Below are 139940 nucleotides of genomic sequence, written 5' to 3' on the forward strand. Positions count from 1 at the left end.
TCGGAAATCTGGGGCCAGATGGAACTAAAAGAAAATCAGGGACCTGATAACAGAAGTTGGCACTTTAATGTGTCTTAACTACTTTATCTACCACATTATTCTCCTCACAAAAGCATAATAATCCATGGCTTCATAAAAAGTCATGTACAATTTTGATATTGAAATAGGTCTGTTTCACTGTTGTTGCCTCTCAACTCAAATAGAACATCAGAGCAAATGTATAAGCACAAAAGTGATATATATATATCATATATATATCATATATATATATATATATATATATATATCACTCCCTTTTCACCACCTTTATTCCAGTTGTTTAAGGCATATCTTCCCTAGATCATTAATATGAATGGATTAAATGTTTGTACTGTATGTAAACCCAATCTGAATCTAGTTGGCCTCTTTTGTAAATCTTCCCTGCCTCTGATTGTCCCCACAGAAAAATATGTGTGGCAGTAGCATCGATGAATATCCTTCAAACTGAAATTACATCTGTGGGACAAAATGTTTTGTTCCTGCCAAGCCATCGACTTTAAGTGGAAATGTCTATTTTTTTATTTTAAACTGCATTAATCGATATATTTTTTTAAGGTAGCAGTAAGTCAAATGAGTGCAATGCGAGTGATCACTCAAATCTTCTTATTTATAGCCTCATATAGCTCATTTGGTTTTAAGACCCACAATTACTCTAGCGTCGGGGGGTTTTAACTATTCTCACCATGAAGAACATCCCGAAATACGATCTAAGTTATTTTGAATGTGGACCATCCCAAATTGAGTCTATACTGTGCTACAATATCATTCAAAGGGAATTTACTGCAATGGTCAATCATCAATGTTTTTAATAAAATTGGACAGAGAAGACAAGAGGTAAGGAAGTCAATCTGCAAATAGAAAAGTCAAAGTCGTAGTTTACATTGTATAGTGTACAGTAAACTAACGAGGAGAAGTGGTAACGATTCTGTATTCATTTGTTCATTTGTGCTTAAATGATAGTTTATGAATTTGCGTTGGTATTTCAACTCAAAAGACTCTTAGTGGTGCGAGAGAATTGACTGACCTGCTTGATAAACACTGAGAAACTGAGGGGACGTCTCCGTGTCTGTCCCAGACACACAAAGACACGTTGCACCCTTTGGCTTAATTTCTATCGTACTTGCCTAAACTCAAACTGTCTTGGATACAAACATGAAACTAGTTTTAAGCTATCAAGCAAGCCAATAATGTTACCATTACAGTTAATGTCACTGATTAGCTTTAGCAACATCGTGTCGTGCAAATCTTACTCAGTTCAAATATCGCAACTCAAGAGGATGAAGTGAACGATGCAAATTTTGCGCGGTTCTGACGTGAGAGGATTGAAACTCGTATCGATTCACGTCTTTGCATCGACTTTGTTTGTAATCTCATTGTCAGAGCTGTGTCTCTGTTTGTTTTGGAGTTCTGCCTCCAAGTGGGTGAATATATATTAATGTAGCTTTAAAAATTCTACATCTATACCAGAGTAAACGACACCTCGTCTTAAAAGCTGAAATGTTTTCTGAATAGATTAGTTATATCTCACACTTTGTGAAAGTATTACTTCTTAGAAATAATTATATACTGCCAGTTAATTACAAGAAATGTTATACCAGTCTAAATGTAAACTCATTCGAAGTCACATAATCAAAATGTAAATCCATTCTTTTCCAACTCTGAATGTCACATTTCTTGCAGCGGCAGTCGCGATGCCAAAGCCAATTCGTGGAGATAATGAAACTCCTACAAAGCTCGACCTCACGATAAACACTAAAGTTTTGATCAACAGCCAAGGACAGTGCAGACCATTTGCAGGATGCATCTTTCAGCGTGCCTCTATCATTAATGCCCCAGTAACAGTTCATCAGACGCTGCTGAGTTGCGTCCAAACGCATTTGGAAGAGAACCTTTTCTCCCGGATCTTCTATTCACCTCATTTCACTAATGCCTGAGCCATTACTGCATAATGAGAGCGGAAATTGGAATTTCTCTGGTCTGTTTGGGACTGTTACCATTCCCCTTCCATTGAATTTCATTATACTGTGCCAATAATCCTCTTGCATGATCGTTTTTTGCATTTTCATTGTGTTATGTTTCGGTTTAGATTGCAAACGGGACGAAGTCGAAAGCTTGAAAGTCAAGTATTTTTATACCGTGTTTTTAAGGTCTGCTCTTTCTGCCCAAATGATGCCCTGTGGAACTTATCATGGAGGCTCCAACATAATTAATACAGAGGCTTGTTATGAGAATGGTGTTTCACTGAACTCCAAGTTGTCTCCTCAAAGGAACTGTCTCAGGGCAAAAATGGATACAAATTTACTCTATAAACTTTTAATGTCGCTCACAGAAGAAGAAGATGGTGAGAAGGAGGAAGACGGGACAGAAATTGGACAATAACCTCAGTCAAATTACAATCAGATATTAATAATGTAGAGGTAGGGTCGGTCACTTGTTTCTGAAACTCTTATTAATCCCATGTGTGGAAATCTTCTCTCCGTTAATAAATAAAGTCATCTGAGAAAAAGGCCGGTGTCTGTCACAGAGAAGTCGACTTGTAGCATTTGTCAGACGTTTTTTGGCGCCATGGCCTTGTCGAGATGAACTGGTGCCAGGGGGCGGGATGTATCAGTTGCATATTTCCTAAGTGTAGCCTGTTCCCTGCTTGCTTTTCCAAGATTACCAACCCTTGTTATAAACATCAACGATACAAAATGACAAATGAACCCAATGATACCAAAGTTTCAAGGCCTGGGATTTTCATGTATACAAATATTTCAGGATGTTAAGATACAAACAGACTGAGCTATTCACTGTTGCTAACATTCAAATTATAGAGCAATACCCTTAAATCATTCCGACTGTCTGAGAGTGAAGTTTCACACACAGGCAAACAAAGCAATAGCTGAAGAGTGTGGTACCTATATGCAATGATTTTCTCTTGAGGTGTTAATGGAGATGCAATATTTCACGTCAAGGACAGAGTTCTCCAAATTTAACGAGAATCTGTTTAAAGTCTGAAGGAGTACGAGCGGGTATCAAGTTTTAAATACATGATCGCCATGCTGACATCGGACTACATTGATTTACTGTAACTACAGAGACACACTCAAACACAAGTTGGAAAAATCCTTTTAATCTTTATCACAATGGATATTATCATCTCGAATTAACCATAATTTCTTGAGCGTAGTAATGAAATCAGAGCAGAACTATTTGCAATACAGAGGATGCATCACTCCTTCTTTCTCCACAGCGGCTCACAGTACCAGTGGCTCACAGTACCACCAGCCTGGGTATGGTCCTGTGCCAGTTGCTGTGAGGTCTGCTTGGTTTCTTCTCTTGTTTGGGTTTTCTTTTCTTTTCGGATCTCACACCTCGGTGCATTGGAAAAATCCTGAACCTTTGACCAGTGCTGCTCTCTGAAATGTTTTTCTCTCTCGGCCGTTACCACCTGAGTATCATGTTGCACAGAACTCTGTAAACATGTTTTCCCTGTTTTTCTGCAACGTTACAAACATATTATGTAAATGCTACAAACAGCTCAGCTGTTCGCCCTGCAGGCTTTGGTGCGGAAGACATCTGTGCCACACAAAGACACACACACACACACACACACACACACACACACACACACACACACACACACACACACACACACAGCAGGGTCAACAAGAACATCTGTGTTCGCCAAGTTTTCAAAGGACTCATTCATTTTTCTTCATTGCCACAGCTTCTCCGGGTTTGACGCAATTTTCCAACGTTTCATTCACACGTGTCTTTGGGTTCATCAATGGCAGTAAAACATGGAAGTGCTTCAAATGTTTACTTACAAGGGCTGTTCATTCGAACTGAGCGAGGATGTGATTTTTGTGTCTCTATCTCACAAATGTACATTGACGCTCATGAGTTCAGATTCTTTTCTATTCCATTGGCCAATAATGAGGACCACCAACACTAAAACAATATATAATGCACTTTTTATACTAGTTAATTATGTATTTTACAGAATATAATACAGTATGAGTCAATACCAAACTGCAGTCAGCATTTATTTATCTGTTTTGTACATTCTTCGACCCCAGACACGTCGGTGGGAGTAATGGTATTCAATGATAAGGGTAAAAAGCCGAGACCGAAAGCAATCGATACCTTAACACTACAGACGAATGTGTGCAGGGAACATACACTGAGTTCTTCTACCACTGACCATGAATCCTCCAGAAGCCAACAGACGATCACAGGCGCTCAGAGCAGACGCTGCAGCCCGAGTGTTTCTGGGTCAGGGACCTGATTTTCTTTTATTGAGCCGCTCGAAACTTGTCACCTCCCCTTATAATGTACTGTTTCCTATAGTGCCTAGCATATCGTAGACTCCACATACATGTACTATACTCTGTGTGTGTATGTGGCTGTAAAAAATAAATGCAAGCTCCTCACAACGCAAACACCACTGTTGGTTATATCCCACTGCAATACATGTACAGAGGAAAACCAATAAACTGTATTTGAATACAGTGTGATTCCACTGCTTGATGCTAAGGTTGTTTACTTTTGTGTGAGCTGGTTGAAAAACGCCCAAACTTCATCACGTATTAAACCTACCTATCTCACCTAGATATAAGTCCCCTAAACATACTAGATTTATTTCATCAGGATCCAAGCATGTATGAATTATTCCCTGGGAAATTAGTATAAATGATAAAAATAAATAATGTCATAATGTTTAAAAAGGTGATAAAAATCCTGCAGCTGCAATTTTTCACTGGGTCCATGCTAAAGTGTCAAGTTTTCTTCTATGCTCTTTCTACTAAGTAACATGGAAATCTATTTTTCTGTGTCTGAGAGTTACCTCATGCTCATTTATCCATTCCTCCATTTATCCAGATTCTTGTAGAGTTTTGATGACGGTTGATGAATAATATTGGTGAACTACTGTGGACAAAACTCATCTCTTTGTTAGAAGTCTCAGTATTTTCTGATTCTTGAAACATCATCAGAACAGAGGCAAAGCTTTAATTATGGAGAAGAAACAGAAAATAATTTGTCTGAATGAAACTTGACTGCAAAAAGAACTAAACATTATCCAAATCACAGAGGAGATTAAATATGATGAGTGGTTGATTTATTTATTAGCACTTGCTAGAATAGGGAACAAATCAAAGTTCATCAGATGAAAACAAAGGTTGGTTTTGATTCGCCGATATCTTTTTGATTAAATAATAAACCAAAAGCAGACAAAAACTTTGATTTTTTCCAGGGATAAGTTTAAGTCCTAGAATGAAATTAGTAGATTAGGTCCATTTAACATGTAAATCCATTTTTTTTTTTTTACGTTTAAATGTTTTTACTTTCTAAAACACAATTAAAAACAATCCAACAGATCATGAGAAAAAATATGCGATAGTTACTATTACTATAAACTTGGGCACATGCTTTATGATATTGTTTTTATTTGGACAAAAGAGCTTGGAAATTATTTTAGTACGATTAGAATGGCTGCTTCATATTTGAAATTATAATCATGAATAAAAACACATGAAGACCTAAAATGGTCGCCTGTTCATCCATCTTTAGGAACAAACAAGGACATGAGCTTGCATTGCCAGAACAATTAGCATTTGTAGATTGCTCTGGAACCTTTTCACTGAAAATTCCCTTTCAATTTCCAAGACTTGGAATGGACAACGGTCACAGAGCAAAGAAACTGATGAGCAGCAGAGTGACAGGGAAATGTAAACAGACTATACTGTGCAGTTGTTTGTTGTGGAACCTCCAGTATATGGGCTGAATGTGGTCGCTATACAAATCAGAAGCACAAAAAGCAAAAAAAAAAAAGGAAACATGTTCTTCAATGTGGATCCCTTCCGGCCTCTTCGTATGTCTGTGTTACATGTCGTTTATAAACTGCATGAAGTTGTTTCCAGGTTTGCAGAGACAATGATGGAGACGACACACGTGGAATCCTTACATGTGGAAACGTGCAGCAGCAGAGTTCCTCTGGCAGTGAAAACACCGACTCAAGACGTATCCTCACAGAGACGAAGATCTGTAAGAACCGATAAGCTGAGACGCTGCGATGGAGCCTGGCGTCTGCAGCTGAGCTCCACGAACCAGACAAAGACAAACGGCTCCAAAGTGTGTATAGTTCTTATCTCTGACCCGCATGAAACGGCAGACATAACAAATACTGATTAAATATGAATATGTGTTTGTGCAGGATCACTGCTGAGTTCTCCCCACACTCTGCCCCTGTCTCCTTCTTAACTCCCCCACTCCCGCTCTCCCTCTGTACTGGGCATCCTTCCGTCTCCTCCCCCCCACTCCAGGATTGTCTCCTCTGCTCCTCTGCCTGTGCTGCTGAGTGCCGGCCGTTCAAGACACCACGGCAGGAGATAGTCCAGGAGAGCCCGGGCCGCCTGGCACAGGAATCAAAGTGCTCCGAGTGAGCGTGAGCGGTCCAGCTATCGGGGAGAGGCTTCCAGCTCAGGCATATGCCTGGCAGATAGCGGCCGGCACTTCCACAGTGTCCACTCTCTCTTGATGCTGAGAGCTCGCTAAAAGCCCCACACTCCAGTCTGCACCACATGTCAGACACTTACTGCTGCTGGTGGGACATCAGCCAGTGACATACAGGACATTCACTTATTATCAAATCAGCAAACATGTCAGTCCTGCTGTTTTATGGTACATCGACAACAAGCCACATTCTGTATTTATATGCCTGCAATTGTAAATACTGAATTTATTTTTCATTACTAACTTTTTATTGTTTACCAGATTACTGATTTTTCTACATAGAGCTGGGACAATATCCCAGCATGCTTTGGTTGGGTGCTGGTGAAAAACCTGACCTGATCGGAGGCTTCCTGGACGAACAACAACTCCACATGGAAAAACAACGATCCAGCATCACTCAGCCACACTAGTGCTTCATTTGACAACTTTCCAAGAAGATACATTTAGAAATTGAAATCAAGGAAAATATTGAAAATGCAGCGGGAATGACAGCAAAATATCAAGATGTTCCCCATACTAGAAGTATGAATGTTAATGAAGTCCATTCAGCACCAGGGGGTTGAGAGACATTCTGTATTCACACCATCGTCTCTGCACTGGTGTCAGAAGTTTCCCTCATGTGAAGGATCCAGACCAACGATTTCAGATCACAAAGCAAAAGCTACAAATGTTAAATATGGATTTTTTGATTTCATAAATTACAACTCATGAATTATCTATTGATTAAAATGTAATAGAAGAGATTTGAATAGATTTGAATATAGATGAATAGAATAGACATGAAGATATTAGACTCAAGACTGGCTGCATGTTGAACCTGTGATATGCTCATGACCTCTCCAGGGTGTGCCCCGCCTCTTGCTCAATGTCAGCTGGGATTGGCGCCAACTCCCCCCATGACCTTCATAGAGCAGGAAGTAGATTATGGATGGCTAGAATATAGATTGGAATAGAATAGAATAGATAGAGTGGAATAGCTTGGCTACAAAGGAGAGCGGATTAAACTGGTTAATAAGAGGACATGAGTTTGTTCATTAAGGCATAATACATACATACATAGATGAAAGAGAGATACAGATGAAATAGAATAAAATTTGCCTGTGCTGGTTAACATTTGAGTTAAAAGAGAAAAAATATTAACAGCTCATACAAAATGAATTTTATTATTTTATGGATTTTTTCATTTCATAAACTGATGCACATTTTTTTTACTGTTGCAGTGTAGTGCTGAGTTTTATTCACCAGGTTATTACAGACTAAACAGACCGATAACCCCACCATCAGTAGTAGTCACATTAAATATCAACATCCTGTATAACCATGGATATAAAGTGAAGAAGAAAAAACATCCTCTGCCACAGCCATCACTTTGCTCTGTTCCTCTTCTATTAAATCCTCATCAGCAGGTCGTGTGTGTTATTCTCTACAGACGTCCGGTAATGGCAATGATCTGATTATTTCCTGCTCCAACCTGCGCTCCCTTACTGCAGGTCGGACTGGTGCAGCTCGGAGGTCTGACAGCAGACATCCTTGGAATCACCCCAGGGAAAGTGAGACAGACCCATCAAGGCATGCGGCAGCTGTAAGGACATCTTCAATATCCTGTTTACTCCCTCGGTCAAAGTCAACTGTAGTTTACACCCGACAACAAACACACACACACACACACACACACACACACACACACACACACACACACACACACACACACACACACACACACACACACACACACACACACAGAGTGTGTGATCCTTGACCTTCCTCTCTGCACCTTGAGGCATTTTAATTGTTGTAGTGTCGGCATTTTAAAGCTAATTAATAACCGTCCAACCTTCCCTCTGCCATGAGTCACAGCTATTGATCCACTTATACACACATTTCCCAGTTCCATCCATCCCTCCATGACCACTCCTGGGTGTTGAGTGGGTCACCTAGTGCAGAGGTGGATTTTTTTCTTAGGCAGCTGTGCGTCAGAGTTCAGTTGTGAAATGTGATATGTGTTGAGTGTGTAAGACGCTGAGAGCACTTTACAGCTCAGAGCTTTGTCCTTGACAAGTGGCCTCAGAGATGAGGGGAAAGGAGAGACACGCTGGGCTGATGCATGCTGGGAGGACACCTTGACTTTGCTTCATCATTTAGATGTTATGGAGGTTGGACTGGCTGCTGATGATGGAGTTAACAGTAGTTTGGCAGCTACAGGAGTCCCAATGTGACCAAGTTTCAGGTCCCATCTATTCTGCTTGTGACCTGTGGGACAAACAGGGTGAAACAGCCTGACTCCATGATGCCCTCGTTCCTGCACCCAAGAAAAAATTCTGCACACATCCCAAAAACTTCCACAAAATTTACAATCTTTTACATGGCAGGTATATTTTGTTAGGTGCAGGTAGAGCAGGGTTAGATATTTCCCTCCTTCGAGTGCTTATACGAAACTAGAGTTTCTGGAGGTTTCAGCAAGTTCAATGTCAGACTTTTTTAGGACATTCATAAACTAAATTAATGACCTATGTCAAGTATGACAGATGTGAAGTAAATTAGCAGGTCCCTGAATTACTTATACTTCTTCATAATTGAAGATAAGATGAAGTATAAAAGTAGAGAATAACCCTCAGGACAGGAGGTTATCAGTCGGTATCTTTAGTCTTTCCTCGAGTTTAGCTGACTGCACAGAGATCCATTCTGACCAGGGTGTTTACAGACTCAGTTATCACAGCCATTTTGTCTTATTTGTAGTTTTATTACAGTTAACTAATATTTGCATTACTGAGAAAGAACTACAACAGATGGAGAAAGTGTCAAATTAATGTTAACATAATTAAAATCTCCTTGAACATATTCAAGATCTAGTACCTAACATTTTAATGTATTTAGGACTTATCAAGGCCTATAATTCAGATTATAACGCTGGACTTTATTTTTGAAGTAACCCAGAATCAACATCTGCTGGCTCTAACTTCATATACGAGTGATGTCTTTTTATCCTGCGTGAGGCAATACAGCAAAGATGTCCAACTTCTCCATTCTAATTAGAGAACAGCTACATCCCAGTTGTTGTTGCTGTCTGGTGCCATTAAAAAGGTTTTCCTTTATGGGCATGAAAGGAAATCAGGTGAGAAAACACACAGACCCTTCAGATTTCTACTTCACATTCGGTGTGTGAATATACCTTTAATTTCTCAACAGCTGTCATATCATTAAGGTGATATATCATTTAAAATCTCATGCATGTCCTAGAATATGAAGAGTGTCAGCATGTGTGTTGCAATGCAAATCATCTGAAAACCTACAGTCAAATCAGCTCACCATTTATGCCCCCTCAAAGATTATCTCCGTTTCATTACATTGTCACTCAGCCAGCTTTGTTTGGCTGAGCCGACGTTTTCCTTTGAACATCAACGGCACCTTTTGTCTGGAGCTGCTGCAACGTTTCCAGCCATGATCAGATAGCGCTCCTGCTATTTTTACTTCTAGATGTGGTGCTGGCCCAGAAAAATACGATCTGAGTTGATTAGTGAAGCCTGCGAGAGCTGTTGTGGTGCATCTAAAAGGAGTCCTTCATTTCATCAGACACTGTGGAGTTGAAATGTGCAGATATAACCAAATAACCTGCTAAGAGTACTGTCTATTTATTTGAACCACGGAATGAATAAGGAGGCATTTTAAGAAACACATTGTATTTTTATTTTTAGGCGACTGAGAAATGCTTAGTCGCAGCAAGAAGGTAAAAATCGAGAGTACGCTGGGAGCCAATGTCGTGGAAAAGCCCCACATCTCATCCTTCCACATTTCTCCTTCCAGTCTATCAGTCATTTCCTCTTCAAACTTCTTCAGAAAAATGTCTAATGAATGAGCATCGTGTCAGAAAGCATCCTGACAGCCTGTAAGTGATGGGATCGATGATTGGGTGGGATTGTAGCAGAGGCGGGTCAGCGCTCTGCGGTCATCCCAGCATGACACACACACACACACACACGGCTTAAAATTAACACAGTTCACATGTGATTCAGTAAGGCTCTGTCATACACACGATCTCTCTCCACACACCGGAATATGACCTAAGCGTCCATTGTAAGAGGTATTTTACACTGAGTGAAGTCTTAACATTCCCATCCAGAGTTTATTCCCTCATCTGGACGAGTGTGTGTCGCACCCTCCCTCCCACTAACCCACCAGTCACTTAATCCGGCAGGTTCACTGAGTGTGAAGGCCTCCAGCAGCTCTGTCAGCTCCAGCCAGCCTGAGGACCAGGAGGCGGGCCGAGGCGCGGCTCAATCAATGCGCTGATGTCCGAGGGAGCCAAAACCAGTTGAGACCCCGGAGCCTGCAGCCAGCTCCTGCTGCTCTCTGTCAATTCCTTTCATCTCCCTCCGCTGACTCGCCCTCACCGGTCACTCAGCTGAAGAAATAAGTGGATTCTTTCACCTGCTCAAGGTCAAAATCACCTGGAGAGAAAAAGAGGCAAGGTGTCAGAGCAGGTTTACATCAGTGGTACGCAGTTACAAAAAGTACATCTCGTGTAGAGCCGAACTTTTCTAGACCGTCAGAAGGGCTAACACAGCTAGTTTAGCATGAACAAACTAGAAATATTGCATGGCGGTAATGCAGTTTCTATATATGTTTTTTTTCCCAGACTCATATGAGGTCACCAGGACCTTTGACAACTGAAATCTTATCATTTAATGTTCAAGACACCAAATTAAAATTCACAATTTGTGAGGCCACTGTGACCTTGATCCTTGACCTTTGACTTTCCAAATCTCATCAGTTATTCTTTAAGTCCAAGTTAACATTTATGCCAAATTTGGCTACGTTCCCTGAAGGTGTTCCTGAGTTGTAGTGCTCACAAGAACAGGTCACCTTGACCTTTCACAATCAGTTTAAGACCAAGAACATGTTTTGTAAGATCCCAGTGACATTGACCACTACATGTCAAGCAGTTGCTTCGTGAGTCCAAGGGAACATTTGTATCAGAACTGAAGAAGTTGCCTCAAGGCACTCGAGATATTCTGGAGAAAGGGATGACAGACAACTCATTAACATGATGTCTCCGCCGACGGGTTGTCGAGGGTGCAGAGACTGGGACCCTCCCATTGTAGAAATAATGGTGCAGAGATGAGGAACATGTCCCTGCTTTATCCCTTCAGGGATTATGATGCTAGCATGCTGGTAGTTGACTTGTATAGGTTCTTAGAATGCTGAACACAAAGTACACATTGAGGCTGATCAGAATATCTGGTTAAAAATACATTTTAACCAGATTAAATTAGATTCCTGCTGCAGGTAACATGACTATATTTACTGTATATTCAATACAGTAGGTTTATTTATCCTGATAAATTTGAACAATCACTGCTTTATTGTTCATACTTCATGTGATTAATGATTAATGAAGGAATTTGCTTGGACTTTTGTTCTGTCGTATTCTGAGTCTGGTGCGAGGAGACAGAGCTTCAATCTACAAAAGAAAAATTTGAAATTAAATTGAACTTTTTACTTTTACTGTGCACCAGCAAGTTAACAATGAACACATGCATCCAAATGTCAGCTCTGGATAAAGCCTTGTCCTGCACTCTGCTTCTGACAGGTGTGTACACCAGTAGAAGCTGCAGCGTTAATTATTGGGGAAAAACCACAAGAATTTGGTAGCCGAAAAATTCTCACATCAAGCCTTAAACCTATTAGAGCAACTACAATATTTATAAATGCCTAGTCATCCTTGATCATGTATAAAAAAAAAAAAAGTGGTATCAAAATAAAATCTGCTTCACACAGCTTTTGCTCATGTATATGCAAATTTTCACTGCTAGCAGCTCCAAACTTCAGTCTACGTAGTTTGTTTTCTTTCTTGCATTCTTCTGAATTTACTTTGTCAAAGAACATTATGTACTGATGGTAAAAGACAGAATAGTCCCATGATTACAAAAGTGTATCTAGTATCCTTTGCTGTATTACATGACACCAAAGAAAAATGATAGAGGAAGGACATTTGAACACTGATCTGATACATTCACCATCTCTCATTGACTGCCACTGTACTATCTTCTTCATCATCATCATCATCATCATCATCAAACAATAACATCTGTTGAGTTATTCAGTGTCCTCTCCCTCAGTTCTCTGCTGATATCTGCTCCTGATTCAAGTGATCTCCGGCTGGATTACAAACTAAAACCGAATCACTGTAATAAATTCAGGATCCTTTATAGTGAAGAACTGAAGATTATAATGGATTTTAGCCTAGAGGCACACGCCCATCAGGAGCACACCTGACTGATCTCTGCCACATAAGCTGATTATGCAGAGGAGGGCCACAATTAACAGTAATGAAATTATACAACCAGCTGTCGGAGCCGGGCTGACACTGAAGTGTTCAGATGGAGAGAGAGGTTATGAAACAGCAAAGCTTTCACCTGATGCACAGAGAGCGACACGCTGCTTCTGTTCAGTTCTTCCACTCCGCACAACAAGAGAGAGACGCTTGCAGTGGCATCAAAAGGAAACCACTGAATTCTACTCAGGTCATCCTTGAGTCTTATTCTTAATATATTGAGTTCAAAACAAAGCAAGGTCAAATTACCTTGACCTTTTAACCTTTGACCACCAAAATCTAATCAGGTCATCCTTGAGTCCAGGTGAATATTTTAGATATTGCATTCTTTGGAATGGGCCGTAACTTTCCCGAATATCACTTTTGATTGTCGCTATAATCTGATCGACCTACAGGTATCACGGGTCTTTCTCATTTCATATTATTTAGGATAATTCATGGGGGTGACAGTGTTGCTTGTAATTAATGAATCTTCCAGATGAACGCTCTCGTAGCTGAACAGGAAAACCCAGAGTTAATTGAGCAGGTTGGCAACCTCCAGACTTCAGGTTATTCATTATGGTCAGTTTAGGTTCAGTGAAGCCTTGAGACAGCAGGATTCCTGGGTGTGTTGAACCTGCTTTGTAGCACAGGCCTCAGGTGTTTAGGGGCCAGACAGTTGTACACACACTGACCTGTCTGGGGAACTTTGGCCAGAAGAAGCAGCAGCCTCCTGTACTCCTGGTACTTCTTGTTCTTGGCTTCAGGCCTGAAACAAAGGAGGAAAATAGAAGTTTAAAACTTTATTGACTCTCAGGAGAAAATGTTTCAGTCTTTATAGAAGAGAATTGGATTTTTAACTATTTCTTAGCCCTCAATCAAGTAACTTTCATGGCTTCTGTTGTCAGTTGGCCTCTCGCATTTCAACTTCACTGGGTTGTTCACACTTGGGAGGTCACATTAAAGCTGATTTCAGACATGCACTGACGCTTCTAACACTCGACTGACGCGAAAATGAAAAAAAGTGGTGAGGGTAACCCTAACCCTAACCCTTGACAACAAAGATGTCAAGATGGTTAGTGGTGATAAGAGCTGACGCCAGTGTCTGTGAGTTGTAAAGAAAATCCTGTGATCTCCAAACGTTAGGGTGCTGACCGGATTCAACGACTCCAAAATGTCACTATAACCTTTCAACTTCGAACGTCCTTTGAATGCACCATATATAACTAGTAGAAGTAGATGTACACAAATGTAATATATTTACTGACAGGTTTAACGCATCCTTTTGTCACTGAGTAGATTCTTTAAGAAGAATTTGCAATCATCATAAAATTACTGGGCACATTGCCGGAGAATAAGAATGAAAGACACCTGGTGTTTTCACAGCTACAAATCTGTCTGACTGTTTAATAGAGCCATGTGTCCACATATACTTTATCTAAATGCCAAACATAATCATTGTTTTAATTTACACACAGGCAGAGGATTAAATAATGATTGTATTAAAGGACCCCTGCTGACATATTTTTAATTATGGGACCTAATGTGTTGATAAAAAATGTGTCTCTGATGTTCTTTTTCTTAATAAAGTGGAATCCCCTTGCTTAACCTGTTAAGAGCACAGTTTTCTGATTTTACCTTTTCGAAAAATCCAGAAACTATAAATACATAAAGATGTACTACTTAGTATACGGGCTAATATCCAATTCACTAAGTTTACACATGATAATTGTTCAAGTTATATAATGGACCACAATGTCCACAAATCACGAAATCCTATTAAGTATGTGAGAACGAATAAAGTTTCCCTCTCAGTAGATAAAGTGCAAAAGACTGAAGAGACGTAATAAGCAAAGCTCATTTGAATTTAACTGGGTAAAATGGTGCTGATGGCAAGAAATCTGTTTAGTTTCATATTGTGACGGATGTCTCTGTGATCCCACACGTCCCTTATTTCTGGTGTAAATGAGAATAAGTATACTGGCGAATTTTAGGAGAGAGTAATGTGTCTGTGTGTGTGAGAGAGGGAGACAGAGAACAGGGGCTCCTGCAGAGTTCATGCTGTAGAGAAGGTGTCCAATTATCCCGAAGAGAGAAAAACACAGTTAGATGATGAGCGTAACCCAGCCTGAGGCCATTAACACAGACACACGGAGAGAAGTGGAGAAAATTATATTATATCCGATGCTTGAAACAACAAGAGGAAAATCTCTGCTACGCTAATATAACTTTTATAGTCATACAATCTGAGCTCTTCTGTTTGGACTGTTTAATAATGTTTGTACATGTGGGAGTCGCATGTCCAGTGTACGATAGCCTCTGTCAATACCATACAAGTTCATACAGATCACAGTGTAGCATTAACATACACAGTGACTAATGGAAATGATGGCTCATTGTATAAGAACGATCCAAACAGAGCCAGAGGGACAGACTGCAGGTGGACTGCAATACTATTATATAATATTTGTGCTAATATTTCACTGACATACTAAAACTATATGACAATATTTTTTGACCATGAACAGGAGATGCTACAAAATGAATCATAGGACTGGTAGACGAACACAGCGTTGCTCCTGAGACTTGTGTAAGTGCGACTGTGTGTGCATGTGTGCGTGAAATCCAATGTGTGTGTGTGAACTCACTGGAGCCGATTGCAGTACTTCTGTAGCAGGAAGTTGGACAGGTCCTCCAGGATTGGCTGGCTGTGCAGGGCGACAAACTGCTCCCTACAGACCTGACAGGAGGCAGAGAAGAAAAGTTTGTACCCTGAGTTACTTTGATCATCTCAGACTATTCTGGTGTCTGGTGACCAGCTAAGAAAGAGAAAACGACATGAGAGAGTCCAACTGTCCTGGGAAAGATAAGTGCTAATACTTTCTGTACCGTCTGCAGGATCCGGATCTATAGTCAAGTTTACCCCATTAGCAACCACTCAAGGATGAGCACTGAGCAGGGGAGAGAAACATGTTGCTACAATGTACAGAGAGCTCATATGTATATAGACATTTCTAATAGTTGTCATTAATTGTGGTTTAAAAGGGGTAAAAGACTACATACAAATCTTCAACTCTTCCTTCTTCAGTACAACTAAAAGGGAGTTTGAATGTTTTCCATTCAGTAGTTTTGTGGTTTGTGCAGTTCAAGGAACAACAACTCCTCCAGCTGATCAGGAACTGGATCACTCAGATGATAGAGGGTTGGATGAGTTGCCATTTAAATATGATGCTTACTGTGATTTTTTAAGATATATTTATTACCCTCTGCCGATTCAAGTAGCTGTGTAATTTTGGAGGCATTCACTCATACACATCAAGAGAATATGAGAGAAAATAAATGTACCTATAAAGGGAACTGCTTCATTGGTTGTAACTCCTCTGAGATTGTGTGAAGACATAACATGGTTACAGTGCTCTGAAGCTACTTCCACAGAAAATTGGGGCTTTATGGTAATTCGGTCCATTTAATTCAGCGCCGCATCTCAGTCTAGGCCTGCTGACAAGCTAGTTTCAGCAGGCAGCGGCCGACAGTCATTTATCCGACGTGACAGGCTCTGTGTGATGGTGCTTCCTTCAGTCTGCAGCCTGGTAATGTGTGAGGCCGGGGAGGGAGAACGTTTTTTTTTACCTTAATAGAAGCTACACAAATGATCCACTAGCAAAAGTGCTACAATGAAATCAGTGTTACAATCATTCTTCTGTTGCTAAAAATAAATGGAGAAGCCTGGATCAGATTAACAAGAATGTGCAATGACACCTTTAGCTGCAATTAATCAGCAAAAAGAGGAGATACAAACCCCCAATGATATGTGATCAGACCAGATGGATATGGGTGTGGGGGGATGATGGTAAGGACGAGGCACAGGGACACAATGGGGAGAGGTGGGAGTGAAAAGAGACTGTTCTGTGATTCGATACCTTGTTCATGGTGTCCACGGTGAGGGCGTGGGTCCAGAAACAGTCGTGAACCGAGACGAATGTCAGACCAGCACTGGGATCGAACACAGAGGGAGAAGGTTTAAGAAAGAGTAGACAGTACTGAAGACATCATTTGCTAAAACCTGTAAAGAACCTGAGTCTGTAAAAATGTGATCACTGTGTTTAAAGCATATCATACCACACCTATCTGTGATAATTGCCTTTCAGATGACAGGGGACTTTAAGTAATGCACACATGGAGTCAACCTGAGGTCTCACATCACAAACTGTCTTTAGAAAAATGACTCTGGACTGAATACATTTGTGTAAAAAGTGCAGCATGTTAACTGATACCTGTAGCAGTGGAGAGAAGTTAGCATCATGTGTGTGGAGTCCAGAGAGTGGATGAAGTTTGGCGGGAAGGCGTTCTTCTGTTTGACCGTGTCCGGCCGCCTGTGAAGGGACAGAAAACAAAGAAAATAAAACTATTGTGGACTTTCTGATATCTTCATTCGTTCTGATATACACATAATGTGCTGTCAGCCAAACTTCTATGCCTAATTATGTGCTGATAATTCACAAAGGTTGAAAACTGGTTCGTGGACCACTTGGAAGAAAGAAGTTCAAATAGCATATATCACATAGCCAACAAAATAGAAGGCAAGTCTGATAATGTTACGGTTTATAAAGCCAGATAAAGTGTGGTGGTCCTCTACTTCTCCTCATTACACATATTATTTTCATACTATTGCGTTATTCTCTGTTATTCAGAATCTCCTTTCGGATTAAGTTCTATTTCATCATATCTTAACTTAGCAGCTACACATAGTGTTTATTTATTATTTTCTTTGGCAACATCAAAGTAACAATGAAATGGAAGCTCAAGCTTTTTCATCAACCATATTGTGATAAATTTCAAAGCAAAAATGATATGCCCGTTTGGGAATTATTGAGATGGATTTAAATCAAATCCTTTCATGTAACTGGATAAACAAAAGTGCCTGTGAAGAAACAAATAAACTGTGATATGGAGCTGTCGAGGACTTCTGTCAGTAGCACTAGAGGTCAAAACATCCGCTGGGTACCTTTCATTTTCAGGTCAGTGGTTAATGGTAAATCTTGATTACATTCTGGTTGTTATTGTGGATCTTTCATTATAAAACAAATCAAATGTAATTACAAGAGCAGAAAAAGCATAAATGTAATACTAGTATTATTAACAGCTGCATCATGAAGTCGCATTAGTTTTCCCTGCATTCAGTCAGAAAGCTTGCCGTGCTGGGATTTCAACATCAATATGTATTTTCTACTATGTGACCTCCGGGCGACTCGCATCTTCTAAACAACAGTCAATATGAGAAGTGTAGACGTGATATAAAAGGAATATTACAAAGTAATATAAATGCAGTGTTGTTGCTGCTGCTGCTGATGGAGCTGGCAGTAAAAGAAGCATCCTGCCAATCTGCATCCCCATATTCCCATTACACTGAGCCTGTGCCATTCAAATCCTCTGGGCTGCCACAGAGCAGAACGCTGCTCTAATGGAAATGCAGACCGAGCGGAGAGAGCTCGGACCAAGCTAAAACACACATACACACCGTGCACACACACACCGTGCACACACACACCGTGCACCCACACACCGTGCACCCACACACCGTGCACCCACACCCACACACACCCACACACACACACACCCACACACACAGTGCCTGTCTTTCAGTCTTGTTTGCTTTGAAAAGTTAGATTTTTTCACATCAGGGTGCTTTTAGTTCTGCTGCTTTGGGCTTTAGATGAACAAAAACAAGATTCCCTGAAAATATATTTGCAAGCACACTCGGCTAGAGATGCTTTCAACAACACTGTCTTTCCCCTCTTTTCTTTTCCTTTGTCTCACACAGACACACCAAGCAAGCATGTCACCTTCAAATCCCATGGGCCCAACAGACTAGCAAGGTGCACAGTCTGTACTCTAAGGGTTCGCAACCACAAGCTCTCTGAAGCGTCACAGCTCTCTAGCCTCTTAGCAGAGTGATGGTTCACTTCATATAACAAGAAATACTAAAAGCTATGAACTATGTTTATTTTAATTACAGCAAGTCAAATTGTGGCTGCTTCCATTTGTGTGTCTCTGTGGAAGGAAGAAAATCCGCCATGGCGATTGTAAATGGTAAATGGTCATTATTTATATAGCACTTTTCTAGTCTTGATGACCACTCAGTACTTTACATTACAGTTTGCCATTCACCCATTCACACACACATTCATACAGTGCATCTATTAGCAGCACTGTATTTTTCTATGAGGGGCCATTCAGGGTTCAGCATCTTGCCCAAGGACACTTCGGCATTCAGATGGGGAACACTGGGATTGAACTGCCAACCTTCTGGTGGGAGGACGACCGCTCTACCCCTCAGCCACAGCCGCTCAATTGTGTCAAATTTAGCTCCGATTTTTGCCATCGATACGTTCTCTGACAGTAAAATTTACGTTTCAGACAAGTCGGCCTCTGTTAGAGTCTCTCCCCCCCTCCTTCCCATCCACTCTAAAATCCCCCATCCCTCCTGGCACGTTACTGGCTGGCAGTTCAGTATTGACGTTGCTGGTCCTGTGGCACTGTGGATGTCAGATTGAAGAGGACGACTGTCAGTCCTTGTCATCTCCGTCTCCTGTCACTCGTTCTGTCTTTTTTTTGTTCTCTAGGACAGAGGTGAGCATCTGTCAACCTGACTCAGTCTCCTCTTTTAAAATCTGTCCTGCCTCACTATGATTAGCAGTCGTCTACAGATGACACAAGTAATGAGATATTCAGGAAATCACAGGAGGTGCATAAACTGATGATCTGGTATAAAAAAAAACTAAATTCAATTGGAAATGTGTTGACTCCCATTACATGTTAAATCTCAACCCCCTCTGATGAACCTATTGGGAATAAAGGGTGTAACGCTTTGTTATTTCTGTCATTTGCGATACATTAACTAGTCTGCAATAGCACAAATGCCTATTTAACTGTCAGTCATGATGATTGTTTCTTTACTTTCATGTCCACACATTAGTGTCCAATTCTCATTGGTTTATAAGACACCACAAAAAATTGGTTCTTCAACTCTTAGACAAAAAATTCAGCCTTCTTTCCCAGGCCTCGCAAACAGAATCTGCTGAAATAATACTTCTCTTCCCTATAATAATCCAACCAAAAGAAATCAGCATAAATGGAGGACATATTACTAAAGACAACATCCCGTACATCTTCGTAAAACGGAAAACAAAACATGAAATAATCCTTATTCTCAATTTTACCAAGCTCACTGATAGAGCACAGCCTGTGTTGCTCTGGAGTGACATAAAACCTGCCGTCACCAATACAATCTTATTAATCTAAACTGAAAAACTGTAACTGAACCCATTATTAATTTTGTTTTACACATGTTTAATTTAAAGTCTTTCTAATTCTCATAGAATACTTGAATTAATTTTTTACTCATTCCTACGTGGTAGACAAAATTTAAATGTTCATATCAGTATAGCTTTATTGGCCTGCCCCTAATTCCTATCTAAACTCTTTCCTGTTAGCAAAGTCTCAGTTTAACGTCACACAACTGGAAGTGTGAAACTATGCTTTCAAACATTTCTAAACTTTTCAGATCGCATTTGCTAATATGTGATAAATGTAAAGTTACATCCGACCTTGAGATGGCAATTAGCGAAAACGTCCACTGGAGAAAAGTTTTTGTGCGGTTGAAGTTCCTGAGAAAAGCTAATTGCCTCAGGAGAGCTCCACTTTCTACTTTCATCCTCCTCTAAAAGCCAAACACAAAGTTATTGAGTGGTCTGAAGCTACTTTTTCTAAACTTGTGACTCAAATAAATGAAAAAATTAAAACACTATTTTCTCCCAGCAGCCTTTCTGTTTCTTTATCAGAATAACTGGTGACAGTTATTGGTGACAGTTCAGCTCAAAATGTCAATGATTGAGAGAGTGAAGTGGTATTGTTGAACCAGTTGTGGGTCAGAGTTAGTGTGAGAGTACAGATGCAGATAGAAACAGACGGGTGCCACTAGGACTCACTCTTTGATGTCATGGTTGATTTTGAGGTTGATATGTTGCATGATACTCTTCATCTGTAGAGATAAAACACAGACAAAGAAAACAGAGGGTTAATCCACAAGTAAATCCACTTCCAGACATAAATAATGACTGATATGTCTTACAAAATGTATGATGTAATGTATCTGACGCACACAAACCAAAAGATTATAATGATGTTTAGATAAAATGCGTAAAGCAGAAACTCTGCTAAATCTGCATTTTTTAGGCTGATGGTTGTGTTTACATTAGTTCAATTTCCAAACAAGGCCTTAAATTAAACAGCAAATAAAATGAATATCCAACTACAGGTGTTATTGTTCATTGCTAAAGATGCATATTGCATTCAGCACATTACTAAATTTAACTCTATAAAACCACAGCTGACATGAGTCACCAAATAATGTTATCACATTAAAAGTATTCTTATTTCATGACTGATTTACAATATTCATGGTGGATTTTTCAGCCTACATACCGAGGACTAATGAAAAGGAAATTCATTTACTATCAAATCATACTTGGATAAACAAAGAAAAACATCCATCCTCCTATCCATCCATCCATGTTACATTTACCAGATGCTTATTTAGGTCAGTGACCACAGGGAGCCAGGTGACACTGAAACGCAACGCAGGAGACTTGAACCCTAAAAGCTGAGGCCGTGGTTCAACGGTTCAACTCTGCTTCACTGAAGTAAATAGCTGTGGTTGTATAGTGCCTGGAGATTGAGTGGATTAGACTAGATACTTTCTTTGAAATTCTACCCAATGTCATGGGATCTCTTGGAATAAGTTTAATCGTTTGATCTCCTGCGATTTTACAGCAGCCCTTGAGGGAACTGCATTGTACTTTTGAGTGAATAGTTTTGTGAACTGTTCAGGAGTTAACATCCTGCTGTGCACTTGACAGTAACACACCCAACAAAAACGGATCTCTCTACTGGTTTGTGTAAATGAGTATTTACAGGAAAACTAAAACTTGTGTCTATCACCTGAAAACCAGTGAATCTGTAATGTTGAACTCATCCTGCACAAGTGTAAACTGAACCACAACTAGAGAACACCCCCGACTCTCCTTTACTTTTGTTTTAACTATTATCATTGGTTTACAATTTAGAATGATCCCTCTCTCTGCTATGTCACACCCTGACAGTTTACAACATAACTGCATTGCATTAAGAAAGTATAAGCAAAGTATAAGCAACCACACACACATAAGTATTCTCATATGAACAGGACAGGAGCTAGAGAGAGTTCTTTGTGATGCACTGTCCCCACAGACAGGAAAGGCAGGCGGAGGGGAAAGCTGTAGCTTAAGTATCAGCAGTATTCCACAAAACCGCAGATTAAAAGTAGGTGCTTTCACATGAACTGGAACCTATTTCATTTGTCTTTCACATATGAAGAACACATTTTATGTTCTCTCTCGACACCCAAACAGTAACAGTTAGTCTTAATGGAGAGAAGACTTTAATCTTGGAGACCTTGAGGGGTCCATTCAGAGAGCAGAGCCGAGGCATATGCAGCGGGGGGCATTCTTTCACTGACCCCTGAAACCATGCCAGGGTGGGAACGACGAGCTACTATCTACTAGATATGACTGGCAGCAGGCGGCCAACTGCTTGTTAAGGGAGCACAGTGCTTTGGATGGTTTGCATTCATTCAGTTTACACTAACAAAACTACAGTGCATGTCTCTTATGTGATTATTCTGCAAGAACGAGTAATGAAAGTGCTTTTTTTGTAAAAAAGAAAAAGTCTGCTTCTGCTTGTATTATGGGGAAATCAGTTCATACTAAGCAGCATGGTGGCTCTCTGGTTCGAGTTTAGGGTTTTACATGACCTGGGGAACTATAGGTGGGAAGAAAGTCTCTGGTTCAGCTCATATCAGTTGTTGGTTGGCTTTTGTCAGCCACAGACCAACTCATTTTATGATTTTGTTGCTGTTGCTGCACTCTGACATTCCTAGGTGAACAGTGAGGACACAAGGACCCCGTCAAATGCCCTTCAGCTTCATTCTGGGTCTGTGATGACCCTCTGGAAAGCCAGTAAACAAACATTTAATGCGGGACGTGCTCTTGACTCCATGATTCTGGTTATTGATTTCAGCAAAGTCAGCATAGATGAAAACTGGAGTTGGAAATCGGGCCAATAAGATTTCAATGTATAATGTGGGCCACTGACATTCCATATTTCCCTCAGCGAGTGACCTTTGTTTAAGGTATAACATCCAAATGAGTTTTAATTGAATGCAAGGCTTGAAACTATGATTTAATGTCTCTGTATGTAGCTGAAACGACAGCATGGGTGTCAGGATAGTGGTTCCACTATTCAGTGTCTGTGGAGCATCTCCTTATAATCTGAATATAAACAGGGATGGGAAACGTCCTGTGGTGCTGCGAGAACAACACAAAGCAAAACTGTTCCATCGTCAGTTTTGCTCGAAGGTTGGTTTACTGATACAAAATATAGACAAAACACAGAAGAAAATGTCCAGTTTTTCTATCTGGCTTTCGATGAAACAAGAGAAATAACAATTACAGCCTAACCAACCATTTTTTAATGCATGTTATCACTGAACGTTTGATAATAAGGAGGAATTACAAGCCATTATGAATTAAATTGTCAACTAAGACAGATATGAAGGAATATCACAGTTCAAGAGTAGTCTATTAAAAAATAGCCCATGATATGCCACTTTAAATCACAAACTACAGGCAGAGTAGGTATTTATGTTTTTTCCCACAGCCGAGTCAATTGTACTGAAATAAAATCTGATTATGGTGTTGGTCGGCTGTCAGTTATGAGTTCCATGTTTGTGTTGTTTGTAGTTGTATTACAGAATGCTAATCTCTAACGTTGAAAAAGGACAACATACGTTTATCATTTAATTCTAAATTAATACATTTTGACATAATTATGACTTTATATATAAGACCTAGTTTGTATTAGTTTAACTTATTAAGAAACACTGCAAACGTCTGACATATTACACCATCCATCGGGAGAAGAAAATGATTGTTTGAATCTATCCAATAGTTTCAACATTTAACTCAAAAACTATACATACGGAATGAGGTTGTATGTCTCAGCTCGTTAAACTTTACAGTTTCTCTGGACATATTTTTACATGAATCAGTTCACTGAGACCTTTGACCACTGAAACGTGATCACTTTATCAAAGTTCAAGAAATTCCCTTAAGCGTTCTTGAAATATCACATTCAAGAGGCCAAAATCATGTTTTTTTAGGTCACTGTGACCTTGACCACCAAAATCAAATCAGCTAATCAGTGGGTCCAGGTGAATTGTACAAGATGTAATGAGCTTCCTACGGGCAGTACTAATATATCCAATTCACAGGTATGTGAAGTCACTATGACCTTGACCTTTGACTTCCAAGCACCAAAATATAAACAGCTCATCTTTGAGTCCAAGTGAACATTTAGAAGACATTCCCTTAAGCTGATCTTAAGAAATCACATTCAATGCTTGCGTCAATACTTGAGACCATGGGAAGGTTTGTGCCAAATGTGAAAGGATTCCTTTACGTGGTTCCAGAGATATCACCTTTAAAAGGAGAAAAAGTTAATATTTGTACCAAATTTGAAGAAACTCCCTCAGGGCATTCTTGAGATATCGCATTCACGAGAGTGGGACGGAGGGATCGACATACAGACAACCCACAAACACAATACCCCTGGACACTGGCTGTGCGTAGGCTTAACAAGAGTCCAGGGGATCACCAAAGTCAATAGGATAAATTGTCATAAATTTGTCAAAATTTGGGCTTGTTGTGTTTCAGTCTGGACGAACCAATCAATCAACTCCCGCTGGCATCCTGAGAGCCATATTGCTAAAAACTGTACAGTAAACAATTCCTTATGAATATAGATGTTTTCTCAACTGCATTAAGATACTGTTAAAGGTTTAAAAAAATGTCAACACCTTATCTTCTAAAAGACGAGCTTTATTAATAGTAAAGTTGTATGAATGTATATCTGAAACAGATAACTGTGTGACAGACGACTTGTAAAATCAAAACTCATACAGATATTAATAGCCACATGTACTGTATAAGAAGGCACAGCTAGAAAGGGATTAAAGTGACAGGTGTTCACATGGTGGGAAGTACGTTATAGCTGGCGAGCTATTTGGTTTAGTGGTTCCAGTCGATCGCCTGAAGGTCGCCGTGTGATGAATGACAGAATCGCACAATTATCAAGAGATGGTTTTAAAATAGAAGCGTAGTGTGGAGAAACCCCATTAGATTCTGCCACGGCTGCTATCTCATCCATCATTGCTCAGGGAGGGCTTGTGAGGAGATCTGTCCATCACTTGGTTCTTAACATCCAAAAGTTGTGTCCTTAACGGATCGGCTGGATGGTGGGAATGGAGAGAAGGCAACGTAAAAAGCAGTGAGAGAGGAATAGATGTTGCCTTAGATGTGAGAAATGGACTGCCATGGTGTAATTGAGGTCACTACCCTGTGCTATAGTCCTGTTCATTATAATGAATAAGTGAATGATCTGTGTACAAGCTCTTCCTCAAACCCTGAGGCTGTGATGAACGAGAGCCTGGCTCACCCCGCTGCGAGTCTGTGGGGAATAGTCTCCTGCAGTCAACATCACCTGAGCGTTTACAGATGGTCACAGATACAAAAGCCATCAGTAACCACATGTGAGCCATGCTGCCGAGAGGGGAATCCCCATCCATCACATTGCGGTTAGTAACACAGCTCTGATCTACACCTCACACTCACTCTTTTCTCTGCTGTTCCGGGTCACCTAGTCCTCTATCTCTCCTTCTCCCCCAGGAGAAAGAGGAAAACAGCTGGAACACTCACACACAACACCCTTGAGTATTGCCACAGTTTAACTGGCTTTTTCCAGACCTTTCTACCAAACTTTTCTTTTCTACCTTCTAATTCAAACTGCATTTTTTATTATTTCACCCCAAAATGGCAAAATATTTTTTGCAGTATCAACTACACATCATGTTAGCACTGAGAAGGCTGTATATATAATCCAAGGCAAGGGAGGCATGCAGGGCATTACATACTTTCCCTTTACTATAATGAAAATACACATTGTAAATACTTACTGTAAAGGCCCTGAGACCTTCAAAACAACGGGAACACATGAAATTAATCTCAGTCTAATTGTTGTATTTTCATGTTTATGCACAGGTGCCTGTTTTTTTACATCAACTCTAAGGTGTTTAAACACATTGGAGTTAACTATTTATTGATATTGACAGTGCCCTATTTTTTTTATTGCTATAGGCCAAAAGCAAATAATTCACCGTTTAGTACTAAACTAAAAGAAATGAGAACAATATTTACAGAGCTTTAATGTCCAGGGAAATTACAAACAAAACCCAAAGTAACTGAAAGTGATTCTTTCCACATAGAGGACGTTAGATCACAAGCTTTCACAAATCCAGTCGAATCTAGCCAATCCAGCTGATGACTCCCGCGTGTCACCATCCGCTGAGAGACAGATTTCACTGTAACCTTGCCTGCGAGGGGGGATAAAAAATAAACAAGGAATCTGAGCCAGAGTGACCTCTGATCCGATTAGTATCTGCAAATCCTGTTAGGCATCCTCCCTGATGTATGTTCATGCTCCATTCAGCTACTCCATCCTACTCTAATTTGCTCACCTCGCATGAGCTGTGGAAAATACTCCATTACACAGGTCGGAGTGTGCACACTGGAAACAACCAACACAAAAACCCAGAGATACACTCGCATTCAGACACACTCCTGTCTGACTATGTGATGCTACTGTAGCTACTTTTTGATTTTTGTGCCGCACATCACAGTTCATCTTACCACTCCATCTCGAGTCTAATTACTAACGACCCTCAGAAGCACCGTGGCCTTGGATTTAAGAGGCAGAGAGGAGAGGGGGAGATTGAATTTAATCCAGCTATGCAGGGAAAGGGTGACCTTTCAGGGAGCTGGTTTCATTTTTGTTGCTCAGTGATGCAACTGGATTAGAGAATTATTGCATGGGATGAAAAAAGCTATCAGTGAGACGCAGGTGGAGACCTCATTCTCCCGTGAAGTCATTCATTCATTTATTAAAAGAAGAAACATCCACAGAGATCACTTCACACTGAGGGGATCCACCATCTGTCACCCTCGCTCTCTGTCACCTGCTCCTGAGGTGTCAAAATCCCTCCAGTGTAACCTTCTGCTGGATGTCACACTGACGGAGCAGGCGGCTCACTGGGTCAGCCTACAAACTACATGTCTGCAGTGCTTGGCATCATATGCTATATGTCTGTCTCCTTTCTCTTCGTTAATGAGCTTGAGGATGTCAGAGGTCAGACTGGGTCTATATAATATCACACAGTCACGTACACTTTTTTCTATTCATGTACACAGGCACGAAGTCACAGTAACTTCAGAGGTGCTGGAACACAGACACGTTATCTCAGAGATGTGCTACTGTCAGGATCTCCATAGTGACAAACAACTCCAGAAATGTCATACAGCTCCATTATAGTCACGCCACTCACAGCAATCACCCTGCTTAATCAGTGGTGCACTCCTTCATCAAACCTATCGAGACCTGGAATGCTCAGCAGGGACATTCAACCTGTGAAGCATCGGGCACTTAAGGCTCCATGATAATCCGGCATATTGAGAATACTGAGGCAAACACTGTTTTAGCTGGTTGGATTTTCTGTGGAGCAGAAAAAAAATAAACTGTCTCACTCCACCAGTGCAGTTTCAGTATACATTCATTTTGTCACTCTGACCTTTGACCACTTAAATCAAATCAGTTAATCTATGAGTCCAAGTGACAACTGGTCACAATTTGAAAAAATCCCCTAGAGGCAGACTTGAGATTTGTTCAAGAGGCCAAAAACATATTTTGTGAGACGACCATCCTGGCTTTGACCTTTGACCACCCGAATATAATCAGTGATTCAGTGAGTCTTAGTGAACCTTGGTGCCTATTTAAATTCTCTAAAGGCGTTCTCAAGAGAATGTGTGAAAAAGGCAAAAATAGATTTTTAAGGACACAGTGACCCTGCTCCCTGACCACTAAAATATAACCCACTCATCCATGAGTCCAGTTGAATGTTTGTGCATGACATCATCACAGTCATGAAACTCACCCAGAGAAAATGCAGCACACTGTTGGAATGTGAATGGGTGAATGTCAAAACTGTACTATAAAGCGCTTTGAGTGGTCATCATGTTTAGAAACCCATTATCTAAATACAGACCATTTAAATGTGTTTCGTGAGGTCACATCCACTTTGACCTTTCAACTTTAAAAACGTATATATTTATCCTTGAGTCAAATTGAACATTTCTAAAGTATTTGAAGATGCCTGCGGCAGCTGGAGGTCTCATGCAGGGGAAGATCGAGAGGAAAGAGATTATTTAATTATTTGAGTTTTTCTTAATAATAGTTTTTGGAAGAACAGAGGGTCTGGGTTGTGAGTACTCTGAATCCAAAACAACATTCAATGTATCTCAGAAGCTCAGTGTTTACTTGAAGACATCAGTGGGGAAATTTTGTTTAAGTCCAATTATTTTCCCAATTAGAGATCCTGGTATGGAGGGTTTTTTCCACTACAAAAAACATTCACCCATTCACAAATACTCATACAGCACAATGCTTTTTATTTCACACACGATTCACACTCTGCAGGAACAATTGCCAATTTATAACTCAATACCTTGCCCAAGGACACCTCCGCATTCAGACTGGAGGAGATGGCGATTAAACCAATAACCTTCTGGTTAGTGGATGACCTGTTCTACCTCATGAGCAGCCGCCCAAATCACATGTAAAGCGATGTCTTGGCACTTAGGCTGTTACCAAAAGCAAGTAAAAGTGGAGCAAAATGTGTGGGCTGGTTGTGTGGAGACAAAAATCTTGTTCTCATTAGCTGACAACTATTAGAAGCATGCCTGTTCTTGTAATTGTAATGAAACCAGCCACCCTCAGCTTCATCAGAGTTCAATCAAAGTCCAATGAAACATAATGAATGGAAATTACACTGTGAATGATAATTATAGTTAAAGTGATGCTCCAAATCCACTCACTGCCTCAAGGAAATAATGAGTCAAATCTAACACATATTATGTGAAAGCACCAGGCTGGAACACACAAAAGGTTTCACATATTGGTCAGTTTGTCAAGAGAGAGATTAATGAGTACTGCTTATAGTGTAGAAAAGGGAGTTTAAAAGGTGGAAACAACGTGAGCCACGAAAAGGTCCGCTGTGGAAATACTGAGCATGTTGTGAGAGTTGAGAAAAGCCGATAGGCGGCCGAGCAACCGAAAGGTCAGCTGGTTAATTTCTGAAAATACAGAGAAATATAGACAGGCCTATAATTGGCCATGCTGTCTATCATATACTGAGGGAAACTATTCTGGACATACAAAGATTGTGCGTGGTGCATCAGACTGTTGATATAAATTCTAACAACTGTCCGGATTTGAAAGAAAAAACAGATAACACCAATAGTTCAGCTTTATGAACTAAAAGTCCAGCAAAACAGTTTTGTTACGTGTTAAACCATGTGATTCATTCTACACACAATAGGCTGTATATAAAGATGGACAACATGATATAAGATGGTGGCCAGCAGCAAAATAACTTATAAATCCTGCCTCATCCACATTAGTGGATTGGACATGGACGTCAATTGTCAAAATACTTGAGATGGGATTTTTTTTTCCTTCCCAATAATGTTTCCGATACATAGAATTTGTGTACTGGCCAACTCGTGAGTACCGATTCCATATTGCATTTTAATGACTGCTGTCATTGTTATATGGCCTGGCTCAAGTCAAAATCTGCTTTATGAGAATTTTTGTGTAGTAATTGCTAACACCAGTGCCACCCCTTAAAACTGAAGTCATACAATACAATCTGTGTTTTACTGGTAAGACCTTCGAGCGTGAAACTTGCCGCTGGGAGTACAGCACACCTGGAGCCCAGGAGAAGAATTCCCACATATAGTGTGTGTACAAATGCATTTATCTTCACTTTAGAGATATTAGTTAAGAAAACCAACACATGCCGACTTACCATTTGGTTGCGTGTGCGATGGTAAGGCTGAATGACGGGTAAACCCAGGGGTGTCACCCACTCCACAGTGTGGCCAGACTTGGAGATGAGCCTTGCGCTCTCTGTCAGCCAATCCTGCGACAGAAGGATGACAGCAGGTAGTGAGGACACACACTTGATTGCAGGATATACAATATATTCAATGCACTTCACTGTTATAGAGTCAATACCTGCCTTTTGGGTTCTGCCTATTGAGAGTCACTCAAATCAGACAGTTCATGGTTTGTTTGGTCAAGAAAGGAATAAATTAGGCTATACATATAAAGACACTATGGTGCATTTGAAACATGGATGCATTTTAGAATCTCCACAGTATCAACAGATGATTGATGCATTTAGGTCTGCGGCTTCTTAAAACTGCTGCAAACAATTGTTGCAAACTCGAGGAAGAGGTGAGAAGTTTGTAGCGTGTTCTAAAAATTGCAAGTGCAACAGTACACAAGACATGTCTGGCACAGTCTGTCTGCACAAACAGAAGCCCTATTAATGTCCCACATGTGTCTTCGTCCTCACACACTATAAAAATACCCCCCCACACACATTCATACTGAGCTGAAGGGAAGATAAATACATCCTATCAATTCTAGGTAGCAGTCTGGCCCAAAGCAGCTCCAGTCATCATCACCTGCCTTCCGCATATTCCCACACACAATGAAATGAAGATAGTGTGAATGCAGAGAAGCAGGAGAGAGATTAAATAGAGAGATGGCTGGAGAGACTGATCAATCACCAGACTGATAAGGGGATGACAGAGAGGGAGAGTATAGTGTGGACAGTGACAGATTTGTAGGGAATGAATATCTGTATTTAGGGAATAAGATGGAAATAAACCTCTGTGTATCAATGTGGGAGCAAAGGTCAGGTCAGGTCAGCCCCACCAACTGATCAGCTACCTCCCCCTACTCACAATACAAGCAAGAGGATGTGACCCATTTTAAAGCAGCAGGTGCACACACACACACAAACACACACTCGCACACAAGAACTTCAGGTCGGCACTGAGGCATGATGGGGCTGGAATTTTTTCAGCTGAGACTGAGTCTGTCCGAACACATTCCCCAGAGGACACTCAAACCAGCAGTGGGTGGTGGTTCTATTATCGCACCAGTCTTTGCCTGTGCAGTTAATATACAATCTCATACCAGGTGCAAGTCCTGCATCTATAAATGGAGTCTACGTGATAAATGGGTGTTGTTGCTGGGGTAATAGTGAAGTAGTCATTCATAAAAATAAATCCTATATGCAGTACTAGGTCAGTAGTAAGAAATGGCGTGTGAGGGGTGTGTGAGGATTAAAAAAATTCAGAAGATTTTTTCTGGAAAAGGAAATTTCGTTTTAATTAGAAAGAAAAGTTCTAATGTCAGTGAGAGGTTAGTCCTCTGCTGCTGCTGTCAGGGGAAACTTCTTTAGATAATCTGATCCATGTGTGCTCAGCACGGCACTATTTATTCCGCATGAATGTTAGAGTAAGGCATATCAATTTGCACTGCCACCATTTTCAAACCATTCAGAACCATATTAGTTAAAAGATCTAATACTTAAAAATCCTTCATTAAAATTTCTGAAAACAACTGGAACTAACTTTTATATTTGTTGACCTTCAGTATCCAAAATGATTCGAACAATGTTCAGACCCAGAGAAATCCCCAATTTGTTTCAAGATCAATTGTAATGGATCACAATTATTCATTGTCACTTGCTGCGTAACATTTATAAATATTATCTCATCCCTGAACATTTGGATTTGTGTCTGAGTTGCGTCAGGGAGATTTTCAGACTGATGATACAAAGCTGATTCAAAACATCATCAAACAGTAGGTCTGTAATCTTGGTCATGGAAAAAAATAAAACCTTCTGTGTGCATCATGTTTCATGATAGAGGATTTTTGTTTGCTTAATGCCTCAATAAAAAATACTATTTAATGCATGTGTGGGTATATAGAGACAAGAAGAGTGACTGCATATCATTTCTGTTATGCAGTTAGAAACACACAAGTGCAAGTGGATATTGCTGTTTTTAGACAGATTACTTTAACACTAGTTGGAAGGATGCAATATGGGAGAGGAAAGACGCAATTTAAATTCGGTGCAGCGCTGGGTATTTTTTTACATTTTGAAATTACGGTTATGTTTTTCGACATATTTAGGAGCCTGATATTAATGAGTGTGTGCAATTTGGTGTGGTTTCAATTTATTTCAGGGAAATGTTGGGCCTTGGTGCTGGTAGATAATCTGCTGAGTGCCATTGTATTTAACTCACCTGGATCTCTCTGGTCCCTGTAAACATCTCTTTTAGGCCAGTGAACACCAGTCGCACCAGGTAATGGGACGCATCCCAGACATGCTCCTGAAAAAAAAGTTAATTAAGCTTGTATATTCAAATATTATAAACACACATTGTTTTTCTGCTTCAGGGGAAACAATTAAATATATAAAACTTGAAAGACTATTTTGACTTTTTATTATCAAGGATTCATGTGTAATGCAAAAATAAATGATAAGAGTTACGGCACACAATGGAAAAGGCACAGTTCTCATATCATTACAGAGATATGATCTCCCCCTCCGCTGGAGCTGCCTCACCCCCTCATCCATCTCCCGGTAATCAGTCACAATTACACTTCCCCCTAATTCCCTGTTTAAACAATTAAGGACATTATGCAGAAGTCATTTAGCACAATAGTCTGGCTGTGAGATGGTAGATACACCGATAGTGGGACCATGGTGATCCCATTTACACAAACAATGAGATTATTGTAAGGAGCTGTATATCTGTATGACTGGTAATAAGCACTACAGTGCTGTAAGACGATGAAATGCCATGGTGTCATTTGACAGAATGGGTGTGTCCATCAACAGATCTTTTTTGTCCAACCAAAATGTAAAGTGTGATGGTTTTGAACTAAAAATAGATCTTGACAGGCTAAGCAGAGGATATCAATTAGTATTTCCTGATAATGTAATATGGCTGTATTACATGCAAGGCCTCCCTTATTCAACCATGAAATACTTTATCTCACTGCACTATTATAATATGCAAATGTAATGAATATGCAAGATTTAATTCAAACTTACTAAAAGTCCTTAGGGGAACACCTTCAAAATTTCTCAAAGCTGACGAAGAGGACAATGGGGCAATAATATGAAAGGAGGATAGACTTCAGTAGAGGAGACCTTGTGTCTCAATACAAGTCAATCTGGGCTCAGTGTGTGTGTATGGATGCATAGCCTGAGAGGACAGTGTAACATGAGCCCCAAATGGAGAAGTTCCTGTGCTAAGAGGCCAGTCCATGAAATCGCACTGATGCTATGCTAAAAATAAAACAGTACATTGTGCGAGGGAAGCCCCTCGGCCACAGACATCACCGTCCTCCTCCACCGCCACCACTGTACCTTGGGGAAGTCATCAATCTCCTTCAGTCTCTTCTCTATCTGGAGGCGTCCCCCATAACGTGTCACCCCGTACACCACAGTCATCACCGTCTGTTTGACCACCTTCCTGCTGATGAAGCCCTCCAGGACCTTGGCGATCTTCACACCACTCTCTGCATCCTCGGCTCGGAACTCCTCCACCTGAAACACAACATTTTTATTGTTGATTAAACAGCCTATTATTTTCTTGAATAGCCAAATAATTGTTCATTAATAGTATCTCTGAAAACCCCAAATGATGCCAGCAAATATCTTATTTGTATGGAATTAATAAATTATCAAAGCAGCAACTTGTTATATTCTGTCTCTTGGTTGATAGATTAATTAGATCAGTGTGGGATAGAGTTCATGCTGCTGCGCACAACTTTTGCATTAGTCTAGAATGTCAAACAGCATTTATTTAATTGTGATTGCTAATGAGCTCAGTCCTGTGACAAACAAGCATCACCTTCATGTGGTAAAAGGCACACAGGGAGAAAAGCACACAAGAAACTGAAGGGCCAGTAAACTTTACTGATTTATGACAGTCCACAGTCCAGATATTTATTTTTTGGGGGGGCAAGGCAAATAACTTCCCATAGGTTATTATTTTAAAGCAGCAGAGGCAGCTTGAACTGAATGATGTTAAGCTACACACCCTTATCGTTCATAAACATTTGCATTTGGGTAATAAACTGTCTGTAAACTGTTCAAACAGCTTATGTTCTACATCTAATGGTTTCGTGCACGCTCACACGGCCCCCTCCCTTGGTTTTTGCTTCTCTTCAGATCTACACTGATCTCACACTGGGCTTCTCTGCATGACGGCTTCTGTGGGGTTTCATGCAAAGAGGAGTCCTGCAGGTAGACCCCTCTCCTTCTCTGGAATCAGGAGACCTGTTGTTGCAGTGGAGAACTTTATTCCCTGCATTCTTCAGTAATATGAATTGGCAGTGTTGTACGGCTTAACGTTGCAAGTAAACAGTAGTTTGCCATTTCAGAAGCCTGATAATTAACAGTACCATCTAGAAATGAATGGGTTATTGGGATATATCGTCAGCCTAACCCTAACCCTAACCCTTTAATGAAAATTTGGCATGCCGATGCATTTGGTCACACGAGAAACCAATGGAACTGAAATTTTCTCGCATATCCTAATTTAGGGAGATGTGGGCTGATGAAGGGGGAACATTTTGAGGGGACTCGAGGAACAGGACATTACAGTTCCATAGGTCTCTAGTGTCACCAAATCAGCATGAAAAGAATGAGTAAGATCTGTGACAGCGTAGCCCAAAAGTGAGATGTTTGAAAGAATTATAAATACCAGAGCAATGCACATTCTAAAACTGTCTGTTTGGAATGGCCTGATTCCTTGTCCTGTACTAATTCTCTCAGGCCTATTTCTGAAATATTCCTTGTCATTAGTGGGACATTCCACAGGTCAGTAATGCATTCCACACAATCTTCAGACCCAAGTTCAAGACTTTAATATATAAATGAAGCCTTGCAGCATTGCAGCAACATAATGTATGTTGTGCTTATAGAAAAATTGCATGAGAGGAAGAGATTCTATGAATGTTGTTGCCACAACAGAGATCAGCACCCGTGAATGTCTGTCAGTCTGAAATGGTGACATTAAAAAAATGATTCCTCAAAATCTTGTGGCGATGTTGACCCGCGGTTTGACCAAGACACTGACCACTGTTGTGGTTCATCCGAGGATGAAGAAGAGAACAAGTTCAACTCGGTCGACAGACTGAAGGTACACCGCCTTTTACAGAGCGCTGGTCGTCTGTTTATACAAAGTTTATTATTAATATTGAATATTTCACAGTTCCAAATTGCAAAATTTGACACTACACTTCCTTGCGACCTTAAAAATGCACAGGCTAAGTGTGAACAGTTTTCAAAATTTGCATTCCACAGGCAGACAGACTGACAGACATACTGACAGAGGTAAGTAGATTTAGAAGATTGATAAGTAAAATATTGTCCTGTAGCAAACTGCACTCACCGATAACTCCAAGCCTCTCAGCTCTCTGATTCCTCATGTACTGACATGTCAAAACACCAGAGTTAACTTCAAATTGTTTCTCTATAAAATATGTCACCTCTCGCTGCGCTCTTATGCCATGACTGAGAAACAGGGCACATTTAAAAGTGAAACCTCAAGTGGGAAACTTGAGATATATTCTCAGTCATCTGTCTGTCACTCAGTATGGGATCGAGTGAGTCATCTTAATATTAACCGCTGAGCAAGTGCAACGTGCCTTGCAACTGAAATCAGCCCGGATTCAGTTATTTTGTGTACCCTCCAACCAGCACCTCAAAGAAGAGGAACAAAAATGATCCAAACCATAAAAAGCTGCCCACTGGTACTGACCTGCTGTGCTACTCCGCTGTACACATCCTGGGGCACGTCACAGGGCAAGAGGTTGACTGAGGTGGCACCAATCACATCCCTGCCTAAAGCGGCGTAGTGCTGGAGCCCATTACAGGAGCCGTCCTGGAGGAGCGGTGTAGAGAGGGGAGGAGAGATTAAAGCAGTGAAGTGTAGGAAAGGAGAAGAGAGAGAGCAAGAAGAATTAGAGAGGTCAGTGCAGAGAGGGAGAGGTCGTCACAGGGAGGAGGGGGACAGGTGAACATAACACAGAACAGGTGATTTAAAGAAAGTTAAAGTAGAAGAACAAGAAGAGAAGAAAGACAAATAGGAAAGAGGGGATAAACGGTCAAATTAAGAATGTGACCATCAGCTCAACCGATGATGTTTATAACAACAGATCACCATGTCCCATAACCAAGAGCAACAATTGCAAAAGGGAATTTTACATTTATTGTCATACTATTAACACATTCAAAGCAATATCTGACTTTCATCTATCCATCTATCTTTATTTCTTTCTACTGTGGTAAAGAAACATGGATCTGATATTCAGAATACAGACGTATGAATCTGTCCAATTAAGCTCTGCACCTGCATTGAAAAGCCTCACACAAACCGACTAATTTAGGCAAATTATTTCCTTTCCTTGATTTATTCATATATAAAAAGGTGCAATACACATTGATTAACACATTCATTTGATGCTAGTATATTAGATTTTCATCTCCAGTCCCTGAGCAGGTTGAAGGAAGATGTGTAAATTCCCTGAGCCAAACTGAATACACGCACTTCTGTGTGAACTGCTCAGTACTGTGATGCACAGTATGTCTTGTTGTGATGCTTTTTATTTGATCTTTTTCTATAAATCACTAGAGTATAAATCTCTCTATCAAATGTGAATTAATAAAAGCAACATAAAGGAGAGACAAGTGCCAAATAAAAGCAAAACTATGACACAGATATTCAACATGGCCCTGTGATGTTGTGTTCAATTACTTAAAAAAAAATTATAAATGCTAAAGATTACTTTTAGAAGAGTGTAAATTACTGAACTCCATAAGGCTGCACAACATAGAGTCTATTGTAGAGGATTTGTTTGTTTCTTCGGTTTCTACATTAAAGGCTGGCACCTAAATGCCAGACCTCAGCACATGACGGCTCAAGCTGTGGTCTGGTCTGTAAGATCTCAGCTGCAGGCTTGTGACAGAAGACATGAAATGGCTGCACGTGGCTCGGGGAGTCTTGGCTTTTGGATCTTGATGAGTCCTCTAAGACGGCACTATTACTCATGACTAAATGGCAGAGAGCACTGCAATTGGCCTCAGGTAATGCAAGATATAAAAAATCTTAAAGAATAATCTTTTCGCATCATTTCAGTTTTTTTCATCTGTTTTCAATCAAACGTCTTATTAAAGGACACATTGGTAGGAGGAGATGGGACATTCAAATCCCTATTGATCTTTGTAAACAGATAAATAATCAATTTACCTGATGAACTGGAAAGTTGGAGATGAACTGTGCTGGATCAGGAGATCTCACAGCCGTGGCTATTTCCATGCAGCATGCCAGAGCCTGCCAAGGCTCATCCGCATTCATCCACCACTTTTTACCCTGAGAGAGACAAAAAAAAGCACCTGGTGTTATCCTGCACACATGTACACAGATGGAGAAGGATTTTTACTACAAGCTTTGACAGATATTTATATCCTTATTTTGGTTATAATATGATCTCAATATTTCATGAATTTCATGAATATTTTTTCAAAGTCTTTGTATATCTTTAAGAAGTGTGTGTGTTTTTGTGTGTGTGTGCTTCACTGTGCTTAACTGACATTGAGAGGGTTGTCGGCAGAGTCCAGTATGTCCTCCATGATTGTGTTGGCGTACTCAAGCCGTCCCTGTAGCGAGCTCCTCTTCTTTAACCCTGTCAGATTGACTAAGTGGATCTTTAGCCAGTCAAGGCCCTTGGGACCGAGGGGCTTCCCCTCAGCAAACAAAAGGATGGCCCGAGTCACGTCACTCCCTAGGTGATTAAAGTATGGAGGACAGGGGTAGGTACGACCCCTGAAGTCCATGTTGTGAGGGAACCAGAAAATATCATCCCGCATGTGGTTGGCGATGGAGAGTTTATAGAGGGCATCCATACGCAGGCTGTGCATCTCACTGTATTTCTTTTTGGCCATGATCACCTCTCTCCTCATATGGGCCTTCTCAGAAGCTGTGTGATTGGGATCTTGAGGATTGAAGTGGGGTAATTTGGGGGCCTCCGATAGTGGAGGAGGGACGTCTAGCTTATCATTTCCCCGGTCGTTGAAGATGGAGATAATTATATCCAACAGAGGTTTGTTGATCCTCCAGGCAGAGCTGCCCAGCTGGTTGAGAGAGTCCAGGACTGCGTGGAGGTTCTGGCATTTCTCCAGCAACACCTCGTGTTGGATGGCCCCATCCACTGTGCGCATCAGCTTAGCCGGTGTCAGCAGGTAGGCTCCAAACTTCACAGAAGTCCAGGGCACAGGAGGGCACAGCATAGGCATCACGTATGAGTCAAAGGTCAGCTTGGTCTCCATGGCTTCCTGTTGCATCTGAGACAGGATGGGGTGGAGCTTGATGAAACCGATCTGGTGGAAAAAATCAAATAAGAAACCTCAAATGAACAGCCACACAAAATAAATCGCTCATAAACAGAGACAACAATTATTTTCACTTCAATGTCTAAAGGTCCAGCGTGTAAGATTTAAATAAAAGGGATCTATAGGGATCAAAATAATCCTATTGACGTTTTGAATAGTGTGTTTCATCTAAATTTTAGAAGTTGTCGTTTTCTTTACCCTAGAATGGGCCCCTTACATTTAAATACTTTATTATTTAGAGCAGGGGTCTTCAACGTTTTTCAGGCCAAGGACCCCAAAACTGGTGGAAAGATGGAGCGGGGACCCCCTACTATATAAATTGTATAAAATTGTCTTTTATATTAAGCTAGGCCTAGTGCCATATATAAACATAGCTACCCTGTTATTGTGCATTCAATACTAAGCTATTCAAATATAACACAGGCTCATATAGTCATGTTTTTAATTTAAACATGTGCTAGGTACAGGGTGGCCATGCCACTGCCATTTATAAACATACATCTTGCATACAACACTGAGCTATTAAAGTAATTCACAGATTCATGTTTTAATTTTAAACGTACATGTAGAAGAGATAGTGAATCCTCAGGCCATCTCTGGATGACACACATACTCCCACATCAGTGAGATGTCTGACCCTGATGGGTAGCACACAACTTATCTAATCTTGGACGGATGGAGGCTGTCAGGCAGAGGGTCAAATCAGCCTCTCAATATGTCGGATGCATGTTAATGTGTATTTAAAGACATTTAAATTTGTGAATTTTTTTTAAAATTCGAATCAACCAAACATTTCGCGACCCCCCTGCAGTACCTCCGCGGACCCCCTAGGGGGCACGGACCCCCTGGTGAAGACCTCTGATTTCGAGGAAGCCGCCATTTTTTTTAACAGTAGCCCAGACTGGACATACTAAACACCTTTTGAATGCTACCACAGGTTCTCTTTCATGTTTGGAAGGAGAGGGGGAGGGGTATTCAGCTGCAACATGAAACTTCACCACCAGATTTCACTAAATTCTACACTGAACCTTTAATTATTACAAATCCTGTTTAGTAGCAGGTGAAAACCCGCATTCTGACCTTCTGATACCATTTTAAAATCGATATAAGAGGATTACTGTCTTTGCTATAATGCAATAAACTCGGAGTCTGTACAACTGGACATTAAGACCATTATTAGAAAAACAAAAAAATGAAAAGGCCTCAGAATTGCTTGCATGAGTCAGCCTGTCATGCTGTGCTATAAAATCATTAGGATGCTCCCCTGATGAGCAAAACTAGGCGGAGAGGGAAAAAAAGTCGAGGCGAAATGACAGAGGATTGAAAAAATGCATAAGAACTTAATTCTGTTCCTGAATTTCCCTTCGTCACTGCAAAAAACTCCACTTCTTGTTCTCTTTCTGCTTCTGTTCACTGACAGGGTTGCCTCACCTTCCTGCAGGGTCCCATGGCAATAAATCAGTGAGCCAATTAAGGCGACACTAAAAAAGGGATTAGGCTGGAGCCTATTCATCTTACTCAACTGTTCCCCCTGCCAAGTCGCAGGGATGAAATGGTTTTATAATTCACACTCTTTGGAGCTTCACATTGGATAGGAGGCTGTTCAAATAGACAAGGCTTTAGAGGGGCAGACACTCTTCCAGTCCAAGGGAAGGTCAAGTGTTTTCAGGTATTTTCCTCATTTCTACTCAGCTATGCTTCTTTCCTCATTACATGTCAACTGTACTTATACCTTACATGGTCAATCTTTTAATTAACTGTTTATAATTTTCAAATGTCACAAGAATTATAATTTGACCGATGGAAGGTCCTTGTCATGAACTGCTTTATTAATTTTATTTTAAACGTTATCTTTTCAAATACTTAGATCCTCAGTCGTAGCTTGCAGGAGATTCTGATGACTAAACCTTAAAAAAAATGTCCAAATAAATGTCAGATGAAAAGACTATTCACTCCAAAGTTGCAGAACAGACTGCCCCTACATATCAGAGAAGCAAGTTCAGTGAATGTACCTGTCGGATGCTGCGGAAGGTGTACATGTGGTAGAGGACGGGGATGCGCTTCCTTTCTTGGGCTGGGTTCAGGATGTCACTATTAATTTTAAGGTTCTTCACCATCATATCCACCAAGCACGTGCCCAGCTCCAGAGTCACTATGTACGGCCAGCTTGTCTCCCCCCCCTGCAACATGGGTCCTGAAGTCGACTCCATCTCCAGGTTACACCAATGCTCCCTGGGAAGGACGTCATACTCCTGGAGGGAGACAATCAGAAGCGGGTTATTGTCTTTTTGTGATTTAGATATTTTCCTCATATGAAAAACACCATGGAGTATGATAATGCTAATATCTTGCAAAAAGCAAAGACACTGAAAGTCTTACTGAAATAAGCCATGAAGTCTTTAACTACAGTAGGTAGGTGGTATTTCAATATTTAATGGATATTGTAAAAGCCCAGATTAAAACCAATCATTGCTTTCATTATTAAACAATGTGGTGATTACCTTCTCAAATGTTAAATCAAAGTATTGTTATGTAATCTTTCTAATATCTATATATTCTGCTCACAAAGTTAAGACACAGAGAAAAGCAGAACAGATTCTAATATGAAAATAATGACCTTTGCTTAAAAAATATCAAAAACCTAAATTTATTCAAAACAGGTGCTTGGAATTTTTCCAATAACTGACTAGATAGTGTAGTGAAAGAACCCACTGGATGAAGAAAGGAAGGTAGGAATGTAGCTAGTATAATAAACATGATTTGGTTCAGGAGAAAGTATACTAAATACAATCTTATTCTACTGAACCAGTTCAAAGTAGAAGCTGAATGTGTAAGAAACTATAGAAGTGAACAACACAGTGTCAGTTACTTTCAGTACAACAACGTTAAGCCTCAATAAATAAGGCCGAGCAGAGTTGAGAGGCAGTTTAGTCAAACATTTACAGTGTTTAACTTTCAAAGTGGATGAATAAAAATGTTAATGAACTCAGTTTTTTGTCATAACAACAAAGGACAAAAAAAAATACCTAACAGGCATACATTTAACTACATAGGTGGAATGTGAAGCAACTTCCATGAAGAAAACACGTTAACTGAGATCTAGCTGCTGGAGTATAATGAGCTCCTGCTACTTATAATCGTGATGACATGAGCCTTTTCGCAGACTGAAGAGAAGCATCAATTCAATATGTAATGCTTATGAAGCTCTGTGAGGAAGTATACAACACAAAAGCAGCAATAAAAATAAATATACATCTGGAGCATCTTTAAGAAACTTAGAATTTCTCTACCTTGGTATCTTTGGCCAGCAAGTCTGTATAACTGCAGTAGATTTTGCTCAGCTTCTCCACCATCTGATTTTGATGTTTCTGTCGCACAGAATACTTTGTATAGATCCTGTTGCCAAGATCTCCGGCTAAAATCTTCAGCGAATCTCCACTGGGAGGCAGGTTGGCCACACTCTGGAAAAGAAGAGGACATAGTTCAAAAGGTGAAAACATCAGCAAAATTGTGTTTTTCTACTTTTGTAAGATTTAGTTTAATGAACAAGCAATTCTTTAATTAAAGTCTGAATGGTCACTTCACAAATCCCATCATGCCCTGTGAATGTGTATGCAGGAAGCAGAGGTATCGGATCAAAGGTATGCTCCCTTTTGCTGCTAAAGATAAAATGCAATGCTCTTCCAGGTGTTGTCATCACGGTCAGTTACTTGATTTGAGTTTTGTGGTTTAACACACTGGTCGTTACACAACAGCAATGTCAAGAAAAAAAAGGAGTTTTAGCAGTGACATCACCAGAGGTCTTCTTTTGACGTAAAAACAAAACAAAGCTGCTGTCAATCAAATCTCTTTGACTCAAACACAGACGATGCTTGGTTAAATCCTTAGTTTCTGGCATTTCATTGAGCGGCAGGCTGGGTTAAGTGTGTTGCATTACCTGTATCATGATGTCCACATACTCTCTATCCTCCAGCAGACAGAGGTGGGGATAAAGGTTGAGTCTGTAGTCCCTGGTATTTGTGCTGGCCAGGATCGTCTTGGTCTCCCTCAGGGCCTGAAGGAGGCTCTTCTGCCATTGAGCCCGCTGCTCGGCTAGCAGCGCCCTCTGAAAACACAACACACGTGTGGGACATCGACCTTATGACTTTGAGTGATGGCAGGAACGGTTCAGAATGTGTCACATAAAATGTCCAGTCCTGCAGAAATCCCATACTGCATGATCCGAAAGGAAAGTCATACATTTTTAAGCAGGAGCTAGGGCCACCAACTGTGGATGTATTGTGACATATGTACGTTCTATGCATGACTGTGTTTGTGTTCAGTCTTCAGCTGAGGGGTTTTACTCTAAGAGTTCCAGTCTGACTGAAGCAGAGAGGCAGTCTAGGTTGTGGATGGAGGGCGACTCCCCATTACAATACATTGTTATGCTGCCCTGCCTGTCTGTAAATGCTTCCTGACCACCAGGGACTCTCAGCCTGCTCGCTTCCTACGAAGCCCATCTGCAGAGACAGACGAGCCAGGCTGGACTGTAAATGCCAGATTTAGAAAAAAAGTACACCATGGGAATATGTTCTTTCTTCTTTGAACCGGTTAGGGCGAAATGCAAATATTTTCAAAGTTTAGACTAGAGAGGAAAAAGAAGGAACCCATGGATGTGGAAAGTTAGGTACATGTGAATAAATCATCACATTGTAAATGGTCTTTTATTAGTTTGAATTACTTGAAACGAAGCAGAATACTGCCAGGATGATACAGCCTGTATCTTAAATTGTGTGCCAGCACGTTGGGCTTTGCAGACAATCTGCAGGCTTTGTTGCAGTCTAAATTTACAGCACAAAACAGGAAGATAGCTGATGTTCTTCTGGCACAGATGGAGCAATGTTTTCCATTGAACAGAAAGCAACAGAAACCATTTGTGGAAAATGCTGTATTTTTTCAAAAGAACACAATTGAAATACTATTACCCTAAACAGTGTGTGAGAATCCACCAAACAATAATATGTTGATATTTAAGATATTGTTGTACGTGCACATTTTATTTAAACAAGGCTATATATAGCTTTAAGATTAAACGCCAAACCCTCTATTATTACCTCTACCATGATGTTTTCCCTCCTGTCCATTTGTTGGTTTGTTTGCAGCAGGATTACACAAAAGCTCTGGTGTAAAACCCGAAAAAGGGGCAGATCCATTTCTATGATATTCAAAATTGGGAGTGTTTTTGAGATTTCCACCTATTTCCCAGGGAATAACACAAAGGGTATTGATATCTATGATTGTGCTCAATTTGGCTCAGATACAAATACAAATCTGGATCCTGCCAATTTAAATATGGGTTCTCTTGAGGATAGGCTATTTTCAGCCGCTTTATGGTAAGAGGTACAGTATATATGTTCTGTTGACTGCCAGCTACATTTTCTCCATATTGTAACACCTTGTTTTGAGTTGATTACTTATGGACGAAGTGAAGCAAGAGGTGAGTCTGATTACCATTTTGGCCATGTTTTTAGTGACAGGCTTGTCAGCCTCCACTGAAGGGATGGTGACGGTGCAGGCCTGCTCCACATCAAGCTGACGTTTGAAACCATTGAGGAGCTGGTCCTGAGTGAAGTCCAGTTTGGGGTAGTGGTGGTCTTTTCTCTAAAACACAAACAAAAACCGGAGAATCAGACACAAATTAAGGCTTCTTACCTTGTCCTGATATTACCCTAATACAACAGGACTGGCAAACCCTGTATGTAATCGATAATTAGTTAACTTATTGATGGCAAGTATTAAAAGGGAGCCTTTTAGACTAGTCAACAAAGTGTTAAGCTGAGAAATCAATGATAGGTAGAAAACAACAAAAATAACAAAATGTAATAGTAAAAAGATAAAGATATTTCAGGTGAATCATCAAATTTCATAATCAAACCCAATCAAAACCCAGAGATACTTCATATTGGTTTAAATTAATCAAGAAAACATTGCGGCAACATGTTTATGCAAACATGTATATGTATAAACATAAAATGTGCTTTAAATGACTGTTCTTCTCTGAATTAACCTAGCCACGGCACCAGCTACTGGATGTTATCCAAATATTGTACAAGGGTTGTACACATGAGAAGATGCAGTGCTATCATTTATTAGCTGATAGAAAGCAGAGATACAAAAGATGGTTAATTAGGACTCAGAGAGACAGAGCAGGTTCAGCAGCCAGAGCAAAGCTGGAGGTACAGTGGCACATAAATTGCTCACTAGAGAGCTCTTGTACAATATTACAACTTTTGAACATTAAATGGACAAAGAAACCAACCCCGCATTATCACTATACAGGGCTGAAATCAGTAGATAGCCGCTGAAAAATGTGCTGGCATGATCCTTTTTTAAAGTACCAACAATCAGCTTCTAGTGAAGTGAAAAAATCCACAGAAAGAACAGAGTTGCAATATTGTTTAGGTAAAGCTTCAACACTGCCATGCCTACAGTCTTTTCACAGAGAAGATGTTTGCAAGGTTTGAGCGGTTCATCCAAGGAATTTGTACCAAAATTAGGACTTTTCCTGAAGGCATTACTGAGATACAAGATAAAAAAATTATCAAATGAGATTAGACTGTCTCAGATGACAAGTTGAAAGTAGATCAAACTTTCAATCATTAAATCATCTTGTCTTGGAAACACAATCAGATGGAGCAGTAACATCTGACCTGTTTCAAAGGTCTGTAAGTAGCATACTTTCACAAACAGGATCAAAATACACGACCTGCTGAAGCTACATTCACACAGGCCAACACTCAAATAAAGAACCCAAAATATGTCACTTAGATGAAGATCAAAGTGAGGATGGTGCAAAGATAAAAATACAACGACTGTACGAAAAGCTGTTAATGAATCATGTGAGAGTCAGCAGCGGAGGAGAGAGGGGAAAATGTGAGGAGAGGTGAGAGGAGGAGGAGGAGAGACAAGGAAAGCAGAAGAGCCATTAGAAAGCAGAGTTAGCCCACTATAAATAGGCCAGTGCCTGTCTGGCTGTGATGGGGTGACAATCAAATGTTTCGTAGTCACGCTGGAGCCGTCTGACAGCCTTCCCAGCTTTCTGCTGCTTCAGCTGGCAAAAAATACCAAACACTTGGCCTTAAAATAACTCTTACCTGTATTTATAGTCATGCATAGCTTGTTTTTATTTTTTTACATAAAGTCATACCCTCTCTTCAAATTAAGTCTTTCACCTAATTTCCATTAAGATTTCTGTTGGACTGAAAGTATATTATTTTTGAAGGGATAATAGCTTGGGATACATCACACCCTTTTTAAGGAAACGTGTGTATGGAAGATTACACTATTATGAAGTTTCTGCTGTATAAAACTAGGTAAGTAATGTTCATTATTAAGTCCACTAATATCTGTTCAAGACCTTTTAAAACTTTAAGACGGAACCATAACACTTGACTTCTCTATAAGGACATTATTGGAACAGAAGCTTGTTATTATTATCTTACTATCAGTAAGTATCCTAATGATAAAGCAGAAGTATAAGTGATAATATCAGATGTTAACTTTAAGAGATAACTTTAGGACAAAGCTGGCCTTTGGTACCTGTGTGTAAAAGTCCTGAACCAATGATGTATAGCCCTCGTTTGTCGTCAGCTTGAGGCACGGTTGGTAGTCGGGCTGGACAATGCGCATGGCCTTCAGCACCATGTCTCTCTCATCTTGACGAAACATACACTGGCTGAACACATCATCCACAGATAGACCGTCCTGCTGCATCTGCTTCAGGCACCTGGATATACAGGGACATACATCAGTTTATTATTACAGTGGCATTGATTGTGTTACTCTTGACCATAGACTGTATGGAAAGAACATCTCCCAGCTCCCCAAAAGAAAAGCAATATCATATTTATTGCCCCCTGATGGCTGGCTGCAGTATAGGTCATAAACCCCCACCTCTTCCATTTTGGCAGATGGGACATGAACCAAACTAAACATATGTTTAGTTTTATTTTAGGAAGCTTAATTTTCGAACAAAGGGATCAAGACGAGATGTGTCTTCCATCTTTATATAAAGTGTCCGGTCCTTACACTTGTGCACTTACTGTATTGTGCTACGTGAAGCCTGCATTGGGTACAGCAAAGCAGATAAAGCCAACAGAGAGATAAGATGGCTTGTTTCATAAGAAGCCAATACAGTGAGCAATGTTGCTGCTGTAACTTGTTGTGGCGAGAGGTTGCGAAAGCAGCTGTATTCATTAATTAGACAATCATTTACCATAACCCATTAAAAATGGCACCAGCAAGTTCACCACATGTCTCCCGCAAGAGCATAAAATAATTTTTAGCAGCCGGACTAGATGTCCCATATCTTGGTCTTTCTCATTACATGTGCACAGTGTTTAATAACTGTGGCTTAAACAACTAATATGTTTTGAAATGTAATTGTCTTATTCCTATACTGAGTTATCAGTCCATCAGATTAGAAAACATAACACTCTGAAAGTTATTACGATACTTTACATTATGTTTGAGATACTTCTTCAAGTCAAATATTCTGAATGAGGGCCCATCAGATGACACAAGAGCTAGATTTTCATTTCAGTGGGAGATTGTAATTATTATGATGGAACAGACTTTGGAGTCTCCAGATCAGAAGATCACAACCTTCTGACCTGATCTGTGGTAATAGGGTTAAGAAAATGATCAAATGTTCTGGGTGCCTGATTAATTCATCTTAAATCAGATAATGGTATGTCTCGCCTACCCTGATCAACAGTTGCAGAATATCAATGCAAGTATTTGCATCGACAGGCTTATCTGGAATCTAAGTATGAGTCTGATCCAGAGGCTAATGGCCACTGACGACATCAGTAAAATATTTATTCAAACAGACTCTCCTGGCGAGAGCATATGAAAGTGTGGTTCTCTCCCATCTGTATTCAAGAGTGTGGTCTTTTATTCTGAGAGCATTATATATTTTTTATTTCTCATGCTTTCCATCAAAACCCAGTCCGCTCTCTCTCAAATAGACACCAGTCACGTGCAAATTTGTTTGTCTGCACTGAGATATAATGTTGCTGCATATTAAATGCCTATTGTTTCAGTTTCAGTCCTTATCCTCATGCTCAGGCTGCTTCTGTGCGCTTGAAAAGCGTCTGCTCTCAGACTTCGGAGAGATTTTTGCTAAATGATCCAGTCAAAACTCCCGCAACCAATGAAATGTCAGGTATGAAGGTGACCAATGACAGTTTTTAGTAGGAGTAGTGCAAATTTGCATGTGAGCAGGAGGCTGTTTGAGAGCAAGGGCAGGACCCTGAGGGAAAGAATAACAAAACCTCAACATGAAATGAAGAAATGGTGCTCTCAGAATGAAAGACCACACTCTTGACTAAAGATTGGAAAGTAACTGCATTAAAGCACAGTGTCCATGTCTGGACTGCAGATATCGTCAATGTGCAACCAGATTTGCAAATGGGAGCTGTAATGAAATGATTATTACATTACTCAAATTTGATACATGACACCAAAGAAGGAAAGTTAATTACTATTTTCAGTCTGGTCTTTTGTGATTAGTTTCTTATCATGCATGTTGGTTTATAATGTTATCAAGCCTTATTGTTATCAAGTCTTTTTTGAGGGAGCACACAAAAAGGTCAGGTTCTACAAACTGTACACATACAATGTCTGACAGCAGAAAGTAAGAGCATTTATAATTATTATGAGTGTGTATGAAACAATGTTAAATTTGATGATTGAAAGTCACCCAGCAGGCTATTGACCACAGTAAGCAGTGTAAACTTCTCAGGCACGTGCACACACGTCTAAAGCCCCTGCCACACACTGACTAAGAGAGCCGCTCCCTAGAGGTTCACCACAGAATTGCATTGGCTAAACCAAGAGTCAGAAGTGAGTAAATCCCATTTATCAGAGAGGAAGAGAGAGCTTCACCCTGCACACCTTATGATGCTAATTTCCATCTGCAGGAGCACTGGCCTAGCAATTTACACGTAATCAAATCAAGAGAGAGCAGAGATCTGTAAATGAATGAATGAGCACAACAAAAGCAGAAGGACAAAAGGCATAAACCTACTGTGTATATGTATGCATTATGTGAATTCTCCTAAAGCAAGCGACAGAGGGGGCCATTTCTCAATATTTGTACTCATGTCTGTGATGCTGACATGCAACCTGAGTCAGAGCAAATGAGAGAGCATCAAACAAAGAGAGGATTAGTCTGAGTTCTATAGGAGTGAGGTCCAAAGGAACAATAAGGGCAGAGAAGTTGATAGATAGAGCATAATCGGCCTGGTGACTGCTCTGCTGCACTCCAGGGAGCTGAGAAGTCTAGAGGACAGAGCTCTTACAAAGGGAAAACCTAAAGGGAGTGTGCGTAGGTCAGTGTGTGCAAGTGTGTGTGTGTGTGTGAGGGAGAAAGAGACAGATGAGAGAGGATGCGGATTGGTACACTGAGGCCAAGGATGCTCCTGGCGACTTCAGAGGCCAGAGGGATATCAAGAGAGAACACCAGTCAGGCCATAAAGACAACATAGAAATAAAAGATCTGGCAGACAAAAAACACACAGTGACTGGGATGATGACCACAGCGAGGAAGGTGAGAGAAAAGACAGGCCGTTCGGTCAGAGACTGAGCAGGACTGCACCACTGCACAACAGCAATGTCAAATGAGCATCAGCTTACAGAGATCAATGGACCAACCAGATACCAACAAGCCAACCCTACTGCCACCTGCCCCTCTATTGGACCACTGTACCATCTGCAGTGTGATGTCACTGACGTCCAGGGGGAAAATAAGTGTGCTTCTGTGGTCTTGTGGTGATTGATGTTAAGTGGACTGTTTTTCTTGGTGTGATTAGAAAATAGCTGGTGTTCAAACTCACAGGTTGTCTTCATCAAAGAGTAAAGCTTATCAAGGTCAAAGCTTGAGGGACAAATCTGCATTCCCTTTCCATATGGGGCTGTAACACCATGAAGACCAAAACTAATGGTCAATTCATGCTAAAGTTGCTAATGCAATTTCTTTATTTTACCTATGAATTTTTTTTCTCCAAAAGTTCAGAAAGTAACTGATAAACACTTGATTAAAAATACCTGGTAAATACTGCACAATTTAGTCAATTGATATTTATAGATTTGAACAGCATCCACAGAGACTGCTTGATCGAATAGGACTCATCTATGAGGGACTCTGCGATCGTGAGTCGTCACAAGTCCATTTTTGGAGAGGGACCCCCCCTCTGAGTGCAACAAGTATTCAACTGAGACAGATTGTGTGGCTTAAACCATAGAGGCAGTGTTCAGGATTGTCTTTTAGTCAACATCCATGGTGGTACATCATAAAACAACACCAGTGCCCTTTTTTTTATTTTTCCTGTTAAGAGTAAGACTAGACCAATGTCAGGCACCTAAGAAGAAAAAAAAGAAATTTTATATGGGTTCTGCCACTGCCTGGGCAGCACGCCAGCTGATTGTATTGGCTGCCATCAAACAGGCAAACTAACTGAGACACATGTCGTCTTGTGCTGATGCTGTGAGCTGTGTCCAGCAGGGCTCTGTGTGTTAAAAAGTAATGTGATAAATCTGTGTGTCACATTCAATGACATAACAACACAATTAATATTACTTAACAGTTATATGTCAGGATGACCTAGTTACTGCAGACCCACGACTGGGCTGGTGGTGGTCAATGACGTCCTTGCAAAATATTTTTTGAGCAAAATTTAATTAAATACAGGAGAATTTATTGTTAGTATGTTTTTGGTGCACTTTAAAAATTTGATTAGAGTGAACCACTCTCAGTAGCATTGTGTCTCGTGCTACAACAATCGTCGAACTAAAGGAGAGAAAGAAACAATAGGGCAAAAATAAGCAAAAACACAAAATTCAAAAAACAATCCAAAGAGAAAATTCGTATAAATAAGATTAGTGACACAAATCTCACTTGGGCCTTTTTAGATCATGCTGCTCCTTCGTCCCGATCATATGATGAAAGCAGTCAAAAAAGAAACATTCACCAAGATGCTACACTAAAGCCACAAACTCTAATCATGAGGCTATTTTTACATTTCAAGTCAACTTATATATAATGGTATAATGAGGAAAGTGTATGCATGGCGATTTATGTATCAGGGATGATGTAGAAGAAAGGCTTTATATGATATACTCCCACACACTAGTGATAATACTGTAGAGCTGATATAAAGTACATGCTGCATCTTAGGTCCATTAATGGTCTGTGGTTGTAAAACTGAGATGCTTCTGTATACGTTATTTGGACTGATAGAGTAGTAGAACACATAAAAACACACCCTAGTAAATTAATATTACCATAACTGACCACATTATTATTTCCTCTGCCAAAGAGATTAAGATTTCACCTGCGTTTGTTTTTTAGTAGAATTACACAAAACTTATATTCCACCAAAAACTTGGTGGAATGATGCAGCATAGTTCAGGGAAGAATACATTAAATATTGGGGGGGATGTTTTTCACTGTCATTAACTCAGAGATGGGGTTTTTCAATATTTTCCATTTATTTCTCAGAGAACGATTCAAAGATCTTGATTAACAAAAAGGCGTGTTTAGAGGAGTGATATTTAAGGAGTGTGTGCAATAAAAATATGGATCTAGTGAATTTAAATGTGGTTTCATAATTTGACTGTTGGACCTAGGCTGAAGAATACACTCTACCGAGTGTCATTTTTGTATTAGGATTAGAGAAATTATTTACAGTGATCGTCTTATATACAGTCATTCATGAAAAGTATATCATGAATTGTATATCATGAATCAGAAAAAATAGTAAGTAACTAAAACCATGAACACTGTTCAAGAAGTTGTTGAAGAATAAAGGCAACCGTGAGAATAACATGACACCTGCTGGTGAATCTAGGTGTCACCGGCCTGCCCTTTTTTTTTTCCGAAAACTTCGATATTCTCTATACCCCTCTAGTCAAATATCAAATGAAACAGTCAAAACGTTTTTTACATGTCAAATGCAAGTTATCACAAACACAGCTCTTCAGGATACTTGCGTGTGTGTGTGTGGTGTATGGGAGCTCGTACCTGGTGACGACTTTTGGGGTGCAGCTGGGACTGCGGCCCATACACTCCAGGACAGCACAGTAGGATCCCAGGTTTGGCTTAAGACCAGCCTCCTCTAACAAAATAAATATGCGACCGATCTGATGTAATAAGCTCTACAAATACAGAACACACACAGAAGGGCCATTAAACTTCAGTTCAGTTTATACAATGTTTACTTCATCAATTTTCCATGATGTCATACATTCCCTTAGACTACACTAGCAAATGCTTGACACAGTAACAATCTAAATAATGTAGAGAATTCAGGGTTTCACTTCCACTCCATGTTTAGAAACAACCTAACATTTAGTAGCGGTGTGACCATACAGCTTTTAAGAATAGGTATAAATAATAATGAAGAAGGAATTCCATTTAGCCGCTTCAGTTTCCGAGTTGTATTATCATGGATTCTATTTTATTTACTGGCATATTTAATCAAACAGAGCCATTAATGTTATTTTGGTCCCGCTATGACAAGTCAAAATATCTGCTGTTAAAAAAGTGTTTAGACTGGATAGTAACCACATGAACATTTATGACCTCATTTAAAAAGTCTAGCGATCAAAGGTCAAATATGAAAGTGAAGTGAATGATTGTATTGTAACTTAAAAAGTGAAACCCTTCCCTGATTATAAACTGGCTGTAGACGGATTTCTTTGAAAGGACTGAGTACACATTTTCAAAGAAAATCCAAAAGGGTGTGACTTTGGTCCCAGCACAACACAGAATCCAACACGAATTTCACGTGAGCATTACACAGTTTAATAATGCAGCTCTTCTGGTCAAACAGGAATGGGAAAGATGTCAGTGGAAACACAGCAGGGGGGGGGTTGATGGTTCATGTAGGGAGCTTCTTCTGGTCTTGGGGATAATAAACTGGCAAATCAATAGTCTATAGTGTCAAATATGGTTTATAGTCAAACTACTGTACCATAACTAGAGGCCGACAGCTCTGGATTTTGGTAGCCGATATCAGTGTGAGTGATCTGCTTTAGTTCGAGGTTTCCTGTTTTTGTAGTTCTGATCTCCCTCACATGTTTCTGTTCAATTTATTTCCTCCCTTTATGTGTTTCGCTCCATTTTTGATTTTTGCCATCCGCTCTTGATTAGTTTCAACTGTTTGTCCTGTGCCATCTGTCTCTAGCTTGTCATTAGTTCAGTTTGTATGTAGCTCAACTCCTCAGTTCTGTCAACTCCTCTGTTTTATCTCTGTCTGTTTCGATTTCCTGCTTTGTTTACCCTGAGCAGTTAGCCTGTTTGTTTCCTACTGGGCCTGCCCCTTATTGTATTCAATGAATTCTGTTTTTTTTTTTTTTTTTTTATTTGGATCTGTCTCGCTCCGGAAACTTGGGTCTACCAGCCCTTCACATTGTGACAGTGTGGCAAATATCAACATATCGGGTTGGGCTCGAATTATAACATTGTAACTTTACTTCGCTCTTCTAGCCGCATGATCACCCACCCCTCCATCTGCATACTGGTGAGTGGATAATGAGTGCATTTTCATTTTTCTGTGAACTATTCCGATTAAGCATTAAATTTGAGTTACAAATGATTTAACTCTCTTATTCTGTCTAAAATACATAAAAAGCTCAAATTAAATGTAAAACGGTTTAAGTTATCTGAAACACTTTTGGACTCACCTTCTTAGCCCACACCCTCATCAGGATGTTGTAAATATCTGTGTTCATAAGTTTCCGTCGACGTATTACTCTGTGCTGGCTGAGCAGGAAATGGCTTGCTCTATCAATGTCCCCCACAAACACACAAGCCTCCAGGTAGGAGCGGATGCTCATCTGCATGTCCCCACATGCACGCTCTTCACTGTCCACCTGTGGGCGCTCTGGAACACTAGAGGACGTCCACTGGTTCGCCTGTTGACTGAGCCTCCTCTCCAACTTTTCCACCTCAGCCAGTTCCGTAGCTTTGCTCTGAGCATCATTATCAGTCTGATTTTGCTCCATTTCCCCATGATGCTGATTTTTAGAGTCCTTCCACTTCCCCTTAGAAACATAATGTGCTGTGGATGCAGTGGAAGCGGCTTTTGGATGAACCGCAGCATGACTTTTATCTGATAATTTTGTGCATCCCCTGTTTGTGTTAATCGCAGGTATGGTCTTTTTAGCTGTGGTAGATATAGTTTTATGTGATGTGCCTGGTAGGATCTGGGAGCTGCTTTTGCTCCCTTTTGATTTGGCTGTTGGTTTCCTCTTATCAGTTTGCTTAACTTTCTGCTGCATTTTATGATTTTCTTTTTTCTCCAGAGCTAACTTTTCAGTCCAGCGGCTTTGCTGAGGTTTAGAAGTTCCTTTAGCTCCTGAGTTAAGAATGGCAATCTTCTCCTTAGACGTGCTTTTGGGACCCCAACTTGAAGAAGCCCCTCTTCCAGAGGAGCTGGCTTTAACAACTTGCACCTCAGCATGTTGGATGTCGAGAACAATGTCGGTCCGGAGTTGCTGGATCCTGGCCTCAAGCACTGAGATGGAGAAACAATGAAAACATTTAATGTGAGTAAATGACATGACCCGCTGTTTTCAGAGCAATGCACTGAAATACAGATAGCAGTGCAACATAATTAATATCTCACATACTGGTAGCACAAAAGACATCTAGCACATTTAGGAAACCAAATGAGGAACACCAAAGACAAGTGAACTGCTCAAGTCTCAAACAATAATTGTGATACGAGGTTCTTTAAGACTCAACAGTGTAACAGCATACAGCATATTGGAGAAATAACAAACAAAACCAGCATTTAGAAAGAAAATCATTCAGACCATTCAGCATAGCTTGATATTAATGGTTAAAAATGTGGCAGCGTACCGTCAAACAGCTGAGACTGTTCCAACACACGCTTTTTTGCAGGTTCTTTCTTTGGGATAACAAACGACACATTTCTTCTCTGAAGCTGGAGCGGTGTTTCTGAAAGAAAAAGATTTAAACAGCCATCTACAACTAGAGCTCACAAAAATATTTCTGAATAACACGCTGCATACTTATGCTTTTAAATCCTAACCTAATACAATAGGATTAAAAGGTTTAGGCTTGGCTTTAGACTCCAAATGCACACTGTATAACTATCATGCCTCGGATTGTAATGATGCAACAACTGATAACAATACTAAGAGTATTCTGTTTATAGCTTGCTTTTTAAAAACAATTAAAGGCTAGATTGGATTCATTTTTATAAAATTAACATGCACAGAATGAGCATGTGGGGGTTCAGTGTCCTGCTTAGGGACGAGGAGGAGCAAGGGATCTGACACCAACCCTTTCGTAGACCCGAGCTTCAGAAACCACATTCTGAGCAAGAAATAATAATAATAATAATAATAATAATAACAATTATAATTATAATAATAATAATTTTTATTTCAAAGCACTTTACAAGCTTAAGTGCTCTCCTTATAAAGGGAGTAGGTGTTAAAATCCATGAAGTCCCCCTTGTAGGACATGATGATGACAGGATATCAACAGCACAACGCATCAACCCAAAGCCCAAACATCAATAAATCGATGTACACATATGATAAGATAATTATAAAAGATAACGTAATAAGTACTGAGAAATCCTGTATATCTATAAATTAAATTGATCTCTAAACCACCTGGATTGAAAATGTGGCTGCTGACGAGTTGAGTATAAATTTAACCTGGTTGGACAGAGTTGGAATGTGAGCAGGCCAGAAGAGAGCTACATTGGTCCAGGTGTGATGATTATAATAATGCATGTTTGACTTCAGATGTTCGATCTTGGAGATACTGGTCATAACAGATATGGAGCTGTGTGGCTAACTTGTTCAGCTCAGGAGTCTCCCACGAGAGGCCGCTACTATAGTGAAGTTATGTATCATATCGACTGAGGTTACTACAGGGAACAAATGCAACTACAGCACAGCTCTGAGAAGTTCACTCGCACTTTGTGAATATGAATAAATCAATACGTGACACTTTAACTGTGGAGGTCATGCACGAGCATCCTCCAGCTCGACCGTTCAACAGATACTCTCCCCTCTTCCCTCGTTCCGCTCGTTCTAACATGACACGAACTATTCAGAGGTTAAATTAACACGAAGACACTTTGTCATGTAACACACGAGTCGCAGACATTCTGGGACTAACTCAGGCACTGCTAAGAAGATCAGTCCGCTCACCTGAGATTCGTCTGACTGCGCCGCTTCTCAATGACGCACACAGCCGACAACAGTCCACCGAGTACCCGCGAAGTGCGCACTTCTCCAACAAACTGCGGCGACTGAGACTTTTAGCTATGGCACAGACTCTGAGGACTGACATGTTGACATGGGACAACCGCGTTCTCCCTCAGCAGTGGGCAGCCATCTTGGATAAGACCAACCCAATCGCGCTGCGAGCTACTGGCCGCGTCAGGCCTGGTGAGGAGATCACCGATAAATCGAGAGAGGCAAACGTTGCTGGGTTTAAGTGGAAAGTTTAAGGTATTTAAAAAGTACGGAAGCGTATTAGTGTCAGACATGAGGAAAACAAAAGAGGAATAGGATGTTTTTCCTTTTTCCATTTCGAGGATAAGGTCAAAAATAAATGAAAAAAAATCAAGAATAAACCTATCATCCACACAAGACATTTTGTATAAGCAGTCATATTTGCTAATAATATTAGTTAGTTTGATATATAGGTTTATGTAAGTTTGACGCGAATTTTGAAATTTCAAATTTATTCTACACATTTTGATTTGACTCTCAAATGCAAAATAATTATTATATTTGATTTAGTTCAACTTTATTCTCAATATTTCAACCTTCTTTTTGAGATTTGAACTTTATTCTTGAAATTTCAAATAAAATGAGAAAAAAATCAGTCTCTTGGATATTGTTCTTAACCATGGCCCTAAGAGATCTATACCAGAACAGCACATTTGTATCATTACCCGCATTATGGTATATTTATTAACGTATGTTATGTCTTTAATAAATAACATAAAATCAGTTGCTCGATATTTCTGAGTTTTCTTTCCTTTCTAATTTTCTTGAGAAATAAGTGACATTTTTACATCACATCCGTTTTAAATGGATAGTGAAGTATGTTTGGCCTACAGGTGGCAGTCTCACCACATTTACCAAAATAGCACTAGAGGTCAAACAGGAGGCAAAGCTGTAAATGATTGCGCTGAAATTATTGTTTTGCATCATTTTCGTGTGTATTCACATGTATAAATGTCTCATTTTTATTTGAATAAATAGATGCTTCTTTCAATGGTCAAACATTTGCTCATGCAACTTTGGGGGTTGAGACAGAAAACGTCATGACTTAAAGAAGAAATTACATAAAAGAGGAAGAAAGAAAATAAAGAAAAGAAAAGAAGAAATTTAGTCCATCTCAAACTGCATGAATGATAATGTGGATATTTAAGTGAAATGCAGAATAGTTGTATGCATCAAGCCTGTCACCAAAAAACACAACTTTCCATACAATTGTGTAAATTATCTCAAGACAGCATTCACAGTAGTAATTGTGTTCTTATTTAAATGTGTCATTATCTGTGAGTAAAAACTGGGCATATGAGGTAACGTTTGCGGTGAAATCTGAAGCTTCTTGTATACACATGCAACCTGCCCGCCTGCTGCCTGCACCGGAGCACTTGTTCCAGCCTGTGCAAAAAGATGGTCTTCTGTCGACTTTTGAAGTCCCACCATCATACAGTTTAAATCAAGTGTGACTCAGCTCCAAATCGTTAGTAAAACTGAATTGATCTCATTCACGTCCTGGTTACTTTTTTGACCCCCCTGCAGTGTCAGCCTCCCCTTGTCATGCAACCATAAAGCATTCTTAAACACTTTAGCAGCCCCCTTTGTGTCTCGGCATGCTGGAGGTTAACACAAGCCCTACTTGACAGAGAGAGAGAGAGAGAGAGAGAGAGAGAGAGAGAGAGAGACAGACAGACAGAGAGGAAAGAGAGAGAGGGTGGAGGGGGGGGGGGGGGGGGTTGTGGAGGGAAATGAGGTCCAGGCAGTACATCTTTTCTCAGTGGAGGCAGTTGCTGAGAGCACAGCGGTGGGTGTCTGCCGCTGAGCTGTAGGTGAGGATCAGGAGGTGTTTGTTGCCACGGTTCACAAGCAGGGCCCCTTGACAGCCTCGTTTGATGTGGTTGGCCCCTGTCGGCGGCTGGCTCTTTGCACTGGTGTGACAGTCATTGCCGGGTGAGTGACTGTCAATGCCCCGGCCGACAAAAGAGGAGAAGACAGGCATTCATGGGGCCTGATAATGGCCAGGCAAGGACAAGGCTGCCATTCTCATACACTTTGATCATGTGGATTCTTTTGCACACCTTTGTAGGGGCTCCCTATTTGTTTAACAGTTGGAGAGAGGGCTGTTTTTGAAACTGCTTCACCTGGCCGAGGAAACTTGATGGAGATACTTCTCTGTGAGATGCCGGTGTTGCCAAATGCCTTTGGTGTGTGTGTGTGTGTGTGTGTGTGTGTGTGTGTGTGCGTGCGCCTGTGTGCATGTGTGCACACTCATTTTGTTACCTCTTTAGGATCTTTTCCAGTATAAACACTCCTTGTTAGGAAAACTCATAGGGACCAAAGTCAGGTCCTTGTGAGAAAAATCTTAATTTCAGAGTTTCTGGTTAGGGTTAAGGGTAAGATTTGAATTGTGGTTAGGTTACGGTTATTTTTAGGCATGAATTGGTCACGGTTGTGGGATAAGGTTTTGGTGAGGCTGTCTACAATCTCAGAGCCCATCGACTATCAGCTGACGACATAGCTCTGGGGGCAACCGCCAACATCTCAGGGCTTCCAGTAGACAGTGGCTATCTGGGCAAAGTAGAACGTTTCTTTTGTTGGTTCTTTCTACACAAAACACAATCTTTTTGTAAGTGTTTTAGGTTCTGTCCTGTGAGGTAAAAGTTGCTTCTCAAGGAGCTTCGCCACATAATGTGACATCTGAGTCAAAGAAGTCACACCTTATTAAACATATTTTTTTAAATCACACTTTTGGGCTTAAAGTTAGAAACACACATTACAATTTTGCAAAATCTGCTATTAACTCACGAAGCAAAGAAACAAACATCAAAATAGGAGTCATCAGATTAAGCCCTATATGTCCATTATTGTCCATTAAGGATAGATCAGTATGTTGAGGTTTACATTACTATTATAGGCCTTTACTGGATGCTGTGACTCACACAGCTCTTGCTGGGTTTCCCCACACATGCATTTGAAGATGGTTTCAATTACTCAGTCAGTAAAATGTCAAAAGATGTGTCATGCTGCTATTCTTCTAAGTACATCTTAATAGAATAATGTGAGAGTCTTGTGTTGATGCTGTGTCATCCTGTTTCAGACAAGTTACTGTAGCTGAGGCTGCAAGTGCTTCTTTATTTGAAAGAATGAGAAAAGTAAGGAAGTGATGATGTGGGAAGGGTTTTTTCCCACATCATCAACACAACAAAAATAAAAGTTTTTATGAGTGGGTAAAATTTGGTGCAGATCGAAATAAAAATATGTATCTGGTGAATTTAAATGCGGTTTCATACGGAGGCTGATGGCCCTTGGAGGTGTGCGCTCTACTGAGTGTCATTCTACTTTTTTATCAAACACTATCAGACGATAGGATCTATGCGTGTTATCCTGTGAAGAACTCGGAGACTGCTTCCCTCAGAACTCTCCACAGCATCAGATAGATGACCCAGTTATCATACAGCCACTCACAATAGACAATGGTCACAAAGCAGGATATGCAAAGGGCCGCGTCTGAGCTGCGGTGGCCTGGTCAGTTCCTCTCACCACCTCCGGATGTTTGTCAGCCAACCACAGCTCAAAAGGTATCGGGCACACCTGCGTTGATTCTGAACCAACAACACCCATAGTGCTGGACCCACTGAAAGCACAAGTTGCATAATCACTGAAATAATAAGAATTTACTGGCCATGAATAAAATCGATGGGATAATTTCCACATGCGAGTGTTGTAACTCTCAGCATCGACAGTCAAGAGAAAGTAGATTGTCATGTATCTGGAAACAGTTTTATCTAAAACACAAGGAAAACAATTACCCTTCCAGCAGTGATTTGCCAAACGGCAGAATGTCAGTGCACGTAAAAAGCACTGGGTCAAGGGTGAGCTGCTAAAGCACAACTAAAAGCGGGGGAGAGAAAGAGAGAGACATGGACTTAGCAGGGAGGCAAAACAATTAATAATAGGGAGCTATTACTGAGGGATTGTCAGTGCTAGGAGGGAGGTCAGGTTTCAGACTCTTTTGAAGACTTTGATGGTACAAAACAGGCCTCATTATAGAGATATTATCTCTATTCATACACTTACAGAGCCGCTTGGATCCCTGCTGGGAAAGATTAGGTTCCTCCACTTGAGAACATCCTTCTTGGGTGCCTGGCTCACAGAGTGGAGTTCTCAGCTCAGGGCACACCCACACAGCACGACTCAACTCGACTCAGCTCAGCCTCAAAAGTTCCTTGTACCTGCGTCTGATCCATGAAATGATGTAGTGGATTACACACTTGTAAACTCTAAATGATTTTAACAATTATAACCAGGATTAGTTTTGCTGGACATTTACTAAATCCTCAACATGAGTTATGACCTTGAAATCATCCACATTACTGTAGTTGTCCAGATCAAAGATGCTCACTGTAAAACACAGAGACAGTGCACGTTCAGACTTTTAACAAAGAATTACATTATGCTTGTTTCTGCTCTGGCACTGAGCTCAGAGCCCAAACATTTGCTTGCAGGACACGACAAAGCAATCTGCTGCCCCATCTGACGTTCACACGAGGCCCGCGCTTTGCCGTTGACCTCGGGGGGCCACTCTGATTTTTGAGGAGTTCTGCAGCACATAGAGTGATTGTATTATTTTAATTACAGGGAATTTCAGCAAAGGAAGTACAACTAGAACTTCCTGTGGTTCTCAAACTCTTCATCTTTGTTTGTTTGCATGTTTCCTTTTTATTTTATCTTGCAGAAGAGAAATAGGGCCACATATACTACTGAGTAGAAAAGAACATAATTTAAACTACACATATGGTTTTTTAAATGTCATAATATACAACATTTATATATATATATATATATATATATATATATAAATGGGCAGTGTGGCCTAGTGGTTAGAGTGGTGGTTCTCCAACAAGAAGTTTGCTGGTTCAAACCCCACTCTCTCCCATCTGTATGCCGAAGTGTCCTTGGTAAGATACTGAACCCCTAAAAATGGCCCCTCATGAATGTTGAGTGTACTAATTGTAAGTCGCTTTGGACAAAAGCGTCAGCCAAATGACATGTAATAATAATATATATATATATATATATATATATATATATATATATATATACACACAATATGTTGTGTACTTTTACAATGGCAACCTGCAACGTAAAAGTATTTGGTAGGCATAGGTCTACGAATACATTAACACATAGGCCAAATTTAAGATAGACTTTTGAAAATGTGAACTTTACTGTACCTTCCACGTAAAAGCACAATGTTCAGATTTTATTAATTTTAAATTGCTATTACAATTATTGGTAGCAACAACTTTATTCAAATGTTTGCCGATGTAAGGGCATTGGCAACTCTGCTCTGAGCACAGTGGGAAAATAAATCGTTAAAGGGGTTGGACAGTTTATAACTGACATATGGAATCTGTTGGGACGTTTAGCTGGAAGTTTAATCTAATAATCAAGCATGTGCAACACAATAATCTGCCTCTTTCTGCAGAGGGAATTAAAGGGAGTAACATCTTTTAATGGATGTTAATTTAGTACACTTCAAATATATTTATTAGGTAAAACTACATAGAACTTACTGATTAGTAAATAAAAAGCTATTTACAGTTTTGTTTATCACACAGCAACTGACTTAGACACCAACAACACAATTGATGTCCATCTGCTGGTGATCCCTGACATTTGCTGGTGGTTGGGAATTTATAATTTGTATCATCTCTATGTTTTTAAGACTCCACCATCTCCCCCAACCCAGTCCCATTGACACAGATACACTCCCTGTTTCTTTTCTTTGTTACCCTGTTTGACTTTGAAGGACAGAAACAGGGGAGAAAAGATGAGTAAAGAACCGGAAAACACATAAAGCCTGCGGATGTTAACAGACACGGCAGTGTGGTTTAATTGAGGGTGAAAGACTGTGATTTTTACGAAGGGCCCATTTACATCTATGCTGAAAGTTGCTTTGATGAAGAGCCTGGCTGGGACCGAGAACCAGAGCATAGGTAGACAGGAATGGCTCGGGGGAGTTGGGGGTCGTAGCTGAGTTTGGAGTAAGAGGTTACTGGATTCCCTCCAGTAGATTTGTTTGTTGTTTGTGAGGGTTGTGAAGTTTAAATAGGGGTTAGGGGGACAGCAAGTCTCTGGGAAAGTAAATTAGCAAAATACTGTGAAGTGACTGTCACCGTCTCTGAACACATACTCAACTCAGAAACACTTGTGCAGAATAGAATAGTATAGAAAGCCTTTATTTATCGCTGTATTGTAATGTAAGAAATGTATAGTACCACTCCACAAATTCATAAAAAGAAAATCAAGGGATCTGAGGGAGTTAACTATAACTGAAGCAAGGACTCTTGTACAGCAGGGACAACGCTAACTGGACAGCATCATTTCAGAATGTCTCAGAATGACTCTTTCATCTTTCTGTCACTGTTTCAATCTCCCTTTATATTTTTCGATAAGCATCAACATCGATATAGAAATAAGGTACATGTTAGTTTTCATCACGCGTTTTATATATACAAATTTGAAGGAACAGCTTGTCTTTATGGGAAGCAGATTCAATATTTTTTCTTCATGTTCTGCAGCATTGAACGTACATAATGAAATAAGAGCTGGCCAAAAGATGTCAAAGGGTCTTGATCACCCCCAGGTGGCTGGTTGCAGCATAGGCCATGAAACCCGTCTCCTCCTTGTTAGTGGATGGGACATGCGTCAAACCAAAAAAGTCATCCGATAAATCAATTTGACTCAAAGATGGTTTCTGTCATTTTCGGTAGTTCTTATCACACTGATATATATTCAAGTGTCATTTGAAACATAACGATCGACAGCTAGCCGAGCTGCGATAGGTTGTGATTGTTTTTTGTCAATAGGACCTTGCTACTATGGCTCCTTCTTATGATCCATATACTGTACTGACTGGCTCCAAATGCGCAAGATAGCAGCGTTCAAATCCAGGCTATCTTCGTTTCATTTCTGGATTGTGGGAGGAAGTGGAGACGCGGTTGTTGATTTATGGTATATTATGTGTAGAAGCTTTCACATTGAGGACAAGATTTTCGTAATGCTAACCTAGGATAACTGGCTGTAAAACGTATTGTCTATTTATTTTGTAGATATGAGAGTGGTTATATGTAACTTTTTGCAAGAAAGCAAAAACAGGGTTGTTTCCCAAATGTTAAAAAAGCAATAAAGTTATTGTGCAAACAGATAGTATAGAATATGTCTTATTCTTCTTTTCTTTACATTGATATTTAAAGTTATACCATTAAATAAAGAGTCACCACTGCTATCTGAACTCCTTGGGTTGAGCTTGATGCCTTGTCCTAATCAGGCTCATTTCACAGCCTGTAAAAAAAAAGACAAGAGTGTTGGAAGTCACAAAAAAGGTGTTCTTCATTTCCGTCCTGCCCTCCCAAAATTAAAGGACAAAGATCAGAGAAGGTGTTTCATTGAAATATTAACGCAGGTGATCAGAGGGTCTCTCAGGCTTCATCTGGACTAACTCCGCCGACACTCCCGCAACCTGCTCTGCGTTTCCGACCACTTGATGATTCAAACCAGCGGCCATTAAAAAATAAGGAAAGGCTCCCTTAATTTGCCCCATGTGGCCAGAGTGAGAGGCGAAAAGAGAGTGAAGGTGTAAAAAAAAAAGGACAGCCTCCGAGCTTGGTCAGTGGACAGTAATGGAGCTGATTTGACTGAGTTGCACAATGCTTCACCGTGCAAATGAAGGGGTGACAGCACAGGTCACGGGATTGGAAGGGGAAGGGGATGTAAGTCTTTCCAGGTGTCTGTGAAATGAGGACAACAAAACCCCCAGGTAGGAATATAATTTACTTGTTTTTTGGTTTTGTTTTCACAGAACAAACTTTCCTGAGTGAGAATGGATAGGGGCCGGTGCTCGTCGCAGACTTTCCAGTTTGCTTGAAACGGTTATGAATGAGTGAGGTGGCCCCACCCCACAGCACCCCCCCCCCCCCCCCCCCCCCCCCTCTCATTTTCAACACCCGAGATGCTGGCCCTGCCCAGGATAAAATGCAGGACGACTCAGCCGGTGCCTCCACAGAGGAGAGGACTGGCCGACTGACTGCACACAGCAGAGCGCGAGGCCATTAACTTACTGCTTCGCTGCCCCGTGCTGGCTGACACACACCCGCTGACTGCCACTCAATCTGACACATACAAACACACTCTCACTGCCTCTCTCTCGTTCTCTCTCTCTCTCTCTCTGTCGCAAACACACACACACACACACACACACACACACACACACACACACACACACACACACACACACACACACACACACACACACACACACACACACACACACACACACACACTCACTCTCCCTCCCATACTCACTCACTTACTCACTCCCTCTCTTTCCCTCTTCTCTCCCAGTATCACACACTCACGCACACACAAACACACACACATACACACTCACATAGAGTCAGTCACCAACGCTCATTCAACCGCGGGCCAGCAGCTCAGACAGGCACCTTGTTACTATCCAGCTGGAAAGAGCAGAGCACTGCGAGGTGCACACACACACGCACACACACACACACATACACACATACACACACACAGACACAAATGTGAGCATCCTCAAACAGCCCAGGACTTTTTATCTGGGGACCAGGAAAGAAGAAGGAAGGAAGACAAACTGAGAGACGAAGAGCAGGATTAAAAAGGAACTTTTAAAGGTGGATTCATTGAATTACAACACTTTCTGAAAGAAGCGGACAAACAGACAAAAAGGACTAAAGATGACAACTGGAGAAAAGAGCTTGTTTCTGTAGGGAGGCCTGCTGTCAGCACGGAGTGGACACTGGTTGTTGGTGACATCCAGAGGGTCTGTGGAGAGAGTGCAATTTTTCCCTCCCTTCAGGACTCCCACCCTCCTGTCATCCCTCCACCAGGACATCTACTGATCATCAGCATGCCTACAGCTTGCACAAGGTGCACTTTGGGAGTCTGACCCACCATGTGCAGATGGACGCTGTCCGTAGCCCATCTCTGTCCTGAACCTACCCTTGGCACCACCACTGCTGCAGCCTCCGCCAGGCGATTTCTCCCCCTACCCAGTGCAGCCTCCCTTTGCTTGGCATGCTTCACTCTGCTCCTGGTCACCGCTGGCACTGCCACAGGGGCCTGTCCTCCCGGGGTAGGGCATGAATCCCTACAGGTTCTCACAAGTGGCATCAACTGTTCATGGACATTGGAAAGGCACACTCGCAGTTACAATCACCTAGAGGGCGATGTCCGACTACGGCGGCTTTACTCTGCTAACAAGTTCTTTCTGTGCATTGACAAAACAGGCAAGGTGGACGGCACTCGGCGGAAAAACTACGCAGACAGTAAGTAGCTGGCACAGCCTGAGTGCATTCTGTGTGTAACACGTGTGTTGAGTGTCAGAGATGACGTTCTCAATTTTACTGTTAAGCTGGACTTGCTTATCTTTTCACTTTTATAGCAGTTCATAGGGATATCCTGAGGTTATATCACCACCGAGCTATTTGTGTTGTGTTTAGAGCAGAAGCGTTGCTAGGTAAGAAGGGAATACACTTGTTTGGATTTAGGTTCCTCATGGGACAGCCGGCCCTGAGTTTACAAGAAAGCTGACTTGAGGAAAGACATTCAGCATCAGTCGGCGATGTTAACTGGTGACGGGGGAAAAAAGCTTGAGTTTCACTGAGGATTAACTTGTCAAAACTGTGATGGAAATGCATCGTGTAAGTAGCAGGTGTAAGCGGAAACACATTCTTCAAACAACTGCAAACATGGATTCATGTGTTCTATGCTGAGACAGCAGTTTTGAAGTCGGATATAAACTAAGGAATCGTTATACCGTGTACGTGCATGTATGACCGTGCGTTTGAAAAGGTAACAGCTTTGGTCTATAGCAGTGATTTTGGATTGGTGTATGAGCACTTTACTGACAATCATTTACCGTCACATTTTCTTGAAACTTATGCTCACAGACTCAGAATCTGCTGTCTCTCTCCCACCCCACATATTGCCTCTTAGCACCTGCTCAGACAGTACATTTGTTGAACTCCTGTATGCAACATGTACATCCACATAGACCCAGGTTATTCTAGTGGTATAAGCTTCTTGGGTGTGTCTGTCCAGGGTTGATCCTTGACCAGGTCAGAGGAGCCGACTGTGGTCACGATCTGACCTCCCTCTCCATTAGTCACTGGCTGACTTACGGACTGGATAGCCCTCAGAGACATTTATGCCTTTGACGGTAATATTTATGTATTTGGTCATTAATGCTTTTTTACCCAAGCGGGTGAGTCAGATTTTTCCACACGGCTACTGGTGGGCAGGAACAGCTGCTGCGTCCAGTGTCAGGTCTGATGCCACAGTTTCATCAAGCTAGAGCTGCAGACTGGATGACATCTGTTAACCTGTCAGGATTAGTCACCTGGCAGAATCTTTTAAAACCACACACACACACACACAGAAACCCACAACCACACACACACACACGCACACACACACACACACATACAGATAGGAAGTCAACTTCAGATGAATTATTACTGTGTTAAATTTAGTCCTGTGGGCGTCTCCCAGTTCAGACATTATTTCCCCATGTTAGTTGTAATGTGTCAGCTACCATAATAAAATATTTCTCTCAAATAAACTTGACACTTTAAAAGTCATGCTGGAAGACTGGTAGCAATTTGGAAACATGAGGGAGTTCAAATTTAAACAAGTGTTCAAGGAAGGCAGCTAAATTGATGTCTGGGCATTGATGTGAGATGCCTTTTATTGCCATATTATGTCATTTATGCTTTGGTGATTGGAGCTGCACTCTTTGAAAAAGTACAGTCCCCTTAAACGTAATGTCCTCATACACTTTAGCCATCATCCTCTCATTACCTTCAATGGAAAGAACGATTCTTTCAGCGCTCACATAGAGCGAGGGTGTGTACCTGCACCCTGAGCTGAGCGCTGCCAGACCAGCAGTCATATAGGCTTTGCCTTGAATTGAAAAAAAACGCTCCTTGTGGTAAGTCTGCGGTTGCGTCTATCAATGGGAGTGATCTGGTTTAAAGGCCATTTTGAGGTCTTGTCCTATTTCTGAGTGGTGCTACCCTTTCTTCCATCAAATACCCAGATCCTTTCTTGATACCGATACAGTGGCCACGCTGGACAAGCAGGAAGTGCTACATATTTAATGACAAGAGCAGTGGCACAGATTCATCTTACACAGGAAAGAGGATGCATTTCTCCATAAGATTCAATCAATACATGTTCTATCTGTTGTATAAAAGTATGAAACAGCACAATGCAAATGCAAACATTGAAGACATGTGCTTGTATCAGGCTTGATTGCTTGGAATGTGTAGCTGTCACTCAGGACTGTCCTCCCGCAGCCGGACTGCAGCTTCCCAGCAGTCTGGCCGACCCCTCCTCTGTCCTCTGTGTTGCCCTTACGCTCTTGTCGACGCAGCTATATTACCACGACAGCTCTGCCTGCTACACCCAGGCTCCAGCCCTTCACCTCCACCCCACTCAGTTTTTCCAGCACCGACTCCCAGCTCCCTCTCAGGTGTAAAAACAGTTGGAATTAGTCAACAGGCTCTCGGCTAATTGAGGCTGGAAAATATTGTATCAATCCCAGTGGAGCAGGGGCATGGAACAGCTGAGGGAAGAGGGGAGGGGGACAAAGGCTGTTTTAGAGGGATGAGAGAGCTGGCCAGAGTCGAAAGGGAGACGGAGAATGAGAGAATAAGTGCTCTTTTGTTTATCGGACTTGCAGAGCAACTCACAAGGATTTTAGAATGACATGAAGCAATATTGTGAAGGAGTCATTCAAATGGCCTAAAGGACAAAAAAGAGATACAATTTGCAGGGTGCGGAAATTCAAAACTATCAGTTACAGCAGTGAGGATAGACTTAATATCAGTTACATATCCAAAGTCCTCTGAAAAAATATCAGGCTCAGGTATCTGTTCCTTATCAGAATAAAGCATACACGTGTATCACACTTTTACAGCTAAGCAGGCCATTTATTAATCAAACTATTAAGAGAGCAATCCGATTAGATAAAAATAACTCCAGCCTCTGAAACCACGCAATTTCCAAATAGCGCCACCTATAATTACTATCCACCTGATCAGCCAAGTTGCTAAAAATAACTTGACCTATCCGCAACGAGAGACAAAGTACAGTAGTTTGACAGATGGAAGGAGAGGGCATCGACATGTTTTTCCCTTTCGAACTACGGCAAAGCAGCGCATGATCGAAAGGAAAAACACATCCAAGTGTTTACAAAAGCTCAGGAGGCAGGTATGCATCATATCCTGGCCTGGGTCATCAGTCATAGCCTGCTAATTGGACATTTCTACAGCACAACAGCTGCGCAGCCACACCCAGCAACACGCTCACAATCAATAACAACAGCAGATCATACAACTGTGAGAGAGTAGAGTCACCAAATTCAAATTCAATTATTATGTGTAAAGTGATTGTATTTTTTTTACTTTAATTAGAAGCCTAATTTCTATTTCTGCCATAATTTAGTGTCTGTTTTTGGATCACCACCCTGCATATATTTCCTCTCATTTTAAAGGATGGACTGTTAAATGTTGGGTGTGTGTGGCTTAAGGCATCAAACGCTTGTGCGGTCTCCAGGTAGTGACAGCCCATTCATCCTTGTAGGAAATAAGGTCACCTCACCAAACCGGCTATAATCGCAGATGTCACTGAAACCAGACCTGCTCTATTCTGCCCCTGCAACCACACAACTCTCGCAGCCAGGGCGTGCTGCGTTTACCAAATGTCCCTCGGTGTCCGACATCTCGCTGTTTGATGTGAGAGTTTACCAAGTTCATGAGCGTATTTAACTTGGATGAGACCCACAGGAAGAAAATCTTCCAGCCCGTAGAAATGTGTTGTGGAAATGATTCAAACGTGTTGTAGAAAGGGGAAAACTGCAGACAGATGACTAAGTCCAAGGTTTGACCAGTCTGACATCGGAGGCAGTGACGAGCATCTGTTCATACGGCGGTAAAATAGAGATAAATAACAAATCCGGAATCACATATGGATGGTTGCTGACAATTTACCAAATGTGCAAAAACATAGTTTTGTGTAAATGCTAGGACTGGTGGATTCGAAGATTGAATAACTTTACTGTCTTTGTGCTAAAACTGTCATCCTCAAATCTTATTATGCCTGTTATAAGTTACAAGGGAAAAATAAAGCAACATAAAACTATTTTTTTTTTAAATACGGAAAGGAATAATAGTCCCTCCAAGATTCTAAATGTCTGATCTAGAAAATAAATAAAAAACATGTAAATCCGTTGCTAGGAGACATTTATAGGGCTGTAATTGAATGTGATTAACAGTACAAAAAAAGTTCATCATATGCTGCAACTTCCAAAAATAACAGTTAGGCTTTAAAATTTGATATTGAAGTTAACTGCTTATCTTTTGTTTATGCATGCAATACTATGCACACACAGATAAATATATAGAATACATAGTTGGGTTATGCTAAACCCGTTTTTACTTTGTCATTGAGCCTAACAATATTCATTTTTATATAATTGGAGGTACATTGTGTGATTTTTGTGAAATTAAACAGCTTTTTGATCAAGCCGCGGGTCAGATGTTTTGTCAATGGCATCCACATGCTACAACGACAGACATTACAAAATGTCTGTTCTGCCATTTTAAAGGTCTGTGAAAGTTTATTCTACCCTGGCATTCCTACATCCTCACCATGACTCACTCCTGCTCGCGCTTATATGGGGATGTGTGACTGGATCCACAGCATCGGGGCTGGAGGGGCTACAGAGGGAAGCACCTGGCTGAAGGAAGTGCTTTGGTGTTTTGAATCGGGAGAATACACATGTTAATGAGGCTAGGAGAAGGACATGGGCGTGCTCTGCTCAGTATTGAGGTGGAAATTAAAGGCTAGAGGAGTGCTGGAGCGTTTCCCGTTGCTCATTAGGCATTATGTAAGGTTTCCTCTGGGTCGTCTCAACTGTGAGGGGATCCGTGGACATTTTGGATGCCAACGGGAGGGTACAATCCCACGAATCATGCATTTATTATTCTACTCCAATAGAGACAGTGCATGAACTCAGCCGATGGGAGACACTTGAGAATCGACCCTTTGCCAGCTGTTACTGGTGTGAAGAGGCTGAAAGCTAAATAAATCATCTCTGGCACACGCACAGATGGTGAACGTGCATGTTAAATCCTTCACAAATGCACACACCATCACTGTCCTGGGAACATTGCAGGACAAGAGTGTCGGTGTCACACTAATTAGCCTGGTATCACTGGTCTCTGCCACCAGGGTTTGATGGCCTATCATGAATGGGCTCTGGAAATGTAGCAATTAGTAGCTAAGAGCCTTTAGCAGACTGTCTGCGGCTCCTCTAGGAGATTTACTGGGTTCATCAGTAGGTTTATAGAGTCTGACTTTGGCAACGTCAGCTGATTACTTCATAATTCTGGACAAGGGGACACAAAGGAGAGGCCTTCATGGTGCCAGTAATCAGCTCCTTGAACATTAGAGTCATTGATAAAAGATGTTTGCCTTGGTGTTTTAAAGAAGCTCGTAAAACAATTTGATTCTGAAATTCTTGGAGGAAAGTGTGTTAACATGAAAGAGCGATTACAGTGTAATACAGAACGGTTGAGGTTTGACTCTTTAAACAGTATTTGGTCCAGAAAAAATAACCATTATACTTGCTCATATTCTTTCTAGTGAGCAGACTGTATTAGATCAGCTGCCATCCAAAAAATACTCCCTCAATGATTTAGGTGCTTTTTACACCATTGTAATGAGTCGGAATAAATTACAGTAGGGTAAAGCAATACTGGAGGGTCACAGCCAAACGCAGAGTTTTTTTAAATGGGAGTGAAAAGTTTGGCCTTCTCCCAAATGAGAACATATTAGTGCTGTTAATACTGTGAATTTTTTTTTTGTGTGAAAGGTGTAAAATTAGTATTAGTTAGATCAGGTGGGAACAGTCAGCCAGCTAGTCTTACTCATGCAGCAACACATGTTTTATATCATTCGCCAAAGGAAATACTCAAAGAGGAGCAGCCACCACTCACTACTCATGCACATACACACACACACATACACACAGACACATATTTGCACTGACATGACCAGCACATTGAGTACTGGGAGACAGGTCTCGCCTCAACCTCAGCTAGACCAAGACAGATTAATGGTTTTATTTCTACCCTTCCAATAAAGCCTCTCACCTCCCTGCTCAGACTGAGCCAGACATCATGTCTTGGACGGCGTTTAACCACTGGCCCAGGAATAAAGAAACTGAGGGAGAACCCCTGCGGTAGACGGGGAAAAAAGAAACAACTTGGCATCCTTAAATACAGCTACAGCTCACCGACAACAGCTACATGAGTTTAAAGGTGTTCAAATTTAACCTGAACTCACAAGGAGCCAGGGACTAGGAAGCAATAATAGCAGGAATGTAATGCACCTGTTGCCCACGAGGCAGATATCCCTCCCTGTCCAGATCATAAAGAGTGCAAAAGAGGCAGTAAAATCAGGTGCCTCAGTCTTTCTCTTAGGTGACATTCTGGTAAATCTGGGGCTCCCCACCCTTTTTCCCCTGTGAAGTTATATAGCCACAGGAGCGCGTGCATGGGAGCTCCCTGAACTTTCAGCAGACTTCAATCCCTCAATCACACCCAGCCACAAACACCTCTACCTGCCCGTCAGTTTGCATGGCTAAATATTGACTTGATGTCGAGCAATCAAGTCATAAACAGCTTGTGCATAACAACAGCTCCTCGCTTTGTGCAACATACTCAAAATATGTTGAATCATGACAACACACCTCTGGATGTGACATATTTGCAACTCATCACACTCAAGTCAGATACTGCACAGGAGAGACCCGAGGTGACCCAACTTTCCTTATCATGTAACCATCAAGCCATGTATGTCAGTGCCCCTAGAGGAGTCATCCAACAATCAGGCTGGTGCCCTGAAAGAAAAAGGCAATGGTACTCTCTGGGGACCATGAATATGTGTATAAACCTTTGTTGCAAACAAATCCAATAGCAGATAAGATATTTCCTTGTGGAACAAAGTGGGACACTGACCAACCAACCAACAAGAGCATTAGAGAAGCACAAGATTGTGGCCAGGGGGGGAGGGGGCATCCCCTTTAAACCAAAATGATCAAAAAACATTCCCCTTCAATGACCTGTCAGATGTACTCCCTCTTTTTACTCCATAAATCATTTACCATGTTCAGCAGGGAAGGGTTCTACATAAACTTGGGTGCTTCCGCTTTCGCTGTCCGTGCTCTCACAACAAGTACTTACTGCAAGGGTGTCGCCCCTCACACCCCCACCCCCAATGAATCAGGTCCAAAAGTTACTCATCAGGAGATAAACCTCAGGGTAATATGCACGAGAGCTTTACATATGGACGCCAGGACGATCCACCCTGGTTGAAGAATAACAAATCACCTACTGAACACGGGCCATGCACCTCCTTGTACATACACTCCTGATCAAAATCTTAAGACCAGTTAAAAAATTGCATGAATTTGCATTTTGCACTGTTGGTTCTTAGGAAGGTTCTAAGTAGAGTTTCAAAATGCAAAAAGAAGAAATGGGAACAAGAGACCAAAAGTTGTGAGCAGGCAATTTATTGAAAACAACAATTTAACTCAAATAGGCTGTTCATCAGCTGATCAAAAGTTTAAGACCACAGCCTTTAAAAGCCAAAATCTGTGCAAAAATTTGGATTCCATGTAATTTCCTGTCAAGTAATCACACTGTGAAGATCTCTTGATGGCAAAGGCAAAAAAGCTCACCGTCTTTGAACGTGGTAGGATTGTTGAACTGCATAAACAAGACCTCTCACAACGTGCCATCGCTGCTGAGGTTGGACGCAGTGAGACAGTCATTTTGCATTTCTTAAAAGATCCTCAGGGTTCTGGAACAAAAAAATCAAGTGGTAGACCCAAAAAAATCTCACCGGCGCTGAGCCGGAGGATCCGAATGGCTGTCCGTCAAGACACTGGACGATCCTCGTCCCAAATTAAGGCCATTACTGGTGCTGACTGCAGCCCAATAACCATCAGACGGCATCTGCGAAGGAAGGGCACGTCTCCTTCAACGCCACAAAATTGCCCGTTTAGACTTTGTAAGGGAGCACCAAACATGGGACATTCAAAGGTGGAAGAAAGTTTTATTCTCTGACGAGAAAAAATGTAACCTTGATGGTCCTGATGGCTTCCAACGTTACTGGCATGACAAGGAGATGCCACCTGAGATCTTTTCTACGCGGCACAGTGGAGGGGGCGCCATCATGATCTGGGTGCTTTTTCCTTCAATGGAACAATGGAGCTCCAGGTTGTGCAGGGGCGTCAAACAGCAGCTGGCTATGTGGAGATGTTGCAGCGGGCATCCCTCATGACTGAGGGCCCTCGTCTGTGTGGTAACGACTGGGTTTTTCAGCAGGACAACGCTCCAATTCACAATGACGTCTGACCAAGACTTTTTTTCCAGGAGAATAACATCACTCTTTTGGACCATCCTGCATGTTCCCCTGATCTTAATCCAATTGAGAACATTTGGGGATGGATGGCAAGGGAAGTTTACAAAAATGGACTTCAGTTCCAGACAGTGGATGCCCTTCGTGAAGCCATCTTCACCACTTGGCGCAACATTCGCACTAGCCATTTGGAAACACTTGAAGTGATCAACAATAATGGGGGAGCTACTCATTACTGAGTCAGTTTTTGACACTTTTATTTCTGTTTTAGGAGGTTTTTTTTTATTTTTTTAGCTGTGGTCTTAAACTTTTGATCAGCTGATGAACAGCCTACTTCAGTTAAATTGTTGTTTTCAATAAATTGCCTGCTCACAACTTTTGGGCTCTTGTTCCCATTTCTTCTTTTTGCATTTTGAAACTCTACTTAGAACCTTCCTAAGATTCAACAGTGCAAAATGCAAATTCATGCAAATTTTTAACTGGTCTTAAGATTTTGATCAGGAGTGTATGTCGCAGCATGCAAACCATACGGACGACTATGTTAAAATACGGGTACACCTACCTTGGACTAGAACTTGATCTGAAAGTAAAAAATGCAAATGAAACTTTACTTTGGATTATATTTTGGATTTTGATGATATTTGACAGAGAGCAAACAAATAATCTGTGTTATTTATTTCCATTAGATTAAAAGCATCTATGTTGACGTTTGTCTGTGCCTCGAAGTCTGAAGCGGGGAAGTTATCTGGACTAAATAACTGTTGCAAATGCGCTTCCTGAGAGTAGAAGTCGGATAATTAATGCAAATGCAGGGATTCTAAAAACAGCAACTCCAGTGCAGGCCCATGCATAACAACAGGCTGAGACTACACACAGCGTCTTCTCTGAACTACATTACACACATCCACCCGTACCTGCTTTTTATCTGTGAGGCCATTTCGTTAAACGAACACGAGTAGGATGTGAGTATCGTGTCAAGGCACTTTGAACGTGTGTGTACTTTTAGAATGCATGTGCCTGTGTTTATACTTGTGCCACTGTGGGAGCATGAAGTGGACCCTAAACCGAAAAAGATGTGCTTTTCCGTTCCCTAATGGCTAATACGAACCAGACCTTACCTTGCACTGGATGCAGATACATATGTGTGAGTGTGTGTTTGCATGCACGCGGACATGTGCAAGCTTTTGTGCACACGGGTGTTTTTCCCTGTCTGGAAAGTCATGCTCCTCATTAGGACACAGAGGGTGGCAAAACATGTTGCAGTGATATAGTTGAGGCAGTACAGTGCAAACCATGTAACAGTCATACATAGTCACAGAAACCTTTAATAGTCCCGAATGGAGGCTACCTGCTGAACAACTAGTACAAATTTGAGAAAGTGGACATCTATCTTCATCTAGGGCATTTTCTCTGGATATGACTTATCTATTACTCCAGAAAATGTCCAGAAAATTTGGTGCGGACAATTTCAGAAGTTTGCCTTCAACATAAGAAGAATGTGGCAGTAGATTTCCAGGTCAGATGCGTTCATAACGACAGGGAAATGTTTTTGTTTAATGCACACATCGATAAAAACATATATTGTCACCAAAAACTCTTTCATCTCATTGATCTTCGTCTACATCTACTACGCGTCTGACACCTTTTGGTTTCATGTCATTAAATATCATCAGTCCTATATGGGCTCACTTTGACATTTCCCTGACATTTTATCAGGGTTCTGGCTGGAAAAGTTCCACAAAATGTCTGCCACTGACTCAAACGTTTGTGTTCTCACATACAGCCCCTCTGGAAAATGTCATGAAAAGGTTCTCGACTCCAATGCATGTCTGAAAGCAGCTATGATGATAACGTTGCACATCTCGTACAGTTTTGCACAGACGGATGCTGAATGTGAAATGCTAATGTGAAAATGCTGGTGCTCTCTCTGTGGCCCTTTCAATCTGTATGCACATAACTTTCACTACCAACTCTCTTTTTTAGTTTTTTGTCCACACCTTTCTACACCTCACCGTCTCTCTCCCTTCTGCTGTCTCCATTTCTCCCTCTCCTCCCCTGCGGTGGATAGGGTTGGGGTCAGGCCCCTTTGACCAGTGGAGCAAGTGACAGCTCTGACATGGCCCTGATTTCACTCTTGTGCCTTCTGTCACCTTCCCGTAAGCCCATCTCATTTTAATAATGTAGATATGGAGCAAGCTCAGACCACAGAATATATTCTGTGTCCTGGTGCTCACTCACCGGAACCTCACTGCACATCTGAGCCTCACATGCACACACTTACCCTTAGTACCACTCTCTAAAATAAAGGGACTGGCTCAGCGTGCTTCATAATCACAAAAATACAAATAAAAAACAATTAATTATTAATTTGGTGTTCATAAAAGGTTTAAACACTGACATGATTAATAAGAAGTCATACAACTGACAGGCTTCCCGCCCTCATATGTCGCTCACCTAGAAGATCTGAGTTGGTCAAATCATTTGCTTTAACAGATTCATTATCTACCTTAATCTCAGGAGTATGTTCCAAACTAGACACAGGTCCACTGTGTTTTAAATCGACTGCTGGTTTGGTTCAAATTTGACCGATGTGTAAAAAGTGGGTATGAACTCTTTTTACTGAGAGCCATGTGAAGGTGAATGCAGGAAACTCGAAACATGGTCTTTGTGTTCTCCTGATAACATTTCCACTGGTTGGTGGCTGAATCTGCTCTGGACAGCCATCCAAACCAGTCACAGATGCAATACGCCAGCTTACCGCAAATTTGTGGCACTGGGGAATGGCCGCAGCCTAATGTGGATCCCGCCGGCCCAGCCGCCCCTCCCAGGGTACCAAAGTGCAGGAAACTGCAGAAGCCGTGAGTCACAAAAGCTCTCAGTGGGCAGATCTGCTCGTAACTATCTGTGAAGCCTTTGATAGCTCGCCGTGCGCTTGTTACGGATGTGATGGATGATTTGGAGGCAGTTTGCCCTCCCCGTTCTAGCTCCTTGATTAAAGAAAAAGGCCTCTTGGTCTTGGGATTGCGGCCCCTCAGTGCCACAGAGGCGCAGACGAGCAAGCAGGCTCCACACTGCCTTTGTTAACCTTTTTCACCTCTGCTATCCCATAGCCCCCCTACAGCAGCCCTCCACCCCACCGCTCTCCTACTGCCTCAGAGCATGCTCTATACCTTTGATTCAGCATCCTGGAGGTCCTTAATGAACTGATAGATGTTCCATTTCATACAATCACAGCTCAGCATGTCCAGGGAAATCTGTGTTTAGAGGTAAAACTACCATTGAATGCATAATGACAGCAAATGCAGGTTACTGCTCGGTGGGGTTTGTGGTAGAAGACATTTCAGTGCTGCTCTTTGACCACTGACAGGGGGAGTTTTTTCTCTACTTCTTATTGTCTCTCCCGAAAAATTACTTTCTACTCCTATTAAGTCCCTGTTGGTGTCATTATCAAAGTTTAATTGGCTATATAAGCATTGTGTTTGAATCAGAATTGCTCAGACACACACACGCACACATAAAAACACACATGTGTATCCAGATGTGGATGGGGATTCTGGAGTATTGGGTCAGCCTGTCTGGGGATAAATCAGACAAACTAATCTGTCCTGTGAGGGGATGGAGGGTAATTGGTCACATTTGACCCCCGGCCTCGCCAACTGTGGGAACGCGGGCTTTATCTTCCAGCGGTAATTGGCTAATGAAACACTTCCGCAGCTCTTCTACTAGATTGCCATCCACCGGTTGGTATAGGGTGAGGCGTGTGAGTGTGTCTGTGTGGCCAAGAGTGTGTGTGTAGTCCAGAGAAAATGGCAGGATGCGGAACTCCCTGTGGCCATCTCCATGACTTTATCAGCAGCATCAAACTCATGAAGCCTGCAGCATAGCGATTCATTGACAGAACACATTCATGGCTGTGTGGTTGCCATTAATGTTTGAATTTGGTCTGAAGTAGAAATAGTTAATGCGATTCAAATAATCTTTGACCTGAGGCATGAGTCTTTTTGTGCGGCGCATGCTGTAGCCAGGACATGATGTGTTTGCAGCATTTTAGTCAAGCAATGGTGGAGAGGTGGTGCATTATAGTCTAACCCTTACATTTTAAAGGCTGTGTGATCATTTATCTGGTCGAAGTCATGCCCACATCAATCGAAATACAAGAAAAACCAGGGTGGGGAGAGTGAGGTCTGGGGGTGGGGGGGCACTAAGAAAAAAAGGCTAAAGTTACGTTGGTGAGACAATGTCTCTGAGGTCCCATCAAGTGAGCCATTCATAGATGCAGGTCTACCTGTTCGTGGAGCCAGGGAGACACTCCGATAGAGTGGGGCCCAGGGTGGCCTTGTCTTTTTGTCCCAAGCTGACCCCTGCTCTCCCGCCTGGCCTCTGCGCCCCTCACCTGGCCTGTCCCAGCGCACTGGTAACAGGATACCTGTAATTTGCTCTAATGGCCTTTGAAAGACCTGACTGGGCTAATCCCTGGAGTACTTCTCCCAGCAGCACCATATGAAAGGGTGGGGGTAACAGGGCCGAGTGCGAGTCCTGAAAGAGGACCAGCCTCTGGATTGTGTGTGAGAGAATTTCACCCTTTGCGGCCGGGGCTGGGGCCGAGGGAGTGTGGGAGTCAGCTTTCAGCAGATCACCACCATGTGGCTTGTTCACAGGCTCCAAAAAACAGGGCCTGGGCTTGTAGAGACGTAGATTGTCTCTGCCTTACACCTCCCTTAGTGGCTCAGCCTGGCAGGCAAGGGGAACGGCCAGAAAACCAGCGTGCGCACAAGTATGGAGTGCACTTCAAATTGTTTCCAGACTCTTTTTTGTAATTTGTGCTAAGGTACTGTAGTTATTCATGTTTTACCCATTCAATAATAAAGAGATTGATATCCCCGATACTGAAGAGGGAATGGTTTGACCTGAGGTTTGACGCCAAAGCAAAGAAGTCTATGACTTTGTTCAAGGAGACGAATGAGTCATGGAGATGGAGGCGAGAACATTATACAGCAGGTGATATTGCACTGTGATATAATGCAGGATATTCTATCTTACAGTGATCTGCGTAAAGCATTGGTGAATGCCATACAATTTCTTAAATCACTGTAAGGAAGTTGTTTGTCTTGCAGAAGGGCTTGTGGCCATAACTGATGATAATAATTAATATTACTACTACTCAATAATAAAAAAAATTGATATAACAAAACCATTGCTGTACAAAAGGCCCTCATCATTGGCTATAGAGTGATATATTCAAAAAAGACAGAAACAAAACAATCTTATCAGTCTCATCTTCACTGTCATCCCTCCAGAGATTCCGATGGAATGTGGGAACAGCAAGTGATATGTGGGCAGGGAAGACCTGCCCTCTGCCAGTCTTTTCTCTCCTTTCTTCTTGTGCTTTATATCCATCCTCCCTGTTTTTTTGACAGGGTGGGCCACCTACGAGAAAATGTACACACACGCACACACACACACACGCAGACCAGTTTTTCATGTGTCCTACTTCCTCAGGTATAGAGGACATTGTGTACAGTCACATTTAAATGACAGCACACAGAGCGATTTGGAAAGTGACAGCATGTTTAGATCTGTGAAAAGTTCAAGAGCACTAGAAAGAAAAAAGGGCAAAAATAATCCTGTTTCTTATTTCCTTTGCTGTGACTTAAATTAAGTGCTTTTTAAATTGTGTTTGATCAAAGCCAGCACAAGTCGAGCTGAAGGATTCCTAACTGTCCAGGAATTCAGAGCTAAATTGGGCAAGAGAAACACTGTTCAGGCTTCCAGACAGTCTGAGCTCATTTGACAAACACTGAGGCTCATTACTAAGCCTACATCCATATCACCATGTTTTCTATTGAAATCACATCAACTCTCCTACAGATACGCCTGCCGTCCACACTAGTCTGTAGATTTAGAGATGCAAAAATTGAGAAGTTTGGAAACGCTGTTTCAATTAAAAAACTTCAGGGATGCTTTTTAGACTGGATGGGCAGAGACTGAGACTTGTGGAAATTATGACAGACACTTACAACTGCGTGCTAATTGGGTCTCCGATATTATTGTAAAACGCGCCCTGTTGCCCTTACTAAGAGCTATTGTGCAGTTTAATTCAGTAATTTAAAATGATACAACTGCGCACATGTGTAGGTGATGAGCTGAGAACAGTAGGCTGTGAGCTTGATGTGTGTGTGTGTTTGTGTGTGTGTGTGTGTGTTCAGTTCAGCTCTCCTGGGCTTGAAGCAGACACATCTCATAGCTGCTAGAGGATGAATAAATCATCTGAGTCCAGTGAAAATTAATAGCTATGATGCATGTCCAGAGACCGGGTGCAGACAGGCTAGAAGGGAGGGAGTGATGGAGTGACCCAGGGATAGAGCCAGACTAAAACAGAGAAAAAGTGAGGTACAGAGGGGCAGTGAAAAGCAGGATAGCAGATGGGAGACAGGGTGAAAGACAGGTACACTTTGTGTAGGAATTGAGGGAGGCGCTGCCTATAGACCGACAGCTGCTCTGCACACGTACACACGCACTCACTCGCTCACACACACACACACACACAGTAGCCTTATTGCAACCCCTTTTAAAGACATTGTAAATTTTGTAGCTGTCCAGAAACCAATGAGGTCATCACAATGTGTATTTTGAGGCTGATCACACCTATTCAAACAAAAATGAATGTCATTATTTCACCAGCATGCATGTGAATCAAACACTGTGGACAGTGACTTAATGTGTTATATACAAACCCTCCCATCAGCTTTAACTAAAATAATAAAGCCTTACGTTTTTACCTTAGAGTGAAGCTTCCCCTGACGTCAACTAAAATATTAGAAATTGACCTTAAACCTCCTAAAAGCTGCTCAAAAGCAAAACTAGGCTGGAGTTTTAATAAAATATAGTCAGCAGCTTTCTTGCCTCCCAACACAGATAATGGTCATGACAAGGTGTTGATGTAGCTGCATAATAAACCTGCAATGTGAGATGAACATAAAGTTATGCAACTACTTATAAATGGGCTCATCCTTGCGCAAGTAATTCAATCAAAGAAGACCTAAATTATTATGTCCCTTCAAGACATAGGGCAGAAAATCTTTGTGGCACTCCAATCAGTCCTGTTTTAGCTTATAGAGGCAGATGTTAGACACCTGTTCAGGCATCGCTCATGTGTGACCAAAAATGCTTCATGCTCAGAAGTTTCTGCCTGTAGAGAACTGCAGACGATTGAACGGGTCATATGTGTTTATAATAACATTAAAATGTCCAGAACATCATAAACTACATGTTTGTGAACAGCACATCAACACAGGCATCTGCCCTGGTCATCAAAACCTTGTTGTTTTTCCAAACTCACATTTTCATTGGCATCTTCCGCATCGGCTTACTCAGACATTTTTAGGACATTTTACTCGGGGGCTGCCAGGAAATGCTCTAGAAATTGTCAAGAGGAACTGACTTGGACTTCTCACGTGAGTTCAGTGCATGTCTGGAAGCAGCTCTAGTGTTTCGTAATGTTTTGGATTTAGCAACATCACAGCTGGAGGGATTTTTCACTGAACTTGAACGAACCTGTAAACAACTCAGTGATCAAACATGACAGTTGCCTGGCCAGTCATGTTTATCTTAGTCCTTTGATAAGCCATTGATCAAATATATAGTTTGTGGTGTTGTTACTGGTAGTAAACATATGTCAATAAGTTATAACTTGAAAAAGCTGAGTACTCTTAGATGTACATTGGGCGTTGTTCAAATCTCTACTGTGTTGTCATTTTTGGGACAAAAGAAGAAGAATTACTGTAAACTTAAGCAGATTTTTTGGGTCACTTAAGACAGAAAACACACGATGCCAAAACTGCATTGACATATCATCATCTTTTAAGTTGATATAGACAACTTGTTAGAAAATAGTTGGGTATTACTTATTCCACACTTTCAATTAAAAAACATTCCACTTAGCAAATGTTGGTTCAATATTCTCTCTGTCTTATAGCTCTGTAATTGGTCTTTTCCAACCACAAATATCTGACTCGATAGCTGCTAAAAGCTCCACTATGTTCACCAGCTTGTGGCTAACTATTTCTGCACAGTACAGTGGGGGGTTCAACATAATAAACATTGGTTTCAAATACTAGTTTGCATCAGGAGAAAGCATTCAGCTAACTGGGTTGACAATCTGGTAAGTACTCAACTCAAATGTGAAAGGCTGGCAGCTGTATGTGGCGGAAGACGTAATATAATCCCGTGCACCCACTACATGCTGGGAGAGGAGCCACACACAAGTCAAAGTGTGATATGTATCTGGAAAATAAAAGAGGAATATATAGTAAACTTAACTTCACTGTGAGCACATCTACGAATTTGTAATAATTTACAGTAGAAAAAGAAATCAGGTTATTTAATAGTTTCACAATTAAAATGTGTACAACCCTCTCAGTATTGAAAGTAACCAATTCTACAATAACTGCCACTGAGGGCTCAGCACATTTCAGTCCGTTTCAGAGGAAGGTCAGATAGACAAAGTCATCTGGACGATATGCTTCTTCAAGGGGGCATATTTAGCACTGCACTCATAGGGATGGGTGTTTTTTTTAATGTTTTTTTGCTTCCATCGTAAATCCCCTGGTTAAAGCCATAGTCTGTGCTTGTCCTATCTGTGTGTGCCCGACCGGCATCTGTACCAGTACAAAAAGACTCAAGATAGCTTGGAATAATATAAAGAAAGTTTAGGACCAAACATATATGTTAAAGATATATGTTATCAGTGGATGTAGATCATTAATGATTTTTTTGCATGTCAAAGCAGATACTGCTTGACTAAATTTATGTCACATGGAACCTTCATGACAATGTGAATGTGGAAAGTAACTAAGTAAAAGTAACATATGGAGCGACCTGAATGTATGTACATGTTGTTGTAGCTCAAGTGCACATGCCTGCATTAAAAGATGTAATTTACCTTCTGCAATTTAAAAGGGAGAGAAGCTAACATAACTATTCTGCTGCTAACAATTTAAGTCCAGCACACCATGCTATTTGTAAATTATTTCTTTCCTTCTCAGCAGCAATTTCATATTCCACAGCAAATGGAAGATCAGCTTTTATATCAGCCAATGAGATCATCACTGACAGATAAGATAAGATAAGATAAGATACATTTATTGATCCCAAACACACAACAGTCACACTACATGCAGATGAGGGAAATTTGTCCTCTGCTTTTGACCCATCTGGTGAACATCGCAGGACACCGAGAGCAGTGGGCAGCCATGCACGGCGCCCAGGGACCTAGTATCATGTGCCACAAATCGGAAATACTAGGATCCTGCTATATGAGCCTCCTGAGCAAACATTAATCCATCCGTCACATACAAAATGAGATGAAGCGTTGGGATTTTTTTTTCAACAAAGAATGAGGTCAACGTTTAGTCAAATTTGATTCACTGAAAGAGTCTCAGTTGAAAATCATTTGGGAAAGGGAGTGCCCTTTTTAAACAAGAGTACTACAAGAGCAGTGGTTGCTTTATGCTTCCTGTGTGTCCTCAGAGCCACTGACACAGAAGCAGTGATTCTTGCTCACACACCTCTTCTGCCTTTGATTAGACATCACAAGCTGACAAGCGGACAAGTTCACAGTTTGTTGTCGGGACATAAACAATGGCCTCTCCCTCAAATCAAGGTCATGGTAACATTTTATGGGCAGTCAAAGAGTCATTGCTTGAATTTCATCATTGCTTGTACAAACATTGCTTAAATCTCTTTGGGTGCAAGTATTTCAAACCACAGGTACATCCACTTTTAAATCCAACTGAAAAATCAAACGACAACTGATATCTGGTCCAAATTCATTCATAATTAATACATTTGTTGTGAGTGTTTTGGATACGTTCCGTCCTCACTATGCTTCAAGCTGACTAGAGGTGATACAACATGTTGTTGGCCTTCTTGTTATATTCAAAGGTGGTCTGAAATATTACAATATCAGCTTTCTCCTGTCTGCACCTCACTGACTCCCAGGTCTTACTCTAAGTTTAGAAAATGGTGGTCTGGGTTAAAAAAAATAATATCCTTAGGTTAGAAGACCTTCATCATCATTGTTTCAACAATTAAACACATAGAGAAGGTTGAAGACATGTCATGAAGAAACGTCAATGACTGTCGATTTCAAAGGGACTTCCTCCCTGTTTTCTTGTGAGAGAAAGTCCTGGGTTTTGCTGATCAATCAATCCACCAAAACTTCCTGGGAAATTAAAGATATTTGTATTAATTGTTAGGGCTACTAGATGCCATCTAACAATTTAATGTAATTCTGGGTGATAGTAAGTTACTTATGGTTAGGGCTTTGCCAATTTCTGTATTAAATAGATGTTATCGTTCGAGAAGTCTTATAGTTGATGGAGGAATAGCCACAAGTCTGCTGAAAGGTTTCAGACGCTGTTAGATGACTCATCCAGAACTTTGCTTGAAGCACATTCAGGCTTTTAGTCGGACGCGGAGGCAGTGATGAGGATGCTCGATGAAACTGTACAAGCAACTGTTTTATTCAATTGCAAGTTGTGTTTAAAGCCATTTTTAAATTAATGACAGGTTAGCCTGCTTCCACTGCATCAACATGCAAATCCACCAACTGGAAGAAATCTGTGAGAGTATCGTCCATTCTATTGATTTGATGAAGAGTATAAAATGTTTTTCTTGTAAATATACATATCTTACAAAGCAATGGTCATCGGCCAGTAGCTTTGCAAAGTTGCTTAAATATGCAGGGATATTTTTATTTTATGGTAAAAAAAAAAAAATTGTACGCAGGTTACATTTCCCTCTGGAAATAATTGAAGAAAACCTCCCTTCTAAGGAAGTTCCTGCTAATGATTGGTTGGTATTTTACTGTACGTTCAAGGGTTAAAAAGTTTCCATATCACACGACCTGTGAAGGCCTCCACTAGAGCCTGCTCTCATGGTAATCTCTCAAGGTGTTTAAAGCAAACGTGAGTGATGCAGCCTTTGTCCATGCTGATACACACAGGCGGCTGCTTCGCCCAGTACTAGACCCTTCGAGGGGGTCATGGCAGATCAAAGGTGCTGGTCACAGCCATTAGGCCCGGCCGCCCAGACCCAACATGAAAAGCTTGTATTTTGAAAAGGAGGGCAGAAGGAAAAAAACAACAGGGCCCTCTTCATTTAAACTGCAAGCAAACTGTGAAATAATTGAAAAGGTATGTCAATCAAGAGCAGGAGCACAGCGGGAACTCCGAGATTCCCAGGCTCCGCTCTAGTCGAGCACTGAGCCATGGAGGGCTGCTCAAGGGGGCAACCCAAGAAATTAAAGACCTGGGAAAAGGAACAAAAAGAAGACAGGAGGAAAGGAGCAGAAAAATCTCTTTTTCTCACTCCCTTTGCTCAGTCTTTCACCCTTTTCTGCTTTAAATCTGTGATGGAAGGAACCATTTTGCCACACTTTGGGGAGCCCTATTGAAAATGCATAGTCATTAATAAGATCTTGTCTAGCTCTTCACCTCTCAGGTGAGTAACAAAGACTTATTGGGGGGGGGGGGGGGGGGGGGGGCAGCCTTCCCACCACCACCCCATCCCCCCATCTTATACCCAGCACCTTCACCATGTACTGGCTCCCTCCTCCTCCTCCCCCATACCAAGTCTGATAAAAGGGAACCCCGTGAGAGTGTCTCTTTCTGTCTTTTCTGCCTTTTTTTTCGAGGTCAGAAAAGGCCTGAATGATCTGACGATGGGCTAACGTCCAAAAAATGGGGGACGGAAAGAAAAGAAAGAGTAAAAAAAAGACTGGGCAAAAGACTTTTTCTATGCTTTAAAAATCCCATAGAGAAGAAATAAATAGCAAGTCCACAGTTGACTAGACATGTATAGTGCGGGATTTGCTTGTAATGGCAGCTTGAGCTTATTGACAGTCGCAGCCAAAACATGTCAAAGGTTAAGAGATCTGGCGAATTGCGAGTAGGAAGCCAAAAGCACCTTTTTCATGAGCTCAATAGGGCCATCAGTTGATACTTGCTCTGCAGAATGCGGTGAAGAGGTGACCTCTAGTTCTCAATGCGACTTAAGAACAAAGAGGCAATTTGTCTCCATTGCTTCTCGCTTCTCTACTAAATCATTATATTGTTGAAAAGGTTTGAAAAGTTTTTCTAAGAGAAAATCATTTAAACTTTTCTTAGTCTCACTTAATGTTTTTGTAAATACAGTCAGCTTTTCAACAAAAATATATTTTATTTCATATTCCTGCCTGTCTACATAGATTCATTTCCTAACAATAAATCATTCGATCATTTACAGATCATATGTCAAAAAAGAGCTTAATAAAGGCTGGAGTATTTCCAGGGAGCATAGTTAAAATATTTTAAATACACATTCAGAGACACAGGGCTATTTGTCGATGTAAACCAAAATTTGTTTTAAAGGAACTAAAAGGACACGATTTACCAATTCTTAAACTTTAAATAGTGAGATTTTTCTTTAAATCATCCATATACCTGGACATCTTTTAAAAAACTTATGTTAAATGTTGTAAAATGTTCCATGACACCATATCAATTCTAAATTCCATTTCTTCAAGTCTGGAGGCCAAACTCAATATAGGCCTTCCTTCCACTATAGTGACCTTTGTATTTTAGCAGTTAGGAAAACCCTCTAATAGCTTTCAGTGCCTCACTCTGATTTCTCAGGCTTCGAACACAATGGAGTGACTTTTCAAAGGGGGACTGTGAGTTATATGGATCTAACTGGTCTTTATAGATGTGTGGCCAAGCGTCCAGAGCCCAAGTGATTTCTGTAGACAACGTGAAATCCCCAGTTTATATCCTCAGATCTTTGTGTCTGCTGGCTGGGCCACCGCCACGTGTGAATGCAGTGACATGTAGGGTAGTCCTGAAGAGAGGACGGACAATATTTAATGTGCCATAAGGAAGACGTGGGGAGTTCTGTTGAAGTGCTTCAGAAAATGATTACCAACAAACCTGAAAACCTGTCGCAGATACAGATATTGCACAAAAGATGCTTCTAATTTCCCCTCCAAAAAGTTAACAACTCCGAGTTTTGGATTGGGTTGGTACTTGTAATGTCTCAGATGTGAAAAACTGTTGCTTCAAACACACCTACTGTGCCTGGAACTCAAACCAGCAAAAAAAAAAAAAGTGGAGGCAATTACTGCTGGCACCACTTTCAGGCACCAGCGGTTTTCATAGGCCTGGACTAATCCCCCATAAATCCTTGCAGCGCTCCAATCACCAGCCGGGCCTCAGCTAATTGCTTATGAGTCCCTTGCACGCTCCAGGTGCCACCATAGCACACCCGGTGTTTGTAAACACAGCTCGTAAAGAGGAGACTGCCATCAAAGTGTTAATGTTTCCTCGGAGGATCAGAGGCAACGTAGGAATGATGGGGGTGCAGCTGGGCTAGATACCTAGATGGACTCAGCCATTCCCCCCCCCGTCCCTGCAGCTGTGGTGAGCTGAGAGAGGGCTTCATTTACACGCTCCTGTCAGAGAAGAAAGACACTCAACAGGAGTTTGTGTTTGTTTACCTTTGCTGTCTTTTTACCCTTTGTACCTCTTTGTGTCCGGGACTAAAGTAGATGACCTCACTTGGTAAGCACGACCAGTGGTGTTCTGAAAAAAAGAAGAAAAAAAAAGTTGGAGATAGTTGCTTGTTTAAAGTGATGGGAGAAGCAGATGTGTGTTTTTATGTTTCTGGTGCTCTTTGAGACCGACAACAGAAGGATGATGGTATTAGCACCCATCCAGTACTGAGGCTACACACACGCTATACGACATTTCAGTTTTTATACACATTTCTTGGCCAGGTTTACACATTCAGTCCACACTGCTCCAGAGATTTTGAGAGCCTGAAACAGGGTTTGCAAATGCTGTTGGCCCTGTTTTTGTTGGAAAGTTCCTGCAACGTTTTAGTATGGACAGGCTAAATCTGACATTTGTAAAGTATGACATTTGCTTCCTTGTTGGATCTTATCAGTCATGGCTCAACTACTAGCAATGAAGGCAAAACGTTCCTTACACTTACTTACAAACAATTACACACATTGTTTGTCCAAGAATAGAAAACCCTGCTCTTATCACTATTATTGTATATTTTTTGTAGTAAAGTATTCCCTACAAAACCAGCCAAAAACGTCCTGTGGCCAGAGTTTGTTTTAGTTTAAATTGAACGTAGTAGTATGGATATAGCCTTTGTGCCCCATAAGATTATTTATTATGTTGGTGTCATCCGTACCAAAGTTATTCTCCAAGCATGACCGGTCTTTGTTATTGTAACCATGGCGACAAAGGCCATCTAGCCTTACTGAAGTCCTTGTTGTAACCCAAACTTGCACTCAAGTTGTCAGTCATAGGATTTATTCAACAGAGAGTGGTAACCTAGATCAACCAAGTTTTGGTTGTTTGTCAGTAGGACTGGCATAATTAATGTAAAGGTTTTCCATGAAACTTGGAAGGATGAGATATTGACCAAGAAAGAGTCCATTACATTTTTTTCACTCCTAATATTGTGAAAAAGGCCGTTTTTGAACACTTTTACCAATTTCTCACAGATTAATGCATCGACTTTGATGAAAACAATCAGGCATATAAAGGGGACGTATATATATGAGTGTGTTCAATTTTGATGCGGCTTTGATGAATTTTAAGGTGCTTGGTGTGTGCATTTATTTTTCATTGGTGAATGGATTTAATCAGTAAGACTATTCATGGAACTCAGTCACCCCTGTACAAGATCTGTGTTTGTACCAAAGCAGCCGGGGGTTAGTCAGTTGGGTCCAGCTTTTATCACTCCTTCATTTCCTTAAAGCTTTGGGTCAATATGCCCTCCAGCCCCGTGATCTGATGCTGCATTTACAGCATCTTTGCAGATCCAACAATCCGTCTTCACAAATCTCCAGCGGTACCAAGCCTTTGAGGAGCAGCATAACATGTTTTATCAGCAGAGATGTGGTTTTCAGGGGTGTAAAAAGAAGATTAAGTGCTCTGCTATCAGATAGCGGGCCACATAAGGGTGCTTTTGAAGGTGTAAGTGGGCAAATCAAGACAGAAAAAAAAAAAAACATCACGAAGAGCTTCATCTCTAGCAATTAGTTTCTATTCAGGAGCCTGCGAAAAGCCCTCAGGTCATCTCCAAAACATCTCCCTGTCGTAGCCATGACAATGGGTGTGTGCCTTTATTTTTGAATGCAGACAGAAACCAGATCAAGAGAGAGCCACATGGGACTTGTTTGCAATCAGTGCCCACAGGAAACAATTAGCCCATCAGCTTGCCAGCTTTTTCATGGGGTGAAGTGAGTGAGAGAGGCCGTTTAAGTGGCCAGCAGACACAGGCGTTGTGCGCCCCAGTAAACAAAACTGGGTATCATCACGATGGAGTGTCACATCTGGAGTCAGGGGGCTTTTATGAATGCATGTAGCAGGGCAGACTGACACTGTGCAGGCTCAGACACTGCGCATGTCTGCCACAGAAGTGTGTGGTACATATTCTATTGTATCGTTCAGGACATTGGGGTACATTTGCAACACTATGCAATGACACTAAACTAAATAATTATAACTTTTTGGCTTTTCCAGTATAGCCAGACTTACACCTGTTGACCAAAATGCTCAGTTAATCTAAAAAAAAGTCATCGTCTGTTTTTCTTGTCTTGGGATCTCTCTCCCCAGAGCATATGGTGGTATTGTAATCACTAATGATAGAGTGGCTTTTGATGGGGAACTCCCAGAGCTTGATGTTTCTAACCAGAGTCTTGTTCTCTTTTATTTTCCAGGCCTGATGGAAATCCGATCTGTCAGTGTGGGAGTTGTTGCCATCAAATCTGTCAGCACCGGGCTGTACTTAGCTATGTCCAAGAAAGGCACGCTCTTCGGATCGGTGAGTATACAACCTGGCAACATTGTTTCTGGAGGTCAAGATGGAATGGCTGGGAAGGGGAGGAGGGGGATGGAGGTATATACGAATAGGGGTCCTAAATGAGTGCCTATCCAAACATGTTTGATTCTGCTGAAGTGAAATCTCGGGAATCTTTTGCTGGAACGTCAAGAGAAGGTTCAGAGTTACCATCAATCATGGCTGTACACCTGGGCCCTGGTTGATGATACCTGCACTTTGAGTATGCTTGTTCCACTGTCAAAATAGATATAACAGAAAAAAGAAACCCAACCAGCAATGACAAAGAGCCAGCTGGGCTCTTTTCAAGCTCTGCGTGTCATCTGCCAATTGTTGCTTTGCACAGCAAGCTTTCAAAAGTAATCACCTCTCTTTGTGGGTGAGTAAAAAGTGTGGTGTCTAGCTCATGCATTTAGATCTTAGCAATCAGGGACAAACAATCAGTCAGACAGCAGTGATAAGACAAGTGTGTCCGACAAGCTAACACAGAAGATATGACAGAAATAGACCTTAAGATCTGGGCCTTCACTTAACTCTGCATTGTCCCATCATATCAAGAGGGCAGGTGATTCATGCTAAGCTCACACTGTCCTGATGCTATCGCAGAGAGGCTCTCATTATGACAGCGTGATAACGATCTGCAAAAGGGAATGCAGCACTATCTCTTGTGGTTATATTTTGCTACACCTAAGAACTTAAAGGGTTAGTTCACCAAACCTTAGTCACGCATATTGCCCCCAACAATTTTATTTTTCCATTTATTCCAATTTTTTTAAGTTTTAGGATATCGGATTTCCTCGGCCGATCCAACACAATAAAGTGTGTGTATAACAATAAAAACATCCCAGTTACTGAAGTAACTCAGTCTCAGTCTGTTGTCAGTTTTTATGAGTGGGACACAGTATCAATTTAACTGGAAGGTCTGTGGATTATCCTGAGTAAACGAAATATTTCTTGAAAGGCATTTCTTTCACTGTCTTTTTTAATGCTTTGTGCAGTATTATGTGGATGAGGAAGATGTTTCAGAGACTGTCTCAAAATGTCACATCTACTGTATCTGTGCTGCATTTAGGAAAACCAACTCATAAATTCTAGACTGAACATTTCCATTGCGGACTAAGAAAAATTTACGTAAACTAAATAATTTGTCATGGAAAATCTCACCTTAGCTGCAAACACCTGCAAAATATATCGCACTGTAACAATATACATGGGAACTAGCCCCTTATAGCACGTCAGCTGGTAAAGACTCATCTGTTATAACCTCCTCAATATCTCATGTCTATCACCCTCTGATCACAGGTGAAGTACAACCCGAGCTGCAAGTTCAAGGAGCGCATTGAGGAGAACGGCTACAACACGTACGCCTCCCTGCGTTGGAAACACGGCGGCCGGCAGATGTTTGTTTCACTTAACGGGCGTGGGAAGCCGAGGCGAGGTCACAAGGCTCGACGAAGGCACCCATCCACCCATTTCCTGCCCATGCTCCCATCCTAGCTTCGCAAGTCTGAACTCTGAGCGGCAACTGGCTGGCTCGCCTGCCGCCCCACACTAGTGTTGATCTAGCTGTGATCTTTATTTTTATTACTCCATCCTCCTGTCAAATACATGTACATTTGTTGAGGTCTGTAACATTTGTAGACTTAGATATGTACTTTTAAGTTATTTTCTTCATTTTCTAATGATGTTCAGCAACACAGGCCAATACCGTAGAATAATTCCTTCTTCAAGAATCTGTCTGGTTACAGTTTATGTCTGTGGGTCTGGAGTGGATGTGAAGTGGTGTTAGGGTGAATTAAAGAGACTGTAAGAGCACCGAAAAGGGATGGCAGGGTTTAGAAACAAAACTCTTTTTTACCCCATTTCAGATGTTCAACTGAATAAGAAGGGAAATCATGTTATACTTATCAATCTGAAATGGAAGTAACATTATGAAACAAAACATACTTTGAGATATGTAGCTACAAATCGGGGACTTATAGTTCCTTAAAGCTCAAGAACGGATGGGCCAAATGCTTTGGTATAACAAAAATCTAAAAATATTTGTACATCTACCATTGAGACACTGGGGTCATATCCTTGGTGTTTTGGGGGATAAAGCAATGTGGGGGTGGAGGGAGGGTCAAACTCTACAATTAAAAACTAACATATTGTGGCTATTTCTAAACTTAAAGGTGTCTTATGTAAGTTTTCACTTTAGCCGAGCATGTTTTTTTGCCAGGTACGAGTGGTGGTGATCGTCGCTAACCAACACCTTCAGCCATAATTGTGTTTACAATCTATAGAGCATAATCGTCTTCACTTTCTGCTGCTAGGAACTGTTTCATTGGCTTTGAATCAGCAATCAATGCTAACATTGGCTTTGTAACAATAGCAAAAACTTACATATAGCTCCTTTAATATTGTATAATTATACTTTAAAAATAAATATGTGGATTTATCATGTTGAACATATTTCTCATCTCAAGCACATGGTCATCATCATCTCACATAGGAAAATCCGCTATTGATTGATTTCCATGTATGTCCCATGTGAAATGTTTGATATTAATCATATGTAACCGTGTCCGCATCGTTTCTCAAATCCTGGCTGTGGCCCTTCTACAAATCTATGAGATCACTGTTGCTTGGGATATAATGATGCTAGAGGATAAGATGAGATGAAAAAAATACATACACCAGTGACGAGAACACAGCAAAGTCAAAACTAACTACTGGGATGTTTGTTTCTGTCAGAATGCCAATAGGTTAGAAATCAGTTTCTCCACTTCTGGGTCTGAGATAATTAATATACGTTTTGAGACATTTAATGCATTACAAAGAATGTAGGTACATGAGAGATCACAACATCATTCATTTCAGTTGTAGATGGTTATTACGTCTGTCTTTCTAACATTTTCTCAACAACAACCCTGTTGCTAATAGAGCATTTAATATATTTAAAACATTGTGTACTCTTTAACTGTTTAAGGTTAATGTTTATTGTTGACTTTTTGTGTTGGATTGTAGTCCTACTGTTATAAAATAAGGGGAAAATGTATTGTATTCAAGCCCATTTTCCATTCATTTTGTATGGTAATTTTACTGTATATTTTGTGATTCATTTATCATAAACTGTTTTCTGGTTGTAGGCCAGTACTGGCAGGTTGTATATAAGGCCAAAATCCTCAGAACAAACCAATCTTTATTTCAGCAAAGTAAAATCATTTGAGTGCCTTGGTCCATGCTGAGTTTGGTAAACTTCAATAAAAAATGTAACTGAATCATGACTCATGGCTCTATTGCTTGAGGGTTAGGGTTTTTAACCATCTTTACATAATTTTGAAGTGCTAAAATTGGATTTAAATCTTCTCATACGCCTGACACTGATCGTTAAGTGTTGGTAACGTCTCCATCAGAGCTCTCGGACATAATCCCCCCTCCTCATCATAATCATGACAAAACTCACAGAGGGAGAGCCGTTGATGTGGAGGACCTCCCTGTGTCTGATGAAAGGTCTGTGGTTATGAACTATGCAACCGAGCATCGAGATCATTTACACACAGATGAGCCCTCCAGTGGCACAGGAGGCCACTCAGCCCTTTCAGTGAACAGAAAGGAGAGTCGGGGATGAATAGTCGCTGTTAGGGGTGAATAAAGGCCAACCTTTCAGTCTGACATAATGTGAGATTACTGTGACGGGGTACATGTCTGGTCAGAATGGCGTGAAGTCACACTGTAGTTCATCTCAAAAAGTCTGGGTGCGGCACACAAATATGGTAATGTGGGTCTGGTGTATACTGTTGCCATGCAAATTTCATTGTCCTCAACTTTGAATCCTTGAGGCGCTGTTGTGTTGTAAATGTCCTACCATTCTATTTTAACTGTGGTATCAAGTAATTTAAGGGAAAAGTTTGATATTTTTGGAAATGCACTTCTTTCCCTGAATCAGATGAAGTGTTACATCTGTACAGTAAATAGGAAGCTCCCCTGAATCCATAAACTGCATATAAACACCTCTGGAGTTCCAAATTTACAAGTCGTATCTCATTATGCCAGCACAAAAACTCTGGTTCTGGTTACCTGGAAGCAAGAAATAGTGCAGCCCCTGAAAAGCAGTGAGTTGTCATTTTACACTTAGGATGTTATGTGGGTTACTTAAAGTTTTTTTTAATCAGTGAGTTTAAAAAGCGCTGGTGGACGGATAAAAGAAGAATTTCCCCATATATTCAGTCTTGGCGCTAAGCTAACTGTCTGCTATCTCTAGCTTCACACTTAGCCTACTGTACAGACATGAGAGGGGTTTAAATCTAAACTGAAGGCGTGGTAAGAAAAAAATAAGTGTATTTTCCAAAATGTTTTATTATTCAATTTAAACCAAAATGGAACAAAGCCTGAGTCAGAGTAAACTACAGTGAATTTCAATTTCACAGGTGTTTCTGAACTTATGATCGGTATCCAACCCTCAGCAGACACAGACACACTAAAAACATGGACGGCATGAGGTAATCACATTTTCTGCTTGTTCCCTCGATTGACTCGCCTCTCTGTCAGTGTTTCCTCCATCTCTTCTCTGTACCTATCCTCTCTCATCTTTTTAACCATCCAAGAACCTCTCTTTTCTTCTTGGCCTGAGGGTGCGACTGGCTGCTGGTGCCAGATCCGAGGACACCAAATGGGAGCTGTAATTATCATTGCTCGAACACTGTCCTGTCAGTGTGTTCTCCAGCAAAAACAATAGGGATCCTTTGGAAGTCCAGATCAAAAGCTATGGCCTTTGATCACGAGGCAGAAGAAGAAAAAAAAAAACTAAACACTGCAAAATCAAGGAGGAATGTCCCAAAAAGCGCGTTGGAGAATGGAGGCGACAGCTGTCCAGAAGACGTCCTCAGCTCCTCCTCTGCTATGACGTGTTGATGTCAGGAGCACAGGTGTTTGGTCTGTGTTTGATCTGATCCATGTTCGAGAGGACTGAGACAGTGAGTCATGCTGTTGCTCGTGTCTGTCAGATAGCACCTGGTATATACGCTCCACAGCAGGCCACATCTCTATGCCTCTGCAAAGGCACAAGCGGATCCTGATGGAAATGTCTGCAAGATCAGAACACTGTACACCCATGAAGATATGTCTTGGATGGAGGTTCTCTGCATGACCCAATGAGTGTTTACAGAGAAGGTTACTTTGAATGCTTCGAAATTAATTTGCTGCTGAGTGACAGAAGAAAGTAATAATTGAAATCCATTTTGAGGGCCTTGGCCAAAATCTACAGGGGCACAAGTCATGCTGCTTCAGCGACAACAAACCACAGCCTCTGGAACCTTTGAAACCCTGTGTGGTCATTTTCTCGCGGAGTGACTGAAAAGAACTGTGGTGGGTGGGAAAGAAAAAAGAGCCCCTCGCCACTCATAATACCAATCTTATGTATGTAGACGAAAATGGGAGGGTTGGGAGGGGTTGGGGGGTGGCAGTCAGACTAAGGCACAATTTTAAAGCGCTTATTGAATTGCCATTACAGCTCCTGAGACTAATTGTGGCTGTTGTGTGTCTCTCGGTGGCCTAGGGGGCTCTGGAGTGGCCTTGTATGCTCTTACTCAGTGGGGTCTTCAAACCGAGTGGCCCTGAAAGAGAACAGGACCACCGTAGATCAATGGCAAACCTTTCACTCTTTCACAGGCCCTCGCTAATCCTTCTCATTTGTCTGCCATTTGTTGAAGCACATTCACAGTTCCCTGAATTTAGGATTAGGCCTTGTTTTGTTACAAAAACAGCCCAAGTTATAATGCTGAATAGATGGACTCAAGGGTGGACGATGGAAGAGAGTGCATGTGAGCTTGCGAGCATGTGTGCATTTGAGTGTGTGCCTGTGTGTGTGTGGTTATTGGGTACAGGCTATGTTCATGACCAAAATTAATAAGAATACAGAACCTATTCAGTGTTCCGGCTAAATTCTCATTCCATTCCAAAAATGAGTTTGTCTTCTTTTCCAGATGACTCGCTGTCGCACAACAGATCAAATCAGCACTGTCCTTTTAGAAACTGTGCCATGTTATATAAAAATGTTTCCCAAGATTTAACACAGTCACAGTTAAGTCATAGAATTTTGTCATTTAGCTTTGCTCAGTCAAAAATGAAAACACAGGCCTTCCAACAACCCTCATATTAACCTGTTATGTCTTTTAATAAATCCTCTATTTACTGTGTGTGTTTGTGAGCTGATGCTCGTAAGAGAAGGCAAAGACAGAGTTCATGGTCCTCAGTCTCCTTTTCCAAATAAAGACTTCATAAAACAGAGGGACAACATGAACAAATTGATTCATCACAGTCAAATTCCTGCAAAGGAAATATAATTTCACTGAAGTTACAATAATTCCCTTTGAAGCCTCAAGGTTTGTCTCCATTGTGCTCTGTCTGACCCTGAGACTATGCTTGGACAATTTTGGCAGCCTGCAGCAGAGCTATCAGGCTGCAGCCTTCTCATCACTGAGTGGATTAGAGCTCATGTCTGAAGCCACTTAGTGGACATCAGACAGGGCTGCTGAGTGGCACATGCGCCACAATTCCCCTAAAGCTGTGCCATGCCACGCTGCAGGTATGTGGTGCAGGCCGGCCAAACCCCATGTCAGGCATTCTCTGGATGCCTGCAAGTGTGCCAGACACCAGGGGACGAGGTCGAGAGATGAACGGAAAGATGGCTCTGATGAATCAGAACGAAGGAGAGCAATATTGGTGTTTGCACGTGACATCAGACTAAATTATTGTAAAAGACTTCTTCTTCATGTGTTGATATTTCAGTATTCCTTCAGAGACTTTCTGGACTCAAACACAGTGAGGTTGCCACACCAACCAATCAAGACTTGAGTTTAAACAAACGAGATGTAATTTGCTAATTAGTGAAATCTACAGTCTAGGAGTTTTCTAAATCGGGCAACAGACAAATATGTCAAACATCCATGTACAACTACTGCTGCTGCTACTACTACTTAAATTGAATGTAAATATATAAGAGTGTCAGCAAATGTCCTAAACCGAATGCCTGAACATACAAAAACCTGGTATCTAAATCAATCTTAACATTTCCAACTCAGTTAGGGCACAAATATATGAATATTGAAAGCAGGGATAGGTGTGCATTTCAAATAGAGGTCAGCATGAGGCTATAAAATACTGTCTTCCACCAATAACTATAATTTCAATGAAAAACTACTGCTTCCCTTGATTGTATTACATCCCAGTTTGGTCTTTCTTTGTGGAGATTGCCTGTTCTCCGTGTGATTGATGTTGGTTGTCTCCGGGTATCCAACTTCCTCCCACTGTCATAAAACATGCAAATTGGGGTCAGGTTTATTGGAGGCTCTAAATTGACTATAGGTGAGAATGTAAATTGTTGTCTGCCTCTGTATGCTGGCCCTGGGATTCGGTTGCGACCTGTCCAGTATGCACCCTGCCTCTCGGCCGATGTCAGCTGGGATTGTCTGCAACTCCCCCACGATCCTCAAAGGATAAGTGATATGGATAATTGACGGATGGACGAATCTATATTGACCTTCATTTCAATTCAAGTGTATTTTTATACAGCAAGACACTCTCAGTCATAAGGTCATTTACAATATTTTTGAGAGAAACCAAAAAGTTCCTCCAATAAGCGGCACTTGGCAACTGTTGAGAGAGAAAAAAATCCCTTTCAATAACAAGAAAACACCAACTAGAACTGGCGGTCAACTTTCTCAACCATTTGGGCTGAGAGAAGAGGGGAAAGAACCACATCCTTGGGAGACATGCGTGGGCCCTCAATTCATCCTTTCACTTTATTTAGTTTCTGTATCTGGTACTATCCCACTGTTTTTCACACAGATGTAACATTATAGTTTATAGTAATAAATGCAATGAAAAGACAATAGCAAAAATGTCCACATATAAAAGATCACAGAGAAGGTGGTGGTATCCTAAAGGGGCACAGAGCAGTATAGAGTGTAGCCAGCTGAGGCGGGCCAGTCAACATCATGAGGTTGTCTTTGGCTGTTCGTGGCTGGAAAAGACCAAAGTCAGTGCTGCTTCATGCAAAGTTCCAGCGGTGCCAAAGCCTATCCACCCTGCCCCTCAAGCCCCGCTGAGTGTGAAGTAATTCTTCATGCCAGTGAAACAAGACAGACTCTGTGTTTCACCACTGCATACATGGAGAGGTTTTTCTTCAACACTGCAGTTTAGGTTTTTTTTTCAGTTCAAAGATTAACAGGTGGATGTTCTTCCTGAACATACAGCACATGTATAAATTCTCTTTTTGATATAAAGTAGATGAGTTTTTTGTTTTGATTACAATCCTTGGCTTGTGTCTGACAATAGTCAAAGTCTGTCATGTTACTGGTTGAAACAATGGATTAAAAAAAACATACAGGCACACTGTGAAAGGTAACAGTGAAATGTAGACCTAGGGCACTTCACAACTACCTTCAGACGTTACAGTTCATTAGTACAGTTCAAGCAAATTAACAGGTGTGAAAGGCGTCTCGGACCAGGGACAGGACCAATGGACCAACATTTTGTTTGACCAAAAGGGGGTCCAAATTAAACTAAGGTACGGTTGGTTTCAGAAGTGAAGATTTTTGGGGGGATAGTTCAGACTTTCAGACCAATATTATATAGAGGTGACTCATGGATTTGAACACATACACATACTAAGTTTATTTTACTGACTGAGTTTTTATTATTCAAATGTAACTGTTTTAGATGCTATTTCAATTTGACTTTAGATTATAATGTATTTTTTCATCTGTGTATGATTCGATTGTTTTCTTTATTTGTCCTTTGTAACAGGGGTTCTATAGAGTCAGTCAATAAAATGCTCAAATGTGGAGAAATCACAGTCTCCCCCCCACCCCTTTTTGAAAACGCTTCATACACACACCTCTCACAAATTCTGTCACAAGTACTTAGTCCATGTATTTTTTACAGTGCTGTCTCCTCAACATGTAATCCCACTCATAGTAACAAACGTACAAACTTTATTTGTGTGTTTTTTTTCCTCCATACATTAGAAAAATTAATTCAGATTCAAACCTCTGTAAACTCTTATCAATACATAGCGTACAAAGGACAAATCTTAATGGTATATTGACAAAGCAGTACATTAAATATAAATGCTGACTAACATACTTTCTCCACCCTCCGCACCAGACTCAGTGGCGACAGAATTGAGGCTTGAATCGAGAGAAGCTCTGCAATGTACAGTTTCGTATCAGAGCTTGAAAACCTCAGGAAAAATCTGTTGTGGTTGTTGTCACAAGCTCTTTTTAAGGCCAGTTTACATAACTGTATCATCAATCCGACAGATCACAGGAAACCAGATAGTCTGTGACTATTTTGTAGATTAATGCTTATGGAGGTAGCAACTGTGAAAGAGAGGAATATAAATTATTTGTAATGATATGAAAGCCTGAATTCGAAGAGCTTCCCTGGTTATTCTTGGTCTTTGCTTCATTTATCAAACTAATCTAATAGCTGTTGATTTAAAAATCCTTACTTTCAAATGTTTGTGTTTTTGAATATCAGTCCAAAGCAGCATGAATAATTTCTATACCTTGTCCCTCATAATCAATATTAAGTATTTGTATTGGATGTATTCAAACTGTTTTGCTTGAAATTGGTTATTTGAATGTACCACAGGGGTCAGAGGGCTGCACGCAGTAACATACATAAGACGGCTCAATTCATTTTAAATTTGTATGATGGAAGGGTGGCTCCTTCTGATGGTCAAAAGCAGCGTAACTTAAAAAGTGTTATAACGAACTCTGGCCCCCCCTACTGGACATTACAAAGAACTGACCAATGTAACAGTATCAGTGGGGCTTTACATGTTACCACATTGATGGTTATGTGTAAAGAGACGATGCATTAAGGTTAAATTTAACAACTAGAGTTGTTAACAGATCTACAATACATGACACAAAAATGTGAGGCCGGAGCGGAGGTGGATTTATGATTGAAAAAGGGAAACAATAAAATCACGTACCACAATATGAGCAGATCACTGAATAAACAAAGTTCTGTCAATTGAATAATAATAAAAACATTTTAATCTAGTCCTTGACAAGCACTGCAATACACTGCATAAGGCAACTGACTGAAAGTACCACAGCATAATGATGGATGATAATTGGGGCAGAGGACAAGAAGAAGTCACATGCATCCGGATTTCTAAATGGTAGACTCATGGGTTGTTACAACACCGAGTCCTCCAGCTGTTACTCTGACTGTCTGTTTTTATTCCCCTCACTGTGCATTTTGTCTCGTTCCTCTGAAACCAAGTCAGCTGGGCGCCAACCTCTCGCCGCAGAACGGACTCATATCCATTCACAGACAGCTTGTCTCACTGTGGACTGGTGACTTTCTAAGCTCTTCCAGTTGCTTCCAGTGACTTGTATCTAATTCCAAGCTTTTTTTAATTGGATTTTTTTTTTTATTATTCTTCATTAAAAGTCTTTTTTGATTATTTTTATTTTTGTGTTATTACTCATAAGAGATTGTGGTATTTTTTCATTACTGTAGCTCTGACCACAGATTATACACATTTGTACATATATTTGAACTACAAAAGTTCACTTATGATATCTTGCCACTGTATGAACCACTAGAACATTGTCATTGCATGTTTACATGCTCTGAGGCTCTTCCTCATGTGCCCTTGATATTTGCTAATCAAAATGTTCTTTCATACATTTCACCGGGTGACTCCTCTGCACATATTTCATGCCTGTTTGTTAAACAACCAGAGGGTCGTGTACATATTTGGGTTTAGTCACAGTATCCTCAGTCAGTGAGAATACTTCGTTCACAAATGTCACTAAGTGGCCTGTTCCACTGGGGTTAGGAGAAACACAGAGGTTGAGTCTTAATGTTTCTTCATATGCTCACAGTTAATGGTTAAATGACCATGAGTAAAGAATTTGTATCATAAATGTGACCGTAAGATTCCAGTTTGGAGCTTGAGACTGTGGTTTCTGTTGCTAATTTAGTTTTGTGTACAGACAAAACCAACAACAGCTCAAAGGTCATATTTAAAACAGTAGATTCATGACCAAGGATTTTTATCTTTCAGTTCAATTCATCAAATAGCCCTCAGTAGAGCACATACCTCGGCCAAAAAGTCCCTTTAAAATGTAATTATTTGTATGATATCCTTTTTTTTTATTTTCATCAAGTACTACAATTTTTTTACTGGGAAAATTATGAAAGTGTTGAAAATCTCAATGTAAACAAATAAATAAAAAGTGAGTAAAAACTTCCTGGCTCTGCCCCCTGGTCCGCATCCACACAAAAATTGAGGGGGTTCTTGCACAGAATTTCTTGGAAATGCAATGATTAGATATTGTGTAATCCTGCTTTAAACCAATCTTACATAAAAACCAATGCACATACAAATCGACAGGAGTGATAACAAAAGTTAATTTAGGATGAAGCAGCGGAGTGGAGCCCAAACAGTGAAAGAGAGCGGGCTGAGAATTTCCAGGGATATGGTAACTACGTACAGAGATTAACATAAATGTACAGCTCCATAAATGCTAAATGAACAAGAATGGCACTGGGTCGAGCGCATACCTCCTCCAAGACCCATTGGTCACAAAAGTCCCTTCATATTCAATCTAGCTTCAAGCAAAATTCCACTGGCTCATTGTGCATCCTTCCACCAAGTTTTGTGGTAATCAGTCCAGTAGTTTCTCTGTTGCTCATCTAGTTTTGGTGCAGCATCACAGTGACAAAAGCTAACAACATCGCAAACGTCCAAACAAAAAAGTCAGAGGGAGGTCTTTCTAGAGAACTGCACAGAGAGGTGAACTTAAACCTACAGGTCTAAAGATGCTAAATGAATGATACAAATTGGGAAATAAATCCGAGGAATAATGAATGTGTCAAAAAGTGTAGCCTATGTGAAGGCAGACGAACCACAGGCTTTGAATTCACTGCAACAGAGGCAATACTGCATGACCACTAATTTCTTCACTGACCACATGTTCCTGTTACTGTAATGCAGTGATGCAGAGAGGATATGGCCAAAGAAGTCGAGATGAAGAAAAGGAAAACCACAGGGACACTTATTGAGCAAACTTCTGTATATAAAGGTTAACTGGGGGTTGGGTCGATCCATGCTTACAGAAGGTTCTGCTGTTTCACCCTATGACATGTCTTAGACAAAATGACAAGATGGCCAAAACTAATTTTTACTCTGTGTCATACAGGCTTGAACTCATCCTTTACTTCTGTTTACTCTCTAAGCACCAGGGAGTGAAATCATACAGGGCACAAATGCCCCGGATAACTTAAAGGCACAGCTCACAGATAAAAACACTATACATCATAATTTACTCACCACTATGACCATGGAGGGGTGGGTGACGTGATTCCACAAAAGACTTTCAGGTCTAAACAGTGTTGCAGCCAAATCTAAAACAACTGAAGTAAATGGTACTCATTCTTCAGATGTAAAAAAAAACAATGTCTCCATGCTACTCCTGTGGTGTCATCCAAGTGTCCGTAAGCCCAGACATTCAAATTTGACTCGAAACAGCGTCATTTACATCGTGTTATAAGCCTCTCCGAGTCGAATTTGAATGTCTGGTCTCACACACCCTTTTATTTCCCGACTAAACCTCTTTTTTACCAACTTTTATTTTATTTTGTCCTTTTGTTTTCTGTTTATGCTCTATATCTTCACCCTCAGTCTGGTTTTATAAACTGTTCTTGTATTGACAACTGGACATCTGTATTATCTCTAAATAAAGGAAAACATTCTTATGTGATATTCACAAATGTTTTTGAGGGTAGGTTTGATGAAGAATATATATTTAAATCTAAGCTTGCACTGAAAAGGCTCTGCTCTCTACAGCACAGATCCAACTGCTTATGCAAAGAATATGAAAGATGGATTTCTATGGTCCTACTGAAATCAACACAGATATGAGATAGAGATTTGTTTTGCTGCCTGGTTATATTTGTATAACGTATCCCATTTTTGGGATTCTGGTCAGATAAATCAACAGAAAAACCAAGCTTGCCTGTTAGCTGTTCATTAATAATGAAAGGACTTTTTTAAGCATTTGTTTCATAACTGTGAGACCACTGAGGATCACATGTGATACTGTGGTTTCTCTGGTTCATCTACTTTGTCACAGAGTTCAACTAAATTCTTTAGTGAGCTTTGTCGAGCAGGATCAGGCTGGAGTTTGGGGTGTGTCTTGGAATCCAACTGTCCTAAATGAAGAAGGCTTCTTTGATGACATGGACTAAATTTACCCCTACACGATATTGTTATGCCTCTGTGCTGGGGACAACCAGTGGCCGAAGGCAGTATGTCTTCGGGTTGTCCGTCCCATTACCGTGAACGTGATATCTCAAGAACAGAATTTCCTCAAATTTTGTACAAATATTCACTTGGACTCAAGCATGAACTGATTCTCTTTCAGTAGTCAAATGTAAAGGTTAAAGTGACCTTGTAGAAACTGCACTGGTTGGCGGAGGCCTACAACAGCAGTCTGGTGATTCTACTTTCTACAGTGAATCTCTCGCTTATCCTATTTCACTTGCCTCTATCGTAGATGGTGTTTTAACATAAAACTTAACATAACATAAGCTTACAAGAGGGTTCCACAATATGTACTAGTAAAGTTGTTGATGAGCTGAGAGTGGTAGATATGCCAATCATTGTGCGGGCAAACAAACTGGAGCGGCAGGAGCCCTCGGATGTAAGTCCTCATAAATTGCCGGCTGCCGAATCTGTCAATCAGGCGGTCTGCACCAAGTTCAATTGTTTTCTTCGAGTGAACACCTTGTAAAGAAATGACACAGTTCCTCTTGAGGTCACCATATCTTTGCTGGTCAGCTCACAGCAGAAGTAATTAAGTGAGAGGCGATTTAACTGAGAGGGTCGACCAATCACAGTAGACAAATAAAAACGTAAATGAATACTTATTTGCTGGAAATAAAAGTGGGAGTGTCTGGGGCGCAGAGAGCCTGTGGAAAATCCACAACAACCAATTAAAGAGCAGTCTCAGGTTCCGTGGTTGCCAAATGTTTAAGGACCCACATTCACAGCCATTTGGCCGACGCCCCACACCAGGAAGTATATATATTTAGACAGAAATGAACCAAATAGAATTTGAAAATATTTCTATGGAATGCTCTCAGGTGCTTACGGTCTACCAGGTGCATTGTACGAGTAAGGTATTATTATCTAATTAAAGTATGTCTTACATATTTAAAAAGGGGTTTTGTCTCAGAATGTTGGAGGGCACGGCCCCCCCACCCTGTATTAACAAGCCACCACTGGAAGGTGGATATGACAAAGACAAAGGTTTCTGTCAGGGGCTGTCTGTCCCTCCATAAAAGACAAAAAGCAACACGTAGCATTTTTTTTTACCTTAGAATAACCTTAGCAGCTTCAAAATTAGATTGATGGTACAGACACATAATAGAGAATAGTGCCACTCCTTGAATGCCTTTTCTTGCTCTATAAAGCTTTGGTTATCTCCTATGAGTAAAGTGTAACCAACTGATAGTTGCAGTTTAAATTGCCAGAATCAGGCCCAGCAACATGACTAATGCTGAATTGTAGATCAGTTCAAACACTGAGAAGTCAGTAAAAATGTGGTTAGCTTTGGTATTCAGCAAAGAATATGAAAAATTCCAAACAGAGCTTGGTATATTTGTTAAATTGGCATCTCCTCTGGTTCAGGAAGCTGGGGGGGCTTGGGTAATATCCACTGTTGCAGTTCATGAGTGGGTTAAAGCAGTCAGACGTCCAGTCAACAGAATGTTTTTTCCCTATTTGAGAAAACGTGATCAGCATATGTGGCTGCAGAGGGCGCTGCTGCGAAGTAAAAGTTATATCGTGTTGCTTTAAGATACATATATCTCCTCTCCACAAATGTTGTGATGAGTCTTTAACTGAAAATGTAAAATAAAGAAACATGGTGAATGGTCTGTATTGATATAGCGCTTTCCTAGTTTTGATGACCACTCAAAGCGCTTCACAGTACAGGTAAGTGCCATTCATCCATACAGACACATTCATACAGTGCATCTATGATCATGATTATTCTATGAGGGGCAATTCAGGGTTCAGCATCTTGCCCAAGGTCACTTCAGCATGCAGATGGGGGAGACATTGATTAAACTGCCGATCTAGACTAGAAAGTAATCCGCGGCCCACTGATGTGTGTGTGTGTGTGTGTGTGCGTGCATGTGGATAGAAGGAAGTTTTAACATTTGGTTTTCCATGTTGGTTTTATTTAAAAACCTCAAACAAATCTACAAAAATTTGTAAAAAACAACAAAAACGGTTGATTTTCAGTGCTTAAGAATTGAAAACAAAATTTAAATGCAGTTTGTAGTTGTACTGCATCTCAGAACCATATGTACGTCAATATATAACGTTCATGACTTAAATGTTCAGACATGTAGCCGACATGTTGAGAGAACGTTAAAGTAACGGTGATCAATAACAATCAACATAAACTGGGGCTACAACTGATTAGGGAAGATGACAAAGTAATGCAGAATATGTCACAAATGATAATCATACAATATCACACAAACAATTGAGGCCTTCTCAAGTTTAACCTCATGATCACCAGCAGCAAATCCCACCTACTGCGTGAGTAGTACTTCTGTGTGTGTGTGTCTAGAGCTCTCCTAAGAAATTGTTTCTCAACCAGCGAACGTTGTAAAGTTGAATGTTATTGCAATTAATTGTTTTGGCTATTATGCCAATTTATTTTTCTTGTAACAAAGTATTTATTTTTTTGCACTTTTGTTTTATTTTAATATTTTCATTATTAATTCTGCCCTTTTGGGCCTTCTTTTTGGGAAAATAAAAATACCCATCATACAAACTACATCTCATAGACCTCCTGCGAGTTTTTCTACCTAGCTCAACCGCTCTTCTACATCTACCTTTAACACACATGCACAGGTGAAAACTACTGGCAGTTTCCAGCCCCAAGCCGGTTTCAAGGTTCCCCTCATCACCTCTATATTATTTTAGACATATTTTTCTTATTTAAATATTTTTCACGATATTCAAGAGTAATCTGGAAATGTGTTGAAATATCAAAGCAAATTTCGCGGACCCCCTGCAATGCCGTCGCGGACCACCAGGGGGCCGCGGACCCCTTGTTGAAAACCTCTGGGTTAGAGGACAACCGCTCTACCCCCTCGGCCAAAGTTGTGTGTGCTCCACATGTTTTATGATCCTTATCTTCATTACAAGAACATACAGGACAGTCACACCTAAAACTTAAATGACTCATTCTGTAGCCCATCTGATGCAGAGATATGGATACGTTGAGGCAATAATGAATCACTGCAAAATGAATCATTTGTAGAGGGATAACAGACATATTGTTTGGATTTTTGTCTGGCGCCCTCTAATGATCAAATAATGGTTACATAAAAAAGTCTTGATTTTGCATTTAATTTTTTTCATCAAGAATTATTCCTCTGAGAAATTACTACAAAGAAGAAGCTGAATATTGCAGTGTTAAAGAAAGTGATAAAATAAAATGCATGGAAGGGTGAGGGATTTAATGGAGATACAGATGAAAATATTACCTCATTGGTGGAGGTCAAAAGGCAAACTTCAGCCACTTGATGTGTGTGTTGTGTTGTATCTACCTCTGTCAGAGCCACCATCACAGAACTGCACTAAATAAACCTGTTTCCTTGCACTGTGTACCCTGTACAACACTCCGCTCCATATACTGGAACACTTACTTCACATCATATGTGATATGTGTTAATATAAACCATATTGATACTATATATCATTTCATACAATAATATTGTCTTTTGCACACTCTGTCTACATATTCTCACACTCATAGTATATTATATTATCTATTGTATAGTCAAATACTTATATTTATACCTCTACTATATATCATATCATATTATATCATACTCTTTGTATATTATTTGTATATATAAGTCTATATACACATATTTATACATGTGTACATGTTATTATTATTATTATATTTACTATTATTATTATATATACTGTTGCTGCCATTATTATTATTACTATATACTGCTATTATATTGGTATAATTACTATCATATATAAATATATATTATGTTATATATATATACTGTACTATTTTTATATACTGTCTAACAATAACATTACCAGCATATCATCAGTACTATTACCATCATCTTGCCACTGCACCTTATCTACCTATTTATCTTGTGTTTCTGTTTTTTATTCTTTCTACCTCAATATTTTAATTTTTATTCTATTGTATTGTATTTTATTGTATTCAAATGTACCGGCTGCTATGACGACTTAATTTCCCTTCGGGGATGAATAAAGTAATCTATCTATCTATCTATCTATCTATCAATCGCAGCAAATTGGGTGTTAGGGTGTAAAAATCAAATATCTCCAGACCAATGTTTTAGTTGCGCTTTCATGGGAGAGTAAAAAATTAAGTGTGAAATGATGATATGATACTGATGGAGACAAAGGCAATTGGGCTGGAGTAGGATTTAAACCTCATAGACTAGGAGATGCATAAATCAAAATTCGTTCTCAGTCTATGTCTAGAATGTTTGCACACTGACTAAACGTTGTTACATTCATTTGAGCAAGCGAGTCCTTATCCATTTTTTTTCTTTCTTGCATTTATTTGTTGTTTAGTTTAGCATTTATGTTATTATTTCTATTCATTTGAATACATCAGTGTTTATGTATGTGCTTGTATGTTTGTTTATACAATTTCGTAATTTTGTTTTTATGCATTTTCTTTATTTCCTTTCTTCCATTCCTTCTGATTAATTAATGTTCCCCGAGGGGAAATGTTTTGGTGTCTAAGTCACTCTTTCAGTGTTTGTTACAAAATACCATAAAACATTTTCTTAATTTAATTTAACATTCTTCATATCACAAGGCAATAAAACATTTGCAAGTTTGTCCTGTCTTTACTTGAGCCCAATACAAATTCAACAGCGTTAAAATGCTTTTCTTTCCTGATTCACATCATATTCAACAAGAACATTCATCAAAGTTTAATACAGTTCTGGTGAATATAATAAAGATGTACTCTCTTTTCCCAACAGATGAGTTCAGTTTCAGGCTGTGGTATGTTGCATGACTCAAAACCACATTCTTTCTTCAGAACTGTTTCTAAAAGTAATGTAAAAAGAGGAAACTGATGTAACTGTCATTAATTAAGCAATAACAAAGGCCACATTTGTCTGATAAATTTCCAATCATCTTAACTGTTGACCTTTGCTGAAAAAGAGTATGAACCTCAATTCATCACTGTCAGCAATTGTTGCAGTAAAGATTTAGAATAACATATTGTTCTATCATTTAAAAAAATTGCAATACTTCATTAGTCCAAAATTATTACAGTAGATATAATGTTATTTTTTTCCGCTGTAGCATATTGTAGTAAATGATGGTTATAAATGTTACTGTGGATAATTACAGTGTGTTGCACAAGATAGTTTGAACGAAGCTTGACATGATTTGATGGCAGATGTGGAGGAGCACCAGGTGCGTCCATCCACTCCACACTAATATGCAGGTTCAACTTTAATTGTCTAAATGGCTCAGCCATAGAAGTAATAGTGCCTGAGAGGAGGAACAACTCTGTGCTTTCTCAGGCGATTAAGGCCATTTGGCTTTGAGGATCATCTAATGGGATGAGTTTTGGCTCAGCAATTAATTAAATTAATAAAACTTTATATAAAATATAAAGTTGGTCTCATTTCAAAAAACTCCAAAATGGTTTTCAATGTTGTTTAACTACTTAACTGTTTTCTAGCGGTAGGGCATGACCCAAGAAAGAACCCACTATATTTTGGTGAATGTCTAGATCAGAGGGTGGAACAAGGATTTTTTATTTCAAATTATGTATTGATCCTGATCATGATAAGAAACGAAATTTAGCAAACGTGAATTAGAATCATGAGCCACTAAAGCTGTTGAAGCATTAACCACAACTGTCCTGTGCATAAATTATGAAACCCTGTTTGGAAAATGAACCCATGTCTTTTGTCACAGCTTCACTAAAATCATGTTAGCACATTCACTGAAGCAATAAAGACCACAAAATAAGCAAGAGCTTTTCTTCTCCCAAAAATGTACAAAACCAAGTGTGGAAGGCAGATCAGAGCAGGGACCATGGCTGTCAGTTTCCTACTCCTGCTGGTCTTTGTCCTAAATGGTGAGCTACACCTTCTTAATGATAAATCGAAAATCAAACAAGCAGCAATTTTTTCTTTCTGGTTTCTGTATACGGTAAAAGAGTATTGAAAAGCTGCATATGATTTAAGTTGGATTATGATAATTGAATAATGATGCCTTTTGTGTTTCAGGAGCTGATGGTTCTCATATTGTTGGCGGGCGAGATTCCGCCCCCCACTCTCGGCCCTACATGGCTTCGCTGCAAGTCCGCGGTCTCCATAACTGTGGGGGAGCGCTGGTGAAAGAAAACTTTGTGCTCACAGCAGCTCATTGTCAGATTCGTAGGTAAGCTCAAAAACTTTCTTCTTACAACAGCAACAATAACCATAACAGATACCTTCTGAAAGACCAAGTGTGTCAAATGTCTGAGAGAAGATTAGATAAAACACAGTAGATCGAGACCCCAATCTTTATCTCTGGTCTTCTAACCCAACGTTAGAATATCTCAACATGTCCACTGACGCAGAGTCAAAAATATTATTTTTATAGAAGTAAAGGACAAGTTAAGGACTTTGAACCTTATATCTACATTTCATCACACATGACAAGGAGTTGTCCTTAAGAACCTCTGAGAAAGGTTGAATAAATGATAAAAAAAAACCCATCTGAAGCTCAAAGTTAATCTAGTTAGTCAGTGTTCATTCTCAGCATCACACATCTGAACACAGACCAATGTGGAAAAGGATTTCTGTGTATTTGCAGCCATGACATCATATCAAATGTCTGGTCTTCATTAAATCTGGATTTCTAGACCTTACACAGTTGTGCTCGGCGTGAATTCCCTGTCAGCTAACGAGAGTACAAAGCAGGAATTCAGGACTGTCAGAGCCATTCCCCATCCTGGGTATGATGGGCATGAAAATGACATCATGCTCCTAAAGGTGAGAACGGTTTCAACAGTTGTCTACAGCACTTTCACATTTTCATTATCGTCTCTAGCTTGCACAAAATCCAGCTAACCTGATATATTTTCTGTATTTCTCATTCATCAATCCACTCATCTCAGCTCGACAGCAGTGCACAACTGACTGCAGCAGTGCAGTTGATCTCTCTGAAAACGAGCAGGGTGGCGACAGGAAGTCGCTGCCTCACAACCGGCTGGGGGGACATAGCGGATGACAGAACCAAACCCAACACGCTTCAGGAAGTCAACGTAACCACGCTGTCACGGCGGACATGTCGTAGGAGATGGGGATCGGTTCCCGTCACTAGATCCATGGTTTGCGGTGAAGGAGCGAGAGGTTTTCAAGGCTTCTGCTCGGTGAGAAAGTAAACGAGCTGGACATTGATCAAGAAAGACTGAACACAGGTAAAAAAAAAAAAGCATTTTTAAACACACCTAATGTTATGTATCTTTTCTCTTCAAGGGAGATTCAGGTGGCCCTCTGGTGTGTGATGGAGCTGCAGCAGGCGTGGTGTCCTTCTCTGGCAGGCGATGCGGAAACCCCAAGACCCCTGATGTCTACACAAGTGTATCCTCCTTCGGGGACTGGATTAGAGAAGTGTTAAACAGCAATTAGGCAAATCAGATTTACTGATAATTTGCCGTAGTGGATGATGGGGTTGATTTCTTCAAGACAAAGAAAACGTGTCGTGCTATGTTGTCTAATATCTGTGCAGTGCTGTGGTTTTGTTTTTCGGTGGGCACTTTTTGTTTTGAAATGGGTCAGGCAAAATTCTTTACATCATACATTTTCAAAGTATACCAATATAGAAATAAAGTTAGCTTGAAAGTGTTGTGTAAATTACATTGCACACATTTCTGTATTGTTTTGCAAATGTGAAATATGTATTAACATGATGAATAAAGCCATGAAATCTGTTGTCAGCTCTGGAAAAAGAATGTTTGATCGGTCAAAGTTTTGTTCAGTGTCGATAATGTCGCTAATTTGATCCTTATCAGCTGGGAGCAGGTCTGACAGCCTATAAAACATCAGTAAATGCAGACGTTCATATTTACAAACGCTCCTGAAAATGAACTAAAAATGCTTTTTTAAAGATGCTCAAGCAGAGGTCTGAGTTTGCATTTAATGATTAGGGTTAGGGCATCTAAATGTTAAAAACTAACAAACAAATTAGAGACCAGAATGTCACTCAGTAGAGTGTGTATACATCCACCAAGGCTCAACCGTCCCCTAAAATCACATTTAAGTTCACTAGATCCAGATTTGTATATGATTCTGCACCAAATCGTACACACTCGTAAATACCAGTCCTGAAAACTGACAGATTTTTCTCATCAGGATCCATAATAATGATCTAAGAAATCAACTATAATGTTGAAAAACACAACTTTATACAGAAATGAACTGGATCCAATGTGACGTTCTGTCATTTTAGTTTGTTAATTTCAGTCTCTTTGTGTTTTCTGCTTCCTGTTTTATTTTGTAGTCTCGTTTTCCTTGTGTGTTTTCAGCTTCTCGGGTGTGTCACTTCCTGTCCTGGTGATTGTCTTCCCCCAGTCCTCATGTGTTGCACCTGTGGCTAATTACCCCTGCCTTCCCTGTGTCTCTTGTGACGGAAAATCTGGAGATACAAGAGGCTGGAAACAACAAAGTTATCTACGTGTATTTAATAAGGGGCTTTCTGCAGAAAGGATCAACACACCAAGAGTCCTAATGATCTCAGCGTGATGATGAAGAACAATCAAAAGCACAGATCTTATATAGGAGGACTTACGGCTGTCCTTCTGAACCAATCCAGGAAGGTTCCACAGGTGGGGGAAGGAGAGGAATCTAAACACAAAAGCTGATTCCCATGTTTTTCCTAAGGTGATAAGAAGACATACACTACTTCCTTTGATGGGTAATTAAGTCACAAATGGTCTCACCGTATTCACGTCATGAACAGTTACGACCATAAAACAGCTCAAGTCATAAAACATTTGGTGTATGGAAATACAAGTCATAAAAGTCTCTTGACAAGGCTGCAGAAATTTATAATCCAAATACAAAATAGTTTGTCAACCATGCTTAGTTAATTTTTCTACTTCACTCTTTATAAGCCTCTGTGTTCCCCTGTGTCCTTTGTTGGTTCGGACTCGTTGTTGCTACTCGTTTCACTCGTTGTCGATTAAGGTTTGTCCTGTCCTGCTTTCCTGTCCTTATCTTCAGTGTTCCCCGTGCGTCTTGACGCTCAGCTTCTGCTCCTTTGTTTCACCACAGTAGGCACCAGTGTTTTTCGTCCTCATGTTTTTGACTCTCCTGTAGTCACCTGTTAGTGTTTATGTTTGGTTTTTGTGTAGTTTTAGACGCTCTTATATTAAAATTAAATTTCTGTTAAACCTCTGCATCCTGGGTCCATCTCCTTCCACGAACCCTGACATCCACAGCCTGATGCAGATGAAAACATAAACTGTTTGGCAGAGGTAGCAATATTTTGTATTATGCTTTTGCACCGGTGCTAGAGTCTTATTCTACAAGCTGAGATTAATATATTTTAACATTTGTTTTATTAATTCCACCATTGGTTTAATTTGTATGATAGTTGATTTTATATTTACTTATTTATTTTTTAAGCGCTCAGATTTGACATCTGTGCTTCTTACTCAAGACTGTATTCTGAATAGTGGTGGGATGTAACAAAAGTAGATTTACTTTATGTACAGATATTCTTTATTTCCCTTCTTCCACTCCTTCTGATGAATTAATGTTCCCCGAAGGGAAATAGGTCTCACTCTTTCAGTGTTTGTTGCAAAATATCTTAAAACATTGTCATAATTTCTTTCCTTTGATAACATTCTTCATATCACAAGTCAATAAAATATGTATTAGTTTTTCCTTTGTTTACTTGAGCCCAAAACAAATTCAACAGCGTTAAAATGCTTTTCTTTCCTGATTCACGTCATATTCAACCAGAACATTCATCAAAGTTTAATACAGTTTTTCTGGTGAATTTAATAAGGCTGTGGTATATTGCATGACTCAAAACCACATTCCTTCTTCAAAACGGTTTTTTAAACACAAGTAACGTAACCTTTTAGAAAAGAGGAAACTGATATAACTGTCATTAATTAAGCAATAACAAAGGCCACATTTAACTGATCAATTTCCAATCATCTTAAATGTTGAACGTTGCTGATAAAGAGTATGAACCTCAATTCATCACTGTCACAAATTGCTGTAGTTTCTGCAGTTTTCTTCATTAGTCACAAAATTATTACAGTAGATATAATGTTATTTTTTCGCGCTGTAGCATATTGTAGTAAATTATGGTTATTAATGTTACTGTGGATAATTACAGTGTGTTGCACAAGATAGTTTGAACGAAGCTTGACATGATTTGATGGCAGATGTGAAGGAGCATCGGTGGCGTCCATCCGCTCCACACTAATATGCAGGTTCAACTTTAATTGCCTAAATGGCTCAGCCATAGAAGTAATAGTGCCTGAGAGGAGGAACAACTCTGTGCTTTCTCAGGTGATTAAGGCCATTTGGCTTTGAGGAACATTGAATGAGATGAATTTTGGCTCAGCTGTTGATGAAATTAATAAAAAAACATCAAGCTGGTCTCAATTCTAACACTCCGCAATGATTTTCAAAGCTGCTGAACTACTTAACTGTTTTCTACCGGTGGGGCATGACCCAAGAGAGAACCCACTATATTAAGGTGAATGTCTAGATCAGAGGGTGGAACAAGGATTTTTTATTTCTAACTATGTATTAATCCTGATCACGATAAGACGATTCAGACCTGAGTGTTGGTATCAATGAGTGTGTGAAGATTCAAAGGAAAAGATGGATCTGGTGCATTTACAGTGCCTTGCATAAGTATTCACCCCCTTTGGACTTTTCTACATTTTGTCATGGTATAACCACAGATTAAAATTTATTTCATCGTGAGTTTATGTAATGGACCAACACAAAATAGTGCATCATTTGGAAGTGGGGGGAAATATTAAATGGATTTCACAATTATTTACAAATAAAAATCTGAAAAGTGTTGAGTGCATATGTATTCACCCCCTTTACTGTGAAACCCCTAACAAAGATCTGGTGCGACCAATTGCATTCACAAGTCACATTTGCAAGTCACATAATTAGTAAATAGGGTCCACCTGTCTGCAATTTAATCTCAGTATAAATACACCTGTTCTGTGACGGAATCAGAGTTTGTTGGAGATCATTACTGAACAAACAGCATCATGAAGACCAAGGAGCTCACCAAACAGGTCAGGGATAAAGTTGTGGAGAAATATGAAGCAGGGTTAGGTTATAAAAAAATATCCAGAGCTTTGAACATCTCTCTGAGCACCATAAAATCCATCATAAGAAAATGGAAAGAATATGGCACAACCGCAAACCTACCAAGAGGAGGCCGTCCACCCAAACTGAAGAGTCGGACAAGGAGAAAATTAATCAGAGAAGCAACCAGGAGGCCCATGGTTACTCTGGAGGAGTTGCAGAGATCCACAGCTGAGGTGGGAGAATCTGTCCACAGGACAACTATTAGTCGTCTACTCCACAAATCTGGCCTTTATGGAAGAGTGGCAAGAAGAAGCCATTGTTGAAAGGGATCCATAAAAAATCCCGTTTGGAGTTTGCCAGAAGCCATGTGGGAGACACAGCAAACATGTGGAAGAAGGTGCTCTGGTCAGATGAGACCAAAATTGAACTTTTTGGCCTCAATGCAAAACGCTATGTGTGGCGAAAACCCAACACTGCCCATCACCCTGAGCACACCATCCCAACAGTGAAACATGGTGGTGGTAGCATCATGCTGTGGGGATATGCTTCTCTTCAGCAGGTACAGGGAAACTGGTCAGAATAGAGGGAAAGATGGATGGAGCCAAATACAGGGAAATCCTTGAAGAAAATCTGATGCAGTCTGCAAAAGACTTGAGACTGGGGCGGAGGTTCATCTTCCAGCAGGACAATGACCCTAAACATACAGCCAGAGCTACAAAGGAATGGTTTGGATTAAAGAATGTTAATGTCTTAAAATGGCCCAGTCAAAGCCCAGACCTCAATCCAATAGAGAATCTATGGCAAGACTTGAAGATTGCGGTTCACAGACGGTCTCCATCCAATCTGACTGAGCTTCATCTTTTTTGCCAAGAAGAATGGACAAACCTTTCCATCTCTAGATGTGCAAAGCTGGTAGAGACATACCCCAAAAGACTTGCAGCTGTAATTGCAGCGAAAGGGGGTTCTACCAAGTATTGACACAGGGGGTGAATACTTATGCACCCAACAGATGTCAACTTTTTTGTTCTCATTATTGTTTGTGTCACAATAAAATTTATTTTGCACCTCCAAAGTACTATGCATGTTTTGTTGATCAAACGGGAAAAAGTTTATTTAAGTCTATTTGAATTCCAGTTAGTAACAGTACATAATGGGAAAAGGTCCAAGGGGGGTGAATACTTATGCAAGGCACTGTAAATGAGGATTTATAGAGAAGTAGTCTTTTTCAGACACACGGTAACAAGAAGAGCAAACCAATAACTGCCACTAATGTTTAGCTGAGATGCTAAATGTGGCGTTTGCTATGAGACTTGTTTAAATTTAAAGGGACTGTTGGGCCTTGGTGGTGTTATGCATTCTACTGCATGCAAATCTGTTTTCTATTTCATTAGCAACTGTTTTTACACATATTTACTTTAAATTCTAAAGTCAATTCTTGAAAGTGTAGACATGATTCAACTAAATCTGTTTAACCAGCATTAACCACAACTATCATGGCCATCAATTATGAAACCCTGTTTGGAAAATAAAACCATGTCTTTTGTCACAGCTTCACTAAAAGCATGTTAGCACATTCACTGAAGAAATACAGACCACAAAATAAGCAAGAGCTTTTCTTCTCCCAAAAATGTATAAAACCAAGAGTGGAAGGCAGATCAGAGCAGGGACCATGGCTGTCAGTTTCCTACTCCTGCTGGTCTTTGTCCTAAATGGTGAGCTACACCTTCTTAATGATAAATCGAAAATCAAACAAGCAGCAATTTTTTCTTCTTGGTTTCTGTATATGGTAAAAAAAACGATTGAAAAAGCTACATATGATTTAAGTTGGATTATGATAATTGAATAATGATGCCTTTTGTGTTTCAGGAGCTGATGGTTCTCATATTGTTGGCGGTCGAGATTCCGCCCCCCACTCTCGGCCCTACATGGCTTCGCTGCAAGTCGGCGGTCGCCATAACTGTGGGGGAGCACTGGTGAAAAAAAACTTTGTGCTCACGGCAGCTCATTGTCAGATTCGTGGGTAAGCTCAAAAACTTTCTTCTTACAACAGCAACAATAACCATAACAGATGCCTTCGGATTTTGAATCATTTTAAAGTGACGTATATTCCACAACTTCATAATGACAATCTCTGTCTGAATTTGAGATTCTCGGAGAAAACAAAGCATCACAATCAGATCTGCAAAATAATGATATTGACTCTAGTATTAAATTGCTCTCAGTGCACTTATTACAGTGAGGGATCAGGACAACTAAAAACTAGGTTAGGATAAGAACAGTACAAAAATATTTGAATATAATTATATTCTATTTAGTTATCATTGTATTTATAATACAGTATTAAATTCATATATGATTATAGTGGTGGCTTGTCTGGACTATACTGGAATGAAATGAATAATAAATACTGTATAAAGACAGAGACAGGGTATATACTGACTGTTGATGATGTCATGCAAAAACTGTGCATATTCAGACTTGCACTGAAGTTAGTATGTTGTGGAATTCCTGTTGAAGCACTGAACACTAATATATTAGAACCACAATTTAAAGTTTTTTTAAGTCGAGGGGAAGCAAAAATGCTGTCAGCTGAGAACAGAAAGACTCTTCCACACTCTCTGACAGACCACGTGTGTCATATGTCTGAGGCAAGATTAGATAAAACACAGTAGATCGAGACCCCAATCTTTATCTCTGGTCTTCTAACCCAACGTTAGAATGTCTCAACATGTCCACTGACGCGTAGTCCAAACATATCCTTCTTATGGAGGTAAAGGACAAGTTAAGAACTTTGAACCTTATATCTACATTTAATCACACATGACAAGGGGTTGTCCTCAAGAACCTCTGAGAAAGGTTTAATAAATGATAAAAAAAAATAACCATCTGAAGCTCAAAGTTAATCTAGTTAGTCAGTGTTCATTCTCAGCATCAAACCTCTAAACACAGACCAATGTGGAAAAGGATTTCTGTGTATTTGCAGCCATGACATCATATCTAATGTCTGGTCTTCATTAAATCTTGATTTCTAGACCTTACACAGTCGTGCTCGGCGTGAATTCCCTGTCAGCTAACGAGAGTACAAAGCAGGAATTCAGGACTGTCAGAGCCATTCCCCATCCTGGGTATGATAGGCATGAAAATGACATCATGCTCCTAAAGGTGAGAACGGTTTCAACCGTTGTCTACAGCACTTTCACATTTTCATTATTGTCTCTAGCTTGCACAAAATCCAGCTGACCTGATACATTTTCTGTATTTCTCATTCATCAATCCACTCATCTCAGCTCGACAGCAGTGCACAACTGACTGCAGCAGTGCAGTTGATCTCTCTGAAAACGAGCAGGGTGGCGTCAGGAAGTCGCTGCCTCACAACCGGCTGGGGGGACATAGCGAATGACGGAACCAAACCCAACACGCTTCAGGAAGTCGACGTAACCACGCTGTCACTGCGGACATGTCGTAGGAGATGGGGATCGGTTCGCATCACTACATCAATGGTTTGCAGTGTAGGAGCGAGAGGTTTTCAAGGCCCCTGCAGGGTGAGAGAGTAAACGGGCTGGACATTGATCAAGCAAAACTGAACACAGGGGAAAAAAAGCATCTTTAAACACACCTACTGTTCAGTGACATGTATCTTTTCTCTTCAAGGGGGATTCAGGTGGCCCTCTGGTGTGTGATGGAGCTGCAGCAGGCGTGGTGTCCTTCGGTGGGCAGCAATGCGGAAACCCTGCCAAACCTGGTGTTTACTCAAGTGTACCCTTCTTCGGGGACTGGATTAGGGAAGTGTTAAAAAGCAATTAAGCAAATCAGATTTACTGATAATTTGCGGTTGTGGATGATGGGGTTGATTTCTTCAAGACAAAGCAAACGTGTGTTGCTACGTCGTTTAACATCTGTGCAGTGCTGTGGTTTTGTTTTTCAGTGGGCACTTTTCGTTTTGAAATGGGTCAGGCAAAATTCTTTACATCATACATTTTCAAAGTATACCAATACAGAAATAAAGTTAGCTTGAAAGTGTTGTGTAAATTACATTGCACACATTTCTGTATTGTTTTGAAAATGTGAAATATGTATTAACATGATGAATAAAGCCATGAAATCTGTGTCAGCTCTGGAAAAAGCATGTTTGATGGGTCAAAGTTTTGTTCAGTGTCGATAATGTCGATAATTTGATCGTTATCAGCTGGGAGCAGGTCTGACAGCCTATAAAACATCAGTAAATGCAGACGTTCACATTCATAAACGCTCCTGAAAATGAACTAAAATTGCCTTTTTAAAGATGCTTAGGTCTTAGCGTAGGTCTTAGTAGTTGTAGTAGTAGTTTAACATGACTGATTTTTCTCATCAGGATCCATAATAATGATCTCAGAAATCAACTTTAATGTTGAAAAACACAACCTTATATATAAATGAACTGGATCCACAGCCTGATGCAGATGAAAACATAAACTGTTTGTCAGAGGTAGCAATATTTTGTATAATGCACTAGCACCGCAGCTAGTCATCCATATATTCTACATGCTGAGATTGATTTATTTTAACATTTGTTTTATTAGTTCCACCATTGGATTAATTTAATTGAGCATTGCTTTTCGATTTAATCATTTATTTTTTAAGGGCTCAAATTTTACTTATGTGACTCTTACTCAAGAACGTCTTTTGAATTGTGGTGGGATGTAACATAAGTACATTTACTTTATGTATCTGTGTTTAGTTGATTTATCTTCAGGTACTTCTCACATTTACTTTACTAAATATATCAGCAAGTATCTGCACTTTCGACTTGCTTACATTTCAAAACTAAAATCGCATTTAAGTTCAATTCATTTCTCCATTGATCCAACCAGAACAGCAGCTAAAATAATATGACAATGTGAAAATTCTCAGTAGAAACATCCGCAACATTCTTTGTTAGTATGACAGAGTCAATACCATTGTTGTCTTAAACAGAAAACCGGTATACAGTTAAAGATGTAATAGATTAATCTAGGTGCCAACCAAGTAGACCATTGCATAGGGGAATAGGCTACTCTCTACAATTACTTTTAATACTTTTTTAAATATATTAAAACCAAGTACTTACTTACTTTTGGTCAAGTAGAAAACGTATTTTTGCTTTAACTTAGTCAGATTCGTGTCTGTTTATTAGTACGTTTGCTTGAGAAAGACGTTTGAGTACTTTCTCCACCCGTCTGTCTTCTTCTTGTCTGTGATCGGGACATGTCCCCTCTGCTGTAGTGGTAACGAAGTCTCGACTCCCGGGCACAAGGTGACATTGAATGATCCTGTTTACAACTTCAGCAGCTGTCCCGTGCTTCCTGTCCGCAGAGGGTAGATGTGGAGCCGCCTCGGGAGGAATCCTGACCCCCAGGTTCTGATGCAGCGCTTTGTGCTGCAGCTCCTGACATGTTGGTGAGCAGCGTGTTGTCTCAAACAGCTGACGTTTACCCCCCCCCCCCCCCCGTTTAAAGTCCACACCATCGTCACCAAAACACCAACTCCCGGTGTGCATTGCGCCAGCGCTCACGTCCCTCTCCGCGGTCATGGCGGCTGGATGCTCGCCGGGAGATGAAGTCCTTTTCGCCAACTCCCGTTTAACCGCCGCCCCCCTCCCCGCCCCCATTTACAGGTTTCGCGAGACTCACGCAGACGCGTCGGTGTGCGGGAGCGTTTGTCCGCCTGACAAACAGGACGATACTGATATGAAATCTGCGTCAAGGTAATAAAAATGCGTTTTCTGAGCAGAGGGCTCGGCTGCTAACGCGATGCTGCTGCTGGTGTCTGTTAGCTGCCGCAGGGGGACGGTGCTAGCGCAGCGTTAGCTAGCCGCCTCCACTTGGATCCACAGTCACATCTGCATTGAGGTAGAGCCAGGACCGACGGGAGGAGCTGCAGGTGAGTTGGTGGAGCACAGGGCAGCTCATTTCGCCTCGTCACGTTTGAGCTCATGTACAAGTTGATAGCAGCAACATGTCCCCGTCCAGCCTCCACACACTAGTGATGTGTCTGACGTGTTCTCTGGAAGTTGCCCCATTATTCACATTGGCGTCTTTAACCCCTCAAGTCAGGCCATATGACAAACCACACGGTCTCTCCTCCGTGGTGCTGTGTGTGTGTGTGTGTGTGTGTGTGTGTGTGTGTGTGTGTGTGTGTGTGTGTGTGTGTGTGTGTGTGTGTGTGTGTGTGTGTGTGTGTGTGTGTGTCAAACACTGACCTCCATGACTGTGTAGTAGAAGTAAATACCCAGGAAGTTATTAGTCCATCATGCTAAACCATTGGCTGCTGGAGTTGTCAGTCTGTCAGGAGAGAGCAGGCTGCTTCCTGTCACAGCTCTGCTCTGACAGGAAGCACAGGCCCTCTGTCATGGTGGAGCAATACTTTGCATGTGAAGTTTGACAGCTGTCACCTTTTAACTGAGCCTTGCCCTGTTTGTCCTTTGACCTGTAGCCTTTGACTTTCTGGAGGCATGTCCAAGAAAAGAGGCAGGTATGTGGATCTCTGTGTATGACATCATATGTTGCCATTTTTAAGAATGAAACGAAACAGTAAAACTGCAATGTCCAAATGGCGAGGTTAGAAAATGGTTAATTCACGTGTAAGACATTGGAATTGCCAAATAACGTGTGGCTGATCCAAAGGCTGCAGTGTTGATTTAAATAATGATTACATTCAAAATGAACCCGCATGAGCAAGTAACTGCAGCTTAATCTAATTCTCAGATTCAAATTTGATCAAATACAAATTAGTGGCATGGCCTGAAATCTTAAAAACATTATGGTTTTTGTATCAAGTCACATATTCCTCCTGTTTTTTCCAGAAAGCGAAGCAGCGGGGAACTGAATGACACAGTGAGCCCCGACCCCAATAGTATTCTAGGAGTGCGTATTCAACACAACTGGCGTGAGAAGGGGAACCAGAGCAAATGGAAGGGAACAGTGCTTGACCGGCTTAGTGTAAATCCCTCCCTCTTCATGGTGAAGTATGACGGCTTTGACTGCGTCTATGGCATCGAGCTGTTCAAGGACGAGAGAGTGTCCAACTTGCAAGTCCTGTCGGAAAAAGTTGGTGAGTTAGGAGGAGCTTCTCTATTCCTTTGAGCAATTTATGTTTTGGATTATTTTTGCAACAGTTGGGCTTTACAGTATATCATACAATCCTCTGTGCCCGCATCTCCACAGTAAACAACAAAATCAAGATACCTCCAGGGGCGGAGGAGCTGGTGGGCAAAGCTGTTGAGCATCTTTTTGAAAAGGAGGATGGAGAGAAAAATGAGTGGAGAGGCATGGTCCTCTCCAGAGCTCCAATCATGACCAACTGGTATTACATCACGTACGAGAAGGACCCCGTTCTTTACATGTACCAGCTGTGGGATGACTACGCTGACGGAGACCTAAGGATTCTTCCTGAAGCAGGTACTTGTAACGTGTGTATGACGAAGACAAATCATTACTCGACAAAGCTTCATTAAGACTCTTGTATTCGTGTTCTGACGCATCCTAGATAAGATCAGGAGCAACCACAGTGTGTTGTAAATCAGTTTTCCCCTCAGGATGATTGCATCAGTTTTGGTAGACATGAATGCCATGTGACTTCACCAACATCACAGGTTTTGTCAGCCGGCAGTAGACAGGGAAAGTTAGAAAGTTAGAGAGTTATATCAGACTGTGACATCGTTTGCGGGATCAGATATTTATGCTCATGAAAATAATTATGAGAAACGGTTTCTTGAGGGTATTTTCTAAAACTGTGCCTCTTTTAGTGTCAGACACTTAAAGTCAATACACAAGTGCGATACACCACAATTTATTACAATTTATATACATTGACCTCCTTAGCTGTTGTGTGTGTGTGTGTGTATATATATATATTAGAGCTGTGAAAAATAACGCGTTAACGCGTTATGATTAAATTACAGGATTAATTCGTTTTTTTTTTTTAACGCATTTAACGCATGCGCAGAAGGACCTTCCAATTCCGCCGCCTCTGCACTAGTCGCCGCTCTAACGCCGGGTTCACACCGGACGCGGAAGCGACGCCGAAGCGAGGCGTAAGCGCAGCGCCAATCCTCTGGCTCCCATCCACTCCCATGTTAAACCGCAGCGCTGAACACACCGGAGGCTGAAGCGTAGCGTTGTGCCGCGGCTGCCTAGCGCCGTGAAGCGATCGTTTCGGCGTCGAGTCTATTTTTTCCGCTTGACGCGAGCATATCGCGACAGGAAACACACTGAAAAATGATTTTAAACGATATAGATGACATATTTTATATGATATAAATGATCAAATATGCATCCCATACTTTGTATTCACGTTCTGTTGTCTTGGAGTTTTAATTTTACCACTTTTACCGACCACATTATTTAATGTCCCCCTCTGCCCATCCACTACAGCCACACAAGCAGTCATAAAGATAAAAAGAGAGAGGGGGGGCTACGTATTCTCCACATAGGCTTGAGTGGAGAATACGTAATTTACCCTCGACACCCGACATTTAACGGAGCTAACAGCGGAGAACTAATTCAACATGGATGACATTAAATTAATAATTGAAGTGGAGAAGTAACTTGAGTTGTTGATTCTCAGCATATGTTGTATAAAGACAACACCAAAAAAGACACATGTTGGGATGCTGTTGCTTAATGTTGGAGCAACAAGTAAGTATATGCTTGAAAAAAATGATTAAATGACGTTTTTACTGCAGGCTGATAACAGCAGAAGTATGTGATATTATTAGTAATGCGCGGCGCTTCGGCGTCGCTACCGCGTCCGGTGTGAACCCGGCGTAATGCAGTCAGACGGCAGCTGCCATTCAAACAAACAAACAACATGGATAATTCTGATGAACCTGAGGACCTTCTGGACGGGAAGATCGTGTTCCAAAAAAACAAAGATCGAACATTCAGTAAAACCAAGGTGATATGCACACTCTGCGAGAAGACGTTATCGTTTCACCGTAGCAATACCCGCCTAACCACCGCAACGCGAAGCATGTGTTGGTCGGCGAGGGGCGTTCAAGTGGAATGCGCCAAACCAGACTCACTCGCCGGACACATTGTGCAAAAGAAGCTTTACTCAGCTTTACTGTCAGAGAATTTGAACAAGTTAGTTTGCCTCACCAACTGGCTAAAGACCGAGTAGCTAAGAGGGCCTTTAGAGGCATTAGATTGTATCATGGTGTGGTTAATGGTTGTGTGACAAAGAATATAAAAAATGTCAACCATCCTATGGCTAAGAAGCTCAAATAATTTCTGTTTAATTTTAAAAAAAAAGTTTTATTCAACCACACAATGGCTAAGGAACCCGAATTCTGTTTAGGATGAAGATTATATTAATGTTCCATATGGAAAAGCAATGATAACTGCTGAAGAACTGCTGAGTTGCAGCACAAAAGAAAAGTTAAATGTCATAAATCTTGTTTTCACAAAAATATTCCGAAAAAATCGGTAATGTGATTAATCATGATTAATCCATAGAAACCTGTGATTAATTTGATTAAAAATTTTAATCATTTCACAGCCCTAATATATATACATATATAAAGACATAATGGAGAAACTGAGAAAACAAGACTGGACTAAAGAAAGACTCACAAATGAATCATAATTTGCTTGTACACTACCAGTGAACTAGAAGTTGCATATATCCTCATTTCATATGACAAAAACTGGTGAGAATGGCATTTTTTTATTTGTCATTGTATTGTTAATGTTCTGTTGTTATGTTTCATTCCTCCCCCCAGAAAACAAGCACCTGTTGCCTGCAGACAGGAAGCCAGGAGAAGAGACAGAGAGTCTGGTGGGGAAACAAGTGGAGTATGTTACTGACAAGGGCGTGAAGAGAACTGGCCTGGTCATCTACCAAGTCCCGGCCAAGCCCTCCGTCTACTATATCAAATACGATGATGACTTTCACATTCATGTATATGACCTGGTCAAAACCACCTAGAGAGAGTGGACACTGACCTCACCCTCCAGCCCTCCCTCCATCTGCTTCTGTTCCACTCATCGTTACAATCTTGTTATTCAAAGCCAGGGCAGGGTTGGGTAGTTAATAGGCTTTATTGTTGAGAAGAAAGTGCAATCTTTTGTTGTATGCACAGCAGAACTGTAGCACCACTATGCTTTGCTATTTTGAGGGAGTCAACTTGTTTTATTTTTGCTGCTCTACTTTATACTTTATACTTTAACATTTGGATTGAACAAGATTGCACTGCCCAACAGCTGCAAAGTGCAGTTGATACTAGAATTTTGCAATGTTGTCCTGGACACAGTAATCTGTTTAAGATTTCCCTTTAAAGACCCTTTACTTTAGATTTTCTGGGTAGTGCGTTTGGTATACACACTTTTGTCTGTGTAGAAGCATTACAGGGAGACATTTATTTAATGTTATGGGTAGATAAATACCTCTACTGTATTTATCTAACAATATCCAATCAATCAGTGTTAGTAGTGGAAGAAATGAATAAAAGCAGCATTGTAAAGTCACCTTAATGAGGCCCTTGTGTTGTCAAGAACAGTTCAAAAGAGTTGTGCTCATGTAGAAATATCCCCCTGCATCTTTGCACCATGTTTTTATTGTAATATCCATGGCGGAGAATTCGCTTTTCTTTTTTCATGCTGTACATCTCTTCTTTAAGCCTTGAAGGAAGGTTTCTGCACAGATTCTAATTAATTAGTTTGAACAGCACAAGGAACATCAGATTCTTTGTCCTGCTAATTGAGATGCTTAATTCCCATGATTCCACACAAATCATCAAGTGCCTTCCGGCTTGTCATTTTGCAATATTGTACATACTGTGTACTATCTACGCTCTAAATTAATCTTTGCGTATGAAGGCTGCTATTAGGTTTTCATTCAGAAGTGGTGCCACTGACAGCTTGTGGAACGTTTTGCTTTACGTTAGTGCTGTGTTTTTGCTCTATAATGCAGTATGAACAAGTTCTTTAAATATAACACACATCATCATTGGTTGTGAAAAGTCACCGTTGATATTGTGGGGAGCACTTTAATTGTATAAAGTTTACATGTTTAGGTTATGTTATGCTATGTTTCCCCAAAATAAGGCAGAGTAATGCTTTATATCACATGGATTAGGAGAAAAAAATTGTTTCAATACATTCAGATGACAGTATTTAATCTGTACAACTTGTGTTAAATGCCTTGTAATGTTGCCTGTTGTGATTATTCACAATATGAATATCTCACTGAAACACCACCACCACCCTTTAGTGAAAGGGTCATTCATACACATAAATTATAACAGGTGTAATCTAAACTGACAAACCACTTTTTAGACAGTAGCGAACTGTGGTTCCAGTCTGTCCTGTCTGTCTGGTATTCTCACAAACACGACATGTATGCTTGCAGTATGGATTTCATCTCAACCTTCTGTCATTCAGTGTATCCCTCAGTAAACTAGTTAATCAGTAGGTGTACCGTTACTGTTATTTTCAACTGTCGGAGCTGCATGCACCATCTGGGCAGTGTCAAGAGATTTTCAATTTTAACTTTGGCATTGGAGAAGTGACAGTGTGTGGCATAATTAGTAGTTTGTTTAAAGCCACTTTTAAAATATCAATCCAAAAAAAGGTTAACACTGTACATCACCCCTAGTGGTGCTGTGGAGTGTTTCTGTGTAGTGTCGAGTGGAGTTACAAACGACTGTGCGCGCTCTTCTTCGTGCTTCAATCACCACCTCCTGTTCTGAAGTTGTAGCAGCATCAACAGGTAATATGTGTCGTTATTATTCTGTCATGGGTAATAAAGACTTTTGCACATTTGATGCTCTTGTTCTTCAAACACTTCAATTATAAGCATGCATTGTGTTGTACTTCGATTTAATAAATATACAGGACATGTTTTAAGATTGATGTATTAGTCACAAAGTGAAACTGCATATATATATATATATGTGCAGACAGACACTCGTTCGATTTTTTGAATGGTTTGGGGGGGGGGGGTGAATTAGTCTGTACAAACAAATTTGTGGTATACATAAATGACATAACGTTTTGTCTAATGTATAACTCACAGCAAATGCCGCTGAACCATTCAAAAGAGGACACTCCTCGTAGCTTAGTTTTATCAAGCAGTTTTCTTATTTTCTTGTGAGAGGCGACAACATTTGAATAAGTGATGTTGCTCAAGTGCAAGAGTCAAAAAGATGGAGGAATGTCTGGTTGCCCAGACTTCCAGTTCACTTGGTGAGGTCTTTCAGGTACTGCAGACCCTGACTTGAATATTCAGTTGCCTTCATTGGAGCCTCCGAAAGAGATGAAACCGTCCACCGTACTCCTGCAATAAAAGACAAATAAATGGCTTGGGTTTGCAGCATCAGAGACACATACAAGGTCCAGATATATAGAGCAAAAATAACGAAAGGAAAAAAATTGAAATAGATCAATACACAAGTGAAACTCCCATTCGTTCACACTCAAAAACCTAAACTCATGACATGACTTATGTGTTACTCCACTTTAAAAAGAGCTTTTCGTTCAGTTCGTACCAGAGTTCCACGACTGAACGGGAGAGAATTCAACCTTTGGCATGGCTGGGAGCTGAGCCTGTGGAGAGGGAGGACCCATTAGTTTGACAAATACAAACAAGATAATAATTCAAATCGGAAAGAGCCAATATTGGCTGAACATTATTTTTCTTGCGGTACTTCTCAACAGCATGCAGTGAAACAGTGAGCCACGCCAACTACTGAAAATAATGATCCAGGTTTGACAGTTGTGACATGAAATAGGAGAAATGTTGTAGGAAAACCTAATGTCACTTTATTATCGAGTTTTACTAAGATGTTACTGTTGTCATTTCTAAAGAGATACAACTGGTTATATCACACCTTAATTAAACCAAAGCAACATATTTACTGTCGGATTAAATGTTAGTATTTTCCTGAAAATAATGTTATTTTTACACTCACTGGCCTGGTTATTATGTAGAACAGTCAAATATAACGCAAAGCAATACAACTGAGCCAACAATTCTACCTTAATAAAGATGATTCATTTTGATGGACGCTAGCAGAAATGTATTAAACTATCCTGGTTATTGTAGTTAACGTGAACACATTTCAATATTATGGATTTCAGTAAAACGCTAACACTAACTATGACTGTAGTAGGAAACATACAGTATTATGGATGAAAGCTTTAATAAAAAAACAGCCATTATAGGCTTTGTAGATGTCGTCTACAATATTATTTTTCATTGGATTGCATTTAAATGTATAAAGCTGGTCAAATTTTTCGGTATTGAAAATAATTGGCATGCTGTTTTGGAAAAAAGAAAAACCATTGAAATAGTACATAAATATAACTATTTGGTTGTTGTTGGTCTTTTATGCCTTCTGGTTGGGAAATTATTTGAATCCTTTGTTCTAAGAACTAAAAAGATACCAGTTACATGTTAGATATTAATGACTAATGTCATCTAATGGTTGTTTGGAAGGATCTTGAATGACAACTTATGTGGTGAATCTATTGAAGTTATAGAAGAAAATCTCATGATATTGAATGTTGATGGACGTGATCACATTGCTCAAAAGCCAGTGTTGAATAAACACTGTTGGGTTTTGCCTGCTCTGTTGTCGCATCAAATGAAGACGTAAAATGGCATTCAACTCAACATAGTCCAGTTGTGTCTTTGTCCAACTTGTTCAATGAAAACAGACACTAGAGGTTTTGCGTTCACTACACTCATACATTGATTGTAGGAGCATCTACAACACTGAACCGACAGGATGCAGTCTGCTCACACATGTTGCCATGACCCATGACTGTGCTGGATCATGGTAAGATATTAACTCAGTGCATGTTATCTGTACCTCCAGGCCGAAGTACTTCATCCATTCCTGTATGGCGGGGGGTATTGCAGCCTTGGCCTTCTGCAGCGCCTCCGAGCCCTGCTCGCTGCCCCCCAGCAGACCAGAGTCACAGGCGACATACAGAGCTCCTCCTGCTATGGTCACCTTGGCGGCCAGTCTGGAAAGGAAAGGACAGAAAGAGTCGAGCTGATCAGAAACATGGCCTCCCCTGTTTCCTTTCAACACTGACACAAAGCACGGGTACACTTCGCCACAGTGACAGAACTCCACGAGAGAGTCTCGTGGAGATCAGATGTCAGAAGCTGTATCGAATCTAAACACGACAACCAACCTAGCATCAGTTAGCTAACAGGTTAGCTGCGCTGCTAGCTCCTAGTGACAGCGGCAACGACTTGAGTGGAATTGTGGGAGAAATTAAAAGTACTAACTTCACTACGGGCAAAATCTTTGCCGCCATGATCCACAGTGGTTTAGTTTCCTTTCAAGAACACGTATTCCGGGTTTGCTGCGGATGAAAGTGGTGACTGCTTTATGTTTAGCACTGAAGGACAAGCCCTGCTTGTTCCTGCAAGCTGTGTGTCAATAAAGTTGCTCTTTCAAACGCTAAGTCTGACGGTATGTAAAAGCCGCAGATTCGTCATCTCGCTCTTTATGCATTTAAACCATCTAAATGTTTTTTTAATTATTTTTGTTTTGAGTATCGAACAACTGTAATTACTGTTTCTATCTGGGAATCATATATATATATAAATATGCATATATACATTTTTGCAGAATCTTTGACTTTATCTTCTTTTTCTTCCAATGTTTATTGGCGGTTGGCAAACAACGCCTTTGTGCACTACCGCCTCTTACTGGCCTGGAGAATTTAGTATTTTCCTTTTTGTACGGGCCATGGAATTCCTTTATCAAACCATATCCCTGAGAACATTTGCTTTCTAAGGCTGTCCAATTCTTGATTGTGTAATTACAGCTTACAATTATTTCCCTTCTACAAATATCATCTTATCCGTAGACTTCATATACAAATTATCATCAAGTGAAAATTTGAAACCCCCATTGTATGATCACTTTTTAATTTTTTTGAAAGAATAAAAATGATGTATTGTGGCTGGTTCAGGTGAGTTTGATTTACTGTGACGTGGAAACAGAAGATCCAAACAATGTGGTTCAATTGGTGGTCGACATTCAGAGTGAGATATCATACCATTGCATAGAGACAACAACGATGAAGATGACTCAGGAACAACAGGACAGGCTGGAATGAAATACAACCGGATTTAACGTACCAGCAAAACATTTGACCAATCTCTTCAATACCTCTGCCAACGTGATATCTCTATACACGTATAAGAAAGTCTTTCAAGAGCCATCTTCTTGGAGAAGTAAAACAACATTTACACACCAGTATCTGTTAATTAATCTAGAATAGTTTGTGTCAGCATAGAGCTTGTAGTCATGACAAAATCCGACATATTTAGATCTACAGAAAGTATGAAGAGAAAGAAAAGAAAAGAAAACTCAAACTCAAAGTTATCTTCATTGAACAATAACAGTAGCCCAATAAATCATTGAAGCATGTTGTTTTTGACATTTTCCACTGCCACCCTGCCTGCAATTTGATGTGGAAATGAGGACCCACTGATAGTATCGTTTTTTGATTTTAACGTCAAAGGTTTCCTCCAAACCCCAACTATCTGCTTCCTCGTGTAAAATCAGATCAAGGGCGTTTTGTACAGTATGTCTAATCTCACTTACCTTTTTACACTTCTCTGTCTTTATACATTTGGCTCATCCCTCCCACTCTGGTTGTTACAAAGTCAAAGGTTGGGATCTTCTGATGAAATCTAAACAACAATGCCTTAGTTAAAGCAATCAGGCCAAGATTCAAGATACAAGATACATTTATTAATCCCAAACACATGCACAGTCGCACTACATGCAGATGAGGGAAATTTGTCCTCTGCTTTTGACCCATCTGGTGAACATAGCAGGACAAACAGAGCAGTGAGCAGCCAAGATCCAGGTGTTGTCCTTCCAGGTCCTTTCTGACCATAGTCCAATTTTTCTGCCACTAGTCCACCGCCTCTCCCATACAGCATGATCAAGGTTACAGTGTATGATATTCAATCATGATAAATCAAAGGGGAAATAAACATTTCCCATTCAGATTTTTTTTGACGTGTCTATCCCCCCTGACCCTTCAAAGACCAGCAGGTGCCCGTCTCAGCAGGGAATCTGGGCAAATGTGGTGGGAACACAGACAAACTGGACTTTAAAGATTCCCTAAAACCACAGATTTCCTTGATTTGACCCACACTGGTGAATCTAAAGTCCATTTCAATTGATATTGGGCCAATTTGACCAGGAACAGCCTCAATGTACAAACACGTGTAGCACCTGCACAAAAGTACAACATTTTTATATATTTAAATTTTTGTGTATTTGGAGTAACTTTTCATACAGTTTCAAGGTATACGAATGAAATTTTGGATATATTTATTACTGTCAAATATCCAAACTGTTCAAATTTGACCCAACCTGAATGCAAGGGTCAAAACGAACCCTGCAGCAGTTCGTCTAAACTCCACTCAACCTCTGTGGGTAGTGGCAATCATATCAGTCATTCTTTACAAAAATTCCCCCACGAGCAAATATGAATGAATCTGACTCTTTTATAAAACCCAGAGCGTCTCTGCCTGCTCTGAGGTTACTGAGGATCACTGGATTTGTGTTCGAGCGACACGCCCCCTTTCTGCGTATAGGGAGAAACAAGCTTATGCGTATTGCTTATTTCCTGTTTCCAGTTGCAGGCATTCACAGGAGCGGGATATCGCTAGAGATCCGGGCTCACTATACGACGAACACAACCGGACACTTAGCAATTAAAATGGGAACCTTCGCTAAAGTGCTGCTGGCGAGTATATGCGTGGTTTACCTGGCTGTGAAGTGGAATGCGCCCACCTTGGATGCAGGTAAGAGAGACGCGATTTGTCCACTCAGTGACAGTCGAATAGATGATCGGTGATTTATTGCTGTACTTCTGTCTCTTGTAAAACTGCGGCAGGTGAAATAACCGGCACTCTGTGGACCGTGGCTCGATGCTGTGCATGAACAAATATCTGTGTATGATAAACAGGTTTGTTAAAGCTGAACGTTTCGGAGAGAAGAAGCCCAAAATTGTAGCGAGTGCTGCTTTGGGATGATCTAACATGCTTTCCGCTTGTGACCGAGGAATTACCAGAGAGAGAGAGAGAGAGAGAGCTCTGCATTTATCCTCAGTGAGAGAAGGCAGTGAACTTTCCACATGTAATTGAGTGATATGGTTTGAGTCAATGGGACAGTGTCTTTTCCCAAAGTTATCAACATTTGCAACAGCCCCCAATAAAACATTTGCCTGACATTTGATTGGAGTGCATTTTACAAATACAGAATGACGCTGACTGATTAGTTTCAGGTCCACATGTGGAAAGGTGTGTTCTCGTGGAGGGACATTTTGCTGGATTTATAAAGGGGCTGATATTTGCCTCTATATAATTTAAGCATCTGTATTAAAGCAGCAGACAAAGAGTTGAAGCACCAGAAGGACTGATCAGGGAATCGCTTCAAAAAGTAGCAGCTTCTTGGACATAAAGAGTTCGGCTTTTAGTTAATAAGTAAACACAATATCTCACTATTTTACCACCATAAAGATAAAAAAGTGTAGGAAGGATTGTGCCCTCAAATAATCTGTTGATAGGAGTGGAAAAACCTTTGAGTGTCAATGTCCTTTAACCCCACATGCAGCCATCGAAGGACTATGATTTCTGTATCTTGACTGCGTAAAGATATAATGTGCTAGATTATTTTCTCAAATGAGGACAATTGTGTTAGATAACAATTACAACTAGAATGGCATTAGGGGGGACCCCTGTCCCACCAAAGTTCAAACACTCCTGGATATCTGTCCCCTTGGCTGATATATTTTCACCAAGATACATGAATTATTTCTGTTGTATAATGCTAAATGCAATGCTAAAGAAACTGGAAAGAAATCCTTGACCTGTCCTTTGATCTGGACCTGCACTTAATCTCAATGGGTTCTTTCCTGACCCATACTGCGTCTTTCCACCAAGTGTGGTGGAAACCCTTCCAGTGGTTTCCTGGAGTCTGGTTTACAAACAAAGAAACTAACTAATAACGGACCGAGGTAAAAACATAACCCCTTTGGCAGAAGTAAGAAAATTGAATCCAATTTCAAATCAATCATCAATCCGTGTACATGATCTTCACATACTGGCACAAAGGCCAGTATCATTATGCATCTGTTGTTAACACGAGTTTGTGAGTTTGTAGTGTACCAAGTTAAGTGTATGAATCTGTTTCAGAATCTCTCCGAGGGGCCAGGGTGTTGGTGACTGGGGCCAGTACAGGCATCGGTGAACAAATAGCGTATCATTACGCCCGCTTCGGAGCCCGAGTTGTTATTACAGCAAGAAGGGAGAAAGTCTTACAGCAGGTCAGTGAACTTGTTAACATGTACCGTGAATGCTCCAATGCCCTGCTCATTATTCACATTAACATGTGTCTTAGATGCAGTCATGTCTGTGCGTTGAGCTGTGCATGTGTGATCTGATCACCTGGAGAAGGATGGTTATGGCATGTCTGAACAGAGCCTAATGCACTAAGGCTTGCAGCAGTACAGGCTTTTTACGGTCTGATAACTGTTGCAGAAAATGTTAGTTACTTTGTGACAGTTGGTTGAGCAGGATCGTGACGTGTCGTTGCAGAGCTTGTGTGTCCCTAAAGATGTCACAGAATTAGAAAAATAGACAAAACTAAAATGGCATTTAATTATTTCCTGGAAAATCGGTGAAAACCAAAAAAACGTCCTATCTCACAATGGTAAAGTGAAAAGAATTCCTGAATCCGTGCTCTGAATTGGTTTGGTACAACATTTAATGTGCTCTCCCTTTACCGTAGTCCTGCTAAAAGACAAACAAACAAATGCAGAGGAAAACATTATTTAAAAAAAAGCATGTAACTACAATGTGTTATGACAAAAGCGTGAGCATCAGTGGTGGAGGAATTATTCACATCCTTATGTAAATGTTCTAATGCCACATTGTAAAAATAGTGTATGCGATCTTATTCATCTTCATGATTTACTGTATCCCCCTCTAGTGGGCTTCTTTGATTAAGCCCTTCCTCCTCTGTAGATCTTTGCATTCAGGGTAACTGCACACTCGTCCGTCACCCACCAATCACAATCCATTCTCTCCACATAGCGGCCCTTTTAAATTTGACCTCCTCCGCACTGAGCCCTGCTCAGCTACACTGCCACTCATGCTCTGCTGTTGGCAACTTGCCTCCACCACCCCACCCCATGAATAGTTATTAATAGGTTGAAGTTTTGACCTTTGGGACCTACTATTTGTGAACTATGGTCAGGTTAGACACAAAGTGACGCAAGACTAAGGACTTCAGCACGAGTGGCTACAGCAAAAGGTCTGACTAGCAGCAGCAGCAGAACCACACACACACACACCTCCCCAAACCTTTATTTGTATGTGTGACACATGCATACAAATACAAACACCTGTGTATAGTAAGTGTATTTTAGCTAGGGTGTTTTTACTTTTCTTATTTTCATAATAAATGTTTTTATTGAACGTAAGTCTTTTTTTTATATATATAATATTAATATTTGTAATATAAAATTCAAATAGCTTAATTTATTGGATGACCAAAGGCACAATATTTGATGGTGCCATGTTTGAGGAAGAGCACTGTTGGCAATTATTCATATTTGTGCAATATAAATTTGTTTCATTTTGGCCAATGCCAAAAATAGTTAGAATCTTTATCTTTTCAGTCAAGCCAAAAATCTAAATTCAATTCCACTGGTCTGCTACAGGAGTAGACATTCAACTGTATTTACAAAAAATGTATTGTCGTGCTGCTACTTAATAAACTGTTAATGTATTAATAAATTACAAGTTTATTAATAACTCACTCAATTTTAATTGATTTTTGAGGATTTCAGTTTAGTATTTCAATAGTGCACATTCAATGCAAGCTACAAGAGCTCTCAAAAAATTCATGTTAATTTGGAGTGCTGTTTTAATCAAGACATATCTCGCCACCTGCACTATGTAACAAGTTAGAAATGAGAGCCTGAGAAAGAGAGACAGTGTGCAGCCAGTCTACAACCAGAGCTACACTACTTCTCCACAAGGCTCAGACGGTCCTACCTCACCTCAGTCTTTCAGACAATGTGATTCCGGTTACTCCGATTCACTCTCCTACAGTAGTGAAAGGTCAACTCCCTCTTCACTCAGAAGATGGGTCAGAATCCCATCCGAGCCCAAGTTTTTGGGAATCAAGTCACCTCATGAGCATCCACAGACATTTACGACACATGCAGTTTGACCTCTAGGAAATATTCAGCCTCATGTTTTTCTCAGCCACTGTTACATGGCCACCGGTCAAGTGAGATCCTGAGACCGAAGGGGGGCTGTTGGGACCTACTACTTGTGAACAATAGTTGGGTATCCCGACAAGACCAAAGGTGGTTTTCTATGCTATTTTCTGGACTGGTCAGTTAACCCTTTCCTCTTGATCTCTGCTTATAGGTGGCAGAGAACTGCACAAGATTGGGAGCCCAAGAAGCGCTTTACATAGCTGCCGACATGAGCAGCGAGCAAGATCCTGAAAAAGTGGTGGAGTTGGCGCTGGAAAAGCTTGGAGGGTTGGATTATCTGGTTCTCAACCACATCGGCACGAGTCACTTCAGAATGTGGGATGGAGATGTGGAGTACTTCAAGTGGCTGATGAAGGTAATGCGGCATTTTAGGCATTCTGTCAGCACATAAATAGTGCCCTTATTAATACTGAATTTGTGTGTGTGTCTTCATAGGTCAATTTATTCAGCTATGTTCAGATGGCTACGAAAGCTATGGACGCGCTTGAGCAAAGTAAAGGATCACTGGTGGTCATTTCATCACTTTTGGGTAAGTTTGTCTCTGCTATTTCATTCACGGAAATATTGAAGACAGCAAACTTGGACATATACAGGCTTATGAATGTATGTATCGATTACATTACCATCATATATTATAAACTATGCTTGAATAGCAGACGAAGGGTTTTACAAGGAAAAAAAGATTAAATAATTCTTGGCTTGACTAATCTATGTAGGAAAAACATGAAAACACCACCAAGTCCCAACAGTCCCCTTGTGAAACGACATTTTGTGTTCACTGCAACTGGATTTGATTTGGCTCTGCGACAAATTGCAAATTCTCATAAACATCAGTCCCCAAACATACCGGATTTCCCCCATTAAATTACTCCTTAACCTTACGATGTGAACGAAAGAATGACAAAATAATTCCTGGATCCGCCCCCTGGTCTGGATAGACACCAAATTGTAATGGGTTCTCACCGGACCGATGCCACATCCGTCCACCAAGAGGCGTGGTAATCCCTCTGTTTCTGTGTAATCCTGCGGACTAACACTAACAAAGTTACAAGGGTGACATGTGCAACGTGTGGAGTACTGGCACTCACTTGACATAAATAGCAAATTTTAACAGGGGAAAGAAGCTAAAGGCCAAATTTACAAAGTTAAAATCTCATGCGTAAGACGATCACTGCACACTTTGAAAATCCTAACACAGGTTCTATTTGCACCAGTGGATTATTACTGCAGGTGATAATATACCAGAAAGTAATAGAGGAGGGTCTCTCATCAACAGAGCCAATAACTCACAAATATTTAAGTCATTCCACACAGTACCCATCAACCATATTGCACATTGCCCATTAAGCCAAGAACAAAATAAAATAAAACAGGGAAAACAGAAATCAAACAAATTAACCAGAAATCAAACAAATTTTAAACAAGAGGCCAAATAATCTAAATGAAACCTTAATGTGGGAAAAATAACAGTGAGTGTGAATATCCTGCCTGAAGGCAGCCCTATGAAACAAACATGAAGATTAGGTCACAAGGTTGTTAAACAAGGTTATTAAAATATTTAATAAAATTAAAAAATTTAACACAATAGTATTAATTCATTAAAATAGAGCAGAGACCATGGCCGCCCTTAATGTCTAACGACAAATACTAAACCAGGTAAAGAAAATTACTCTCAAAGTCACAGATACATTAAAGTATAAACTCTTGATAAACTGTATGTCAGGCGCATCAGCATGCACATGAGGCGCTGATACCAGCACACGCACGCACACACGCACACACGCACACAGCTGTGCTCTGGGTTCTATGGACACAAATGCGTTTCATTTATAAGCAACGTTTTCTGTGTGATCTCAAATCACTTGATAGAGACTTTCAGTTCATACAACTCTACAGCGCTACTACCGGTGTCCCTGAATAATCTTCCCCGGCTCCCTGCATCCTATAGCCATCTCTGTTCTGCCTGTGAAATTATGTTTTAAACATAACCGGAAAAAGTAAATGAATAAAATGAATAAAAGAAAATATTAATTTGAAACATTTGCAAAAACGTATATTCAGACTGCAAAATAAGGAACTCCCTTACATAGCTAAGGTGAGATTGAAAGCTCAAGAACAACTACTAAATTGACATTTAAAGTTGAATTAGTTTAAAACGTTTCATAGACTTTAAATCTTTCCATCTGCTGAGGGGGGATTATGTTTGCACCCCCAACTATTACACAAACATAACTGAACGTATTTCCACAAAACTTGATGGAAGGATGATGTAAGGGTCAGGAAATGCTTGTGCATATCCAGATTAATTTAGATTAGACTTTTTTTTTATCACTTCATTTAACATTGCGTTTTTCAACATGGATTTCTATCATGGATCTTGATTTTCAAAAATCAGATATATTTAGAGAACAGATGTCTGAGTGTGAGAAATTTGTTGCAGCTTGAGTGGACAGAGGAGCCTGTTTGGCCCTTGTGGAGGTATGCAGAGTCGTTAGTGCTGTATTTGCTATTCCCTGGCTCAGCCGACTCTATGAATGTCGGCTGAGCCACAAGAAAATGTTCCTCTTGTCTTTGAACGTTTTTGATTTTTTTTTTTAAAGAAGCGTTATATTTGTCAGTATGCACAGATCAAATCTGTACGTCGGCTTCATCAGTCTTATATTTCACATCTGACTCCAATCGTTTTTAATGCTTCACAGGCAAAGTGGCAAGTCCCTTTATGGCACCATATTCATCAACAAAATCAGCCTTGAATGGTTTCTTTAGGGCGCTCCACCATGAGCTGTCAATGAAGAAGAGCAACGTGTCCGTCACTATATGCACTCTTGGGTTCATCGATACTGATGCCGCCATGGACAAAGTCGGGTTAGTCAAATCAAATTGAAACTAACTATGTGGCATCATTGATATTCTTGTAGTAGTTTTTACTGTGTGCCATCCAGTGGCTAAGTGTATCGTTTTTCTGTATCCCAGGAAACTCACTGATGTGCCGGCGGCCTCTGCCACAGATGCAGCCTTGAACATTGTCACTTCAGGAGCTCTGAGAGAGGAAGAGCTCTTTTACCCTTGGAGCACCTACCTTGTGACTCTCACCAAAGACTGGTACCCTCCTATCACGAACCATATCATGCAGAGCATATTCAAGTATGAACCATGACAAAAATATGATCCTCAATATTTTTGTAGAATAGTGTATTAGGGTCATTTTAGATTTTTTTAAATGACAAAATATGAGCTGGGGTATTCTTTATTCCCACCATTGCCTAAATTGCCTTAATTTTAAGATAATATATGTTTATATGTGTTTTACAAATTCCCTATTATAATCTCAGGGAATATAAACACTGCTGAAAAAAAACCTTGATCCTCACAGTACAACACCTAGTCAGTTAAACTTCAGGGATATAAGTCTGTCCATTAAGGAACCAATAGTGATTGTGAATCAGTTTCACTGCTCTGGTGCAAACGGAAGTGACAACAGGTGCAATGGAGAAGAAAAAAACTAAATAACCCCCAAAACAGAATGGTTTTACATGTTGTGGCCACAGTCACTTGTTTTCTCCTTCTCCTTCCTGAATGAGTCTTCGCTAGTTTTGTGTTCTGCTGGTGTCTGGCGGTATCTGCAGCCCGATCAGGTTGCACAGGTAGTCCTGCACCTCCAGAACGGCACGTCTATACGTGCGGTCGCAAGGTTTACTGTGTCTCCCAGCACAGTGTCAAGAGCATGGAGGAGACACCAGGGGACCGACTGTTGAGGAGAACTGGACAGGGCCGTAAAAGGGCATCAACCCAGCAGCAGGACCGGTAACTGCTCCTTTGTGCGAGAGGGAACAGGAGGGGCACTGCAAGAGCCGTACAAAATGACCTCCAGATGACCAAACCGTCAGAAACAGACTCCATGAGGTGGCATGAGGGCCCGACAGCCTCTAGTGGGACCTGTACTCACCGCCCAGCACCATGCAGCTCGATTGGTATTCGCCAGAAAACACTAGAAGGGGCAGGTCCACCATTGGCGCCCCTTCTCTTTCCATATGAGAGCAGGTTCACGCTGAGCACAAGTGAAAAGTGTGAAAGAGTCTGGAGGCGCTGTGGTGAACGTTATGCTGCCTGTAACATCATCCAGCACGACCGGTTGGGCGTTGGTTCATTGATGGTCTGGTGAGGCATACCCTTGGAGGATCGCACAGACCTCCATGTTATAGGCGACCTAAATCCAATTGAGAACCCATCAAGTTCCGCCACACACTGTCCAGGAGCTCACTGACGTTGTAATCCAGGTCTGGGAGGAGATCCCTCAGGACTCCATCGGTAGAATCATCAGGAGCATGCCCAGATGTAGTCAGGAGGCGATACACACTACTGAGTCACTGAATGAGTTACTGTGATGAAATTCACGCAAGTTGGATAAGCCTGTAATATCCATTTTTTGCTTACATTTTCTATACGGTCTTGAGTCCAGCCCTCAGTGGCTTCATGATTTTGGTTTCCATGGACCGTTGTTACGTCATTTTTCTCCTCAATGTACATCAGTAAAGATGTTGAACTTGAATAATTCACTAGTCAAGATCTGATGTGTGATTTAAGTGTTCCCTTCATTTTTTTGAGCAGTGTAGATTTTCTGTAAATTTGTGAGCTTCTTTAATGTTTCAAAAATATTACTCCCCCCTCAGCTCTTTTTTTATACCATATAATGGCCCTAAAGTACTGATTTTTACATAATTTGTATAATGTAGCGATATTTTTTTGACATGAGCATGGGCACGTCTTCCTATGACTGCTGTCGTCCACTTCCTAAATGTATCCGTTATGTTGTGGTTGACCCAAATTCTTTATCTTTAACAATTGAAAAAAAAAAATCCTCACAGTTGAATTGATGAAGTTAATTCGTATACAAAGCATTTTGCAGACAGATAGCAGTACATGGCTTTGTTTTGGTGGCGTCTGTCATTACAGCCTCATGTCCTCGGAGATAAACCAAACCAGTGTTATTTAAAAGAGTATATTTCGTAGCAGCCTTTGCTTGTACCAAATCATGTATTTAAAAAAGTGTAAACTATCTGACACACTTATAAGTAATATGTATGCATTCAATACTATAAGTGTTGAGGAAGAGAATGCGTAGTACTTTATATGTCCAGATGAGGGCAGTAGTACTTAAGTCATGAACAGAGATTTCCTCCTGAAGTCCATTCCCTGTTGAGTGAAAAAAAATTCTAAAAGGAAGACCATCATGGAAATGTATTTGTCCCAATTAATAAAGATTGGTGCTTGAAAGAATGTGTTCAGATTTATTTATTAACTTTGACTTAACTCTCATCAACATATCAATCCTCACCCTCCCTGTTCATCTTCCTGTCCCCACTGTTCTCTACCCCTGGATCCCAGCCCCATCTCTATTCTTCTCTTACTATAACCATGTTATTAAGTTTAATCTTTCCAAAGCTGGTCACAGCAGGCGTCCCAGGCTTCCTACAGAGCAGGACTTTCTCCGTGGGTTCCTTTGTGTCTTTGTTCCTCATCCCCCAAAAGGCTTCCTGTGAAGCTGCTGGCTCAGTCCATCCTGGTGGTCTTTTCCTTATTGTAATACAGCCTATAGGTTGTGTCCTGCTGACAGAGCACTTTTCTACTGTCTACCTGGAGTGAGTAGTCATTGTCAAAAAAAGAAAGCAAGACAATAAAGAAGCCTCACTAAATCTTAGAATTTGATTGGAAAAGCTCAGAAAGAAAAACAACTGCCATTTCGCCTGCAGAACAAGTGGCCTTCCCTGTGTAATGGAAGTTTGCTCCTTGCTGTTATCTTGTGGTCCTTCACGTGATAGAGAAGTCAATGGATCCATCTTCTCTTTGTCCTCAATGCTGTGGCCGGTTTTTAGAGGATTTTGGAGGTGGTATAATCTCCCTGCAGACGCTTTGGAAAGAGAAAAATCTCTCCCTCTCTCTTCCTCTCGCTCCTTCTGTCCCTTTCTCTGTCGCTCACACACACTCGCACACACAGGCATACACAAATAGTTGGGGCCTCCTGAGGAGGAGAGCTTGCATGGCCTGGGAGAACAGCCAGAAACACCTGCAACAGATTAGTGCTCCTAATGCACAGTCATAAATCTACTCACCGTCCTCCAGC

The 139940-nt window shown here is 40.7% G+C and overlaps 7 protein-coding genes and 1 long non-coding RNA gene across 11 annotated transcripts; 5 read left to right on the forward strand and 3 right to left on the reverse strand.

Moving 5' to 3' along the window:
* Window positions 1-10197: 10197 nt before the first annotated feature.
* polrmt (polymerase (RNA) mitochondrial (DNA directed)) lies at window positions 10198-55810 on the reverse strand. The gene is made up of 21 exons (XM_053431204.1): window positions 55620-55810; window positions 54289-54387; window positions 53109-53941; window positions 51445-51578; window positions 45960-46146; window positions 43872-44021; window positions 42319-42486; window positions 41672-41842; window positions 40394-40633; window positions 37584-38369; window positions 37240-37362; window positions 35752-35874; window positions 33351-33530; window positions 32218-32304; window positions 29919-30032; window positions 20836-20888; window positions 17122-17220; window positions 16768-16840; window positions 15496-15587; window positions 13543-13616; window positions 10198-10982 (listed from the first exon to the last, which is right to left on the reverse strand). The coding sequence occupies exons 1-21, from the start codon at window positions 55759-55761 to the stop codon at window positions 10933-10935; spliced, it is 3978 nt and encodes a 1325-aa protein (XP_053287179.1). The 5' UTR covers window positions 55762-55810; the 3' UTR covers window positions 10198-10932.
* An 8317-nt stretch (window positions 55811-64127) lies between these two features.
* Window positions 64128-92380, forward strand: fgf22 (fibroblast growth factor 22). The gene is made up of 3 exons (XM_053429719.1): window positions 64128-65059; window positions 88999-89102; window positions 90420-92380. Exons 1-3 carry the CDS (start codon window positions 64687-64689, stop codon window positions 90612-90614), a joined length of 672 nt encoding a protein of 223 aa, XP_053285694.1. The 5' UTR covers window positions 64128-64686; the 3' UTR covers window positions 90615-92380.
* Window positions 92381-108163: 15783 nt separating this feature from the next.
* On the forward strand, window positions 108164-110167 carry LOC128447560 (serine protease 57). The gene is made up of 5 exons (XM_053429721.1): window positions 108164-108319; window positions 108471-108624; window positions 109091-109220; window positions 109346-109600; window positions 109707-110167. Exons 1-5 carry the CDS (start codon window positions 108235-108237, stop codon window positions 109857-109859), a joined length of 777 nt encoding a protein of 258 aa, XP_053285696.1. The 5' UTR covers window positions 108164-108234; the 3' UTR covers window positions 109860-110167.
* Window positions 110168-115091: 4924 nt separating this feature from the next.
* Window positions 115092-117649, forward strand: LOC128447561 (granzyme K). The gene is made up of 5 exons (XM_053429722.1): window positions 115092-115237; window positions 115392-115545; window positions 116558-116687; window positions 116813-117067; window positions 117177-117649. The coding sequence occupies exons 1-5, from the start codon at window positions 115153-115155 to the stop codon at window positions 117327-117329; spliced, it is 777 nt and encodes a 258-aa protein (XP_053285697.1). The 5' UTR covers window positions 115092-115152; the 3' UTR covers window positions 117330-117649.
* Window positions 115599-119663, reverse strand: LOC128447564 (uncharacterized). 2 transcript variants are annotated; one of them, XR_008339640.1, is made up of 3 exons: window positions 118616-119663; window positions 117146-117298; window positions 115599-117060 (listed from the first exon to the last, which is right to left on the reverse strand). It is a non-coding gene; the product is annotated as an uncharacterized LOC128447564 (long non-coding RNA). The 2 variants fall into 2 exon arrangements; XR_008339639.1 differs by having other exon boundaries at window positions 117146-119663.
* zmp:0000000521 (spindlin-1) lies at window positions 119144-124009 on the forward strand. Of its 3 annotated transcripts, none has more exons than XM_053429725.1 (5): window positions 119144-119247; window positions 119976-120014; window positions 120346-120593; window positions 120707-120940; window positions 123265-124009. In XM_053429725.1, exons 2-5 carry the CDS (start codon window positions 119995-119997, stop codon window positions 123468-123470), a joined length of 708 nt encoding a protein of 235 aa, XP_053285700.1. In that variant the 5' UTR covers window positions 119144-119247; window positions 119976-119994; the 3' UTR covers window positions 123471-124009. The 3 variants fall into 3 exon arrangements, with proteins under 3 accessions (XP_053285700.1, XP_053285698.1, XP_053285699.1); XM_053429723.1 differs by having other exon boundaries at window positions 119145-119423; XM_053429724.1 differs by lacking the exon at window positions 119144-119247 and having other exon boundaries at window positions 119758-120014.
* Window positions 124010-124490: 481 nt separating this feature from the next.
* On the reverse strand, window positions 124491-127956 carry micos13 (mitochondrial contact site and cristae organizing system subunit 13). The gene is made up of 4 exons (XM_053429726.1): window positions 127785-127956; window positions 127357-127513; window positions 126031-126088; window positions 124491-125819 (listed from the first exon to the last, which is right to left on the reverse strand). Exons 1-4 carry the CDS (start codon window positions 127811-127813, stop codon window positions 125722-125724), a joined length of 342 nt encoding a protein of 113 aa, XP_053285701.1. The 5' UTR covers window positions 127814-127956; the 3' UTR covers window positions 124491-125721.
* Window positions 127957-130150: 2194 nt separating this feature from the next.
* On the forward strand, window positions 130151-138703 carry hsd11b1la (hydroxysteroid (11-beta) dehydrogenase 1-like a). Its single transcript, XM_053429727.1, has 6 exons — window positions 130151-130331; window positions 131724-131854; window positions 133971-134174; window positions 134255-134348; window positions 136519-136684; window positions 136793-138703. The coding sequence occupies exons 1-6, from the start codon at window positions 130247-130249 to the stop codon at window positions 136974-136976; spliced, it is 864 nt and encodes a 287-aa protein (XP_053285702.1). The 5' UTR covers window positions 130151-130246; the 3' UTR covers window positions 136977-138703.
* The last annotated feature ends 1237 nt before the right edge of the window (window positions 138704-139940 follow it).

Source organism: Pleuronectes platessa, chromosome 9, assembly GCF_947347685.1.
Source record: "Pleuronectes platessa chromosome 9, fPlePla1.1, whole genome shotgun sequence".
Taxonomy (NCBI): domain Eukaryota; kingdom Metazoa; phylum Chordata; class Actinopteri; order Pleuronectiformes; family Pleuronectidae; genus Pleuronectes; species Pleuronectes platessa.

What these genes read in the sequence shown, in the direction of transcription:
- micos13 (XM_053429726.1), bottom strand. Translation starts at nt 127,813, where the DNA reads ATGGCGGCAAAGATTTTGCCCGTAGTGAA. An exon ending in AAGATTTTGCCCGTAGTGAA is followed by an intron (nt 127,514 to 127,784) that starts GTTAGTACTTTT and finishes TTTCCTTTCCAG; the next exon opens with ACTGGCCGCCAAGGTGACCA. An exon ending in CGTTCAGTCGTGGAACTCTG is followed by an intron (nt 125,820 to 126,030) that starts GTACGAACTGAA and finishes CTTTTATTGCAG; the next exon opens with GAGTACGGTGGACGGTTTCA.
- polrmt (XM_053431204.1), bottom strand. Translation starts at nt 55,761, where the DNA reads ATGTCAGTCCTCAGAGTCTGTGCCATAGCTAAAAGTCTCAGTCGCCGC. An exon ending in CGCAGTCAGACGAATCTCAG is followed by an intron (nt 54,388 to 55,619) that starts GTGAGCGGACTG and finishes TTTTTCTTTCAG; the next exon opens with AAACACCGCTCCAGCTTCAG. An exon ending in ACTTCTCTCCACTGCTACAG is followed by an intron (nt 16,841 to 17,121) that starts GTATCAGTTAAC and finishes GTTCGATCCCAG; the next exon opens with TGCTGGTCTGACATTCGTCT.
- LOC128447561 (XM_053429722.1), top strand. Translation starts at nt 115,153, where the DNA reads ATGTATAAAACCAAGAGTGGAAGGCAGATCAGAGCAGGGACCATGGCT. An exon ending in GCTCATTGTCAGATTCGTGG is followed by an intron (nt 115,546 to 116,557) that starts GTAAGCTCAAAA and finishes CTTGATTTCTAG; the next exon opens with ACCTTACACAGTCGTGCTCG. An exon ending in ATGACATCATGCTCCTAAAG is followed by an intron (nt 116,688 to 116,812) that starts GTGAGAACGGTT and finishes CACTCATCTCAG; the next exon opens with CTCGACAGCAGTGCACAACT.
- LOC128447560 (XM_053429721.1), top strand. Translation starts at nt 108,235, where the DNA reads ATGTACAAAACCAAGTGTGGAAGGCAGATCAGAGCAGGGACCATGGCT. An exon ending in GCTCATTGTCAGATTCGTAG is followed by an intron (nt 108,625 to 109,090) that starts GTAAGCTCAAAA and finishes CTGGATTTCTAG; the next exon opens with ACCTTACACAGTTGTGCTCG. An exon ending in ATGACATCATGCTCCTAAAG is followed by an intron (nt 109,221 to 109,345) that starts GTGAGAACGGTT and finishes CACTCATCTCAG; the next exon opens with CTCGACAGCAGTGCACAACT.
- zmp:0000000521 (XM_053429725.1), top strand. Translation starts at nt 119,995, where the DNA reads ATGTCCAAGAAAAGAGGCAG. An exon ending in ATGTCCAAGAAAAGAGGCAG is followed by an intron (nt 120,015 to 120,345) that starts GTATGTGGATCT and finishes TGTTTTTTCCAG; the next exon opens with AAAGCGAAGCAGCGGGGAAC. An exon ending in AGTCCTGTCGGAAAAAGTTG is followed by an intron (nt 120,594 to 120,706) that starts GTGAGTTAGGAG and finishes GCATCTCCACAG; the next exon opens with TAAACAACAAAATCAAGATA.
- fgf22 (XM_053429719.1), top strand. Translation starts at nt 64,687, where the DNA reads ATGTGCAGATGGACGCTGTCCGTAGCCCATCTCTGTCCTGAACCTACC. An exon ending in GCGGAAAAACTACGCAGACA is followed by an intron (nt 65,060 to 88,998) that starts GTAAGTAGCTGG and finishes TTTATTTTCCAG; the next exon opens with GCCTGATGGAAATCCGATCT. An exon ending in AAGGCACGCTCTTCGGATCG is followed by an intron (nt 89,103 to 90,419) that starts GTGAGTATACAA and finishes CTCTGATCACAG; the next exon opens with GTGAAGTACAACCCGAGCTG.
- hsd11b1la (XM_053429727.1), top strand. Translation starts at nt 130,247, where the DNA reads ATGGGAACCTTCGCTAAAGTGCTGCTGGCGAGTATATGCGTGGTTTAC. An exon ending in GGTCATTTCATCACTTTTGG is followed by an intron (nt 134,349 to 136,518) that starts GTAAGTTTGTCT and finishes AATGCTTCACAG; the next exon opens with GCAAAGTGGCAAGTCCCTTT. An exon ending in GCCGCCATGGACAAAGTCGG is followed by an intron (nt 136,685 to 136,792) that starts GTTAGTCAAATC and finishes TCTGTATCCCAG; the next exon opens with GAAACTCACTGATGTGCCGG.